Source organism: Onychomys torridus, chromosome 7 (assembly GCF_903995425.1).
Source record: "Onychomys torridus chromosome 7, mOncTor1.1, whole genome shotgun sequence".
NCBI classification, from domain to species: domain Eukaryota; kingdom Metazoa; phylum Chordata; class Mammalia; order Rodentia; family Cricetidae; genus Onychomys; species Onychomys torridus.
This window is the reverse complement of record NC_050449.1, coordinates 25973140-26117318: the sequence shown is the minus strand read 5'-3', so window position 1 is coordinate 26117318 and position 144179 is coordinate 25973140. Positions and strand designations below refer to the sequence as shown.

General features: G+C 43.8%; 3 protein-coding genes across 13 annotated transcripts in view; 1 reads left to right on the top strand and 2 right to left on the bottom strand.

The window, feature by feature from the left end:
* Window positions 1-1263, top strand: part of LOC118586985 (transmembrane protein 45B-like) — a 2552-nt gene extending 1289 nt beyond the window's left edge. Inside the window, exons 3-4 of the mRNA XM_036192469.1 lie at window positions 1-12; window positions 1152-1263. The exon at window positions 1-12 is cut by the window's left edge and continues 134 nt beyond it. Of these exons, the coding sequence (XP_036048362.1) occupies window positions 1-12; window positions 1152-1263 (124 nt within the window). The remainder of the gene's footprint in view (window positions 13-1151) is intronic.
* Window positions 1264-7409: 6146 nt separating this feature from the next.
* Nfrkb (nuclear factor related to kappaB binding protein) lies at window positions 7410-42978 on the bottom strand. 8 transcript variants are annotated; one of them, XM_036192608.1, is made up of 26 exons: window positions 42900-42978; window positions 40531-40704; window positions 37514-37715; window positions 35495-35622; window positions 33963-34137; window positions 33318-33455; window positions 32681-32754; window positions 31805-31889; window positions 31008-31182; window positions 30116-30221; window positions 29406-29532; window positions 29104-29169; window positions 25900-25979; window positions 25753-25799; window positions 24834-24894; window positions 24279-24453; window positions 22153-22259; window positions 20633-20756; window positions 20064-20143; window positions 19711-19928; window positions 19337-19607; window positions 18273-18485; window positions 14829-15596; window positions 10117-10223; window positions 8808-8943; window positions 7410-8695 (listed from the first exon to the last, which is right to left on the bottom strand). In XM_036192608.1, the coding sequence occupies exons 2-26, from the start codon at window positions 40663-40665 to the stop codon at window positions 8570-8572; spliced, it is 3924 nt and encodes a 1307-aa protein (XP_036048501.1). In that variant the 5' UTR covers window positions 40666-40704; window positions 42900-42978; the 3' UTR covers window positions 7410-8569. The 8 variants fall into 8 exon arrangements, with proteins under 8 accessions (XP_036048501.1, XP_036048505.1, XP_036048504.1 ...); XM_036192612.1 differs by having other exon boundaries at window positions 24834-24891; XM_036192611.1 differs by having other exon boundaries at window positions 25753-25796.
* A 5319-nt stretch (window positions 42979-48297) lies between these two features.
* Window positions 48298-113038, bottom strand: Prdm10 (PR/SET domain 10). Of its 4 annotated transcripts, none has more exons than XM_036193360.1 (22): window positions 112850-113038; window positions 110232-110396; window positions 107526-107585; window positions 98979-99186; window positions 97018-97259; window positions 94567-94770; window positions 88494-88566; window positions 86401-86518; window positions 82685-82814; window positions 81587-81829; window positions 79599-79610; window positions 75775-76122; window positions 73882-74037; window positions 70118-70297; window positions 69019-69129; window positions 64192-64392; window positions 63159-63302; window positions 62549-62719; window positions 61162-61302; window positions 59996-60164; window positions 54043-54146; window positions 48298-51010 (listed from the first exon to the last, which is right to left on the bottom strand). In XM_036193360.1, exons 1-22 carry the CDS (start codon window positions 112916-112918, stop codon window positions 50807-50809), a joined length of 3453 nt encoding a protein of 1150 aa, XP_036049253.1. In that variant the 5' UTR covers window positions 112919-113038; the 3' UTR covers window positions 48298-50806. The 4 variants fall into 4 exon arrangements, with proteins under 4 accessions (XP_036049253.1, XP_036049256.1, XP_036049254.1 ...); XM_036193363.1 differs by having other exon boundaries at window positions 81587-81805; XM_036193361.1 differs by lacking the exon at window positions 79599-79610.
* Between the last annotated feature and the right edge of the window lie 31141 nt (window positions 113039-144179).

The following is a 144179-nucleotide window of genomic DNA, read 5'->3' as shown; positions in this document are numbered from 1 at the left end:
TCTTGTTTACTGGTATGTTTGAAACAAATTTTGTCAAGTTTTTTCTCCCTAACTAGACTCAAAGTGTTGGTGGTTAACTTCTACTACTTAATTACTGCCAATTCCATGCTAAGCTCTGCACGAAGCACTCTTCACTTGCAGGGCTGTTACCACAACTCTTACCCGCCAGTGAGTGTAAGGAGGCTCGGCTATATTAAACTGCCTGACTGGTCATGCTAAACCTAGGTTTCAAGTACAGTTCAGATTTTAAGCTGGTGTATAATAGGGCAATTCTCAAGCCAGCAATCGGCCTGGGTTGAGGTCCCTGCTGTCACTGGTTTGGTGGACCCATCACCTACTTCCAGACTTGTTTTGCTTATTTCCTAAATATACAGACATCAAAATATGTCCGAGAGCAGGAAGTGCTTTCTAATTACCTTTTAACCTAATATAGACTACAGAACTATCGACTCTTTGCACCTACTGTCCCAGGCACATGTCGACCCCCTTAATCCTCCTCATTTACTATTTATTGTTTCCTTGTTAACAAATGAGGAAACAAGGCTCCAAAAGGCTGAGTAATTTGACCAACTACTAAATGGAAACAAAACTGAAATTTGGCATGTGTTATGATGGAGACCTGTTACTGTAGAAGCTGCCCCTGACTTTTCCCCCCAGGAAAGGAGATATACTTCACCCAGGAAGAACCCCAGGGACAAAAAAAAAAAAAAAAAAAAATCCTCCAGCTCTACTTTCTGGAAAGTAAAATAGCTAGATCGGGCCGGGCGGTGGTGGTGCATGCCTGTAATCCCAGCACTCGGGAGGCAGAGGCAGGTGGAGCTCTGTGAGTTCGAGGCCAGCCTGGACTACAGAGCTAATCCAGGACAGGCTCCAAAGCTACAGAGAAACCCCATCTTGGGAAAATAAATAAATAAATAAATAAGTATTGGTAAGAGGCCTAAATCTACTAATTCTAATCTCAAGAATATCTTGGTTACCATTGAGTCTTTTTTTTTCTACTGTGAATAGAATCCCGAGAAGGCACATGTGTAGATGTGCTATCACCATGTTTAATAGACACCTGAAAAAAGGCTCTGCTGTTCTTTTATATCGTGGAGTTAGTGAACAGAGGACTTTAATGGCTGATTTAATGGTTCCTATGTCTACCACAGCTTTCTGAGTCGGGTGAAGAGACATGCAGAAGGAGAAATCATCGGGATTCAGAAGCTCAAATCTGACCACACTTACCAGTCAGCCCTTTTGAGTGGCTCGGATGAGGAGTGACATCAGGCCTTGGGGAGTGGAGACCTCGCATCCTTTGTGAATGGCGGAGTGATTGTAGCATGCCCTTTACTTTAAGGCTTGCTTTAGTGTGCTCTTAGCGCTCCATATTTGCATTCCTCAGCTAATACAAAGCTAGAGGCTCAAATACAGGAAAATAGACCTCAGGTGGTTTTTATGTACCATGCTATTTGGATATTTAAGTATAATTGAACTTATCAAGTCTGTATTAGAGTGATACCATTCATACAGAAGAATGAACACCTTTCAGCACAAGCCTGTTCTTGTAGAGGAGTTGCTGTAAGACTCTGAACACCCTCAACAGGACGTGACTGTGTGGATGAAGTGAACTGTGAATCTGACAGGACAGTACATGCTGCTTCAGATAACTTCCCCCTCTTCTCTTAGTCACACAGGTCCTTTCTTCTCAGCACAATGTGTCAGAACTTAGGGAATGACAGACAGTGCCTTCAATTCAGAGCCAAATTCTAACGTGTTTTTTAAATAATAAAGAAACTCACGAGCTTTGGGATTTGAAGTGTTAACTTTTTAAACATTTTCTAGTAAGTCATACCAGAGTACTGCATTTTGGCCTTGATTAGAGATAAAGTTAGGTGAAAGATAATTTTCTTATATTAAGTAGCTAGTTCATAGTTCATAGCTCAGCTGAGAGCTGAAACTCCATCTGATTCCTCAATATTATCCTATTGAGGGACATGATATAGCAAGTCTGTAAAGGGAGTGGGAATCAGTTTATCGAAGGCCTTCAATTTTAAAACAGCTAAAACCAAAGGGTAAGGATTTTGAATTCTTAATATAGACTTGATATTGTGCTATTGATTCTGGATGTTTTGTTTTGTGTGGTTTATTTTTTATAACTTTCCTCAACAAGTATTTATTAAACATCCTAGCACTGAAATGTTTGCAAGGATTAATGAGATGTCCATCAAGGAATTGACAGTATAATGTAAGAGAGAACTCCTGAGGCTATTGTTAGGCAGTGTGATGGGCACTCTTAAGAAGTGCAGGGGCTGGGGCTGAGAAATGGCTCAGAGGACCTGAGTTCAATTCCCAGCAACCACATGGAGGCTCTCAACCATCTGTAATGAAATCTGGTGCCCTCTTCCAGCCTGCAGGGATATATGCAGGCAGAACTCTGTATGCATAATGCATAAATTACATACACACAAAGTAAAAGTTCAAGGGCAGGCAGGCTGGGTGGTGGCGGTGGCGGCACATGCCTTTAATCTCAACAGTTGGGAGGCAGAGAGAGGTGGCCAAGGCCAGCCTGGTCTACGAATTGAGTACCAGGACAACCAGGAGTGACACAGAGAAACCCTGTCTCAAAAATAAATAAATAAACAAACAGAACAGCAAACAAACAAAAGTACAGGGGCTGGAGAGATGGCTCAGCATTTAAGAGCACTTACTGCTTTTCCAAAGGACCCAGGATTGATTTCAAGCACCCACATGGCAGCTCACCACTGTCTAGAACTCCAGTTCCAAAGGATCTGTTATTCTCTTCTGACCTCCAGGGGCATCAAACACACAGGTGGGGCACATACATAAATGCAGGCAAAACACTCACACACATAAAATTCAAATAAATACATCTAAAAAAAAGGACTACACAGCAGAGGAGAAATGGCGGGTTGGACCTTTAGAAAAGGTACACCAGGCACAGAAAATAGTATATACAGAGCCACAGTACAACATGGGGAACTAAACATACACATTAGTTCCTGTGTAAAAAGGGGCTTCTGTGATGACTGAAGTTGAAGGGTCTTCAAGACCAAGTAACACCCTTCACTGTGCAGCACCCTGTGATGCTGGGATGCACTCCATCTCAGCAGAGACTCACAACCCTCTGTAATTTAAGAAGTGATGTCCTCCTGAGGTTGGTCAGTATAAGGGCAAATAGCTACAAACTGGCAAAAACCCATCAACACTGGTGTCTTTCTCACATTCCATATCCCGTCCCTTCATAAACAACCAACAGAGATATTTTACAGAAAGTTCTTCAGGTTAGCTAGCTGGGCTGCAGAAAGTCTCATGTAGGATCAAGAATAATTTGAAAACATTAAGTATTAGAGAACTCTTGGGCTCTCTTTTCAAGGGTCCTCTTGGTTTGACAGCTGAGCAAGAACCCAACTCATTCATTCATCAAATATTTAAAGACCCATTCACCAGCAACAATAAAAAATTGGTTCTTTCCTCAAGTCCAGGTTGGAAAAGAAACTTATTTCCTGTTTTATTTTCATAGAAAAAGATGTACTTGAGACTTTTTATATTGGCAGAACAAAGAAACAGTATTCTTGAGGGACTGTCATACAATTAAATATAAAATATTACATTTTTTTTTCAAGACAGGGTTTCTCTGTGTAGCTTTGCACCTTTCCTGGATCTCGCTCTGTAGACCAGGCTGGCCTCGAACTCACAAAGATCCACCTGCCTCTCCTTCCCAAGTGCTGGAATTAAAGGCGTGCACCACCATCGCCCAGCTTAAAATTTATTTTTTTTATCTTGTGCTAGCCCACAAAAGCTTCTTGGTGAGATCTGAGCTTTCTTGACACAGCAGGGCTGCATTAGGGGATGGCTAGACCACATGCATGGTCACCACGTGTCTGGGATGGTCTACACTTGGCTGTGCTGAAGGGAGGTCTTTTGCTCCACCCCTTGGCATTCCTATAAAAGCCCTTTAGAAGAGACAGAAGGGGCCAGTGGGTTTTGATCCAGGCCCTCCCAAGGCTAACCTGTGTTTCTAACTGTCTCTCTATATTTTTATCTACATACTTCTCACTTCTCCCTCAAGAGTACCCTGGGGGGGGAAAGAAGGAGCTGGTCTCCCTCAGTATCTCTAACCAATGGTTTGGGACACCTTTATTGAAAGATCAGCCCTGGCAAAACATTCTTAAACAGTGTTAAAATACAAGCCGCGGGGCTGGAGAGCACCTCCTGCTCTTCCAGATGACCAGAGCTCAGTTCCCAGCTCCCACATCTGAATGACTTCTGACTTCCACCAGTCCCTGCACATACATGACATATACATGACATACAGATACACACAGGTATCTTAAAGTACAAGTCAATCAGAATGCTTTTCACTAAATCCTGTCTTGAATACATGGTCTGAGTAATTTTACCAATCTGTCCACCAGAAGCTGAGGATCAATGATGCCACCGTATTGTAAGAGCTATTCCCTGCAAATCATCCACCCCATTGCCTACCTGGAACCCCTTGAGGTCTACATATGAAGAAAGCACACATGTTAAAATACTGGTGCTTATGAATGACTTCAAAAAGGACTAGAATGAACCGAATAAACTGGTAATTAGTTTAAATTAAAACAAATGATTTCGACTCATTAAATTATGGTTATCTATCATAATTACCAAGATGATATCTGTGACTCTTAATATTACACTGGCACTCATTTTCTCTCTCCTAGGGACACATATTTTGATCCCAATTAGTATCTACACTCCTATGCCTAGAGGGCATAATACTTACACTATTCATTATAGCCACAATTACATCCCTTAACTTGCACTCAATAGTAATGTACTCAATTCCTATAATTCTAGTTTTTGCAACATGTGAAGCCACTGTAGGACTAACCCTATTAGTCAAAGGATCAGATATATATGGCATAGACTATGTACAAAATCTAAACCTACTACAATGCTAAAAATTATTTTTCCCTCCCTATTACTTCCTCTCATTTGACTCTCAAACAATAAAAATTTATGAATTAATGTGATCTCTCATAGCTTCCTAATCAGCATACTCTCCATAATCCCATGACAAAGTGATATAAATAACCTAAATTTTTCATTATTATTTTCCATTGATTCACTATCTTCCCCCCTAGTTATTCTCAAAACATGACTTCTACCTCTAATTCTCCTGGCCAGCCAGAACCACATAAAAAAGGAAACAGAACTAAGTAAAAAAACACAAAAACAAAAACAAAAAACTTGTATTTCCATACTGGTATCTGTACAAATTTTACTAATTATAACATTCTCTTGCAAACAAATTAATTATATTATCTTATTTGAAGCTACCCTAATCCCAAAACTTACCCAATGAGGCAATCAAATAGAATGATGAAATGCTGGACTTTTATTTTACATACTAGCTGGAACCAGCCTGCTACTCACTGCCCTTATCTTCATTCAAAACTCAACAGGAACATTAAACTCTCTTCTCCTCCCCTTAACTTTACCTCACTCAGCCACACATGATCTAATATTTTATGACTTGCCAGTATAATAGCATTTCTCATTAAAATACCACTATAAGGAGTCCACTTATGACTTCCTAAAGCACATGTAGGAATCCAATTGCTGGATTGATAGTTTTAGCAGCTATTCTACTAAAATTAGGAGGCTATGGTATAATACGAATTTCTGTAAGCCTAGACCCTATAACAAAAACCACAGCCTACCCATTTACCCTACCCTCATTATGAAGAATAGTCATGACCAGCTCTATCTGCCTATGACAGAGTTAAAATCCTTAATCACTTTATTCCTCAGTGAGCCATATAGCATTAGTAATTGCAGCCATTAATCCAAACCCCATGAAGCTTTATAGGAGCAACAACACTGATAATTGCCCATGGCCTAACCTCCTTACTGTTTAGCAAACACTAATTATAAACGAATCCACAGTTGAACTATAATCATAACCCGAGGACTACAAACAGTCTTTCCACTAATGGCTACCTGATGAATCCTTGCTAGCCTAGCAAACCCAGCCTTACCACCCTCAATTAACCTAACTGGAGAGCTATTAATTACAGTATCATTATTCTCCTGATCTAATTCCTCAATTGTACTACTAGGCATTAATTTTTGTTTTTGTTTTGGAGACAGGGTTTCTCTGTAGGTTTGGTGCCTGTCCTGGATCTCGCTCTGTAGACCAGGCTAGCCTTGAACTCACAGAGATCCTCCTGGCTCTGCCTCCCAGAGTGCTGGGATCAAAGGCGTGCCCCACCATTGCCCAGCTAGGCACTAATTCTAATTACCTCTTTTGCTGTAGCCAACTGCAGTAGGAGGTCTCTCATTTATACTATTCTAACAACACACTAGGAAGTACCGAAACTCTCTGGGGAGTCAACCCTACAAACTGGCATCATGAAATAAGCCTGTATTTTAAATCTATGCTCTCTGGGATATACACACCCAATATATCTGCATGTACTAATCAGATAACTTCAGTACATAAAAGTTTAGAATAGATCTGAAGCTGAATGCGAGTTACTTTTATGGAATTTGCTAAGTAAAATCAGAACAGGTTTTAGCTAACAGTAAATATCTAAGAGAGTATTTTCTACCTTCTCTTATTGTTGTCTAAACTATCACATCATTTTCTGTGTGAAATATGATACCCAAAAATACAAAACACACAGGTAATTTTGATTCCCCTCCCTATAGCCCTCACTTGTCATCATTTCAGTCAATTCCCATGCCAGTCCTCTAGGCACCTACCAAGATTGTGATTTCATTTCATCCTGTCACCTGTGGTTTGAGAGCCAGGCTTCCCACCAAACTCTAATTACTCTTAAGTTTCACCAGGAAGCATCCCAGTGAGTCTTCCTTAAGAGTACAACACATGGGATCCGACGAGGAAGGACTTAAACTTTTCTAATGTAGCACCGAGGTGGGCCTCTAGACAGCTGAAGTGAGCCAAGCATGAGTCTGAAGTTCTAATCCTCCAGCTTCTACCTCTAGAGAAGAGATTACATTACAGGCTTATGTGACTACCATCCCATTCAGGAGTGCTGGGGAGCCAACCTGGGCCTCTAGTATGCTCACTGGTACTCTCTCCCATTAAGTTACATCTCCAGCACTGGGACCTGCCTCAGGAGTCCAAGACCAAGTGCTCATCTTAGTTTTCTCTCAGACTTGTATCTTCTCACTATTAAAGAGGGATGACAATTCTAATTGACAAAATTGCTGTAAGAATCAAGTGCAACTGTGAAGCCACCCTGTAGCCCAAACCACTCTAATCCTTTTCTGTTTCTCAGCAACTTGCTAAATAACCCAGTTTCAACCTAACTATCGCTTAAACCAGGCCATTTCTATCCTATGCAGCCCTAGCTCTAATTCCCCATAAAAGAAAACAATTAAAGGCGCAGAGATGAAAGATACATTTTTAATAATTTGGATACTTTCACAAAGAGACAGGGAAGCCCTGTCCCTACAGGAAGGCTTTCCCACCTGCCCCTGCACCACAGCAGGACATGTAAGATGTGACCAGTACACTAAGTACACAGGACTTTAAAAAGTATCCCGCTGAGCTGTCTGTGGCTGGTGGTGACTGAGAAGTGTGAAATAGCCAGGAATAAAAACTGCAAACCCAGACTGACTTCTCCTGAAGTTAGGCACTGCCAGGTAGTACCTAACGCTGTCCCCACCTCCACTATTTCTTCTATTTTTCCAGTCAAGTGACCGGCTTCAAAGGTCTGGTTTGCAACTGCTGTTGTACAGCAGACAGAATGTGCAATCTCTGGCTGTAAGCAAGTGCACTGAGAGCAGCATCTTGGCCAGCATCCCCTACTCCCTTGTCCAACAGCTCTGAACTTCCATGTGAACAGGCTTGTCAAGGACAATGCCCACAAATGAAGATACAGGGACACCCAAGATCCCGACACTCATCTGTAGTAAGTGGTGCCAAACTAGTCTCCCTTGACCTCATGGCCTACATTTCCCTACTATGTAACTTCTCATTATCAAGTAAGCCACCAACCTGGTCAGAGTCTTGTTATGCTCTCATTCTGGCAAAAGGAGTAAGGGATCAGTTTAGGGGCACTAAAGCCCAGGCTTCTATTTGATAAAAGATGCACAGTAAGTTCTTTAAAAAAATAAGTTACACAAAATTTTCTGGACACAAAACTCACATATGGACAAGTCACCAAGAGGATCAAAAACTAAAAAGTAAAATCCTCACACAGAATGAGGCTTATTCACTGCTGGCGTGCTCACCAACTGGCAAGCCTGCTCCCTGGGCATCCAACACTCCAACACTCGGGAGGTTAACTCCGGCCTGTGTGACTGTCACCTCCCATGACTCTGATGTTCTCTCCTTCTGGACTAGACAGGGCAGCCCTGGAACCCTAAAATGGAACCTTGTCAGGGCTTCATTTTGGAGTGTGGCTGCAGAATCTAGGCCACAGTTGCCATCACCCTCCACCACCCTGCCTCAAGCAGGAGAGCTCAGAGGAATGAAGCGACCTCCCTGCTCCTTTCTGTCAGCCGAGATGCACGAGGCCTGGTCTCTTCAAGCTGCCTCTGTTCTCGGTCACTGCTGTTCAGGTGCTTGTTTGGGAGATGGAGCAGTGGTCACAACAACAGTGGAGACTGCTTTTGAGGAGCCAGAAGCTGTGCCCTGCTGGAGATGGGATGCAGGAACAGTCTGGATGCGCACCTGCTTACAAAGAGAGGAGGTCTCATCAGTGAACTGCAAGTAGGCTCATCAACTAAGAAAAGCAAAGGAAACAGACAAGCCTGAGATGTCAACAGTCTGCATGGGTCCTTACCTGTGTGGCCTGACCTTGTTGCTGAAGCTGCTGCAACTGCTGGGCAGTGAGGAAACTCACCGGCTTATTGCCAGCAATGAGCTTAGTACCTGCTGGCATGGTTGTAAGGATGATGTTGCGACCCAGCCCGCTGAGACTGAGGAAGGGAAACAGAAGTAAAGCATGACCACATCGCTCTGGCTCAGAATGAAGTCACATACTAAATGAAGGGCAATAAAGAAGCCTGATGCCCAGTAAAAACCTCAGCATTCTGGATTCAAATGTAATCTCATACTAAGGCTACCTTTCTTCTAAACTCTTATATTTTGCATGGCAGGAGCCTCCATAGTGGACAACATGGCCTAAACTCTGTACTCTGCCCCGGAAGAGGCAGGCACTGCCAGGAAGCATGTGTCCCTGGCAAGAAACTCTCACAGTTGGACACATGGGAACCAGCACTGAGAGCACTACAGAGTACAGGTGTGAGCCAGCCTCAGTGTAGAGGCCATCTAGTGAGACCTCACTCAGGGTCAGAGAGTCTGGGCTTGCTTTACCCATAATGGGATGATCTGGCCATAGGCATGGTTACCAGGTGTTTGAAAGGTCTACACTTGGCTGTATAATGTGCTTTGATCTTGTAAAGGTGGGGTCTTTTGTCTCTCCCCTTGTCATATTATAAAAAGCCCTTTTGAATAAAGGACTGAGCAACTAGGTATTGACCCAGAGCCCCCCCCGAAGCTATCCTGTGTCTCTGTCTTTCTTACCATCTCTTTCTATCTTTCTTCCTAATTTTCTTCATTCCTCTTTCCTAAGAACCCTTCAATAGGTGGGAGCAGGGCAGAGGTGGACTCCAGAAAAATCCCACACCTCAGCAGCCAAGAAAACTCTTAGGAAAGAAAAAGGCCATCCCCACAGCCCTGAACAGCTTCATCATGACTAAGAATGCCAGAATGACTGCATCAGCCTTACAGCAGGGCATGAAGAAACCAGCATTCACCAAGCTGTCTTAAGCTCAGGCTCAAATATCAAAGGAGGATCCTTTGATCCTCCAACTTCCTCCAGCCATCCCAACTTCCTCCAGCCATCCCACCCAACACTCTGCATCTTCCTCATTTTCTATTACTCAATATATTACTGTTTTATTACTCCTGCTGTATTCCTCTCCCTGCTCTATAATATAAACTGGACACAGAATGGCTCCTTTATGCCTTAATCATTGCATTCCAAAATAGTACTGGGAATCCGATGTGTATTACTGATGAAAATGTCAGGTGTCAACCATCTTTCCGTTCTGCAACAACTGCATTTGCTCCTCCACAACAGCACTCACTTGGCCCCAAGGTTGCCTTTGATGATGGGGGCTGTGACCACACTCTTGCCCTTCATTGGCTGGCTAATCACAGACAGAGGAACTGTGATCCTTGTAGGCAGTTTCCCCTACAAAGAAAACAATCAGCTTTTGTGAGCTAGAAAGAGATACAGCAAAACAGGTAGTGCCCATAGAGAAGCCAGAGCAGTATAAACACCTCCAATCCCCATTCCCCCAAGGATTCCAATATTACTTCAGTCAGAACCCAAGTAATTCCAGTAAACGTGCTTACAAGTTAAGTTACATGTCACTTTGTTCCACTACCTAAAGAACAGCAACTGCCTGTTTGTCACAAGGGGCTCAAGCTCCAAGTTTGCCTTAAGTCTCAGAAGACTTTGGATTTGGGAGTTGGGGAAAATGGGACTTGAGACTAAGTCTCTCTACATAGCCCAGGCTGTCCCTCAATTCAGTCTTCCTGCCTCAGCTTCTAATGCTAGGATTACAAGAATGCACCACCCACTCAGCTAAGGGACCGGAACTTTTGAACAATGCCGGAAACTGCATTTTGTGTTGTGTGTGTAATTAGGAGCATCTGGGGATGGGGGGGGGGCAATATTATAGTTTAAATATAAAATGTCCCCCACAGGCACATATACTGACTAATTTAGAAGATTGCAGAATCTTTTAAATCTTTTAAGAGGTGAGTCTCGCTGGGAGAAACCAGGAGTGTGCTTTTCAGGTTACGCCTGACTCCCTGGCACCTGCTTCACTGACGCTTCTTCTCGTGAGGTTGAACAGCCACTGAGACAGGCCCCCACCACTATGACTTTCTGCCCGACCACTGGCCCCGAATCAACAGAGCTAGACTGGGGCAGAGACCTCTGCAACTATGACCCTGAGTTAATCTCTCCCTCGTTTACAACAGGTATTTTGTCAGAGCAATGTAAAATCTGACTAATAAGAGTACAAGTCTTTATAAAAGCTTTTTATTAATCTTATGTGTTTTACCAATGTGTGTGTATATGGAGTACATGTGTGCCTCATGCTAGTGGAAGCCAGAGAGGACACTGAACCCCCTGAAATTTGAATTATGAATGGTTAAGAGCCACTGTATGGATGCTGGGTCCTCTGCAAAAACAAATGCTCTTAACACAAGCCATCTCTCCAGCTCCTGGGTATGATTCTTTCCTTTCTTCCTTCCTTCCTTCCTTCCTTCCTTCCTTCCTTCCTTCCTTCCTTCCTTATTTATTTGTTTTTTTTGTTTTTTGTTTTTCGAGACAAGGTTTCTCTGTGTAGCTTTGCGCCTTTCCTGGATCTCACTTGGTAGCCCAGGCTGGCCTCGAACTCAGAGATCCACCTGCCTCTGCCTCCCGAGTGCTGGGATTACAGGCGTGCACCACCACCGCCCAGCGGTATGATTCTTTATATACTGCTGGATTTGCATGAACTTCTCTATCTAGAGTCATGAAAGCTGTTGGTCTACAGCTTTGCTTTACTGCAATGTCTACATCTGGTTCTGGTATAAGGATGACGTAGACCTCACAGATAAATAAATCCATGGCTTCTACTTATAGAAGAAAACTGAGACTATTGTTACATTATTTCTTTCATAAACATCTGGTAGAAGCACCAGTGCAAACTCTTTAACCAGTTACATTTCCTATAGAAAGTATTAGCTCAATTTATGAGAAATAAGTCAAGTGAAATTACCCACTCCTTCTTTATGTGACTTTTCATACCATGGAAACAAACACCCCTTACCCGAACCACAAAGTGTGTGTTCACTTGGCAGTCCTAGATTCTAAGCCTCTTGGATTGGTGAATCCTATTTGTCTGGGTATCCACAACACATGATATAGTGCTGGACACTCAGCAACTATATGGTGAGGAAGGACAGAGAACCTCTAGAGTTAAAGAAAAAATGGACAGCACCCCAGAGGGATGTAGGCTCACAGAGATGGGATGCAGTACAATCTGATAAGAACAAGTCACACTTCTCCAGAGATAAGAGAGGTTAGTTAGGGGACACTAGTAATAAAATCAGCCAAGTTAAAAAAAAAAAAAATCTAACTTCAAAGTTAGGCCCAAGAAGAGAAAGAAAAGAGAGAGAGTGTGTGTCCATGTGGGAATGCAGAGGTCAAACATCCCACTGCACTAGAGGCAAGAAAACAGTCACTATAGCACCCACTCTTAGGTGCCTAGTTTCTGATACTTGGTTAGTGATAAAACTACCCCTCCCCCAGTATTGGGATGAAACCTAAGCCTTCCACGTGCTAAGCAGGTACTCTAACACTGAGCCATACCTGCTGAATAATTTATAACCATGTGTAAATCTTACTTGCTTTTAAAAACATACAAGAGAAATGGCTAATAGAACACTTCAAAAAGGGAAGAGGGGATGACAATGGACATTTCCTATGAACAGTTATTTGTGAGTTAGAAACTCTGATACAAAGTAGCAGGTCACTACTGTTAGCCACTAAAAAGCACTTCAAGATGGTGTCAGGCAGCACGCTAGCAGGAGATAGGTAGGGCCTTTATATGGATCTGTACATAGCTATTTTCTGAAAAATGCAAAAATATCTCAGTGATCTACACTCTGAGCTTTGCATCATGATTTCAAATGACTAACAAGCTATATTTTTTCCTACACTTAAAATTTTGTGAAAATAAAGGTTATTATTTTTCACCCTGATAAAGAAGGCACAGACACAAAACCTTAAAACCATAAAAGAAAACACTGGGAAAAGTAATCAGAGAAAACTAAATACTTGGTTAAAAGATACAGACAGACCAAGCGGTGGTGGTGGCGCACGCCTTTAATCCTAGCACTGGGAAGGTAGAGGCAGGTGGATCTCTGTGAGTTCGAGGCCAGCCTGGTCTACAGAGTGAGTTCTAGAACACCCAGGGCTACACAGTGAAACCCTATCTCAAAAAAACAATGCAATAAAAAAGACGACAGACCAAAGCAGGCTTGGTGACAATCCCAGCACCCAGAAAGCTAAGGGGGTCTTGTCCCCATAGCGGGTTCCATGCCAGTCAGGGACACAGCAAAATCACCAGGAAAGAAATGAACAAAACCAAAACCCAAGATACAATTGAAGGGAAGGGGCTGGAGAGATGGCTCAGCAGTTAAGAGCACCGGTTGCTTTTCCAGAGGACCTGGGTTCAATTCCCAGCACCCACATGGTGGCTCACACCTGTCTATAACTTCAGTTCCAGAGCTTGACACCCTCACAAAGACACACACGCAGGCAAAACATCAGTGAATATAAAATTTAAAAAAATAAATCAATATAAAAAATATACTTTTTCCTTGCAGTACTAAAGCTAAAAACCAGAGCCTTGAGCCTGCTAAGCAACTATTCTACCACTGAGCTACATTTCCAGTTCCAAACTGAAGAAAATATTTTCTATGCACATAACAACATGCAGCCAATATTCTTTTGGGGAGCACAATTAGCGTGTCAAAACTTTCAATAGGTGTATCTTTGAGACTCAGTTATCTATGCTTCAGAAATACTTAAAAAATACTTGAACTAGAGCATTGCTGTGGCACTGGCGGCAGTGAAAACAGACCCCTAAACAGAAGCTCTCCTATGTGTTACTACATCACTAAAAAGGACATGGTCAATATCTGAGCATGGCCTACAATGATCCCCAAGACAGTCTTAACGAGGTGTATATACAAAGAGTGTTCAGGAAAAGGGCTAGAAGGATAAATACATTATTCATTTAGCCTTATAAAGACAGAACAGCAGAAGGTAAAGAAAATTTTGTATTTTACCCTATACTTCTGATATTATTCTTTATGGTGTTTTTTGTTTTGTTTTGTTTTTGTTTTTTGTTTTTCAAGACAGGGTTTCTCTGTGTAGCTTTGCGCCTTTCCTGGAACTCGCTTTGGAGACCAGGCTGGCCTCGAACTCACAGAGATCCACCTGCCTCTGCTTCCCAAGTGCTGGGATTAAAGGCGTGCGCCACCACCGCCCGGCTTATTCTTTATGTTTTAAGGACAGATGGACACACACACACGCTATACTTTTCTAAATTGTATTCCAAAAGCAAACAACCCAAATCTCTATGTCAAATGAGTGCTATGGACAGACAAGTTTCTTAGTTGTCAGTCTCCTAAGGGGCAGGGGTTGAACCTGAAGAACTTTCCCAGGCTGGCTTTGGCAGTGCATACCTGCAATCCCAACACCTGCCAGACTGAGAGAGGAAGAGTGATGAATGAGGAGTGGGAGTCAGGACCAGCTTAGGCACCTAACAAATTCTAAGCCAGCCTGGGCTATGTAGCAAAAGCCTGTGTTCTGGCTAGTTAGTTGTATGATCACTTGATACAAGCTAGGGTCATCCAAAAGGAGGGAACCTAATTGAGAAGATGCCTCCAAAGATCCAGCTGTAGGGCATTTTCTTAATTAGTGATTGATGGGGGAGGCCCCAGGTTCTATAAGAAAGCAGGCTGAGCAAGCCATGAAGAGCAAGCCAGTAAACAGCACCCCTCCATGGCCTCCACAACAGCTCCTGTCTCCAGGTTCCTGACCTGCTTTGAGTTCCTGTCCTGGCTTCCTTCAATGATAAACAGCAATGTAGAAGTGTAAGCTGAATAAACCCTTTCCTCCCCAACTTGCTTTTAAATAGATCAACAGAAACCCTAATTAAGACACCCATCTCCTTCCAGAAAATAGTTTCCTGAGCAGAGGGCTAAAATCTTTACCATCGATATTACTCACAGACTGGGATGTGGACACAACTGTAGTGTTAACAGGGACCTGTCGCACAGTGGGGGCTCCAGTCCCGATGCTGATGGGGGTGCTTGTTGCCCCAGAAGCCACAGCCACAGTCTTAGAAACAGTGGCATTTATACTGGGCAAGGACACCGTTGAAGAATGGACAGTTCCAGACCCACCAGCAACAGAGGCTCCTTGCTTTGCATGTGCTGCAACAGTAATGGTCTGGCCTGCTTTAGGAGGCATCACTCCCAGACCCTGTACAATGCGGATTGTGGCAGCAGGTTTTGCTTCTGAAGAGGCCACTGTGTTCTTTCCCTTCTGATCTGCCACACTCACACCAAGAGCTGGCATCAAGCGAAAAGCTGAATTCGAGGTTTCTGTTGGCTTGAGATCAGGAGTTACTTTGACCACGGTAGTACCTGCTGGAGCGGATGAAGCAATACTGGCTGAAGGAGCCTTGGCAGGGCTGTCAGCTGCATGGACAGGGTTGGAAGTGACATGTAAGGTAGCCGATATGCCTTTGCCTGCAGTGCCACTTCCCGTCCCAAAGAGGTCCTGAGTCAATTTGACAGTGGTAACCTGAGACTTGGCCAATGTGGCCATCATGTCCGGAGTGATTCTCAAAACAGTCTGGCCCTTGGCATCTGTGGTGATGGAAGAGGGTGGCAGGCGCAGTACATCCTTACCCTGGATACGGAAGTTAGTGGCTGTGAGTGGAATGCTGTTGCCTGTCTGGGGCTTCACACCAAGCTGCCCAGTGATTGACACCTGGATGGGGAAATACAGTACCAATGAAAAGATTCACAGTGCTAATCTGGTGTCATAGATTAGGCAAACCTCCACTCATAGGCATACACTTCATGTATCTTTAACTTTTTATTTTGAAAAATGGTAAACACAAACAAAAGTAAAGAAGAATGTAACAAACCAGCTTCAAATGTAATGACTTTGTCAATCTTATTTATCTATCCTTTCCTGACTTTAGGAAGGAATGGGAGAGATTGAGCTGGAGTTTTGGCAGAGCTGCCAGCAGTACAGGTAAGCTGGGACTGAGGCATACCTTTACAAAGGGTGCTAGAAAGTAAATCCAAGGCCTCACCACTGAGCTACACCACCCCCACAAGAACTGGAATACTTTAAAGTAAACCAAGATACATTATTTTGTTGAATACACACATGCATGTGTGCGTGCGCATGTGTGTATGTAACTTATTAGCAAAGGATTTGGGGGTTTTGTTGGTTTTTTTGTTTTTTGGGTTTTTTTTTTTCCCCCAGTTTTTTGAGACAGGCTTTCTCTGTGTATCCCTGCCTGTCCTGGAACTTGCTCTGTAGACCAGGTTGGCCTTGAACTCAGAGAGATTCACCAGCCTCTCCCTCCCTAATGCTAGGATTAAAGGCCTGGCACACAGGATTTCTTTTTAAGCTGAAAACATTATTATTCATTAGGGGGGGGGGGGGGGCTGGCGGCGGTGCACACCTTTAATCCCAGCACTTGGGAGGCAGAGTTCCAGGCCAGCCTGGTCTACAGAGCAAGATCCAGAACAGGCACCAAAACTACACAGAGAAAACCCTGTCTCCAAAAATAAAACAAAAAAACAACCCCCCCACACACACAAAACACACAAACAACAACAACAAAACATTACATCACTACGTAGCAAGTACTGTCAGCACCTCTGATTGTCACCATCCCCACGCCACCCTCTTGTATTTCAAACCCATCTACTTCAAACCCATCTACTTACAGTTATTCCACCTGTTTTAAGCAATGGTGTGGTACACTAGCTCCGAGAAGGGGCCCTGGAGTCAGACACCTTGGGTTCATCAGTACCAGCTTCACAGTACCCAACATGTAATAGCTTGACTCTTTGGTCTACTCAAGCCTTCCTCTTGGTGGCCCTTCTACTGAACCACTACCATAGAAAGCAAATACAGATGATACTGGCCATCCAAAAGAACAAAAACAAAACCAAAAAAACTCGTCAAATCTGATTGCTTCATAATTCATCTGCACACAACACTCCAGTCCAAATTCTATGCTGTCTTCAGAAGCAAACTTTCTTTTTAAATGACTCACCTGACATTCCCTTTTAACAATGCAGATCCTGGTCCCAGTCCCATCTATTCAATAGCTATACACAGTTGAGTCTCGTCCATACTTTTTACCATACCCCATACAGGTAGGTACTGTCCAATCTTCTGGAATACACTAAGTCTGTGTGTCCTACATTCTCCACACTCCCTCTTTACTTTACTCCCTCAGTAAATGATACCACTATACCTAACCACTCCATCCAGAGCCCACGGGAACACGTCTTTTAGACTCACATTCAAGCTACCAGCAAACCCCACAAGCTATATTCCCGGCTTACCACAGCTAACAAGCACCTTCCACACCTCTCACCTGGGCTGCTGCAGCTGCTCTACAGTCTTGCTTTCATTCTTGTTCCCAAAATGCACTATATCCAGTAGCTAGGGCTTAACTACAAACCAGGTCAGGTAACTGAGGAGTCCACATCTGCCTGTGCTTCATCGTCACATTTAAGTCAGAAGCAAAGCTCAACATACCGTACGTAACCACTGCCAACCGCACCAAATGCACTGCTTGTACACTAAGCTTCAGCCACAATGGTTTTACTTGTCACTTCTCACAAGTTTTCCTGCTATAAGACCCTCAACTTCAGGTCTACATATGTAGCAGTTTATCTCCAGGTTACCACTACATGGCATAGCAACTTCATTCATCTCCTTCAAATGTCATTCTCCAGTGTTTCTTATTATCTGATGCTGACCTAGTTATTTGTCTCCTACTCCTATGACGTATGGGCTCCACAAAGGGGCTTAGTTCAGTCTGTTAACACAAGCCTAAATCCCCCAAAACAATACATAACTATTGAATAAAGTTATTGAATAAAGTGGTGGCGTACAGGGTTTCTCTGTGTAGCTTTGCGCCTTTCCTGGAACTCACTTGGTAGCCCAGTGGCTTTATTTCTTTATCTACAAAATGTTGTGACAATACCTACATACAGTGCCATAACAGACTGGCTAATGTCTATAAACCACACAGTGGAATGAAGCAGACAAGAAGTACTAGGTGTCAATTGGCTTCACAATTTTTTAAGTGCAAAGATCACACTTGCATATTCACAGCCAAGAAAGAACAAATGTATATTCCACCTTTACAAGAGACAAAATTTCTGAAAAATAGGCCATGGGAACTAACTACACAAACCCAGGAAAACTGCAACATAAATCTAAACCCAGCTACAAAATATTGAATGTAAAGGCTGCCTTTGGGGTGGGGGCACTCACCTGATAATCTCCAAACCATGAGTCAAAGACAACAAACCCTTCTCCACAGGCAACAAAGTTGTTCAGGATCATCTCATACCATCAGTCCTTTGCTTCAGCTTTAGGACACCACTCAGAGTCAGGTCCACATACCTGCTTGATGATGTTCTGTCCTGTGACATTCTGGATGACAGCTGTCGTGGAGGCACTTGGAGCAGAGTTCCCGGGAGAACTCATGGCTGGCTTGCTCACTGGGCTGACCGCAGCAGGGAGATTCGTCACTGTAAGACCTGTCTGCCCAGGTCCAGGCCGCTGCACAGAAGCCGCTGCAGCTTGCCCCTTGACTGGAACAGTTGCCACAACTGCCTAGTTCAAGAATGTGAAGTCAAGAATCCATTTAGACACCAAAATGGGACCATCCAGGCAAGCAAGGACCCTGCACAACTCCACACAGAAAGCATTCTCTCTCCCTCTCTTTCCCTCCCTCCCCCCTCCCTCTCTCTCTTCCCCCCCTTCCTCTCTCTATTTATTTTTGGTTTTCCCGAGACAGGGTTTCTCTGTGTAATTTTGGTGCCTGTCCTGGATCTCACTCTGTAGACCAGGCTAGCCTCAAACTCACAGAGATCTGCCTGGCTCTGCCTCCCAAGTGCTGGCTGGGATCAAAGGTGTGTGCCACCACCGCCTGGCCAGAATGCATTCTCAAAGTACCATTGCTATCAGAGCCTAAAGCTCACCATGCCCTGGAATGCACACTGCATTTCTTATATTTGTATAATGTTCACAATGTTTTACATTTAACATTTTATTTCTATATACTGAAGACAACTGTGATTCTTCCATTTTATATATGAGAGGAAAATGAGACAAAAAACGTGAATCTTTCTAAGTCAAACAAATGATCAGTGGCATAGCTAAGACAAAGGAAATTTGGAAGCACAAGCTTTGAAATTTCATTCCACTTCTACAGGGTCTCGATATGAGAATCAAGATCTTATTTCCAACAGGCAAAACAGAGTACCTAAAAGTACTTTTCTAGCTTTGAACATTTCCCTTGAAGCTTTGAATATTAAATGAGTTATATCAAAGAGCTTCATCATCAATACCAACAACATATGACTTCTAGGTCTTCCTCAAGCTCTACCTGTATGAGTCACTAACTAGCCCACTTCTAGGTCTACGTAGTCCCTGTAACCTAATCACATGCAGCATCTACTTACCTGGGGTACTACTTTGGTTTGTGTAGCAGTAACTGGCACACGGATCTGTGGTCCGGCTGGCATCTGTGGTAGTGTCTGTGCTGGCCCTACTGACTGCTGGGAAACAGCAGGAAGGCTGGGCTGGGCTACCACCCGAACCTGGGGCAGTCCGGCTGAGCTGGAGTGGCTCACAACCCGAGCAGTGGGTTGAGAACTGGGTGGAGTCTGGATGGAAGCTGGGGAAAGCATCGTTCCTAGCTGTGGCATTGTTGGTGAGGACACCAGAAGAACACTGTGAAAAATCAAGCGGAAAAAAATCAAAACACAAACATTCAGTACACACATACAAAAAGACTCTGGCAGGAAAGAACAAGAGAAGAACCACGGGTGCTTACCCTGAACTTGACTTAGCTGGTTCGGACACAGTGGTAGAGCCACTTTTGTTCACTGCTGACACAGGTGGAGGAGAGATGGGGGTGGTGGGCAATGCTGGCGTGGTGGGGGTTACAGGCGTAACTGGGGTAGGTGGCATGCTGGAGTCACTGAGGCTCATCTGGCTTTGCTCAGAAGGGCCACTAAGGCCCTTCATGGAGCTCTCCTTATTACTGGACTTCTAGAAAAGAAACGGGATCTACCTCAGGCATCATGAGGGCTCCTGATACACTCACTGGGTCAGGTAAAAGTTTAGTGTCTATGTGGCCCACCTCATCTCAGACCTCTAAGTAAGTGCCCTCAGGAGGGAACTTACCACCTTGGGCGGTGGCTTGGGTTTTTGCTGAAGAGCTTTCCTGGCTTTAGCTGCTGCTGCTTGAGCTTGGTGAATCCGTTCTAGAAACAAGGACATGACACAGTTTAGGAAATTTCAACTTAGCGTGCTTAATGAGAAGGTCTTCATTAAACACCAAGGCCTCTCCAAGCAAAAGTTGTAATCCCATTTCTCAGGAGCCTGAGGCAGGAAAGCAGTATATTCAAGGCCAGCCCATTACACAGGATAGACTCTGTCTCTAAGCAAACAAAACAAAACAAAACAAAAAGCTGGACTTGACAATGCACAACTGTAAGCCCAGACAGAACTGGGGAGACAAAGGCAGCATCAACTCAAGTTCAAAGCCAGCCTGCCCGAAGAGCAAGTTCTACACCAACCTGGCTACACATCAAGATCCTGTCTCAAAAACAAAATAAGACAATCCAAGGTGTGTTGGTGGACTAGATTCTGCTTCCATAATCCTATCCTAACTGAATGCTAACAGAGTAATCGATCTGGAACAGAAAGGCAGATGCCCCCCATCTAGTCAGCACACTGAAGGCCTCACATACCAAACTCTTCCTCACTCCGGTCACGATGCAGGTAGATCCATAGCTTCCGTCCAATGTCATATTTCACACAAGGGTCTTTTTCATAATGCAGTCGATCCAGTGCGCCACTGACTACCGTGTTCACCTAAGAACAGAGCAAAAGGAGACATGGGACAAGTCCAACCAAGATAATACAAGTTATCTGGACTCCCATCAAACCAGTAGATGTAAGAGTCACAGAGAGTAACAGACTGGATCCCAACCTAGCTTGTCCTTCCACTGGCTCACTTGGAAAGGAATGGTGTACAGCTAAATATTAGTTCACCTTCACTGTAAACATACTGTGAACTGACTGTAGAAACCTTTCCTTTATTATAAAATAAAGAGGGCTAGAGAGATGGTTCAGCAGTTAAGAGCACTGTTGCTCTTGGTTCCCAGCACTTGTACCAGATGGCCCAACCAATGAGAACTCCAGCTCCAAGTGATCCAATGCTGTCTTCTGGCCTCCATGGTAACATACATTTACATGGCATGTGTTAATATAGACACACACACACATACACAGAAATAAAATTTTTTAAAATAAATCTTTTAAAAAACTAAGACAATTGTGAGTTACATGTGGATACCAGGAATCAAACCTGGGTCTTCTGAAGGAAGAACAAAGTTCTTACGCACTAAGACATTTTTCTACTCACTTGGTTACAGTATTTTTAATGGATTATTTTATTGTTCTTATTATGTGTATGAAGTGAGTACACTTGCCATGGTGTATATGTGAAGGTCAGAAGACAACTTTCAGAGCTGCTTCTCACCATCTACCTTGTTGAGGCCAAGTCTCTTGCTGTTTCTGCCACACTGTGTACTCCAGGCTAGCTAGTCCAGAGATTCCAGGTGATTCTCCCTTGCCTGCCTCCACCCTTACTTTAGAAGTGGGCTTAAAGATCTGTTCCTTCATCCAGCTTTATATGTAGACTCCAGGTACTGAATTCAGGTCACCAGGCTTGCACAGCAAGTGTCTTTACCCACTCAACAACCTCACTGGCCCACGGTTTTGATTTTGAGGCAGGAATCTTACTATGTTATCTAGGCTTTAAATTCAAAATCCTCCTGTTTCAGCCTCCCAAGGTAGATGGTATTACAGGTATATGCCAACATGCCTACCTAGCTTTCATTCATTCGATTTGGGTTTTTTGTTTGTTTCTTTGTTTGTTTGTTTGTTTGTTTCTTGAGACAGGGTTTCTCTGTGTAGCCCTGGCTGTCCTGGAACTCAAGAGATGCCGCTCCCTCTGCCTCCCAGGTGCTGGGATTAAATGTGCCCTCCCCCCATGCCTGACTTATTCATTCATTTATTTATGTTAACGATTTTATGTTAGGGGATGCACACAAAGCTCAGTGGTAAAGTACACTTCTGATGTGATGACCCTGGGTTCAACCCTCAGTAGCACAAGAAAAAAAAAGTGTAACTTACATTTCCTAATAGTTTTTTTTCCCAAATACATTCTGAAATGAAGCCAAGAAAAGCTATTTCTCTAACTCACCTGAGTGCTGGTAACATCTGGAGCAAGAAACTGCGAGTCCTTGAGCAGTTCACAGATCTCTGCTCGAGTGCCTTCTCCATTAGGCAGCCGAGCTGCAGCATCCCGAACTGACATCAGAAAATGCAAAATCCAGGAGTCAAGCAAAGCTTCCAATGAACTCGACATCTCCTGACCTGTTTTGGTGTGGCTGAGCTTGGTTCCTGAGCCTCAACTGACTGGCCAGGGCACACTGCCCTCTAGTGGCTATAAACATTGCACTGAACTTCCTACACTTTAAACACACCAACAGGCAAAAATAGGTCCATGGATCCCTTAAGACTTGAGTGGAGTAGTGCTCATCCCCAAATAGAACAACTATACCACATTCCCACAAGGCTCAGGGAATGTCATGAAGAATGGATGGAGAGACTTTAAGAGGTTGGGGAGGATTGCTAGGAAACAGCACCTTTGGACATGGAAGGAGCTGTATTCACGAACTCTCAGAAGCTGTGGTCACTACACAGGACCTGCACAAGAGCTACGTAGTCACTACTCCAGCATGGACAGGAGGGGCTCAAAAGATCCCACTTCTAGTTGCAAACTACAGGCAGTCATGGCAGCCAGTGGAGTAAAGTCAGTTTTCTTTGGGGGAGGGAAAGCTAGGTTCCCATGCTACACTCAAGTCCTACACCCACAACACACATACATGCACGCAGATGACACTAACGAACTCAGTGGGATACACAAACACATATAGAATATATATTTTTTCGTGAAAACATAAAGTTGGAAGAGCATCTGAGGTGAGGGATGAAGGAGGTGTTGGAGGAGGGAATAAGGGATGGGTTAGACCAAAACAAAATGAATTCATGTACAAAGGGGAAAAGATTCAGTGGTTCTATACATTTGGTTAAAAAAAAAGTAATTTAGCACTTCCTTCAATTATCAACGAACATTATAAATCACATATTGATATTACTGTACTACTGCAACAGAAAGCAATTCAAATCACTTACACTCATCCCCATTGGATGTTACAAAATTTGAAACACCCCCTACTGGGTCCTATCATTCAATATCATTAACAAAACCATAAGTTTTGCATTTAAATTTGTTTTAACAGCTTAATAATTACTGAAACAGGACTTTTGAGGCCAGGCTCATCTACAAAGTGAGTTCTAGGACAGCCAAGACTACACAGAGAAACCCTGTCTCAAAAAAAAAAAAAAAAAAATTTAAACATATAATTCTAATTCTGAGAAGGAGTCTACAGGTCTCACTAGACTACCAAAGGGACTCATAACACAAAGAATTCTTTGTTCTTTTTTTTTTTTTTTTTTTTTGGTTTTTGTTTTTCGAGACAGGGTTTCTCTGTGTAGCTTTGTGCCTTTCCTGGAACTCGCTTGGTAGACCAGGCTGGCCTCGAACTCACAGAGATCCGCATGCCTCTGCCTCCTGAGTGCTGGGATTAAAGGCGTGCGCCACACCGCCCAGCTTTCTCTTATTTTTTTAAAAAGATTTATTTTCATGTGTATTGGTGTTTTGACTACACATGTCTGTATGAAGATGCCAGATTCTTTAGAACTGGAATTAGAGACAGTTGTAAGCTACCATGTGGGTGCTGGGAATTGAGCCTGGGTCCTCTGGAAGCGTTGCCAGTGCTCTTAACCACTAAGCCATCTCCCCAGGCCCGCTTCTTTTATTTTTTGAGACAATACCACTATGTGGCTTCAAACTCACTATGCAGCCTAGGCAGCCTTCAAATTCACAACAGTCCTCTAGTCTCAGCATCCTAAGTACTGAGATTATAGATAGGCATGCATCACCTCTCAGAAAAAAAACAAAAACAAAAAAAAAAAACACCTCTTTAGAGAAGCAAGGTCCTATACTTGATGGGATGACTAGCTCTGAGCAGTTCATCAAGATGAAAAGGACTTCAGAAAGAAGCACTGATTCCTGGCCTCCATCTACCAGGCCAGAATCCACCCTGCCATCTCTTAGATTTGAAAACTTAGGAGACTGACCCTCAATCCTATCAATGGATGGTACATGCGAGGGGTTAAGGTATGGTACAGGAATATAGATTTAATCTGAGGAAAGCTTTGGGGTAAATAGAAGAAATCCCTAGTAATAAATGCACCACATACCCAGAGACAGGATGGTAACATAGGCAGGCCGGTCAGAGCGCAGCAGCGAATGCTCACGAGCCTTGTTGAGGGAGGTCTCCTTGTCAAACACGCCCTTCACTGGCCCCACCACAGACTCAAAGCCATGCATTCGAAAAGTGAATGCCTTATGGGGTTGGCTATACCTGTAGCGCTCCTACCAAGAAAAAAGGCAAAAAACTGCCACGTCAGAATTAGTGGGCTCCTTTCTAGCACGCCCTTGAAATGACGGATCAAATGCGATGTTAAAATAAGGAGGAAACAAGCAATCCCACAAAGAACTATGACCCAACCACAGGGGAAAGACAGTTCTCATAGCTGGTCACCGAGGAAATGGCAAGGAAGCAAAATGCATTTTGCTACCTCGAAGAAAAGGCAGTCAAAAATTTTTCTTTCCCTTTTACCAAATCAGTTCTAGCCCAACAAGCAGCCTCAACCAATGGATTATCTGAGCTGAAGGATGTGAACCCCCAAGGAGATGAGATCAAGGAAAGTCAGGCTCAGTTCGTCTGTCTATACAGCTTCTAAAGAGCTTACCTGCTCTTGAAAAACCTGTTTCTCTTCTCCTGTGCTAGGCCGCACCACATAGTCAGTTCTTCTGGAACATAAAGAATTCTACATCATCTCTGAGAGCAAGGAGGGTCATGGGCCATCTGCCCTTTCTCATGGGAATGTTCCTTCAAAAGTCCTTGACTCCTGTCAATCTACTCTCAAGCTCTTACACAGAAGTCCTGCTGATTTTCCCTACAGTCTTAGGATCCTCAAGTGTTTGGAATAAACAGAAAGAGGGTGGCATCTTTACCTACTGTTTTCAGTATTGCTGAAAAGTCAGCTCAATTTAACAACAAAAATGTCATTTTTGGAGGAAAAAGCATTTCAAGTATGTCTGATGACAAAAGTAGTATTTCTGCCTTCCAAAGAACCTAGAACTTGAGTTCTAAGCCCATTACGTGAATGTGTGTGTGTGTATGTATGTATACGTGTATGTATGTATGTAGGGCTACAGTAAGGATGGGCCTCTGAACAGGCAGGAATCAGGACCATGAGATGACTTAGCCTGAAGAGCACAGCACTAGAGGTCAAAAGATCTGAACTCCAGCCAGGGTCCTGACACCACCTTTACCAAGTCACCGGACTTCATGGCTTTCTTTTTATAAGTCAAATGAGGAACCTGAATTAGATTAATCATTCTCAAGTGGAAACCAGGAAAGTAGGTACACAAGGAAACTGCCCACCTACAAGTAAGCTCTCATCTATCTTTAGACTACTGCAGTCAGAGCCATCCTTACAGAGAAGCATGTGTGCCCTCCTCAAGCATGCTGAGGCTTGAGTCAGTGGACTTCCAGGGTCTCTAAGGTCCACTGCAGCTCAAACACACTCAAGAAGCCAGCAGATTCACAGCAGTAACATTAAGTCATGGCTTTGTGGGAAACACCCACCAAAAGAATATACTCACACTCGAGGGACAGGTGTCATGGCATCTGAGCTGTCTTCATTTTCCTGCTGAAGAAAGGGAAGACATTACCAGGTCCACGGGCTAGACAATTTTTACTAACTTAAAGGATCTATAAAACCCCAAGTCATGAAAAAGCCCATGACATACCTTACAGAAGGTCTGATCTTTGGTTTCTAACCATAGGTGGAAGAGAGCAGCTAATTCCTTTTCATTATCTTGAAACTGACCTGTCGGGTGGTGAGGGTACACACACATAAAAAAAGCAAGACATTTAAACTATTATTCAGAATCCTACCTTCTCTTCACCAGCTCTATCTATGCCAGAAAGAGAACATTTCAGAACCTGTCACTGGTCCTTCCCACATGCTCATGCCACCACCCTCACTGCCTGGACGACTGCCCAGGATGCCATTTTTCAGATCTTTTATTCAACAAGTATTTACAGAGTAGTCACTGTGCACCAGGCATTTGGATGAAGCTGAGACCATGGAATGAATTCACTCTCTGCCCTTCAGAGAAGTCAAGTGAGTAATGTTGTAGGATATTTGTATACTGTGTGAAGGTGTATTGCTGTGATTGGTGTAATAAAAAGCTGAATGGCCAATAGCTAGGCAGGAGGTATAGGCAGGAGTTCAGAGACAGAGAGGGCTCTGGGAAGAAGAAAGGGAGAGGAGACACCAGGAGATGGTGAGCAAGCAGGATATGCAGGAGAGATAAAAGCTCCAAGCCCCATAGCAGAACATAGATTAATAAAAATGGGTTCATTTAAGTTAAAGCAGCTAGTTAGGAACAAACCTAAGCTATAGGCCAAGCTTTCCAAATTAGTAAGAGGCAAAGATTCATAAAAATGGGCACCGGGCGGTAGTGGCGCACGCCTGTAATCCCAGCACTCAGGAGGCAGAGGCAAGTGGATCTCTGTGAGTTCGAGACCAGCCTGGTCTACAGAGCAAGATCCAGGACAGGCACCAAAACTACACAGAGAAACTCTGTCTCGAAAAACCAAAAAAGAATGCTGAGAAAACTGGATATCCACATTTACAAGAATGAAATTAAAGTCACAGCATATACAAAAGCCAAAATGAAATAAAGATTTGATTGCAAAGCTTCAGTTGTAAGAAAACATTTGGAGGGCTGGAGAGATGGCTCAGAGGTTAAGAGCACTGACTACTCTTCCAGAGGTCCTGAGTTTAACTCCCAGCAACCACATGGTGGCTCACAACCATCTGTAATGAGATCTGGTGCCCTCTTCTGGCATGTAGTCATACATGCTGTATACATAAAAAAAAAAAAAAAAAATTTTAGAATGGCCCCATAACCTTGATCTTGGTGAGATTCTTTATATAGACATCAAAAGCAAAGGCCACAATAATGAAAAAAACAAGCAGGACTGCATCAACTCAAAAACTATGCACAGAGAAAACACCAGAAGGAGAAAGGCAATCTACAGAATGGGATAAAATATTTACAAACCACCTATGAGCTAAGAAGTTAATCAAGATGGCACACACCCTTAATCCTAGCACCTGAGAAGCAGAGGCAAGCGGATCTCTTGAGTTTGAGGCCAGCCTGGTATACAGAGCCAGTTCCAGGACAGCCAAGGCTACACAGAGAAATCTTGCCTCAAAAAAAAAGGGGGGGGGGGCGCACTAGAGAGATGGCTTAGTGGTTAAAAGCACTTGCTGCTCTCCCAAAGGACCCAGTGTTCCAGCCTCAGCATCTATACAGCAGCTCACAACTGTCTGCAACTCCAGTTCCAAGATATCCAATGCCTCTTCTGGCATTCTTGAACACCAGGCACACTTACAATGCAGGCAAAACACCCACATGTAAAATAGTAAAATAATTTGCTGAGCGTTGGTATAATATGCCTTTAATCTCAGTTCTTGGGAGGCAGAGGCAGAGGCTGGCAAATCTTCAAGTTCGAGGTCACTGGTCTACCAAGTGAGTTCCAGGACAGCCAGAACTACACAGAGAAACCCTGTCTCAAAAAACCAAAACAAAACAAAACAAAAAAGTTAATAATCAAAATTTCTAAGGAACTTCTACAAATCAATCACAAAAATATAATCACAACTTACTTACAAAAATAGATCAAGATCTGAACAGACATCTTGCCAAAAGACAGCTCACAATAGCCCACAGGTACAGGAAAGGGACTCAGTATCATTAACCACAGAGAAAATCAAAACCACTCACAGTGGTTACTATTTAAAAAGTCGAAGGACCACAAGTATTAGTGAGACCAGCATGGTGGCAGACCTAAACTCCAAGTGCTCGGGAGGGAGAAGCAGGAGGCAGACGTCCGTGAGTTTAAAGCAGGCCTGGTCTACATGGAGAGTTCCAAGGCCAGTTGGGGCTACACAGAAAGACCTGCCTCCAAAAAAAAAAAAAAAAAAAGTGCTGGCAGAAATGTAAACTGATATACTAATATAACCATCATGCAACAGTTATGAAGGCCCTTAAAATTTTTTTAGAAAATTGAACTATGGTCCAGCAATCTCTCTTCTTACCAAAGAAAATTGATATCAAGATCTCACAAGGTTGAGTCATCCCCTCCAATTCCAGTACTTGAGAGTTCAAGGCTATCATCCTAGCTACACAGTAAGTTAAAAGGTCAGCCTGGGCTATATAAGGTCCTGCCCTCAAAACAAAAACACAAAGATCTCAATGATCTGATCTGCACTCTGAGCTCTGCATCATGCCCAACTACCATAATCAACCATGAACTATTGAATCTCCATTCTTCTAGTGAGGCAACTGATGACTGCAGGAGAAACAAGGGGAGGGCAGGCAGAGGATGCCACACTCGTCAGAAATAGTAACTACTTCGGGGGCCATCACAGCTCTCACTGGTCAGTTTCACACACTTCCATCTCCAAATCTCCTTCCTTCTCACTTACAATAGACATGAGCCTGCTGTTGTGGAGCTCCGACCTCCTTCCCATCTACCATCACAAGAGCTGTTCCCGTCTCAGAAATGCGATGACACATTTTCCCTCCTCACCTGGATTTCCCAACCCCTTCTCTCCTATATTCTTCCCATCACTATTTTCTCTCATTTAAAAAAAAAGGAGCTGGGCGGTGGTGGTGCACACCTTTAATCCCAGCACTTGGGAGGCAGAGGCAGGCGGATCTTTGTGAGTTCAAGGCCAGCCTGGTCTACAGAGTGAGATCCAGGAAAGGCACAAAGCTACACAGAGAAACCCTGTCTCGAAAAACCAAGAGAGAGAGAGAGAGAGAGAGAGAGAGAGAGAGAGAGAGAGAGAAAGAAGAGAAGAGAAGAGAAGAGAAGAGAAGAGAAGAGAAGAGAAGAGAAGAGAAAAAACGCCTCCTGGGGCTTATAATACTTACCAAGCAATTTCCACTGCTGAGTTTTCTCTTTGAATTCAACAAATGGAGAGAAACTAGAAGGAACTGCTGCAAGAAATGGACCATATAAACAAAACATACATTAAGACATACACGTAAGAGTGTTAGCCTCAGAATGGCCTGAGCTCTAGGAGAGCTTCTGAGTATTTTTTTGATGTGCCAAGAAAGGAGAAAAAGGATGTATCTGATGCAAATTCACTATCGTACAAATGAGCACCTACAGTTTACTGCAAGAATTCTTTAAACAGAGGGAAAATGATGAAACCTCACAGAAAAGACCTCACCTCGGCTTTCTCCAGCAAGATACTGCAGAGCAGGCAACACCAACTCGGCCCAGTTGGGGGCAGCAGAGAACCAGCTGTTGAGGGAGCTGGATGGAGAAGACTGCCAATCCAAAACCCGATCCTCCAGCTGAGGGAGAGGCAAAGATGGAACTCAATGAAGTTTCTCTTTCCATCAACAATTCCAGGATGTGTCAGAGCAGCAGGGCATGTACATGGTTTGTCAAATGTCCAGTATAAGTTAACTGCAGTACTGAAGGAGGGTCCAGCTGAATTCTACTTCCCTCCAGTGCTGGTCAGCTTTGTCAAATTGACACAAACTAGTCATCTGGGAAGAGAGCGCCTTCCTTGAGGGATAGCCTCTATCTGACTTCAGTGGGCAAATCTGTGAGGCATTCTCTGGCTTAATAACTGGTGTGGGAGGTCCCAGCCCACTATGGATAGCCCACACCTGGGCAGGTGGTCCTGGTTGGTAGAGAGAGCAAGCTGAGTAAGGCATGGGAAGCACGCAAGTAAGCAGCATTCCTCCTTCGTATAACTGCCTTGACTTCCCTTCCTGATGGACTGTGCGCTGAAATAAACCCTTTCCTCCTCCTCCTCCTCAAGTTGCTTTGTCCATGATCTCTATCAAAGCACCAGAAAGGAAGCAGAACCGGAAGCTAGAGACCACTCACAAGCCAGCAAGTGCCAAACTTTAACATCTAAACTCTTACCATAGGAAGGCTAGCCTGACTCTCCAGCAAGATCTCTAACAGAAGAGAGAAAAAACTGGAAAATCGTTCATTGACTCCAAGGCAAGGCTTGATGTCTTCCAGGGGCCTAACAAGAAGGGAAAAAAATGTGTTTGATGTCTGGGCGCCACACAGTAGAAGGGGCGTGCCAACTACTTCAAGTTGTCCTCTGACTTCCACATATACAACATATACACACACGCACACACACACACACAAATAAATGTTACAAAGTGGTTGTTTGTGTTTTTGTTTTTGTTTTTTTTCAATGTAGGAAAAATCAAAATGACCAAGAACACATACCAGATTGGTTCAGGTCCTCTAAGCCTCCTTATAAGCACAAGAACTCAAGAGCTTAAGAAAAGAGAACATGGGCTGGAGAGATGGCTCAGTGATTAAGAGCACTGACTGCTTTTCCAGGGGTCCTGAGTTCAATTCCCAGCAACCACATGGTGGCTTACAACCACTTGTAATGAGATCTGGTGCCCTCTTCTGGCCTGCAGGGACACATGCAGGCAGAATACTGTATACATAATAAATAAATCTTTAAAAAAAAAAAAAAAAGCCGGGCAGTGGTGGCGCATGCCTTTAATCCCAGCACTCAAGAGGCAGAGCCAGGCGGATCTCTGTGAGTTTGAGGCCAGCCTGGGCTACAGAGCTAGTCCAGGACAGGCTCCAAAACTACACAGAGAAACCCTGTCTGGGAAAAAAAAGAAAAAAAAGAAAAGAAAAGAAAAGAGAACATGGTACATTCTCCCAGCAAGATCCCACGGCAGAGTACACACAGTCAGCTTGCACAGGTCCCAAGAATGGACTCAGCCTGTCTTAACTCCCTCCCTCCCGGCACAGCCGGTTATCTCTGTGCCCCACTCACTCTTCCTTGATAGACGGTATTGCCAGTGGAGAGGGGGCCTGTGAGAGAGTTGGGACCCCTTCAGTATTGCTTAGAGGCTCAGCCAGATCCTCCGCCTCAGATTTAATCAACTTTATTTTCTTCTTCTTCTCTTTTTCCTTCACCTTCTTTTTAAGAACAGCCAAATCATATAAGGCTAGGAAGGAAGAAAACACACACATACACACACAACTCAGAAACTGCATTATGAAGTGAGAAGTCTTATCTACATTCACTTTCCCAAAGCCTGTCAAAGACTACTAATAAGATTCTCAGATTTTTTTTGAAAACCAAACTCAGTACATGACTTATAATTTTAACATCTACTGATATGCTGTGCTGATCTGGTTTGATTTCATTTTATTTGAGTATCCATGTGTATGGTACATGTGCATATATATGCATGTTCATGTGCACAAAGAGGCCAGAAGTTGACATGCAACATCTTCCTCAATCACTCTCCACTTTGTTTACTGAAGCAGGGTCTCTCTAGTCTAGCCAGTCCACTTGCCCAGGAGATGTCCTTTCGGCCTCCAGAGTACTGGGACGACAGCAGGCTGTGACACTTACCCAGCTTTTACATGGGTACTTGGGGTATAAACTCAGGTCTTCACACTCACACAGCAAGTACTGTATCCACTGAGCCCTCTCCCCATACCTTTCTGTGCTAATTTCAAATTCAGAGGGTGGTTCCACTTATTTTCGTCACATACAGACAGTATGTCATACAGCGACGTCCTAAGTCAGGTGAAGGGATCTGGGGGTCCACAGTCTTTTACCTGCTAGAGAGCCCTTCCTGCCGGCATTTACTCGAGTCATGACGTCACTGAGGGTCAGATCCCCTGTCACAAGGTCCGGGTGGTCCTAGATACAACATCAGAGACCTGGTTAGAGAAGTCCAAAAAGAATCCCGAATTGACGGCGACTGTCAATTTACCTACAGATACAGTATTTCAGGGACACCTAAGGTAATCATGTTGAATTAAAATACAGAGAAATACCAACTACTGCTCTTCACAGTGGGGCACAGAAAAACCTGGCCCCCCCTTCTGCTATAGGGCAGCTACAGTTCATAAAGCCCTGCATTCTTATTTCCCATGCTCATCAGGTAATTTTAATACTACTATACTTTACAAGTCTGAAAGTAAGATGATGAGGACTCAAGAGGTCTGCCTGCTATCAGTATAAGTGGAGAAGACACAAAGAACTCAATTCTCCCTCCCTCATCTTCCCACTTCACCCCTCTGCCTCAGACAGCTGTCTTGGCCACCTTGGTGTGCCTTTACAATGAAATGTCAATGGAGGCACAACAAAAGGGAAGAGCACCAAGTTTGACTCTTGGCTCTGCCACTTACTGGTTCCAGGACCAAGGATAAACACAGCCTCTGGGAATGAGGGGTGGTCATGATTCATTCACACACCAGTGTAACCACAAAGACTAAAGGAAGTTCACATTGTCAACCATGCCTTGCAAAGCCAAAGCACCTGACTGGCCCCTCACACCTCTGATGCTAAGTAACCTGCCTTGCTGCTCCTGTCTCTGACAGTGATAACAAAACAACACAATGCAGACGGTGACTACCACTGTCTCAGGACAGACAAACCAAAAGCGTCAGATTGAAAATTATGAATGGCCACTCCCACCGCAATCTTACTGGTTGATGTTTCCGCTTCTCATGGTGCTTCTTTAACATTATCTTCAGGTCACTGTCACCCAGCTCTATTTTATCTGAAAGTAAATGAACCAAACCACATGGACCAGATCATTCACTACAATGGTGCTCTAATTTGTAAACATTCTGCTTAGTCAAACATTCAAAAGCATGCTACTTCTGATTCTGTGTAGTATAAGCAGAAAAGTCTTCACACAGTTCCAGGATCAGTATTCCATCATTTCTCTATACACTGCACAATAAGTGACTTCAATTATGTAGCAGACCCACAAGCATACTCAATAGGTTTGGCATTCTCCTGTTTCCTATTCCAAATTCAAGGAATTTGTCTTTACAGCCTAGGGAGTTGTTATGGGTCTGGTTGCACATTCTATTGCTGGTTCAAGCAAAATAGTGCTTTTTTAGCCCAAAATAGCAACTGATCAGCTCCTGAAGATAATTTCAAAATAAAGGAAAGCAGGGAAGCCTACCTCCAGATGGTAACAGTACTACGTGGTCCCACACTTCTCCAAATCTCACTTCTAAGCAGCAGCGCTGTTTCCTGTCCCCCCTCCCTATGGGCTCTCACTTTCTACACCATGATGCCTTGGAACTGCAGGAGCATCAGCTCACTTCTCACCTGCAGTTTTCATATCCGCAGTGGAAAGCGTGGGCACCACCCTCAGGGGCACCGCAGGACTAGGAGAACGTGCTGGAGAGCTTGGGAGCCATGAGCTGAGATCTTCAAAAGAAAATTGTTCTTGTAAATCCAACGTGGCTGTGGACTCCAATAGGGGAGATTGGGTAAGTGGCCATTTGGGCTGAACAGGGCTAAGCCAACAACATGGAGGCCAGGGTTCCACACTCCTTTCTGACCCTTCCCCAGATGAGCTGGAGCACACTTAGGTCATTTAAACGGCTCTTCCAGGAGAGAGACTTCAACAGAGTGATGGGGTCGCATTGCAGCAGGCCAACAGTCACTACTACTCTCCTGTAAGGGGAAAAGCAGTTCTCTCAAGTGGCACAATGGGACCAGAGGAAAGACCCTGTCCTGCAGGGATCTGTCCAAGATGTTCTCATCTAACCTAAGTGCCACAGGAGCACAAGAGTAAAGAGGGCATGTAGTCACTCTTCAGTACAATGTCTCAGCAACTCAACCACCAAGAGCTGGCGAGTCCCTCTCCACCCCCATACAAGACAACTCAGAGGGCTCCTTTATTGGGAAATGCATGGCTACCACTGGCTCCAGGACCCTGGACCCCCAGAAGGACCCAAAGACACTCACCCTCTTCGTCAGAGGACAGCGCGGTGTCACCACACTCCTCCTTCACTTCCCGCAAGACCTTCAAGTAGCGCTGCTGGGTCCGCCACTCCCGCTCTTCGGGGCTTCGGGATGGTGAATGGCGCTTGTGGCGAAAGGGAAGAGCCGGGCCACTCCTGCGAGCCATTTCCAACAAATCCTATCAAGAGACCAGATGAAGGGCCAGGCCATCGTCAAATCTTACTCTCTGGATAGTCTGCAAGTCCAGGTTTTTATTCTCTGCAGTGTTAAAAAGCCTAGGTCTCCCAACAACAAGGAAATACACCATATTTGATCATGTACAAAGGAAAAGGATCTAAATTACTTAGTTTGATCATTCAGTGACATGAAGACACAAATTCTGAAATTCCCTGAGCGCCAGTACAACAGTCCAAGGGGATCAGCTACCCTGCCTCTCGCCAGCAGAGACCGAAGCCCAAGAACAGCTGAAAATAACTTCATAAAATCATTTCATCTACACAGGAGCTTCGTGATAAACCAAAGTTTGTTTACAACTGTGTTTTATCCCAAAACATATATACAAGGATTCCAGAACTCTGACAAAAATCTGAAATTCAAAATACTTCTGGTTGTACCTTGCCAGGCAGTGGTGGCACACGCCTTTAATCCCAGCACTCAGGAGGCAGAGGCAGATGGATCTGTGAGTTCAAGGCAAGCATCAACTACAGAGCTAGTTCTAGAACAGCCAGGGCTCTACACACACACACACACACACACACACACACACACACACACACACACACACACACAAACTTGCCCCCAACCCCCCAAAAAAATTTTTGAAAAAAGGAAAAAAAAGAAACACTCAACTGGAATGACATGGCAAAAAATACCCAATCTTGTGTTGGTCTGCTTCACTCAGAATTAAACTAAACACCAAGTATCTCTATACTAAATCTCAAGGAACAATTTAAAGAAATTATAACAGGGCCAGCAAGATGGCTTAGAAGGTGAAGACATTTGCCACCAAGCCTGACAAGTTTGATCACAGGACCTAGCCACATGACAAGAGAGAACAGAGTCCAGGAAGTTGCCCACTAAGTGCCGCACGTGCTCTGTGGCACACGCACACCCACACATATGCACACACTTGCACACAAATTAAGGAAATAAAAATGCAATAAAGTTAAGAACTACTAATAACTCTGCCTCAGAGAATTATTATCAAACTGGAAGAGATCATGAGGCCACCAAATTCTGTGACAGAGGCCAGTATGTACTTGCATATGGATTCCAAGAGCATCCTAGATATCCTCAATAGCCCATGATGAGGGTGGATCCCTTAGCTTTTCTTTGTAAATACTGATTCGAAGAAGAACTTTGTTTTTCGTGTTTCAACATCTCTGAAATCTAAACAATTGCTCCTACGAGAATAAGGAAAAGCCCAACTTTTGGTAGTGGTCTTTTTTGGCTTTTGCATCAGAACCACTATTTGATGTTACGATGCTTGACAGGCCCCTGGCCACGTTGCATACCTAGTTCTGAGCATTACTTACACTTCTGGAAGCAAGAATCTGTTTGAGCAGCCGATGGAAATACTGCTGTTGGGAGTTGAGATACCGCTTGTACTGTGACTTGAAGCAGAGCTGACGATACTTGACCACCTCAGGATTAAAGTGTCCATCTTAAAAACACAGGTACAACTGTATGCATCAGTCCACACATACGTAATGAGTACACAAGAGATGTGGTTGTAGCACAGAAAGAAAAAAATGACTAGGAGACTCAAGAGAGACCCAAAAATAAATGAATGGTAGAAAACAATGGCAGCTCAATTAAGTAAGGCTGGAAACCATAGTAACCACAGTAACACAATTATCTTCAGCAAAACCAGGAGTGAAATACAGTATCAGTCAGAGAAATACACAAAAATCTGTCTCCGCCTCCATAACTTATCTGTATACTTACCACACAAGCATCCTATGGGTTGGGGGGTGGGGGGAGATAGCAGCACTGCCCACTTAACATAAGGGCACTTATGTAGCCTCTAAATCCTGCCAGGGAACCTACTCCGTTTTGCATGAGGGAAGACAGTGTCCTCCCACCAGAGACCTGAGCCACAGTGAAATAGAATGCTACCAAGCAATGGAAAACTTTTTCTTAAACTAATAACCCATCAAAGAAGAGAAGCAGCTTTGTAAAGTGGTGTGCCTATCACCCCAGCTATTTGGAAAGCCGGGTAAGAGGATTATAAGCCCAGGTTAGGGCCACTCTGGACAACAAGGTGAGGACTGTTACAAAAATAAAGGGTCTTGGGCTGCAGATCAATAGCATATGCATGTGAGAATTCCAATACCACCCATTAAAAAAAATAAAATGAGCTAGGCAATAGTGGTGCACACCTTTAATCCCAGCACCTGGGAGGCAGAGGCAGGTGGGTGATCACTGTGACTTTGAGGCCAGCATGATCTCCACAGAGAGTTCCTGGCTAGGCCAGCCAGGACTACATAGTAAGAGAGCTCTTGCCTTAAAAAAGAAAAAAGGTAGCAGACATCACTTAACTAAATGACCAAGGTGGCATTACCAAAGATGGAAAACTGATACCATGTTCCTCTGAAATGGTATAATGGAAAGGAAGGAAATTTCCCATTCTAACCAAAAGCATGTGACACAAACATAGTGTAAAGTAACAAGAAAACAAATTCCCAGGAAGCAGGACAGTGTACAACAAAAATGTGCTGGGCTCTTCAAAAAAGCCAGTGTCCAGAAAGGGAAAAAAAAAAAAAAACCCTCCATACACAGAACTAAACAGACACAAAACTAAAACAAACTGCATGTTCCCTGAGTACTTTACGAATTTAAACAGCAACTTACAAAGACATTTCAAGAGTAGTTAAGAAGACAAAAGTGGCCAGGCAGTGGTGGCGCATGCCTTTAATCACAGCACTTGGGAGGAAGAGGCAGGGTGAGTTCAAGGCCAGCCTGGTCTACAGAGTGAGATCCAGGACAGCCAGGGCTACACAGTGAAACCCTGTCTTGAAAAACCAAAAAGAAAAGAAAAGCAAGGAATATTCTATATTATTCACTCAGTGTAAATTCTTACAGTCAGCTAACAGGACTGTTATGTAGGAGGGTGTCCTTTGTAAAAAGATACACACGCTAAGACAGGAGTGGTGGCTGTGTGTGAGATCCCAGGCATGCTAAAGCAAACAAACTATGCTAACTCAAAGGCAGCTCAGGCTACACAGTGAGACCCCATCTTTCAAAGAGAAAGGTATACATGGTGGTGAGATGTCATGCTTTTTTTTTTTTTTTCCAAAAGTTTAAAAATTAGTCATAAAGATCTTTAGGATGCTGGAAATGTTTTATTTCTTATGATGGTTACACAGCTAAGTTCTAGTATGTATTGTCTATCATAAATCAATACAATCCTATTTTTTAAAAATAGCACAGGCAGCAAATAAATACATAAAACCACTCTCCTCAGAGGTCACATCAGTACTTGAAAATGAAAGGCATGTGCGCCTAAATGAATGTGTACTCAATCCTATCAAAGCAAAACACGAGCTACAGACCTCGGAAGAGCTTCTGGGCAATGTGCAGAGGGTTTCCAAAGCGGAAGTTCTCCCCACTGAACAGGGCAAGGATGAGCTCATTCTGCTGCTCCACACTGTCTGTAGGAAACTGAGGCAGAAACTGCTGGAGATGTTCACGCTGAGAGTCACTTAGTACTTCCTGCCATGTGGAGAGGCTGACGACGTCAAAGAATATCTCAGGCTGGGAGAATTTGGAGAAAGAGAAAGCAACAGATAAATATGCACTTAATGTTTTGTATCTATGCAGCCAAATTCACAGAACATAAAATTTACCATTTTATCACTATTAGGCACACAGTGAAGGAGTTTTAAGTATATTCACATTTCTTATGTAACCATCATTATGATCCTCAAGTTTTTGTAAACAGACTAAAATTCTAATGATCTTGACTCAATTCTAAAAATCAGAGATTAGCTGCCTACAGTAGCACCTACCTGTAATCCTAGTACTTGGAAGGCAGAGGAACGAGGATTGTGAGTTCAAGTCCAGCCTGGGCTGCATGGCAAGAACCTATCTCAAAACAAAACAAGAGTTTACTAAAGACAGTACAAACTACAACATAGCAATACATAATCCAGAGGAAAATTAGCAAAGAGAGAAGTCCATTTGGAAGCCATCTCTGCCAACAGGGTATAATGGCAGCCATGTGAATTCAATTTAAAATAAGATGAAAGAAAAAATTATGGGGTTGGGGATTTAGCTCAGTGGTAGAGCGCTTGCCTAGCAAGCACAAGGCCCTGGGTTCGATCTTCAGCTCTGGAAAAAAAAAAAAATTGGGGGCTGGAGAGATGGCTCAGAGGCTGTTCTTCCAGAGGTTCTGAGTTCAATTCCCAGCAGCTACATGATGGTTCACAACCATCTGCAATGAAATCTGGTACCCTCTTCTGAGCTGCAGAGAGGCAGGCAGAACACTATATGCATAATAAATAAAACTTTTAAAATTTTATTTGGGAAAGGGTGTCTACTAAGAAGAGGTGACTAAAAAGAATAAAAAAAGAGAGGAAGTAGGATTGGCTTCCATTTTTTAATTAATATATATTTTATTTTACTTTGAGATATGTAGCCTTGACTGCCTAAAACTTGCTATGTAGACCAAACTGGCTTTGAACTCACAGAGATCCACCTGACTCTGCCTCCCAAGTGCTGGGATTAGAGGTGTGCACCAAGCTCAGCATGGACTTCATTTCTATTCACTCGCTATATACTGGATGTGTATGTACCAAATAATGAGCTTAACACAAAGTTACAAAGTAGTTTAAGAACGGTTACTATTCAGAAGTACAAAGCTCAAGAATGTCTACCCTAGATAATATTAAGATAGTTAAAAGGATCGGAAAGGGAAAAAATATGCTGGAAAGAGTTAGAACAATGTCAAAGAAGCAACAGAATCAACAGCAAAGAAGAATAATTATCAATTGGGGAAATGAAGAAATAATGAAGGCAAGACAGAGAAAAATACATAGGAGCTTAAATGGCATTAATTCTGTATACCCTAGGTGGCAGTTACAGTTTTAGGACAGACAGAACCTATTGTTTTATGATGGTTTCATTTTTAAGATGGTCTTGAATTAGTGAGCTCAAATGACCTTTCTGCCTCAGCTCCTAAGTAGGTAAAAATACTGGTGAATGCCGGGCAGTGGTGGCGCACACCTTTAATCCCAGCACTCAGGAGGCAGAGCCAGGCAGATCTCCGAGTTCGAGGCCAGCCTGGTCTACAAAGCGAGTTCCAGGACAGGCGCAAAGCTATACACAGAAAAACCCTGTCTCGAAAACCAAAAAAAAACAAAAAACAAAAAACAAAACTGGTGAATGCCACTCATACCCACAGACATGCATATTTTATCATTGCTTTAAATACATATACATATATAAGTGTGCCTATACACAGGTATTTGTTTATATACTCTTATCTGTGATTTTTTTTTTTTTTTTTTTAGTTAACAGCTTCGGGCAATGTTTGATTGGACCAAGTTGAGGAAAGGTTTGACGGTAGACAGAGGGACACAAACCTTTTAGATAATTATGACTTTACGCCGACAACAAAACAGAGCCATGGAAATTTAAGCAGGAAACGACAAGATAATTCAACCACCAAATACCCTTTCATGAATATATCCAATCACCTTAGACTTGATAGCTATTTTTTTTTTTTTTGCATTCAATTTTAGTTTTAGCATCTAACCACATCTAGTATGAATCAGGTATGTAATAAAATAAGCATCTGATGATAGGATGGGTGTCATAAAGAAATTTCCTTGAAAGAGTACACAAAGAAAACACAAATAAAGGCTGGAGATGAAGCTCAGTTGGCAGAGCGCTTGGATCTATCTGGGTTGGGGACGTAGCTTAGTCATCAGAATGTCTACCACGCACAAAGCCATGGGTTCTAGTCTCAGTACCACAGGAACCAAGCATGGTGGTATGCATCTATAACCCCAGTGCTTGGGATAAAGAAGGATCCCAAGTTCAAGGTCACCATCACCTACATGATAAAAGTCAAAGTTAACCTGGGCTATGAGAGAGGGAGAGAGAGCACAGGCAGATACTCTCTTAACAGGTGGTAGCCTCCTTACCAATGATGACAATACATCTGAGCTGTGAAAGTAGTCAGGGCAAGCTGATGTTCTATCCCAAGCCACATACTACTCCTGGCCAGATGGTTACCTTATGGACAAATACAAGTCTGGGTTTGTTTACCAATTCACAACAGGGAAACCACTTGAACGGAAACATAATTCTGCTCTTCAAATCGTCAACCTATTTTTCTAATTAGTGAAAATTATCTGTTATAATCAGGTTTACTTATATCATGCTACTATTATTCTGACTTGTTGATCAAACATGTAGTCTACAGCTTATACTAACTATACTTTAAAAAGCAGTAATGGAACACTTGCTGAAATGTGGAGAACAAAAGGGAGCAAGAAAGGCAGAGGTGAAGAGGAAAGAATTCAGAAGAGGGGAGGGGAACGGTCGCAACAATGTTACCACTCACATCCTCCAGAAGGTCTTCAGGCAGACTAACCCTGGTACCACCCAGAAGGCAGTCTTCCATGATCCGTGTACCATGACCATCTCCACAGGGACCCAGTTCTAGGGGATCTGTCAGCATGTGATCCAAGGAATCCATTGTTTCTTCTCCACAGGTATTCTACATAAAAGTAAGCACCTGAGACAGAAAAGCAGAGATCTGGTTAATGCTAATATTCCATCTCAAATCTCGTTTTTTTTAAAGCAAGTGTAGGGGCTCATTCTGGACCCCAAATGGCCTGGAATTCACATCGTAGTCCAGGCCGGCCTCAAACATGCAACAATCTCTCTGCCTCAGCATCCAAGCACCAGGATTACAGAGTGAGTTGTCATCCCTGGCTCCAACCTCTTCTTACATCTCATCCTTTTCTCTAACCATGCTGCTGTCCTCCCTCCCTCCAACACCCCATTCCACCGAGTTTTCAAGTCTTACCTTGTAAGACTTCTCAAAATGCTTTTACAGCAACTCCTAAATTCTTAGGTTTCTTACACTTTCATTTTATAGAAGACTAGGACTCAGGAACTGAGTGATGAACAAACCAGACATGATGAATCAAGTGCAGAATCCCAGCACTCAGGAGGCTGAGGCAGGAGGATCACAAGTTCCAGGACACATGAGGCCATATAAAAAATTAAAAAAAAAAAAAAACCCACAATAAATAAATGATGGATCACGGCCCATAACTACAATTTCCAAGGTCAGTAATCTATTAGAACATAATTTCTTTAGTAACCGCTAAGTTTTTAGAAAGTTCACTATCCATGTGCAGAACTGGCAAGAGACCTCAATGGGTAAAAGTGCATGCCACACAAACCTGATGACCTGAGTTTGATCCCTAGGTCCCACCACAGAAGGAAATAACAAACTCCTGAAAGTTGTACACACACACACACACACACACACACACACACACACACACACACACACAAATTCCCAAGGCTCCAATCAACAGACCGTTAGAACTAGTTGTCAGGTTTTTTTGTTTTTTTTTTCATCTTTCCTGTAATAACCGAACAGGGCTGACCACCCTTTTTACAAAACTAAATACAAGAACATATCTAGAGAGCATCTCCCAAAGCTGGAATCAGGTGTATAAACTGAGGCCACAGCTCACACAGTGCCAACCCAGTGAACTCACCCTACATGGATTGGATCCATTCTTACTCCCGACTACCAACAAACAGACCAAAAAGCACTCAAAAAAAAAAAAAAAAGAAAAAAAGAAAAGAAAAAAGAAAAAAAGAAAAAAATCGAAAGATGAACTGGACTTAACAGTTTTCTACCCTTGGGTTGTCACTAATCTGTGACATCTTACCTCACCAGGTGTCAGGCTCCTTCCCTAAAGGGAGGAGGAGTTGAGCCGGGACCTCCCTACCATTATTCCCACTCTTGGAGTCTTACAGTGAAGAATCTGCAGCTAAATAGGTTTACCTAACTTTGAAGACCCTTCCCACCTCCCAAGTTCTCAAAGAGCAGGCCGCCGCTTTTCTGCGAAATGATTTCAAGTTCTGAAAATATTTCAGACCTAGGAAAGATACAGTGTTACTCGGACGAAACTGCGGTTCCCCAGGCAACTGTGCGATCACTACATCTTCAGCACAGTGAAAGGCGGGCATCCTGAATGCATGTGATGTATTCACTAAATCCCCGAGGAAGGTGAAACAGGAACAAGACGCTTGCTTGCACTTAACAAAACTTCAAAACAAGAAAAAGAAGAAGAAGAAAAAAAAAAGTAGAAGCAACCTGATGCTTAGAACAAAATCCTCTTAACGTAAGCGGCACGGCACAGCCGGCAGTCAGGACCTCAACTGACAGGTGCACAGTTTACACAACTCTCTCAAAAGCTCCTTCCGATGCCGACGGCTGGTTAGGCTAAACGCAGTATTACCTAGTGACAACCTCTGCCTTGCCACTTACTCCACACAAGAACTCAAGATACGAAACGCAGGCGGCGACCAGCGAGCTGGAACCCCGGAAGCCGTGGATTCCTAAGTCTTGGGGTGTCCCCGACTTCCTCGCCGATCAGGAAGGCCTCGGCTCTGCACCTGGGCTAGCCTACCCTCCAGACCCTCGCGAGGCACCGGCCAGCCAGGCTCTCGGGCCCTAGTCCCCGCTCGCCAGCCCCACCTGCGCGCCGGGCGCCGCGGCCCCGCCCCCCCCCCACCCGTCCTCACCCTAACCCTCGCCCACCCGGCTGCCGCAGGCCCACGCGTGGGGCTCGCCGCGCGCCTCCGGGGACGGAGATCGCGGAGCCCCACTTCTTCCCTTCGCCCCGGCTCCTTCCCTTCAGCCGGCACCCTCCAATCCCCGACGCCCGGGCACCCCCCCCTCACCTCAGCCCTGTCCGCGGGTCTCACCCGCTGGCTCGTCCGGCCGCGGGCTCCCGGACGCGCTCGCTCCCGCAAGGCCTCTGGGTGCGCGCACGCTCCGGGCTCCGGCAGCGGAAGGGGCGGGACCTGTGAGGCGTAACCTGAAAGGCGGGGCGGGGCGTAGTGAGCAGGGCGGGCTGGGGTGGAGCCTGGGGCAGCACCTGAACAGCTCCGCACCGGTCGCGTTCGTCCCTTCCACCGGCTTTCTCATCCCATTCACTGGCTCCTAAACAGGAGCACAGCATGACCAGGCGCTGTGCTAACTAACCACTTGTGTGACAAAATTTCTCCTCGGACACGCAACACATGGAGATCCCATGCCACCAAAGTCCAACTTGACGAACCAATGAGTGTTCCTGGGATTACTTACAGGAGTATGGGTGAGGGGGTTTCTTAAACAAGAGCAGAAATGACTTCAAATCTGCTACATAGCCGGGAGGTGGTGGCGCACGCCTTTAATCCCAGCACTCGGGAGGCAGAGCCAGGCGGATCTATGTGAGTTCGAGGCCAGCCTGGGCTACCAAGTGAGTTCCAGGAAAGACGCAAAACTACACAGAGAAATCCTGTCTCGAAACCGCCCCCACAGGAAAAAAAAAAAAAGGCTGCTGCATCACCAACGCCCACCCCAGCATGCATGACAGCTCACACAGCTGGGAACCTGGAACACACAGCATAGTCTACAGGCAGCTCAACAGGTTGGAAGGTTGGAGAGGGTCTTTTCCAGGTGCCTCAGTTGGTCTAAACCTCTTCCAGGTGAGCTCAGCTGGTTTCTGCTTCTTCCAGGGCTGGGCTGATCTCAGTCTTGGCAGTTTTTTTCCCTCTGAGTTCTCTTCGAGGACTCCATCTGAGGGGAATCTGGTCAGTTTCAGGGATGTGGTGATATTGTGTTCCCCGAAATATTGTGTGTTCCCCAAAATAAACTTATCTGGGGTCAGAGAACAGGACGGCCACAATATTAAACTTGAGGGTAGGCAGTGGTAGCACACGCCTTTAATCCCAGCACTCGGGAGGCAGAACCAGGTGGATCTCTGTGAGTTCAAGGCCACATTGGAAACAGCTAGGCTTGGTGACACACGCCTTTAATCCCAGGGAGTGGAGGCAGAAAGAGAAAGATTATATAAGGCGTAAAGACCAGAAACTAGAAGCATTTGGCTGGTTATGCATTTTGGCTGGTTAAGCTTTTAGGCTTTGGAGCAGCACAGTTCAGCTGAGATTCATTCTGGATGAGGACTCAGAAGCTTCCAGTCTGAGGAAATAAGACCAGCTGAGGAACTGGTGAGGTGAGGAAACTGAGGCTTGTTCTGTGTCTCTGATCTTCCAGCATTCACCCCAATACCTGGCCTCAGGTTTGATTTTATTAATAAGACATTTTAAGATTCATGCTACACAGGAACTTCCTGAAGCTATTTTGAGTTGTTTACTTTCCTGCTTAAAGAACTACCTGCAGGAGGAGAAAACTCTTAAAACACCACTACTGTATCCGGAAGGCTTTGCTGAGGCCACCAGACAGTGGAGGAACTCTTGCAGTCTTGAAGGTTGGCCAAGTAAAACAGCCACCCTAGCTGGAGAAGTATAAACATGGAAAACTTACTCTTTCTCATTATCACGGCCCCTTTTCTCTAACTATATCTTATTTAGAAATGTCATCTTCTCAAGTACCCCCCAGTTCTGCCCTCTGGTCCTGTGTAGACTACATAGATTATCCATGGTTATTTCAGTTTAATGGACATGTCAGAGCAGTGAGACATGCCAAGCTAATGTCCTTCCCTTAATGGAAAATAGTGCTTTCCAAATAAAGCTAAATCTTTGTGCCCCTGCTGGCCCCACAGATGTCCTTAGATCCTGCTAGAGTTAGAAACCAAGTATGAATTGATGAACTATGAAATGTATGTATGAATGAAATAAATACTAAGAAAACCCAGTGTGAAGCATCATTCTGCGTGACCAGACAGGAGAGCATCAATACTTTTTTTTTTTTTTCTTGAGACAGTGTTTCTCTGTGTAGCTTTTCACCTTTCCTGGAACTCACTCTGTAGCCCAGGCTGGCCTCAAACTCATAGAGGTCCGCCTGCCTCTGCCTCCAGAGTGCTGGGATTAAAGACATGCACCACCACTGCCCAGCGAGCATCAATCCATTACTACTTTGGTCCAACTTTGTTTTTAGAGCAGTGTTAGGGTCACTACAAAATTTAACAAAGCTTAAGTTTGCCATAAATTCCCTGCCCCCCACCACACACACACAGGTGGAATACTTTTTTTTATAGTTGATTAATCTATGCTGATGAATACGTGTGATAATTGTTTCAATGCCCACTCCCAAATTAATCTATGCCTCGCCTACTCCTCTTTACTTCTCTACTTCTGGCAACCATTGATCTTTTTAACTATCATTTTGCCTTCAAGCTTGCCATCCTCCTGCCTTAGACTTCTGAGTACTGGCATTACCACTTTGTGTCACCACAAAGGTTGAGATCAAATCTTCTTATCCCAACCAGATAGTAAATAATATGGTTTTGGTTTTGGTGGTGGTTTTCGGATGCAGGCACTCTGCCTCTAAGCCACACTCCAAAGTCTTGTATTGTTTTAATATTAATTTGAAGTTCCCTGGTGATAACAAACATGGAGTGGTATTTTCATATGTTCATTTGTTATTTGTATATTCTTTGCTAAGATGTCTTTTTTTTTTCAGTAGGATTGTTTGTTTCTTTTTCTCTTTTTGTTGAGTTTATGTTCATTGTCTACTTTGGCTAACAGTCCTTTATCAGACAAATCGTCCAAAAACATTTTTCCGAGGTCTGACTCTTGGGTTCCATCTCTTGCTCTCATTCTCTCCAATTCTGTCTTGATGGTAAACACCTTTAAACTGTGCCTGTCTTGATGGTAAACACCTTTAAACTGTGTCGGCTTTGGTTTGTTTTGCTTTGTAATTTTTTTTTTCATTTCACAGTGCAGACACCAGGCCTTGTACATACTAGGCAAGTGCTCGACCCTTGAGCTCTCTGCAGCTCAAGTCACCTCTAACTGATAGCTGAACATGGTGTCCTGGTTAAAAAGAATTTCCAGAGGCTGGCCTTTAGTAAAGTGCTAAGTTGAGCAGGGAGGGGAAGCAGCCTAGGGCCTAGGATTTGGTTTTAATCTTTTAAGTGAGCATAAGATTCTCAGCAGTGGCCCTCTCAAGTGCTTCTCAGTCATCCTCCTCCTCATGGGGCAAAGGATGCCTATAGCTGCCTGGATTTGGTTGTTCTGTTCCCCCAGGTCAGGGAGGCTCTGTGAGAAACTCTGCAGTTAGACATTGGTTAACCAGTTTCTCCTGAGCTGGTTAAGAAGTGGAGCGCTCTGGTGTATTTCACAATGATCTCTTTCCCTCTGCTTCTGCCAGGAGCATCAGGGAATCTCTCTCAGTATTTACTATGAGAACCTACCTGATAAGCTCATAAAAACATAGGACTCTTCCTTCCCCAATGTTTGGATCCCCTGGAGTTTTTAAAGTAAGTGTGTGTGTGTGTGTGTGTGTGTGTGTGTGTGTGTGTGTCTGTCTGTCTGTCTGTCTGTCTGTCTGTGTATGGGTGGGCATGCACACATGAGAACAGGTGCCTCAGGAGGCCAGAAGCATCAGATCCCCAAAGCTTCAGTAACAAGTAGTTATGAGTCACCCAATATGGAAGTTACTGGGAATGGAATTTGGATCCTTTACAAGAGCTGTCCAGCCCTGCCCTTGGAGGTTTTTCTCTCTCAGATTCCTCCATACAGAGCCTCCAACAATTCATCACAGTTTAGGTTTTCCTATCCCAGCTAACCCTGGTTCCCTTGAAGGGGAGCCTGTCAGTCTCTCCAATTGTGAAGGCAGTTTGTTCCATGACCTTAATTTTCGAAGGGACTTAAGTTGTCGATGAAGGACTCTGGCCAGCTCGAATGCAGGAGCATGGCTCTGGCAGTCCTTGCCCTTCTCCCCAATTCCCTTTATATTGCTAAAACACACACACACACACACACACACACACACACACACACACACACACACACACACTAGATTGCATTCCTGAAGCTAGCCACCAAGGTCTATTCCCTTATTTGGCCACTTTCTCCTCCTGAGACTGACTACCAAGGTTCAGCTATCAAAGAATTGAAGTCCAGCAGTCAAAAGCTCCCCCTTGGTTCACCCAATTAACCTGCCCAATTAAAATTAAACACCTCATCCTAACACAGGGTTTTCCCCCTTTACCTTTATAAACCACCATTTACCTATTGGCCATGTATGTCTCCTCTCTATCCAGAGGCCGTCCTTCGTCACTCCAGAACAAATATCTCTGCCTTCTCTCCCTTGTCCCCTCCTCCTCTCTCTACTGCTTGTCTCTTACCCCCTACCCTCTTTGTGCTGAGAGCTTGGTCTTGGGGGTCCTGGGCCCACAGTTCCTTTCGCTTGAGTTTTCAGTTCGTTCACTTTCTATGTGTTAGAAGGAAGATCAAGAGAAATCTTTCAAAGCTCTGAAATGTCAGGTTGGGAACCAGAAACCAAAGTGTAGTAATTTGAGGAGGGGAGTGTTGAGACAGGGTTCCACTCTGTAGATTAGACTAACCTAGAACTTGTTAAACTCCTGGTCAACTCACTAGGCAGACCAGGATGGCTTGTGCCTAAGGGTGAAATATTTAAAAGAAAATATTTAACCACATCAGTAGTACCTGTACACACACACACACACACACACACACAATTAAGAGACATGATTATTAAAAAAATATTTATTAATTTTTACATTTGCTGGGTAGCACAAGACTATTAACACTATAACTCACTGACTATACAATAAGTGTTCACATTTAAATAACAGAATAGAATCAATACTTTCAACCAATGGGCCAGCTTCAGCATCTCATTGGGTGCCTCTTAGCTCCAGATATCTTGAGAATCTTTTTTGAAAGGATAATTCCAGGTCAGAAAATAATTCAAGAACATCAAAACAGAAAGTCTTTCCAGAAAAACAGGAATCTTACATGATGAAATATCCATTTCCCTGGGCACAGACTAAACAATAAAAATGTAAAAAAATCTACATCCAACCCACTTCAAAATATTCACACTGTACTGAATATTGCAGTCTACAGTGTCGTCGATGTATCTGGGGAGAGATCACCATGTAGACATACATGTCCCCAAATCAGGCTGTCAGAGGGATTATACTCTGCCATCCCTTCTGATGCCTCGGGATAAATTCATAAAATACCTGATCTTAAAGTGGTGATGTCTTCACTGTCACCCACATCTCTGGTTGATGTTATATGTTATGGTATTTATTTACTCCATATAAGAACCAAAAAAGGAAAAAAAAAAAAAAACTTAGAAGGGAAAGAGACAAAAAAATCTTTCAACAGTATTTTTCCTGTGTATTTTAAAACTTAAAAAATAACTGACACAAAACCAACCTTCCTTCAGTGATTGGCTTGTTATTTTAATCACTGGGCTATTCCTGAGAAGGGAGATACCTTGCTGGCTCAAATTAAAGAGAATCCAACAGGCCAAATTTATTTATTTATTTATTTATTTTGTTTTGTTTTGTTTTGTTTTTCAAGACAGAGTTTCTCTGGGTAGTCCTAGCTGTCCTTGAATTCTTTGTAGACCACAGTGGCCTCCAACTCAAGAAATCCGCCAGCCTTTGTCTCTGTGCTGGGATTAAAGGCGTGGGCCACCACACCACTCTAACAGCCAAATTTAAATTACAAAAACTCAAACTGTACCTTTGAGATGGTCTAGGGCTCTTTGCCTTCCAAGTCCCTCTGGCTGAGACCCTGGGGTAGTTAGTTATTACACTACAGGACTTTGGGAACCGGAGATTTGCATTTTGTGACTTGGAGTCAACATTTCATGTTGAAAATATTGTTACCTTTTTGTTATCAAAGATAGAGTCCATTTTCAGTTTCCACACATTTTTGAGGTAATTTTCTCAAAATTTTCATGCCCAAATATTCAGACATAGTCTATGAACGAGATCTCAAAAGAAAAGTGCAGGATCTACATAATAAAGTGACTTCAAAACCAAATATTACTTTCCAGGAAGGCATCTTTACCACACAGAAGATAATCTATTTCTTAATTCACAGACCCAGTTTTCCCTCAGAAATGTAAATAAAATAAATTAGTTAACTTCATTTGAAATGAACTTAGGTCTTCCTGATCTGGAGTGATAAATTCACTCTACAATAATTACTTTTAAAATGTACGTCACAAAAAGTTGTTAAAATACAGGCTTTTCAGATGTCTTTTGGGTACAAGTGGAATGTGCCATAGAAAGAGGGCAATATCCCCACTAGGGCCACAGTGAACAAGACCCCCAAACAGGAACAGGTAAAAGACAACTATCACACAGAAAACTGCTTTCCTCCACACCCATCCTTTTACCTCAATGTATTACAATGGTCCCCTTATTTTTATTTTTGCCATAAGTGGGAAGTTGGTCATCTTTCACAAGATCTGGGTGAGTTACAATATGCTTGAAATTTAAAATGCTTAGAAAGAAGAAAGGCCACCTTTCTACCCAACTTCAAAGAATCTTCCTTTTTAAGACAGCATTGAAAGTGCTAAAATACACCCAATGCAGTGAACAGAAGTGGGATGTGGGGCTAGAATTATAGCTCAATGGTGGGGAACCTGCCCAGCATGCAAGAGGCCCTGGGTTCGATTCCCAGCATCACAAAAAGTGTTATACATACACCTGATGATCTCAGTAGGAGTAAGAAACTCAACCTTGATTAATGAGCAGTAAATGGATCCTGTGAGGCAGAACAAGGTTTCAGTTCTGTCTGCCTCTCTCTTCATATGTATATGTACATATGTATCTACAAATATGCAGTATCTATATGTAGATACATATATACTCAATTTATATCTTTAGTAATTTTTCATTAGAACTAATATCTCCTTCTTAAAAACAGTTAAATATAACCAGAAGCCTGGGGGCAGAGCTTTTTAATGTAGGGGCTTTAAATCCTGTTGAGATCATGCAGCCTTTTGTCTTGTAGGGAGTCTATGCTTGTAGAACATGAGGCCAGATCTGCCTGGGGTCAACATCTGTGGGGAGCACCATCACTGCCCAATAGGTTTCCCCAAACAAGTAAGTTTAAAAACAACTGCCATGATGGTGCCTGACTGTAGTCCCAGCTACTTGGGAGGCTAAGGCAGGAGGATCTCACGAGCCCATGAGTTTAAGGTTACACTGGACAGCACAGTGAGACCCCATATAGGAGAGAGAGAGAGAAAGAGAGAGAAGTCAGCAATAAGAAAATTTTTAGATGACAGTTTTTCCTTCAGAACACCATCATCAAAACTTTATCTTATCATTTTAATTTTTTCATCCAATAAGCTGCCTTTGTTAAATTACTGAAAACTCAAATGCATGAGATAAAGTGGTTCTGACCTAATCACACCCATGAAATAAATGCTCCTTCTCTTTTGATGCCATAGCTTGGATTTCAGAAGTCCAATGACCATGGACTTGGTATATCCTGTGTCCACCTTTGGTATGAACATAATATGCCACTTAGTATTTCCACAAAGGGACAGTAAGGCTTGTCAGTGTGTTCAAAAATGAAAACAAAACAAACAACCAGCTCAAGAGCAAGGCCAAGTTTCTCCATCTGGAAGTCAACTTTACCTTGAAAGAGCTGCATTCCATAGCAGAAATCCCAAGGGTTTGAAGAATCAATTGGGTAAAGATGACCTTGGCAAAAATCACCCCTGGCATATGTGTGTCAAAACTGTAGTTCCCAAACTCTTGAGTGAGTAACAAATCTTTAAAAAGAGGTCTAGGTGTTTGAAGCTTCAGATTTCGAATGAAAAGATGTGGTATGAGCTCTGGACTCCAGGTGCAGGATGAAGGCTACGGCTTAGTGATGTGCACTTCGCTGCTCCCGTTCCCATTGGTGGTGGTTGTGATGATATACTGTGTGGTCTGTTGTTGGCTGGGGCTTGTAGAGTCCAGGGAGTCACTGTGTGTAGAGGGTTGAACTTGGACTGCACCGGAGAAGGTAGAGGTTTGCTTTTCCTCCAATTCTGGTTGACTTTCTGATAACACATAATGACCCTAGAGCAAAAGAAAAAGATCTTTTAAAAGAGCTGGGGTCTGGAAGAGAGTGAGGGAACTACTAGAAGAGAGGAGGAGCAAGTATTCAAAGCAATGCTTCAAGGGGATCCAAACAGGCTCCGAAGAGAGATGCTTTACCTGTGTCCTTTATGGGGGGTGGACAGGTCATGGTAATTGACTCCAGGGGTAATTCAAAGGAGCACCTTTGCTGTGTCATCCCGTAACACAATGAGGAACCTTACAGACATTTGTAGCATGGTGCTACCTTATTTGGCAAAAGAGGGTTTTTTTTGGTGTTTTGGTTTTTGGAGTTTCTCTATGTAGCTTTTTGTGCCTTTCCTGGAACTCACTCTGTAGCCCATGCTGGCCTAAAACTCACAGAGATCCACCTGCCTCTGCCTCCCAAATGCTGGGATTAAAGACGGGAGCCACCACAGCCCAGCAAGTTTTTTTAATTAAAATAAAAAAAGTGCTTTTTAAGAGTTGCTCCTAAGAATTTAGAAATTTTAAATATGTTGCCAATTAAGTGTTAAAATTCATCCAAAATGAATGACAAGGTCTCTATAAAGGGGCAGACTGGTGTCTAAGACAGGTCTTCAGCATTAATGGTTCCCAGCTAATGGAATTTCAAAGCCTAATAACATTTGAAATAATACTTAATGGGGCTCTGACAGTTAAGTCTTTGCTGCAAAAGCATAGAGAGCCGAGTTCAAGTCCTAGGACTGGACCCTCCCGCAAAGACCAAGTGTCGGCACACTCCTGTAATCCCAGCGTTACAGGGGGAACGAGAAGTACATCCCGGGCCCAGAAATCCCTGAGCTCAAGTCAGTAAGTGACCCTGTTTCATTAAACAAAGTGGATAGCGCCAGAGTAACACCTGAGGTTGACCCCTGGCTGGCTGAGACACACACACACACACACACACACACACACACACACACACACACACACACACACTATTTAGCAAACCCTGACTTTTAGTTTTCCAAGTAAAGACATTTAGAATATACTAGAACAAAGACTGGTGAGATGGTTCAGCAGTTAAGGGCATATGTCCTCTGTTTATAGAGAGAACTCAGCTCCAGAGGATCTGATGCCCTCTTCTGGCCTACTCAGGTACCTGCATTTACATGCATGTACCCTACCTGCTACCACAGACATACATAATTAAAAAATATTTTTAAATCTTTAAAAATAAAATAAAATTTGCTACCCTCATGAAGTATGTACATTATACTTGAGAACAAAGGAAAAGGGTTAGGGGTGCAGGTCAGTGGTAGCATGAGTAAGGTCCTGGACTCAATCTATAGCACACAAAAATAAATAAACAAACAAATAAATATTTAAAAAAAGAAAGTGCAGAGAGAATATAGTCTTAGAATACAGCACCTTACACTGAATAAATTTAAAGGACTCCCACATTGTCTTTACCTTTTTCTCACTTTTGATCCCTTTGATCATGAGAATTTCATACATATAAGCTGGGCTTTTATTCATTGTATTAGTTTTTTTAGATGAGATCTTATATAGCCCAGGCTAGCCTTAAACTCACCATGTAACTGAAGATGATCTTGAACTCCTGATCCTTCTGTTTCCACCTCCAAAATGCTTGGATTACAGCATGTACACTACACTTAGCTTTACATTAACATTTTTGTTGTTGTTGTTTTGTTTTGCGAGACAGGGTTCCTCTGTGTAACTGTCCTGGAACTCACTTTGTAGAGCAGGCTGGCCTTGAACACACAGAGATCTGCCTGCCTCTGCCTCCCAAGTGCTGGGATTAAAGGCATGTGCCACTACCACCTGACTATATTAACATTTTTTTAAAAGATTTATTTATTTATTAATTTATTATGTATACAGTATTCTGCCTACATGCATGCTTGCAGGCCAGAAGAGGGCACCAGATCTCATTACAGATGGTTGTCAGCCACCATGTGGTTGCTGGGAATTGAACTCAGGACCTCTGGAAGAGCAGTCAGTGCTCTTAACGTCTGAGCCATCTCTCCAGCCCTATATTAACATTTTTTTTTTTCCAGAGCTGAGGACTGAACCCAGGGCCTTGCACTTGCTAGGCATATGCTCTACCACTGAGCTAAATCCCCAACCCCTATATTAACATTTTTAAAGAAATAATATTTCAGACAGAAGGGCAACTGGTCTTCTATGGAAGCAAGATGCTGATAAGTGTCCCTGTCCCTCAAGAGCCCATGTCTTAGTTTTTTGTTTGTTGGTTGGTTGTATTTTTTTTTGTTTTTTGTTTTTGTTTTTGTTTTTAGTTTTTGTTTGTTTGTTTGTTTTTTACTGAGAAAGGGTTTCTCTGTGTAGCCTTGGCTGTCCTGGAACTCACTCTGTAGACCAGGCTGGTCTGGAACTCACAGAGATCATCCCATCTCTGCCTCCCAAGTGCTGGGAAAATAAAAATATAGTGCATATAATCAACATTGTACCTGCCCAAGTTAAATATGCTAATTGATGACCATGTCTCTTTATGTACTTAAATTATGTAGAGCAGCTCAGTACTAGCCAAGCACGGATGCTCACGACTATCATCATACAAGTTCCAGGCCAGCCAGGGCTATATAGCAAGACCTTGTTCTCAAAACTTCTCTTCTCCCACAAGAGCGCTACAAGGCAGAAATGGTGGTGGTACATGCCTGCCATCCCAGCACACAGGAAGCTGAAGCAGGAGGATTACAATTTTAAGGTCCACTTGGTTTACATAGTGAAATCCTGTCTCAAATACACACACACACACACACACACACACACACACACACACACACACACACACACCATATAGCTGATTCATTGTATTCTCTCCCAGTTAAAGTCTTGTAATATTTATAAAAAGTCCATAAAATTGTAATCATATGGATAGATCTGGGAAGTTTGTTGTAGTTAGGAGCTGAAACGGCATTCCCTGTGCAGTAGCCTCCTGAGCAATGCACTAAGGATCAAAGAATAAAGAACCAGCTTTCAAACCATCACCTATGAGAAACCAGACTGTAACAGCCCTGGTAGACACTTACCGGAGTCACTGCCTTCACTTGCCCGGAAGTGACAGGAGTAGCCACGCCACTGTCTGTGATCACAAACTGACCCGGGGGCAGTGTCATCATTTGAATTTCAGATGCTGAAAACAGAAAATAAACAAATGCAGGGGTCTTAGATTTTAGTGTAAGTGCTGTACGAAGCAAATGCTTCTCTCCTTATATGGGTTATATCCCAATAAGCCCATGAACTGAAAAGACAGTAAAGTGGAATGGATTTAATATACACAAACAGCTAGGCACTGTAACACACACCTTTAATCCCAATACTGGGAAGGCAGATGCAAGGTGATTTCTATGAGTTCAAGGCCAGCCTTGCCTAAATAGTAGTTGCAAGATAGCCAAGGCTTCAAAAAAGACCCTGTTTAAAAAAAAATATTATATATACAAAAAGAACCCCACATAAATTCCCAAGCATTATAGCTTAGTCCATTCTACCCTAGGCATATTTAGAACCTGTATATTAGCCACAGGGGACAAATCCACCAGGACCAGTCACAGCAACAAAGTAAGACCCCCACTTGAAAAGCAGAAACCCCAAATGGATACCGTTGTGTTCTTACCACACCAATGTAATCCTATGCTGAAAATCCTGCATGCACCGGGCCTGCTAGCACAGCTCACAACCCAAGCACTCTGGAGGCTAACACAGGAGGGTCTTGTTGTTGTTGTTTTGTTTTGTTTTAGAGACAGGGTCTCATGTATCCCAGGATAGCCTCAAACTTAACTGTGTTGCAGAGAATGACCCTGAACTTCTGTTTGTTCTGCCTTCCATCTCCTGAGATTACAGGCATGTGGTCCCATGCCCAGTTTATGCTCTGCTACGGCTTAAACCCAAGGACTCTTGAATGCTAGGCAAATGATCTACCAGCTGAGCTACATCTCCAGCTTTGGCTACATAGTGTGTTTGAGGCTTGCCTGAGCTCTATAGGACCAAAAAGCCAAGAGTAGAAAGATCCAAAGTGCTAAGTTATAGACCATCCATAACTGCCAGTACTCACATTCCTACTGAGATAGTTCCCAAGGTTTCCCATGCTTGCAAGATCTTATGGCAGTGTGATCCCCCTCCTTCATCCTTTTTGTTTTTGTTTTTGTTTTTTATACCCAGTTTCTCTGTGTAGCCCTGACTGTCCTGGAACTCACTATGTAGACCAGGCTGACCTGGAACTCAGAGATCAGCCTGCCTCTGCCTCTGGAGTGCTGGGATTAAAGGCATGCACCACCACATCTGGCCTGATGTGATTTCTTTCTTTTTTTAAATGCATTTATTTATTTATTTTTCCTGATGTGATTTCTTGAGTGACTGGACCTCTAACAATAATTGCATGTATGTGAAGAGGCTAATACAGAGGGACCAAATATAAGAAACAACCAATGCCTCCTCACTCAAAAGTGGCTTTCCAAATATTCACAAAGATAAATACTCAACTTTTGTTTTGTTTTGTTTTGTTTTGTTTTGTTTTGTTTTGTTTTGTTTTGGAGACAGGGTTTCTCCATGTAGTTTTGGTGCCTGTCCTAGATCTGGCTCTGTAGACCAGGCTGGTCTCAAACTCACAGAGATTCTCTGCCTCTGCAACTAAAGGCATGCTCTTGTTTACTTGTCTGTAACAGTGTCTTTCTATGCAGCCCTGGCTGGCCTGGCAATCCTCCTGCTTCTCTGCCTACCAAGTGCTGAGATTACAGGCTGAGGTTACAGGTGTGTGCTACCATATCCAGCATAATTTATTTTTGTCTTTATAAAATGTTTCTACCTAATTAATGAGTAGGAATAACAGAATCCAATCAGGATACTACAACTTTGCAAGTCCCAGTGAAATAAAGAAGCTAGAGGCTATAAACATTAGTGGTTCCTAACATCACAGGAAGAGAAGCAATCCACCCCCACACCAGCTGAGTGCCCTGCGGGAAAAGAATTTGACCCTGCTTAAGTCTCTAGATCTAGTTGCTAGTCTACAGGAAATAAACAGAAGGAAGTACATCAAGCAATAACATGAGGATGCTCCCAGCAAAATCCAGAGTGCAGGAACTACGGGACATGTAACCAGTTTCTTCAACACAGACACACCAGCTGCAAGGGGAGAGCGAGGATGTGTGAAAAGATACTCCAGAGATGCAGTCAGCTGCAATGCATGGCCCTTACTCAGACCCCAATTCCAACAAGGAATTAAAACCTTTCTCAGGATACTGACTGGGTATCAGAACTGTATCTGAAGATGTTAAAGAATTATTTCCATTTACACAGAGAAACCTTGTCTCGTGGCGGGGAGGATGAAAAAAGAAGATTTCCATTGATTTCTTTAGACTAAATAATAGCAATAGCGTGAATATATATATATGGGTTTTTTGTCTGTTTGGTTTTGGGTTTTTTTTTTTTTTTGAGACAGGGTTTCTTTGTGTACTTTTGGAGCCTGTCCTGGAATTCACTCTGCAGATCAGGCTGGCCTCGAACTCACAGAGATCCACCTGCCTCTGCCTCCCAAGTGCTGGGATTAAAGGCGTGTGCCACCACTGCCCAGCTGTGACAATATATTTTTTTTAATGTTTTGGGCTAGGGATGTTGTTCAGTAATATAGCACGTATTTAGCATATACAAGGCCTTATGCATCAAAAAACAAAGTTTATTGTGGGTTTTTCTTTTTTCATTTATTTTCTTTTTGGTGTTTTGTGTGTGTGTGTGTGTGTGTGTGTGTGTGTGTGTGTGTGTGTATGGTATAAGCAAGTACATGTGGGGTATGTGTGTGTGTGTGTATGTGGTACAAGAATGCACATGTGGGGTATATGTGTGTGTGTGTGTGTGTGTGTGTGTGTGTGTGCATGTGTGTGTGTGTTGCATACATGCACATGTGGAAGTTAGAGGAAGATACCAGGCATCTGCCTGTTTCAACTGTGTTCCCTGTATTACCACAGGGTATCTCACTGAACTTGAAACTCCCTTCCACTGGGCCGCCCATCAGTGCGCTCCAGGAATCTGCCTGTATCTACTTTCCAACTGGGGTCACAGGCATGAGCAGCCATGCCCAGCTTTTATTTGAGTACTTGGAATTTGAACTGTGGTTCTCACACTTGTGTAGCAAGTACTCTCACCCACTAAGATGTTTCCTCAGCCTCCTCTCTGTTTTTTGGAGACAAGGTCTCAAGTAGCCCAGGTTGAGGCTGAGGATGACTGAATTCCTGAGTTTCCTCCTCCACCTTCCAAGTTCTCAGATTACAGGTGTGTGCCACCGTGCTCAGTCATTTCATTTTAGATACATATGAATGTTCAGAGCAAAAGGATGTAATAGTTGGGGGTAGGGAGAAAGATAAGGCAAGGCTAGGCAGGACTTGGGAACTGGTGAAGGCAAACACAGGGTGCAGGTGTTCATATACTGTGCTCTCCACTGTGCCTAACTCTAGAATCTTTCCCTAATAAATCATTTCAGTCCCAGAACATTCTTCTCAAGCTAGAATGTTAATTCGTGCTATGATTACTGTATGTATATACATCATTTCACTTTCTTAAGTAAGTATAACTATCAGTCTATCTGCCAGGTTCTACTGGCATTTACTGAGTAAATATCTTTTCCTGACAGAAACTAGAATTAGACCTCATTGCAATCACCAATATTTCACTGAAAAGTTTGGAAACATAACTAAACAGTAGGGCTTGCTCTTGACTCTAGGCCAAATCTACAAAACATAGACAAGGATAATCAGAACAAAGACAGGCCCTCCCAAAGAAACCAATGATAGAAGGTCAAAATGTGGTAGTGCATGGCTGTAATCCAAGCACTTGGGAGGCAGAGGCAGGTTGTGCAAGGCCAGCCTGGTCTACATAGCAAGATCCACAGCTACATAGTAAGACCCTGTCTGAAAAAAATGATCAACTTTCCTTTCTCTGTCAGCCTCTAGTTCTCCTACTTGCTACTGCCGGGGTCTGTCACCTGGGCTTCTGATCCTTCACTATCTGCAGTGATAAAGCTCTCATAGTTGCCAACTGATACCCAAGGCTCTTATCCAACTGCTGTACAGCTGTGTCTTCCAGGGAGAAGAGAGGGAGGCTCCCATGGAATCCTACTGGGCTCAGGAAGTCCAAGAAATTCACCAGGTCCTGGAAGTGTAGAAGTTACAAGACTCGCAAGGCCTTCCTCTGCTGGGAAAGCAGCTGGAGAAGAGAAGCTCCATGGAACTAACTGCAGATTAGATGGGGAGCTCCATGCTGGAGATGGCTCTGGGGTGATGAAGCTACCTCTGCATTACCTGCAAGGAACCTTTCATCCATGCTCCTGTAGGCAACCCCAATATACTCATGAGTTCACCAAGCTAGACTTGGGTGGAATATTTTCTGTCTGTCAGTGCCCTCTCTGGGATAAATAGACATGTCTTCACTTTTCTCCAGGAAAGGTCACACTGCCTCCCTGGCATCTCAACAGGGACTGACAGAAGCAAAGATGAGCTGTGAAGAGTGGCTGCGTAGCAATGGTGGGCGACATGTGTGACTGAAGCCAGTCCAATTGAGGGTTGTGCATCTGTGCGAGCAAAATCTCAATACGACTACCTTTCCCCATGACATATGTGATGATGTGCCTCTCTGCTATAGTGGCAACTGCATGTTTTCAGAAATAGATGACAAGACATATAGTCAAAGCCAAACTATTTGAGAGCAGGGGTGAGGGGAGAGCAGATCTCAGGATGGCCATCTTCCTCTCCATAATATAGAGTAGCATATCTTGATGATAAGTGAGGTCTACCACATAATACACAGGAATGTCCCTCCCCAATTGCTGATGTGTAAGAGAATATATTCCAGTCCCTGAAAGTAACATGTTTGAGGTAAGAGAATAAGCAGGCTGTGACAGTTGATATGGTCTTGCTCTGGGCAATAAGACACACAGCCGAGGCTAAGCTATCTGTCTAGAAGGAACTTTCCCATGTAAGAGCCAAATTACAGTGGTGAAAACATAAGGATACTTCTCTCAGCATTCACCTCTGATTTGGGGGGGGGGGTGGAAAAGGGGAGGATGAGATATAGTTATTGGCTTGTCATATTTTACAGCTCATGGAATGCATGGGAAAGAGAATCCACACACTTGGAACCTGTGGGAAGAATTCTGTGTACCTTTCCTTGAAACAAATGCTGTATAATCTAGGAGAGACAAAGGAAATAGGTGTCTCATAGACTAGCTCATACAAGCCCCGGAGACAGCTGGTCACCACGGTCTGGGGTTCCCATCAACATCAGGAAGCAGAGGGCAGCAGTGGGAGGACAGTTATTCCTACAGAACCTGAGTAGGAGAGAGGTGAGCTTGGTGCTCAGTCACTGGTCTACTGTGTTCACCAGAGAGTTAAGAAGTTACTTCGGCATGGACTTTGGGACTGGTAGAGTTTTAGTGGCCCAAGGCTGGCAGGACCAGGGCCGACATGTGCGGAAAACATGCTGGGTAGATGCAGCAGGGTAAAAAGGATGAAACATTACCATCAATATAGCCCCTATCCATCTATTCCACACCTTAAGTCACCTCTTCACAGATTCCGATACCATATGTAACATCTCTGGAAATATCTGACTGGCATTCTGGATCAAAACACTGACATGATTTTTGCTTTCAAATACATGTACCATAGAGAACTGAAAATGAGCAACAGCTACTTCAATCCAAAAACCTATTATAAAGCTGATGATGGTTGGGCGGTGGTGGCGCACACCTTTAATCCCAGCACTCAGGAGGCAAAGGCAGGCGGATCTCTGTGAGTTCGAGGCCAGCCTGGTCTACAGAGTGAGTTCCAGGAAAGGTGCAAAGCTACACAGAGAAACTGTGTCTTGAAAAACAAAGGAAGGAAGGAAGGAAGGAAGGAAGGAAGGAAGGAAGGAAGGAAGGAAGCAAGCAAGCAAGCTGATGAACTAAGACACATGGCCAGAGATTTCCCGCCCCATGGACTGTCCCGTTCTTCTTACAATAACCACGGAAGGAGTTCCAAGCATTGGGGAGGTATGTGTGTTGTACGGAAGAATTCTGCTGCTGCTGTAGAGCCTGCCCTTGTGTGGAAGAAGTGCCTTGGATATGGGAAGGGCTGAGTCCCGGCTGTGCTTGCTGAGCAGAGGGGCTCAAGGGCTGCCCAGCTACCTAGGGAGAAAGAGAACAAAAGAAGGAAAGGTGAAGTTCCAGTGGACTTCAGACTCCTAAGTAATCTTTTAAATGAGAGCAGAGTTAATGAAAAGCAATCATGACTCTGAAACACTGTATTGTTTTCAAAGGGTAATCTAACAATTCATTTCAATAAAATTGCCAGGAAGGCAAATGAGTGGAAGTATATAATTACTTACATTAGCTAAGCTTAAACCAAAAGAGGTGAAACTGCTTACCCAGTCACAAAGGTAACCACTGTATAGAAAACACAGCCCAGAAGTCACAGGTTCCACTGAAATGCCTTGGGCAATCCACCCAGTGTACAGCTAAGCACAGGCGCACACCAGCTACCTGCTGGAGAAGCCATCTCCCAATTCCATGTCAAATTCACACTCCACTATCTGCCATTCAAGGCCTCTGTAGTCCAACTCCTAACTACTTTCCACCTCTTTCCAAATATCGCTTCCTGCTCCTAAAGAATAACAGTTTCCTATAAATGTGTTATAATTTCCCATCTATTTGTATTCAAATGTATTCAAAATGCTATTTAGAACATAATGCCTTCCCTCAATGTCGGGACAAACATTAAAAGACCTAATTAAAAAACTAAAGGACAAACGTGTCCTTGATATCCAGCTAACCAGAACTGCAGCCTCTGAATTTCCATACCTTTCTCTACCTCCAAGTGACAGACTCAACCTTATTCCACAATCATTGTCCCAAGTCACAGAAGCAATTGACCTACTGCTGTAGAAGGGAAAGGCTGGTGGTTTGTTGTGATTTGGAGATTATATACCACAGAGCTCCCCTGGTAAGCCAGTAACTTAATAATAAAATGTTTGCAATTACGACATAAAGTAAGGGCAACAATAAAACTGATCAAGTACAAAGATAGTGACATCATCTCAATGGCCAAAGATAATGAGATGAGTGCTATTGATCTGATGGTCCCTGACGGCCCTCAGCTCTCTGCATCACCTATGGGGAGGTATACCTGGGAGGATGGCGGAGCTGCAGCGGTGGGCTCTGTGACCTGGATGTGCTGCACCTGGATGGCATGCTGCGTGTAGGTCTGAGGATCATGCAGCTGGCCAACATCCACGGTGGACTGCTGAGACTGGTGTGGGGAAGTGGCCTGGAGGGAAAGAAAAACGGGTTCCACACCGGATACATACTAACTGGGGTTAAAAGAGATCCCCAGAGAGAAAGGTCACCTGGGAGGCAAAACTGAAGCGATATTTTGAGTTTGAGGCCAACTGGGGCTATGTAGTGAGCCTCTGTCTTTCAAACAATAAATCAAAGTTTGAATGTGGTGGTGCACGCCTTTGATACACCACTCAGGAGGCAGAGGCAGGTGGATCTCTGTGAGTTTGGAGCCAGCCTGGTCTACTATCAGCTCAAGGCCAAACAAGGCTACATTAGTGAGACCCTGTTTCAAAACAAACAAACAAACAAACAAAACAAAACAAAACAAAGAAACCTAAAATAAACAAATCAAGTAAAGAATTGTGGATGACAGAGTTACAGTGATAACTACCAAATTTTCAAACACTTAAAACTGTATTGTTTCAAATTTTTTAGAATAAATTATTTGAAAATGACCATGTTCACTTATGTCTGAAGTCTACTTCCTTACAGCATAACTAAAGGGAACAGCAGTTCTGAGAGACATCCTTCTTTTAGTCTCCAGTGAGCAAGAGTGAGTTAGTCATTGTCTAGTAGAGGAACACAGTAATAGCTCTATTCCAAATGGAGCTGACTGGGGCTGGAGAGATGATGGCTCAGTTAGAGTACTTGTTGCTCTTCCAGCAGACAGTTCCCAGCACCCACACCTCACAATCACCTGTAACTCCAGTTCCAGAGGCTTTAACACCCACTTCTGACCTCCACGAGTACCAGACAGAATGTTTTAGTATATATATAATAATAATAATATATACTAAAGGAGCTGGCTGATATGAAGACTGAATCAAAATTACTCCCTAAAACCTCTCACTGAAATAAATTATTCAATGCCCACATAGGTATTTCTCAAACTAGTTCATCATGAAATAGTCAGCCAGGTTACTGAGAGATAGGATACTCTAGTAACACCTATTTCTGGAAGAGGTGTCATTAGAGGTGTACCAGCTGACTGAGACACACAGGAGCTGAGACCTTCTGACGACAGTAGAAACCTCTTACTCTTCTGAGCCCAGAGCCATCGTGAGGGGCAGAAGGAAGAAGACAGTGGAGATGTTATTCTCCTAATGTCTCAACCCAGCACCTCTACACAGCCGCACTCCATGGAGATCCAACGATGCTTTTGTTGACCCCAACTACTATGTTGGCCATTGGCAATATGGCGTCCACAAAGGTAAAGAGAAATAAATGCCACATACCGGAGCCACCTGCACCACTTGAAGCTGTATTTGCTGAGGTTGCTGCAGACCAGATGCTGACTGAGACACAGGGATATACTGAATCCTCTGGTAGTCCCCCTGCGGTGTTCGGTAATCTGTCGTTAAGGTCTGGGACAGTTCTGTCATTGCCTGAGTTAGCAAGTCTGTTGTCTAGAAATTTAAAACACACACACACACACACACACACACACACACACACACACACACACAGAGAGAGAGAGAACATATTAGTAACAATGCTGTAGCAATTCTAGTGTTCTTAAATCCTATAACAATTCAGTTTAGCATAAGGGTCATCATGGAAATACAAACTGGCCGAAGAGCCTGAGTCTGACTCAGTGAGACTGCTCTGGAGCTCCTGACGTTATCACTGTGGAGGGCAGCATTAAACACGTCCTGCTCCTCCTTTGGCAGAGAGATTTGGAAAGCACTAGCAAGAAGACCCAAGCATGAGCACAATGCCGTAAGGAGTCCGGCTGAGGGCAAGCGGCCTCACCTGCGCAAGTTAATAAAATGAGTGGCGTGGCTCTGGCGTTTAGAGAGGATGAGCACTAAGGGAATACAGCACTCTTCCTAGTCAGCCACTTACCACCACAGTCTCTCCAGTGGCACTATCTGTGGTTAAGACAGCTGGGGTGGCACTGATCACGGCTGTCGTCAGCGGTGTGTGGATGGTGTTGGGGAGCTGGGCATACTCCGGATGTTTCTTTCGAATGTGTTGGACCATCTTGGTCTGGAAAATGAAGGAAAAAGAAACAATTACTGCAGCTAAAGCAGGAAAAGTCTAACCAGAGGGCCAGCCTGGGCTAATAGCAAGAACTTGTCTCAAAACAAAGTAAATAGGACAACGATCAGAATTAGCCACTTTCTCATAGGCAAGTCCTCTAAAGTTTCCTGAAGTATTCATTTGATGCCTTGAAAATGTTGCCTGTTGGTTTATTTTGCTCAGCACAATGGGGTGTGCACATAAGGCTCACCTCCTTGGGAAGGTAAGGCAGAAAAGATCACTTGAGCCCAGAGCTGGAGGCCAACCTAGGAAATACGGAGAAATCCTATCTCCTAAATTCAATAAAAAATCCCAGCAGCACTGACAACACTTCAGAGCAACCTGCACCAAGAGCAACACAAGGGTATAGGACAGGGGAGAAGGGAGGAAGAGGAGGAGGAGGAGGAGGAGGAGGAGGAACAGAAACTCACACGGTTCTATACCATCAAGCAGCATCCCCAAAAACCTCACACTTGTTCCCAATCCCCATGAATGCCTGAAGCAATCAGTCACGCCTGGCCCACAGAAGTGACTTCCTTTTCAAGAAACATCGCAGTTCCTGAACAGTGATTCCACAGGCTGAGCTTGTAAACTGTGAAGCCAACACTCGAATATAAGGTCCTGAGCAGGCCAAGACAAAGGAAAACAGCTGAGTGCTCAGAAATAAACAGCAGTAATTTGGAGGAGTCCACAACATTCCCTTCCCATTTTTTGTTGTGGTCCCTGCCTATATGTTTCCTGCAGGGCAGCCATTGCAGCAGCAGCCACGTAAGACACCTGGATGAGAAGTCTATCTAGTGGAACATTCCTGGTATAAAGGTTCTGACGTCAGACGTGGTCAGAGCCAGTGCCGTACCTTGCTGCTATACTGCTTGGAGCAGTGTGGGCAGCAGACAGGAGGGGTGGCGATGGTGCCAGTCAACTGGGTGTGGGTGCTCAGCATAGGGTCAGGTTCTCCAGGGCCAGCAGGACGAAGTTTCCGAATGCTTGGTGGGAGTTCAGCTCCTGGATGGTTCTTCAGAATATGGGCTTTGCGCTTGCTGGCACTCTTATAAACCTGCAATTTAAATATTTGGCCATGAAAGCAATGTATGGTTCCACTTTCATACTTAAAGCAAAATAAAAAAAAAAAATTCATTCTAAGGAAAGGAGAAAGTGCTTGATATAGGCCAAATAAAACATATCAACAAGCTACGGTATATGGCGGGACATGCCTGTCATCTCAGCTCTTGAGAGACTGTGACAGGAGACTTCTGGCTGACTGCCATCTTGGGCTACTCAGTGAGTCTAAGGCCTGTGTGAAGTAGAGTGAAACACTGTCTTAGAATAAGAAGGTTGCTGGGTATGATGGCCCACACCTAGCTCTCAAGAGGCAAGGGCAAAAGGACTACAATGTCCAGGCCAGCCTGAGCTATACAGCAAGACCTGTCCTAAAAAACCCAGGGCTACAGATGTGAGTAGTGTATATTAGAATTAAGAGAATCTAATATAGATATGCTAGGCAATTTCCTTGAATTTTCTGTATAAATCTAAGATAATAACTACAAAAATACCCTTTCTCAAAAGTTTAAAAGATAAAAACCACACCCAACAGCCTTTGTCTTTCTGTGTTAGCTGCAACATTACAAGCAGAGAATTCCACCACAAATCTTTTTTTCAAGATTTATTTATATATTATGTACACAGAAGAGGGCGCCAGATCTCATTACAGATGGTTGTGAGCTACCATGTGGTTGCTGGGAATTGAACTGGGGACCTCTGGAAGAGTAGTCAGTGCTCTTAACCTCTGAGCCATCTCTCCAGCCCTCCACCATAAATCTTTTCACTGCCTACTCAACCTCCTAGGAACCTCAATCTACCACCTATATTACAAGATGACAAGACTGTTTTACAGCTTGGAAATTTCAAATGAGTTCACATTCTAGGTTCTTGGTAATAAGTATTTGTTAGCATTCAGGAATCTGTACTGACCTGCTCTCAGGGTCCTGACAGGATATATACTCAGCTGCAGCCACTAAGCACGCCCCTGTGCACATTCACTACGTTTCCTTATAAAGGTGTGCCTTGCCCACTTTCTGTCTCTTTCTCTTTCCTTTCCTTCACTCTTGATCCCAGGGACCAGTCTCTGCCCCCTTCTCTCCCCTCCCCTCAATAAACCATCCACATGGGCCCTGTTGTATGGTGGGACTCCTTCTTGCCACTTTTAAAATACAACATTTGGTGCTGACTTGACAGGCTCTCCCGGCAGTCTGAGACATGCCCAAGGCAGCCAGCCCTACTTTCCACCTAAGGACTGCTGGGACTCTCCATCCAACACTGACAACTGGTAAGCCCGCCCCCCTTTCACTGCTGGCCATTGCCCACAAGCAAGGCTTCGTTTCTTGAGCACAGTGTTCGCCTTCTGGCTTTTCTCAAAGTCCCAGTACCAGGTGACAATGTCTCTCTCCGGCTCTTGGCCCATGGGTCCCTGCTTTTTTGGATGATGATCCACTGAGCAGCGTGTGCCTCCTCATCAGTCCTTGCTGAATCTCTGGGATGGTAGAGATTCCAGCCCTTGGATCTTCTCTACATCACTCATGGAAAATATGCCTACTACCCAAATTACGGACTAAACTTTTTTTTTTTTTTTAGCTGAGGATCAAACCCAGGACCTTGTGCTTGCTAGACACGCACTCTACCACTGAGCTAAATCCCCAACCCTAAGGACTAAACTTATCCAATACCTCTTAGATATCAATTCAAATGGCCGCTTATTGGCACCCCATTTCCCAGTATTTCACAGGACTTTTGTAACTTCTGTCTGCAACCCAATAGATGGAATGTGGTACCCTGTTGTCAAGCTTTTTCCAAGCCCTTCTCTCTGCTCTTTCTTCCTGCTCTACTCAGCTCCTCCTAGCTACGAAGGAAGCCTGCTGCTGTGCCTTCCTGTTACGCTGCATTTCCCCTGCCCAGCCTCTGCCAAAGCAGTTACATCAGCACCTGTCTCCGGGTCCTTTTCCATGGCATGTGCACCCTTTAAAAGTGCCCGCCAAGCAGAGCTCATTCTCTTTGCCACATCTCTTGCCTATTATTCCTCTCTTTGCCTCTAATTCCCCTCACCTCTTCTTTTCTCTTGTTTCACTTCCTCTTGTCTGCCTGCCTCTCTCATTCTTTCACTCTTTGCTCTGCCCGCTCCACCTGCAGTCGATCTACTCTCTTCCACCTGCAACAAATCTGCTTTCTCATTCAGTACCAACAGTTGGATCTCTGGTGGGCTACCCACCTCTGACCTTCCCCTAGATGTGAGGCTTCGTTTCTCAAGCACGGGCCTCTTCTCACCTTCTGGCTTTTCTTGAAGTCCTGGTACCAGGCGACTATGTCTCTCTTGGGCTCTTAGCCCTCAGCCCCTGTTCTTGCGTGACAACATTCTGAACAGCTTGTGTCCACTTAATCCGATCCTCCCTGGATCCCTGGGACACCAGAACATTCCGGCCTTTGGATCTTCTCTCTGCCTCCAAAAGACATCCCAACGGGAGCGAGGAGGTGTACGATAGTCCCCAAGGAAGATCATACACCTCCTTGCTTCCATTGGAATGTCTTTTGGAGACCCACTGACCATTCTTTGGACTAGGCAGTTGGGGAACTCATTATCTTTCTTTTCTTTGCTCAAGACCTGCTTGTGTCTGTCTGCTCTTGCTCTCTAAGTGTTCTGTTTGCTGCAATGTGCAAATCAGAGATGGAGAAGCCAGCTTAGTCTTGCTCGGCACATACAGGTTCTCCCTTTCTACTTACTCAACTCCTGTTTAATTCTGTGTGTATGTGCATGTAACTATTAACAGCAACCACATGGCTCTCCTCCATCTTGGCTGGGACCTCATCATGATTTCTTGTGAGCTCTAGGGAACTGACTTGGTTCCACTTTGAACAGCATCTTACCAGGTCCAAGCAGCACCGGACAGTTCCAGAGCCTGGACAGCAAAGTGAAACAGCCAGCTACCCCAGGACGTGGCCAGCACCCTAGTTTTCACAGGTCCCCCAAAGATGATCAACACTCCCAGGCCAGCAGGAAGTAGTCTCGAGAACACGACGCCCTTATCTCCGCCTCACCTGCTACCTTTTTTTTTTTTTTTGAGACAGGGTTTCTCTGTGTAGCTTTGCGCCTTTCCTGGAACTTGCTCTGGAGACCAGGCTGGACTCGAACTCAGAGATCCACCTGACTCTGCCTCCTGAGTGCTGGGATTAAAGGCGTGCACCACCACCGCTAAATCCCCAACCTGCTACCTCTTTCTAACTCCTCACCTTTTTATAATAAACAAAAAAGGAGAAATGTTGGCATTCAGGCATTTGTAGTGGCCTGCCCTTAGGGTCCTGACAGGATATATCCTCAGATGCAGCTACTAAGAGCACCCCATGTGCACATTTGCTACATTTCCTTACAAAAAGGCGGGCCCACCTCCCATCTCCTCTCTTTCTCTTTCTCTTCCTTCACCAGTCTCTGCCCCTCCTCTCCCCTCCTCCGTAAACCTCCCACAGGGGTCTTGTTGTATGCAGTGCCTCCTTCTCACCACTTTTAAAATACAACAGTATGGGGTTGGGGATTTAGCTCAGTGGTAGAGCGTTTGCCTAGCAAGCACAAGGCCCTGGGTTCAGTCCTCAGCTCCAAAAAACAAACAGACAAACAAAAAAACCAGTACTCTCTATTGTAAACATCACAGACAGAAGGAATAATAAGAAAACAAAGTCAGTGAGTTCCTCAGAAAAAAAAATGGGTTACGTTTAATTTTTTAATTAAATTTTTTTTAAAGATTTATTTATTTATTATGTATACAGAAGAGGGTGACAGATCTCATTACAGATGGTTGTGAGCCACCATGTGGTTGCTGGGAATTGAACTCAGGACCTCTGAAAGAGCAGTTGGTGCTCTTAACCTCTGAGCCATCTCTCCAGCCCTTAATTAAATTTTTGTAAAAAAAAAAAAAAAAATTATGTGGGCTGGGCGGTGGTGGTGCATGCCTTTAATATCCCAGCACTCAGGAGGCAGAGGCAGGCGGATCTTTGTGAGTTCATGGCCAGCCTGGTCTACAGAGCGAGATCCAGGAAAGGCACAAAGCTACACAGAGAAACCCTGTCTTGAAAAAAAAAAAAAAAATGTGAACACGTGTACATCAGTGTATGTGCATGTATAAATGCAGGTGCCCACAGAGTCCAGAAGACGGTATTGGATCCCCTGGAATAACAGGCAGTTGTGAACCACCTGATGTGGGTACTGGAATTAAACTCAGGTCCTCTGGGAGAACAGCAAATGCTCTCCATCACTTAACCATCTCTCCAGCCCCTAAAATATTCTTTTGTTTTAAATGCATGTGTGTGTGTGTGTGTGTGTGTGTGTGTGTGTGTGTGTGTGTGTGTATGTATGTGTGTATCTGCCTATCTATAAGTGCACCATATTTGTACAGTACCCATGGAAAACAGGAGTGGGCATTAGATCCCTTGGAGTTGCAAGAGACTGAGCTGTTCAACAGAGTCCTTGGCAATAGTGGCAACTGCTTCTTCTTACCCACAGAGCCATCTCTACAGCCCTTAGCTTACAGTGAGGCTGCCTTCAGGCTTTCTTGTCAAAATGAAAAACCCCAGTAGGCATCCCTCAAAGGCCTAGCTCCCACTCCGGCAGCCTAGCCAGGAGGAGGGTTTTATAGACCTTTACCTTATCACAATACTGACAGAAGTAATCGCGGTTGGGTTTGATGATGGGGAGGGTTAACTCAGGCACCTCTTCTATCTTCATGTCTGGATGCCTCTTTGATAAGTGATTTACCTGGAAAAGAGAGAAAGAGACACACAGAGAGAGTGCCATTACAAACAGAAATTAAACAAAGGCCTCTGGTAATGAGTGCTAAAAGTTAAACTCTGAAGCAAATGCTCAAAACAGTGAGGCCTTTGCCCGGAGCCAGCATCATGAGACACACTGGACACCAAAGTGTCAATGGTCACTGTTATCAGGAAATCATTCAGCAAATGACTGAAGGTTAGTTGGTCAACTGGAGTCCCATCCACGGCCTCTGTCTAAAAGAATGACCATTAGAGAAAGGAAAACTGCCTAGTATGAACTTCCTGAAGAATGACTCTGATGTGAACCTGGCTTTCATTATTCAGTTGTCATATGACACTGCTGAATGGATACAAAGTACGGTTCTAAATTTGAACTACTAAGACTTTCTAACCACCTTAGTAGAAACATAGTCTGTAACTGCACTGGCCTGAGGAGTCGGCTGAAGCAATGAATTGTCCTGACGCTTCCCCTAATCTGAGACCACACTCCCTGCACTGAAGAGAAGTTTCCTTACGTCACTGTTTGCTGACTGGACAAAGAAGATACTGATAGGGAACAGTGGGAAGGAGATAAAAACCCTACCAGAAAGAATATTCAACTAAGGAGAGGAGGGAAGTAAAATGAGACAAGACCAAGAGATCAAGTAAAGAAAAACAAACTAATAATGAATAGCGACAGAGTCTAGGGATGTAGCTCAATGGTAGAGCACATGCCAAATAGGTGCAAGGCCCTGGGCTCCGAGCACCAACAGGGGGAAAAGGGAGGGCATGGGAACTTTCTTTCAAAAGGGTGTCCAAAAGTGATTCAGAAGGGCAAAAGGTTCTGTCACAGAAAGCAAAGAAGCTCAAAGTGGGGAGCTCTTGATTTTCTTCTCCCCATCCACTAACTGATACACCCACAAATCTGCTTTGTTAAGGTTCACTGACAGGACAGGGTGGATCTGGAGACAGGAACTTGCTCGTCCAGCACTGACCAGCATTCCCCGCCTCCGGAAGCCCATCATGCACAGACGGCACTTGAATGTGAAGCTGTCGTAGTCTGTGGACGTGATGCGCGGTTTGAAGGTCTTGGAACGGCTGATGCGGTCAGCTTTCTTGGCCTCCCTTTCAGGGTTGTGCATCCTTTGCATGTGCTCCCGAAGTTTGTCTTTTCGCTATTTGGAGAGATTTTGTTTAAAAAGGGGCAGGAGCAAGAACAGAATATTTTTAATTGAAGGGTAATTTTTTTTTTAAACCAACAGTGATTCCTGAGAAGCCCACCAGCCACTTCAGCCAGGGAAATAGGTAAGCTGACTGCAGATCTTCATTTCTTCCTCCTCTCCTCCAAAATCAGTCACCAGGCTCATCCCCAACTCTGTAGCAGACACCTGCTTTGGCATCTTCTTCCTCTCTGCCCCCACCTCCAGTGGATCATACATCTTCCCCTGCAAACTTCTTTCCACCCGACTCATCCCATTATCTCAGCCCCTAATTCCAGCAGACATTCCCTGGGAACCAGCCGGCTAAGCCTGCCAGAGAAGCAAGTAGACCAGCAAACAAGTAGACAGGCTTCAGATCTCTACTCTGCCTTCTCTCCTCCACACCCAATCCCCCAGTCTCATCCCCAGCTCTGGAGCAGACGACTGTGACCTCTCCACACTCTCTGTCCCCACTCCCAGGGGACTGAGCAGATCCTGGTGGAACATCCTGCTTTCCTTCCATCTATGGACCCCTCATCCCCCACCTTCTAGCCCATCTCCATTCCTAAGTGTCAGCCCCCAATATCTAGAAACACTCTCCCAACAATTACAAGATCAAATATCAGCACCTAGAATTATAATCTTCCTGAACCCAAGGTTTCTCTGTGTAACAGCCCTGGCTGTCCTGGAACTTGCTTTGTAGACCAGGCTGACTTCAAACTCAGAGATCCGCCTGCCTCTGCCTCCCAAGCGCTAGAATTTAAAGCATGCACCACCATTGCCTGACTATTACATATGGTTTTTTGGTTTGGTTTTGTTTTTCAAGACAGGGTTTCCCTGTGTAGTTTTGTTGCCTGTCCTGGATCTCGCTCTGTAGACCAGGCTGGCTTCCAACTCACAGAGATCCGCCTGGCTCTGCCTCCCTGAGTGCTGGGATTAAAGGTGTGTTTTAAATATGTTTTATTTGTAGGGGAATTCACATGCCATGGTGCGTGTGTGGATGTTAGAGGGCCACTTGAATGAGTCAGTTCTCTGTGTGGGGGTCCAGTAACGGACTGAGGTTGTTAGTCTAGGCAGCAGGTGCCTTAATCCACTGAGCCATCTGGCTAACTCTTTTTGTTTTTAACCTTCTTTCTTTCTTTCTTTCTTTCTTTCTTTCTTTCTTTCTTTCTTTCTTTCTTTTTTTCTCTTTTTTTCTTTTTTCAGAGCTGAGGACCAAACCCAGGGCCTTGTGCTTGCTAGGCAAGCGCTTTACCACTGAGCTAAATCCCCAACCCCATTTTTAACCTTAACCTTCTTAAGCATTAAAATAATATCTGGCGCCAGGTGGTGGTGGGGCAGAGGCAAGTGGATCTCTGTGAGTTCAAGGCCAGTCTGGTTTACAGAGTGAGTTCCAGGACAACCAGGACTACACAGAGAAAAAAAAAAAAAATAGCAGAAAATAATCATCCAAAAGTATAGTGGCACATCACAGCACTAATTAAGTGGAGGCAAGGGATCAGGAGCATAAAGCCAGCCTTAGTAACACATCCCATTTGAGGCCAACCTAGGCTACATGAGGCCAGCCTAAGCTACATGAGATCTTTTCTCAAAGTAACAACAATAATAAAGTGTTGGAGGGATGGGCACATACTAACATTACAACACAAGGATTTCTTTACAGAGAACGTTTGTTATGGGTTTGGAGGTATAGCTTATTGGTAGAGTCTGTGACTAGAATACCAAAACCCTAAGTTCAAACCCCATATCCAATATAGAAGGTGTGAAGGAGCAAAGAGGAAAAGAGGAAAGGGGAATAAAGGAGGGAAAAAGAAGACATGGGTGGGGGTGGAGGAAGGAAAAGGGGAGAATAGGAAAGGAAGAAAAATTTGTAAAGGAAAAATATGAATGGAGAAAGGTGAGGGCTTGGACCACTGTGCAGAGGGAATGATTTCAAGGGCTAGAGTTTTTTCATAGTAGCTGAGTAGGGTGGTGCATACAGGAAGGGAATGGGGAGAGGGGAGAGGAGAAGGAAGGGAAAGGAGATGAGACTATGGTGGTCTGTTCTGTGTGCTGTGTGCCTGTAATCCCAGGACTTGGGAGGTAAAAGCAAGAGAACAGTAAGCTTTGAGGCCAGCCTGGCCTACATAGAAAATATCCTCTGGACAAGAAAACAAAGAAAAAGGAAGGTGGGAGGGAAGGAGGCTGGAAGGGAGAGAGGGAGGAGAGGAGGAAGAGCCAGAGGAGGAGAGAGGGAAGACCCCAACTCAATTTATACTGTTCACACTGGTGGTCTTTAAAAATCATATGTATGCATGTGCATGGGGCATGGTTTGCATGTACAGGCCAGAGGACAACCTGTGGAATCAGTTCTCTCCTCCTACTGTATGGGTTCCAAGGAACCAACAGCTAAGCACAGTGGCAAGCAGCCCTACCCTAAACCATCCATCTTACCACCCAGTTTGTTTGCTGAGACAGGGTCTCAATTATATACCCAGGCTGCTCCTTAATTTGCTATATAGTCTAAGCTGACCCCAAACTCATGGCAAATCCCGTGTCAGCCTCCTAAGTCCTGAGATTTCAGGTAGATGCCTCCACACACAGCTCATAATGGAATTCTTCAGAGATCTCAATCATGACAATATACTGGAAGCCATCACAAATATAACCCATAATTGATCTATAACGGATGTACTACAAAGTTTAGGCTTCTTCTCTTTAATGTTCACATTCTATATGAGCATACCTCTTACTTGTGCACTCCCAACAATCTTCGGCTTCTTTTTACTTATTTAATTTTATTGATCAGTAATGTGGCGAGGACATTCAAGTTCCACAAGCACACAGAAGGGAAAAGGACAACTTTTAGGGGGAGGTTCTCACCTTCCACTGTGGGATCTGGGTATCGAACTCAGATTCTCGGGTTTGTGTGGCAAGTGTCTGTACCTACTAAACCATCTCACTTGCCATCTTCCCAGTCTCTCCGACAAGTGACCATAGCCATGTGTAGCGCTGTCTCTCAATAACAGATACCTCTAAGTCTCTGCAGACTTCCCCTTGGTTTCTTTTTCATTCCAGGCAGGTTACTGGTTTTGGTTTCATTTTGTTTTCTTTTGGGTTCCCTATGCAGCACCAACTGGCTTACCATTCCCTATTATAGCTCAGGCTAGCCACAAATTCAAGCTCCTTCTGCCTCTGCCTCTGCCTCCTGAACACTGAGATTCCTTGCCAAACTACTTAAATCTTATTAGAGCCTTGAAACCATTGCATCCTCCAGAGCAGTCTAATCCCTCCGCTCTGTCCCTCAGATAGCTTTCTTTCCATATCCCATCTCTGCTGGGAAAGATCCTGCTTACCTGCAGGCTCTCATTGGATAAATGTTCAACAACGACCACAAAGACCTCTTGACTTAATTCGTAAGTACATGGGCTGGTCTCTTAGGCCTCGCTCCATAACAATCTAGTTCCACTAACCATTCCTTAGGACATGTGCACAAAGTCATGAAACAAGCCAGGGTTTGTCCTTAGCCTGACTTAATCCTTGGCAGGACAGTTCCCTCAGGCTGCAGGCTGCCATCCTACCTTAAACTGCTTCCCACAGGTGGAACACAGGAAGTCCTTGCGGTCAGAGTGCCGGAGCATGTGCAGCCTCAGTTTGTCAGGGCGGCAGAAAGCCTTGTCACACTCAGTGCACTGGTAGATCTTCTCCGAGTGGAAGCTGCGCACATGCTTCTTCACCTGGCGGGGAGGACGGGAGGCTCAGCACAGAGGAAGGGAACCAGAGGCGGCGGTGACGCTAGAGGGAGCCAGCACACCACTGAGGACTTCCAGCAGCCTGGCCAGTCATCCAGTCACAAGGGAAGACCAACTGCCCTCAGCAACACACCACAGCTGTCCTTGTCACAAAGAAACAGCCAGAGAGCCCTGTGCATCTGAACCTCCCAGGTAACTCACAGGGAGAAAGAACACTGCCTCAACGTTTTGTACAAGTTTGTTTTTTTTTTTAGGCTAAAATGTGGGGTTGCTTTGGATTTTAATGAATCTTGCCTATAAAATTACCTATAAGAAAGCAAAAGTCATTTGTTCTCATTTTCGTTTCTACATATGCAGAGGTGATTTTGCTTTATTAGTAGCTGACCCTTTCAAGTCTTCCTATAAAAGCAGGTCTGGGATGTAGCTCACTATAACACAACAGCCTGCGGCCACACACGCTCAAGCCCTAAGTTCAGTCTCAGCACTAGAAGAAATGGGTCAGGTTCTAAAGAATGAAAGATAGGAATCAGATGACATTGGCAGTCGTTCATTAGTGAACACTGATTTCCTTCCTCCTGGACTGGGACATGTTCCCTTTACTTCAGATAATTTTTAGCTGCCTCATTCAACTCCAGTACGTGGGTGGGGGTGGAAGGCACAGAAGGACTTAGGGTCTGAGCTATCTTAGCTACAAATAATAAATGAAAAAGCTTTGGGAGGGGATACAACTCAATATAGTACAATGTGTGCTTAGCATGTGGGATGCTTTGAATCCAAAAGCCAGCACTAATGTGGGGGGTAGTGGGAGTAAGTGTGGACAGAAGCTAGGCTGAAAAATCTACCAAACTGTTCTTTAAAGCGCCCGGCTTCCCTAACGTCGGAGTTCCTTTTGCTGCTGCATTATGCCTTAACAACTTAACTGTGTGAAGAAAGACTTCCCAAGATTTTCACTGTTAGAAGAACTATGATTAAATCACAGTTCTTTTGCTTTTGTAATTTTTAAAGAATATTTTATGAGATATTGTGATTTAATTATTTACTGACTATAAAAATATTTTCACTTAAATTAAATCAGGGACACTCTGGGACTTCTCTATTCTGTGCCTTACACAACAGCATATCATCTGCCAACTCTCTGTTTCCTTTCAAGATACACAACCTTAGTAAAGCAAGACAGGAAACCAGAATGGTAGAGATGTTTCCCATCCAGAAATTAAGGAATATGTTCTATAAATTCTATGCTGTTTTATGAGTAATAGATTCTGACAAAGATTTTTAAAAGGACTTTTTAAAAATAACCAGATTTGGTGTTTCCAGTTTTTTTGGTTTTTTTTTTTTTACGTTTATTTTAGTGCATGTGTGTTACAATTCGCATGTGGAGTTCAGAGGACAATTTGCAGGGGAAAGTTATCATGTGGGTTCCAGTGACTGAACTCAGATCACTGGGCTTGGCAGAAAGCATCTTTACCCCCTTGGCTATCTTGCCAGCCCCAGATCTCATGTTTATTACTAAAAATATAACTTAAGATACTTAAATAACAGTAATCTGGAGAGCTAAGTAAAATAATACTCTGTACATGAAATGTAGTTTGAAACTATTACAAAGTTATTTTTTTAAAAAAGGTGAAAATATAGGTGCTGGATGGTCTCAGTTTTCCAAAAATTGAAGTTTCTTTTACCCAAAGACAGAAGCAGACAGGAATCTCAGGCGCAAACACTCACCTGGATAAAATCTGGGAACCGTTTCTTACAAGTTGGGCAGGTGAAGTAGCCATCATTGATATGAATGGCCACATGATCTTTCAACAAATCAAGGCGGTCAAAGGATTCTGGGCAAAAAATGCAAGAGTAAGTCTTCTGGTCTGAATGGAGCTTCATATGGCTCTCCAGGGCGGCGCTGCTGATGAAGCCCTTGTTACAGAGATCACAGGTCAAAGGGCAGTTCCCCTCCCGCCCATGGAAGCGCAAGTGTTGGTCCAGTTTGTCCTTTTCCCTGAAGGCCTTCCCACACTGCAGACATTTAAAAGGCCGGAAGGACTTCCGGATAAATAGATGCTGAAGAGCTGCATTCTGAAAGACACAAACAGAACCCTGTGGTGAGGACCAAGAGTGACAACCGCAATCAGACTTCCTAGAAAAGCTGAACTCAAGCTCACACAAAAGGAGACTGGAGAGAACAGCACAGGCTGAAGCTATCCCAAAGAAGGCTGTCTTGAAGAGACAAAGTTTTGGGGGCTCACTTCATATCTTTTTTAAAAATTATTTATTTATTATGTATACAGTGTTCTGCCTGCATGTATGCCTGTACACCAGAAGAGGGCACCAGACCTCATTAAAGGTGGTTGTGAGCTGCCATGTGTTGGTTGCGGGGAACTGAACTCAGGACCTTTAGAACAGCAGCCAGTGCTCTCAACTGCTGAGCCATCTTTCCAGCCCCTCACTTCACATCTTTATATGTATACTTCCTTTTGAAAGGATTTAAGCAAATTTCAAAGCAGGTTTCATATTTGTTTTTGTTTTTTAAGACAGGGGCTCACTATATAGCTCTAGCTGTCCTGGAACTCACAACAAGATCCACCAGCCTCTACATCCCATGTGCTGGGATTAAAGGCATGCACCACTACAGCCTGCTCAAAACGTGTTTTCAATAGAAAACTGAAAAAGAAAGAAAACAAACCCAGAGCAGAACAGGACAAAAATTAGAGATTTGGAAGGAAAAAAAACTTGGGTAAATCACACATGCATGAATGAGCCTTGAGTATGTCAGTCAAAAGTCCTTGATGAAGGAATCTGAAACATTTCACAATCAAATAACAGAAACTGAAGGGCAATTAGACCTCCCCAGAAAGGAGGCAGAGAAAGAAATAGGTATGGGGTTTCTTTGGGCATAAGAAATTAAATCAGTGGATTTTATGCAATGTGAATTACTGGTCTCGATGTAAGAAAATAGCTGAGAGGAAAATGAAGGTTTATGTGAACGCATTTGTTGGAGACACCATAAATGGAGTACATGTACTTCTTACAGACTGTGGACAACTAGTTCCCATGATAGTTGGTCAGTTCTAGTTAGAATGCCGCCTAACAAAGCTATGCCCACCACCATGCTTCCGATCTAAACAGGTCAATCTTACTCTTTCCTTTTCAGAACAGACTGCCCTTCTAAGGCTGGTTAGCGATCTTGTAAATCCATGCAATTGAAACAGGGACCCCAAGCCAGAAAATTCAGACACTCAGTGGAGTCTGTCAAAGCTGCTAGACAAATCACTGGCACTCCACTGAGAGCAAATCCCTACAGATATCATTCACACAGAGAATACAGAATCAATATTTGTTCTGCCACAAGGGAGACTCATTCCTATGTTCCTCAAAGCCCAGAGGGCAAAGGTCTAGATGGCTTTCCGGTGGGGAAATCCTTCAGCATGGGCCTGTGAATGGGTGTGCCTGGGCAGCCAGAGGGGAAGAGTCACTGAGAGATTAATAGGGAAAGCAATATATTTATTTGTGATTCACGGAAATTTCTGAACATGGTCCAATTCACATAACAGGAAGTGTCTCTCCAGGCTTCTCTAACAAGGCTAAGAGAGGCATTTGAAAGTGCTACTTAGTCATTTATTCGGAGTCCTGAATGACAATTCTGTTGTCTTCCTAAGTTGACAAGGGCTACTTGAAGGATGGGAGGAGGGCATCACATTTTATTCCTTTCTATGTCTAAATCCCTTAATAAACTACTTAGTCACAGGAAGTCTCACATATTGGCTTAAAAATTAATAAAATATATTTCAAGTAAAATTCTAAACTTATTCCTACGTTCTTCTCTGCAGTATCCATGACGATCCTGAAGATCAGATCTTTATGAATCAGCCAGTTGCTTGCATTTCCTCAAGCTGCTTGGCAGCTCTCTAATCCTTTCAGTTGACCCTGACACACTCTTGGCAAATAGCTTCTTCCTATTTCCCTCTCTTTCAGAATGCTATGGAAAGACGCCAGGTAAGCAGATGCTTCTCTAAAGCTCAGTGAAGATTTGGGATCTGGAGCATGTCTGCCATGGAAGAATCACTTCCTTGATCCAACCTCGCTTAGGTTTCCAAGGACAGACCTGCTGCACAATAGTAGACGGTCCCACAGGGGATTCCATTTCTGCTGGGTGCCAAATCCAGAATTCAGCTTCATTTTGCTCCATTATGCTACTCAGTCTCCTGTCATTTCTGATTAGCATGAGTACCTTAAGACACTTGGTTGGAACGGAGCAGCCACCTGGCTCTCCTTCCTTATTCCTATTGGAACTCTTATCATCTGTCATTTCCACGGAGCCCTGAACACTGTCTGAGTGCTCAAGAGCCGGCCTGCTTCTCTGTGAGCTGATGGCACTCATGTTACAAGGCAGTGAGAACACTGGGCTGCCCCCACCTTTGACCCACTTACAGGCTGGCTCTGCTCAAAGGTAGTTTCCCCTGTACACAGTGGGCTACCCCCACCCTTGACCTACTTGCGGGCTGATTCTGCTCTAAGGTAGCTCTTTTGTGCACAGCCACACCTGGGCCACTTCTAGAAAAAACCATCACACACAGGGAGGCTGCACACAGATGCATTATGGGTCTCTGATCCCTGAGCTCCCTTAAGTCAGTGTCAGCACACTGTAAGGTACATTAGCTACTCAGAGGATGCCAAGATAGTATCTTCCTTCTAAACTCTGTTACATTACAGTGAATTCTCAGAGAGAATTCTTCATTTGCACCATGATTCTAAAGTTTGACATGAATAGCTAAGGGAAGCCACACTACTGATTCATTTTTCATACTCCTGTGATCCTAAGACTAAAGCAAATGAATCAGCTGGTTTGCTGGGTTTTGGTTGTGCTTTTAAAAATAAATAAATAAATAAATAAAATAATTCTATCATGCACCCAGCTTTTAAAACCTTCGGTGAGCTAAACCTGCCCAACATACCTCATTCTGCACTCTCCTTCACCTGACACCCATACCAGACACTGTTTGCATTGCCCTATAACTGCACCAAGCACATCCTGTGCCTGGGCCTCTGATCCTACGGCTGACTTCCTATGGAGTTATCTACCTTCCACAGGAAGACAGTTTTCCAAGGGCCTGTCTCCTTTCTACAAATTGTTTCCTGACTTCCCCATATTTGGCCTTTTACTCATCTCAGCTCCTAGAGCAGTCATAGGCTGCACTTGTACATTTGACACAGAAATGCAAACAGCCCTCTGTTAACGCTGGCTCCTTATTAGACTATAAGCCCCTAGAGCTCCAAACTCTGTTGGTTGCCCAGATCACTGCAATTGTTCAGAGCTGGCAGGGGCCTTGGAGATCACTTAGTGTAGTCTTCATCTGCACAGGAAGAATCTGCAGCCCACAATTTACTCACTTGTCTATTTGCAAATAAATTCTCAGTATTCATTAATTTGCATTTACAGAGGCATTCAAATTGTGTTTTCCATCTGGATTTAGTAAGTACAGGATGCAACGAACAGCAGGTCAGCAAACACTTAAATAACATTCTGTTATGTGAAACACAGGAAACAAACCTACCTGCAGCTCCAACTGAGCAGGCAGCATTAGAGGAGAGAAAAATAGTTACATTACCAATTGGATTGGAAGACTTCCCTTCAGTTGGTCATTACCAATCTGGATAAAAAGATGAAAAAATATATAGCCCTACTTTTTAGAATGTGTGAGAGGAAAAAACAAGACAGATCACCTAACATTGACCTCCAAAGGCTTCTGCTCAGATGCAAGGACCTTGTGCTGGAACCAGCACCCCACCTCTTGAGAACCAAAGTACACAAACAGCTATGCTATGCTTTTACATTCCCAGCTTGACAACAGTGTAAGCTGTGATTCTTTTCCCTTCAAAACAATTAAATGGAGGAAGCATTTCCCTCAACTTGGTAAGGCATCAGAATTACCAAAGTACCAGTGACTGTAGCTGGACAAGAAGAGAGGTGCAGACTGGGAAGTGACGTCAATGATGATGGACAAGAGGAGAGGTGCAGACTGAGAAATGACGTCAGTGATGGACAAGAGGAGAGGTGCAGACTGGGAAGTGACGTCAGTGATGATGGACAAGAGGACATTTGTTCACATCATTTCTCCTTCAGGCCTATAGTTATGAATTCTTGAAATTATATAGAGCTAGACAAAAATTATAAATATTTCGATTACCATTTGTTCACGTGATATTTCTTTTGGGCCTCTAGTTCTCAATTCTTGAAATTATATAGAATAAGCTGGGAGTTGTATATATTTCAATTCTAGGACCCTCATAAAGGATATTTAAACAGCTTTCAGAGCCCTTTGAGGCTGTCCTGTGACTAAGAATGTGTAAATGTACTGTTAAATGAAATGCATTTCCAAGGTCCCTTGTAGCTTATAGTCAAAGAAGCAGACCAAAAGAGGGAGCAGACCAAGTTTGTCTCACTCACAGCAAGACCCCAGCCAGGAGTCACTATCCCTGTCTCCAAAGCACACCTTCAATGCTTTGACTAATCATCATTAGAAAGAAAGGAAGAAAAGACTAGAACAACCCTAAGCTAACATGACCATCCATCTAGAAAATGTAAAGGCTAGAAAGCTTGTGTGTGTGTGTGTGTGTGTGTGTGTGTGTGTGTGTGTGTGTGTGTCTTTTTATGTACAAGTCAAGTATCTACAAATATTTTTACACATTAGCCACCACAAACACCAGTTTATATCCTTACTTGTTGTCGACACAGACATCACATCAAACCATATTTCCATACACACTCACAAGTTCCTAACTCAGGCTCAAATGCAGCCCACAAAAATAACAAAAGACGCATGTTAGAAACGGAAGACAGAGGACCTACCTCTGCAGCCCACAGTCTAGAGCCAAGACATGGACAACACAACTCGTATACTGACCAGCTCCCAAACAGCTGCTCTGCTTTAAGCTGGACCAGATGTAGATCCTGAACCTGACACTTGCTAGTCCCCCTTGGAACCACAATAAACCACATCTAGTTACCCATAATTTTCCTGAGAGCTATGACTAGAGAGAGATTAGAATGGCTGTGAATATCAATATTTTAGGTTGGTAAGTAGAGCTTAGAGGAAGAAACCCTGTTCAGCCTGTGTAAGACCTTTGGTTCAATCTATAGCACCAAAAAGAGAGGGAGGGAGGGAGGGAGGAAGAAGATTAAGTAATATATAAGTAATTACTGTAGTTAAATATACCTAAGTCCTTATTTTGAAACTTTGCATTCAGAAATATAAGGAGTTAGCCTATTTTAAGTATACTAGTCCATGAGCGGCCCAAACGCAGGCCTCTGTGTGTCATAACTGTTTGTTCATTGACTCTAGGACAACCATGTCAGCTTGCCATTAACAGAAACACTGAGAAAAAGCACTTTCGCAAAGTAAGGCAATATAAAGGGCATTTGGAAGGCTAGATCAAGATTTCAAAGTGAATGTTCAACAGGCTGGGACACAAAGCCCTGAGAGAGCTGGCCAGGAGGAGGATGGTAACCAGCTAGCCTGGGAGTGCATACTTTCCCACTTACTCGGATCCGTTTGGCCCTTCGCATATCATCCGCTGTCAAAGTGGTCTGGGCAGGCACCACAGTCTCTTCTTGCTGTGGCTGCAGGTGCAAGGTGTGAGTTTCTGGCTCCTGCTCCAGGGAAGTCGGGGTTTCCTGTGGCAGCTGGGGGATTGGGATGGACGCTTGTTCTGGCTGATCCAATCCGTTCAGAGCAGCTGGTTCAGCCTCATCAAACTGCTCCTTTGTGGGGAAATGCAGCAAATCCTGAATTTTGCAAACACCAGGAGTTACCTCCCTGTCTACATAAAGATCAGTAATACAGGGACTACTGGCTCAAATTCAAAATCATTGCTATTTAATTACTTAAGAGGAGGGTCTTGCTACATTTCTAGTTTGGCCAAAACCTCCTAGGCTAAAATAGTCCTCTTGCATCAGCTTCCTGAGCAGCTAGGACTATGGAACGTGCCACCTAGCCTAGCTACAATTTTTTAAAAAATGATTAGCATTATAGTGCAGAAAATAATACTTTCCCTCTGAGAAAGTTAACAGGTAAATGTGTGCAGAATGCAAAAACTGTAAGACATCTCTGGTCACAGAACAAGGAAACTGACACAATCTTTCTGGAATATCAGTCATTCTAAGGGATTAAGTGAATTAAGCAAAGATCTCCTAGAACACCTCCAGTCAATTTCAAATCTTTATGACAGCAAAGTTAAATCTGTATTGTAAGCAACACTCAAAAATACATTTTTTTAGGTCAGGCAGTGGTGGCACACGCCTTTAATCCCAGCACTCAGGAAGCAGAAGCAGACGGATCTCTGTGGGTTTGAGGTTAGCCTGGTCTACAGAGTGAATTCCAGGACATCTAGGCCTACACAGAGAAACCCTGTCTCAAAAAACCAGAAACAAGGGCTTGGGGGTTTAGCTCAGTGGTAGAGCGCTTGCCTAGCAAGGCCCTGGGTTTGGTCCTCAGCTCCACAGAAACAAAAACAACAACAACAAGCCCCCACCGTCCCCATCCCACTTGAGTTACTGCGGCAGGGTCATAGCGTCAGAAGGGTGTCCCGGCCGGCACAGTGGCCCCACAAGCGTCTGGAAAGGGGCGCCTTGGCCCGGTACCTGGGTCCCGTCGTCACTCTTCTCGCCATTTTCACTGGTGATTTCCAAACGGATGAATTTTGGAGGACGCCCGGGTCGCCGGCCTGGGCCAAATCTCCTCTTGCCTCGACCCCTTCCTCTGCCTCTTGTTCTGGGGACAAGAGACTGGGTTACTTACAGTCACCCCGGGGCAGCCCACAGCGTCCCTCCCTAAGCGGTTCTTCGCTCCCCTCACCCCACCACTTCCACTAGCTCTTTCCCCTCATGGAAACCTCCGCTTTGCTAACGTGGCTTCCTACATCTCTCTCTCACCTTTTTCTTAACAATTGGAGGGAATAAGAGCTAAAATAACCACAACACTTTGCTCTGGAAAGGAGGTGAGAAACGCAAACAGGACAGGCCATGCTTGCCCTACAGCTCGCTCCAGGATTCAGTCCATTCTTCTTCCTCCTTTCCTTGGCTCCTACTCCTTCCCAGAAACGTGGCTAACTTCACGTAAGTCTTGCTTTCCACAGCTTTCTAGACAGTCAAAACCAGTTTCTAATTCAACTGTTCCATAACAAGTGAAGTAAACACAAACTGAAGTCGTTCCCTTTAACTGATTCCCAACAGGCAAAAAACCAGAGGGAGAGAAAGAGATTGGATTATAGTCAGCACAGAGCACTTGCCCAGCGTGTGTGAGGCCCTGGCTGAGGCAAGGAGTGGGGCAAGTGGACTCAGAAAGAGCATCATACATTTATTTTGGAAGGTATGTGTGCCGGCTCACCTTGACTGCCAACCTGACCAGGCTGAGACACATCCGGGACATTAGCAGCGCACCCCTGTGTTGTGTGAGCATGACTGTTTACAGACAGGGTTTACTAAGTGGGGAGAGCTGCTCTAAATACAGACAGCACCACCCCACAGCCTGGAGGCCTCAACATTCTGAAAAGGAGAGACGGCTACAGCACAGGCATCCTCCACTGCTGGGTGGCACTGTAAGCTGAATGAACTCTTCCGTCATGCCCTTTCCACCACAGAAGACTGAAACTACAAACAAAGAATCCTCTCTGCCGCCAAGTATTTTTCTCATTTACTTTGTCACAGCAATGAAGAGCTAACACAGCATGTGGGGTGCACATAGTATCAACGAGATCATGTTTCGTTCTTCATGCAGCCATTAAACAAAATGTTTTTTTCCAGGAATTTTTTTTTTTTCTTTTTTCTAAGATGGTGTCTTATTATGTTGCCTAGGCTGGTGTAAAACTCTTAAGCTGAAAGGATGGTCCTGTCTCTGTGTCCAACTGACTTGTCACTATAGGCACCCAACACCTCACCTGGACTCCAGGAACTTTTAAAAGATTCTTTATTATGGAAAATTCTAAATATAGGTAAATGGAGAGAAAAGAATTATGAGCCAATATATTCATACTCAATTTTAAGACTTATGACCAATCTTATGCTATCTATATCCTCACTACCTCCCTACATATATACCCATTAAATTTCAGGCATACTTTTTATCTGTAAATACCTCAGGAAGTATCTCCAAATCCTAACAATTTTATATATGTGTAAATACATATAAAAATATGATGGCATTATTACACTTAAAAATTTGATAGTTGTGCCAGGCAGAAGTGGCCTTTAATCCCAGCACTGGGAAGCAGAGCCAGGCGGATCTCTGTGAGTTCGAGGCCAGCCTGGTCTACAGAGCGAGATCTAGGACAGGCACCAAAACTACACAGAGAAACCCTGTCTTGAAAAAAAAATTGTTTGATAGTTGTTCATTATTAGTAGTATATATCCAAAATTGGAACTTTATTGGTCGTGACAAATTTAACAGGTAGCTAGTGAACATTCTATCTATGTATCAAATACTATGCTAAGTCACCAGAGACGTCACAATATAGGTGACAGTTCTTGCCCTTGGAGATCAAGCAGACACTGTAGGCATGCAAACCAAAAGTCATAATGTAGTATAAAATATCACAATGAAGCCATGTACACACTTTTAAGATACTCAAAATTGTGTTGTCCCCTCCCAAGACATTCACTCCTGTGGTCACATCCTAGCCCTTGTCATTCTTAGTATAAAACTCCATTACCCCAAATCCATGCATTGTCCACCAGAAATTATCTTCTCGCTCTCCAGATCGCTCCCTCTGGAATCTGGATTCAGCTACTAGTACCCACTTCTTCCACAGCAGGCACTCCCAGGACCATCATTATAATCACACTGTTTGCTTTTGACCCCACCCTATTGCTGCCCTTTGTTGATGTATGATGAAACCACAGGCCTCTATCCAATTCTCTCTACTAGTACTCTTGCAGCTGGAAAACAGCACACATACTTTCCTATGTTGTGACCATGATCCCAAGAAGGGCACTCAGTATTGCAGGCAATTACATGGTTCTATCCTAGAACATCTTTTTTCCCACTTTTCTAAATATGGTTTTATGTCACTGCCTATCTTTCCAAACCTTATAAAAGTGGACCTGTTCCACCACTACCACCTTTCCCTAAATAAGTCTCATCCTCCACTTGACCTGTTGAGTAACTTCTATCAAGACTTTCTGTCTTCATTCTTACCCCTGTATGAGCTAGACTGATGTTTTCATTGTATCCTAAAGACTATCCATCACACTTTTGTTAAGTTTAAATTTTGTACCATCTGAGCCGGGAAGTGGTGGTGCATGCCTTTAATCCCAGCACTCGGGAGGCAGAGCCAGGCGGATCTCTGTGAGTTTGAGGCCAGCCTGGTCTACAGAGCTAGTCCAGGACAGGCACCAAAACTACACAGAGAAACCCTGCTCAAAAAACCAAACAAAAAATTTTGTACCATCTGATCTGGCTCCTGCCTGCTTCATCCCACATGACTCTCCTCTGTCTCTTTTTTATATAGTGTGATTAAGCATATAATTTACTCTCATGAAGAAATCATAGTACTGGGAAAAGTGTGAAAGTCAGAGACACATATTACTTCAAATGTATATACTGTCTTAAGAATTCCTGGGGGTTGGGGATTTAGCTCAGTGGTAGAGCACTTGCCTAGCAAGCGCAAGGCCCTGGGTTCGATTCTCAGCTAAAAAAAAAAAAAAAAAAAAAAAAAAAAGAATTCCTGATTCAGAGGGCTGGAGCATTAGCTCAGTAGTTAAAAACATCGACTGCTCTTCTAGAGCACCTTGGTTCAATCCCCAGCACCCTCACAACTGCTAATCATGGTCTGTAACTCAAGTTCCAGGAGATCTGACACCCTCTTCTGGTCTTCACCAGAGCACGCACATGGTGCACAGACACACATTCAGGCAAACCACCCATAGATATAAAATAAAATAGTTAAAAAAATGAGAATTCCCAAATCAGAATCTAGTTAAATGAAATTTAACTAGGGTAAAAGAATCTCCCAATGCAGGTATGAGTTATTCTGGAAAAAAATAACTAGCAAATAAAGAAGATATTTCCCACCGGTGCTGCAAGCTTGTAATCCCAGCACTCAGGAGGCAGAGCCAGGTGGATCTCTGTGAGTTCGAGGCCAGCCTGGTCTAGAGAGCGAGTTCCAGGACAGCCAGAGAAACACTGTCTTGGGAAGAAAAAAAAAAAGATATTTCCCAAGGTATTCAGCAGCCTACCTGGTTAGCGATACATATATGCATTGTGTACATGTACACATACATGTACACACACACTTTCACACATCGACAGAGGTTTAAACCATTCAGCACCAAGTCCGTGAGCCTTTGCCTCACGTCCCTACCTGGTAAACACGTCGAGTTTCTCATCATGCGAGTTGAGGTGCTGCTGCAGCTGCTCGGAGCTGACGAAGCGGCGGTTGCACTCATAGCAGGGCCAATTCTTCTCCTGCTCGCGAAGAACTGGCCACGAGAGAGAAGTCATAGTTTATGGCTACGATCGCCAGACACCAGGAAGATACAGCTCCTCTTGGCTCTACCAGTCTTATTTCACGGTAGACAAGAACTGCTATTTGAATTAATGTCTTGTTACAAAATCAAAGGTTAAAATTTGGTGGAGAAGTGGTGTTTAGGATCCTATTCTCTAAAACTTTTATACAAGACATCAAAGGACCCACACTATCACATCACCCTAGCTCACCCCCTCAACACACAAAAAAATCTATTAAGGAGATCTAGATAACTTCCTGTTTCAGATCCAAGACTCATAATTTAGGGAATGTTTTGGCACAGCAAAAGTCAATGTCCATTACAATCTAGCAAAGTGTCCAACCGTGTCTCCCAAGCCCGAATACATGCATACCCCATGGCCCCGCAGCAACTCCTTTCCCACTTGTACACCCAACCAGAGTGTGCACAGATGCCTCCTAAAACACACACAGAAGAGTAAGCCCAGCTGCACTCGAGACAGTCAACAACTCCAACAGTTGTATGATGGGGAAAAATCTGATAGCCTTTATGCCTGGTCCCTTGGGGGTAGCCTCTAAGTCACTGGAATTTCCTGAACGATAGGAGGTTCTTTGTTACTCATTAGCTTATCCTACCTGACTTTAATCTGAGGTGTCTCAAGGTGGGAGCTGATCTGGCTAGAAAAACATGACCTTATGATTACAAGGTTGGTGCTTTGAGCTTGCTGATGCCAGTCGTACGTCAGAAAGGAAGGGAAGCTAGAGACTGAGTTCAATCATATGGCCAACTGCTCCATTAGTCATGCCTATATAATAAAGCCTCAATAAAAAGCTCTGGACAACAAAATTGAGCCTTTTGGTCAGGTACAACACATCACTGCTCCAGGCAGGCTTATGTCTTAGAGACACAAATACTCCATTCTGAGACTCTTCATGTTTCTTTATTTGTCTGGGCCTGATGTATATATATCCTTTTATAAAACTCTAATCATTGACTTTAGTACTTTCCTGGGTCCCGTGATTTGTTCTAATAAATAATGAAGCCTGCGGGGGTGTGGGGAGTCCCCTAAATTGAGGCTAGAAGTATGAGTGGCATGGGAACCTCAGAACCCTGGAGCTGGTGTCTGAAGTGAGTCTTATGGAAGACTATGCCTTTAACCCTTCAATCTATGAAATGTGACCTAATTCTGGGTACTTACCATCATAACTACATCACACAACTAAATAAATCTATAACAAGCTAGACAGACTGTTACACAGTCCTGATTAGAGTGACTAACAGCACTGAAAATATAAAAATTAATATTCTATATAACAATGTGGATGTATCTCAAAACTATGTTCACCTAGAAGTTAGGAGTTTGGCTTAGTGGCAGAATGCTTGCTGAGCAAGCCCAAGGCCTTAGGTTCAGTTCCCAGCTCCAGGAAACAAAGAAAACAACATGTCCAGGCAAAAGATGCTCAAACACAAAAGATGTGCATGTACTCTATCATCCTGTTTACAAACAATTCGTTCATAAGCAATTGGTGTGTGATATTAGAAATCAGAACAGTACACTTGGGGATTTTTTGCTCAGGTATGTTCACTGTGAAAATTAACCAAGCTGTATACACTTCGTTATTTGTGGACCTTTCTGTAGGTAGATTATACTTCAATCACATTTACATTAAAAACAAGGTTAATGCTTGCCTTGCTATGTATGTATTCAGATATGATTAATTCCAGATAGGAATCTCCCTCTGTCTCTAAGGTTCTAATTTGATAACAGGAGGTTTTCATTATATTAAGTACTATTTTCAAGCACCCAGGAAAGAAATGCAAACCTGCCACTGTAATTTGGTCCTAGAATTAAATGGAGATGTGTAGCTCTCAGAAACCTGCTCTGGTGAGCTATACTGAGATGGGAAAATCAGATGTTACATAATGGTATTATATTCATGTAAAAAGGCACACACAAAAGTCCAGGCACCTTTCCTTTCTTCTTCAGATATATCATGGATTTTCTGGTTCACGAACTCAGCATAGGAAGCAGCATACCACACCTGTAAGAACCAAGGACATCATCAAGAACCAACAGATGTCACCAGCTGTGTTTTGCATGCTTAAATGACTTCTCCTGCCTGCATTTGTGAGCATTTCATTAACACATCCATTAGCAACAACAGCCACACTGAGCCCCCAGGATACCCATCTGGCAGGTGACCCATCAGGACATCTAGGATCCGGATGCATTGCCTATTTTCTTCTTCCTTCTTAAAAATTGTTTGTGTTATTTAAAAATTTCACAAGGCTAACATTCATAGTATCTTTACCTAAATAAAGTTCAAAATTCTACACTTAAATATGGGTTTTTATGCAGCTGTAATCATAGACACTGTCACTCAGCTTAACACTGGAACCATGGGCTATCTGGGGCTGTATCAAATGCTCCTGTGTTCTCCTGGGGCTGGTCTTCCTTCCTATCCCCTTAGCTTCTTCGTCTGTCCATTCTCCCTAGCCGTCTCCTTCCCTCCAGCCCTGTCTACATACCATCTGCATATTGCTGCTCCTCAAAGCTTACTCTAAACCTTGAGTCATCTTCTTTTCTTTATAGTATCATACCCATTTTTAACCACCTGTATGTCAATAACTCATAAATCTTTTTTTTTTTTCATTCCCCCTACCCCCCGCAAGAGTCTCATGTATCACAGGCTGGCCTCAAACTCAGTAAGTAGTTGAGAATAGCCTTGAATCTCTGATCATCCTGTTTCTAGATGCTAAGTGCTAGGATTATAGGCTTATGCGCCATATGTGGTTTATGTGGGTTTGAAGACTGAACCCAGGAATTTGTGCATGCTTTGCAAACAGTCTACTGCTGAACCACATCCCTAGCCCTTTTATATTTTTATTTTTAGACAGGATCTCACTATGTTGCTCATACTGGCCTCCAACTTGTAACCTTCTGCCTCAGCCTGCTGAGTAGCTATGGCTAACATGCACAGCTTTCATCTCTAATATTTAGGCAAGAATGGGGAATGCATCCCATCGTATGTACTAGCAAAGTGCCCTACCACTGCCAGCCCTCCCCATCTCCAAGTTTAAATGTGCTACTCCCAAGAGGTGCTTAAACTTAAAACCTATAACGTCTTTTGTTTCTCCATTTGCTTCATAATCTTTAGCAAGGGCTGTCCTCAGATGTGACACACTACCTATTCAGTGTTTCAGCTAAAAGATTCATGCCAGCACCATCTCTTGCCTAGATCACCACCTGACCTTCTAAATAGCCTCCCTTCTTCCTTGCAATTCCCATTTTGGCCACAATGGTCCTCCTCCTCCTCCTCCTCCTCCTCCTCCTCCTCCTCCTCCTCCTTTCCTTCTTTCTTCTTCTTCTTCCATCTTCTGTTTATTTTATGTATATGAGTATTTTGTCTGCATATCACATATGTGCTTTGCCTGAAGAGGCTATCAAAGACTCTGGAACTAGAGTTACAGATAGTTGTGAGCCATCATGTAGTCACTGGAAATTGCGCCTGCGTCCTCTACAAGAACAGCTAGTGTTCTTAACCCCAGAGCCATCTCTCCAGCCCCATGGTGGTCTTCTTAAAACACAAATGGCTTTCGTTGTATGTATTTCCATTTGGCTTCTTGTTTTATGATAAACCTGAAAAGCTGAATCCCAAACAACTCTGTAATCTCCCTGCTACATTGACACATACCTCAGCCCTTGTCACTACCTGCCAGCAAGCCAAGAGGACCTGCTCTCAGCTACCCATGCATGCCCAGTGCTTTCAGGCCAGGGGCTGTCCTGACTCCAGGAACGCAGCGTTGGTCCCTCCCTCTGCCCTCCTCAGCCCTCAGTCTCTCAGTGAGCCTTCAGATCCAGTGTATCCATTGGCCCCTGCCCTGTTACTTGCTCTCTCTGGACCATAACACTTAATCTACTTGGTATTGTCTGTTTTACATCTTTCTGTTTAGCTCTCCCTCTAGATACAAGTCTGCTAAACACAGAGAAAGCCTGCTTTTTTAAATGTAGGAAATATACCAGAAGTTCAATATGTATTAACTGCTAAATGAATTAATCATGCATAATTTTATGTGCATTAAATATATGAGGGTATTTATATAATGGAACTTGGGTAGAACAACGTTTTGTACAACCTGAGTTCCACTATTCCTTAACTATGCCCCTCTGGTTATACTATTTTATGAAGTTTGTCATTCCTACTACAAATTCTGTCCTAACCCATTAGTTCCAAGATGTATGTTTTCCATATCAGAAATCAGAAGCTGGGCACAGTGGTGTACATCTAGAATCTCAGGACTTGGAAGAGGATGGGGCAGGCTGAGTTTTAGGTCAGCACAGAAACCCTGTCTCAAAAAAAAAAAAAAAAAAACCAAAACAATAAGCCAGGCAGTAGTGGTGCACACTCCCCAGCACTCAGGAGGCAGAGGCAGGCAAGATCTCTATAGAGTTAGTGCCAGGACAGCCAGGGCTACACCAAGAAGCCCTACTGTTAGAGGAGGAATCAGAAAGTATGTCACACTCCAGCACCCAACAGCCTTGCTGAACTAGTACTAGCAGCCTGCACATCACTTCTGAACAGTCCCTTAGGCTCGCCTTACTTCCTACCGGGCCCAGTGACTTGTAAACAATTGCTAGGCAATGCAAGCAAAGCCCCCAAACCTGTCATTTCCCTCAAGAATAGAGTCAAGAATAGAAATTTCAAAGCAAAACAAGGTTGGTGAGCATCTGCAGACTCTCACTAAGGCACCAAGCAGAATCGTCCGAAAGTTCCTGATGGTTTGATCAGAGACCACATTAATTTCTATGCACCATTCAACTCTAGAGAAATTCAAACAAAGGGAAAGTGCAGTGTCCAGACCTGCAGACAGGAGCAGTGATATGGAAAAATATCCCAAAAGCAAGAGTGTGATACTTACTTTGAAAGTATTTCAGGGTGTCCAAGATGGTGGGATAGCCTGTAATCCCAGCACTGGGGAGACTGTGACAAGATAGCCAGTCAGTTTGAAGACGGCATGGGCTACATAGTGAGTTCCAGGCCAGCCAGACCTACATAGTGAGACCCTGTCTTTAAAGAAAAGGACTTGGGGCTAAGTGTGCCTTGTTATTCATGTACCAGTGGGACATAATTTGTAATTGAATTCTAATCAAATATAAAGTAGCTTCTTTGATAATGATGAAGTAATCATTTTATTGATTTTGTGAGGGGACTGTAATAGAAAAATTGACAACAATTTTCTTAATGGAGCATCTTGAAAGCTGTTATGTTTTAGAGCCAGGAAATACAGTACTACTGTATTCTAATATATCTAGCTTATCTTTTTTCAGAACTGTTTCCTCAGATTAACTGAAGGATTTGTCTCACTTGGACAAGAATATTTTTTGTATCAATTCAGAAATATTCATACTATACAAGTACTGTAATTCTGTAATCAAAGTCTCTGTTTTATTCATTCACTCATTTTTTTCATTTTTATTTATTTATTTTCATTTACTCATTTATTTATGTGTTTGTGTGTGTGTGTGTGTGTGTATGTGTGTGTGCATGTGTGTACACCTGTATGTACACCTGTATACAAGTGCAAGGAAGGATATGTGTGCAACAGAGGTCAGAAAAGCCCTCAGGAGTCGGTTCTATCTTACCGCCTTGTGGATCCAGGGACAGAACTCAAGTCATTAGGCCTGTGTGTAAGTGCCTTTCTCTACCTGCTGAACAATCTCACAGGCCCTGGTATCTGTTTTCTGTCTGTCTGTCTGTCTGGTTGGTTGGTTGGTTGGTTTTGGTTTTTCAAGACAGGGTTTCTCTGTGTAGTCCTGGCTGTCCTAGAGCTTGTTCTGTAGACCAAGCTGGCCTCAAACTCATAGAGATCTATCTGCCTTTGCCTCCTGAGTGCTGGGATTAAAGGCATGCACCACCACTGTCCTGCTTGGTGTCTGTTTTTCTAAAACCTTCATCTTTGTTATACTTTACCCATTTAGTTTTGCTAATTTAAACTAACAAAGATAGTAACTCATATTTTGTCTTCTACGATGTTGAGGATTCAACCTAGAATGTTATACACAGTAGGCAAGCATTCTCCACCAAGATATAGCTTGAACACTTTAAGCATTTTTCAAATTATTGAGAAATTATTTTAACATGTCTTTGCTATTTGTTTCTTCCAAATAAGGTCTCTTCCTGCATTTCTCCATAGGAATCTAGTGAGGCTGAATTGTGAAAAATACTCTGCCTGTTTTCACATCTAAACATGTACACTGTATTATAAAGATTTCCATTTAATTGCTTCCATTCTATCTGTTTTTGTTTGTTGGTTGATTGATTGGGATCTTTCTTTCTTGTTTTTTTTTTTTTTTTTTTTTTTTTTTTAGGCAGGGTCTCCCCCATGTAGTTCTGGCTGGCCTATAACTAGCTATGCAGACCAGTCTGAACTCTGCCTTCTAGTGCTGAGATTAAAGGCATGCACCACCACACCCAGCTTTTTTTTTTTTTTTTTTTTTTGGTAGTGCTAGGTATCAAACCCAGTGTATTGCTTATGCTAGGCAAGTACTCTACCACTGAGCCAGATTCCCCAGCCTTGGTTCTCAAGAACACAGAACTGGGGATGCAGCTCAGTGGTTCTATACCCAGCACCCAGAGAAGAGGGGATGGAGAGAGAGTGAGCAAAACGGGATGTCCACAACTAAGAAACATTCTTTTCAGGCCTTTTTCCTTATTATGTGTGTGTCCACACCTGTAATCCCAGCAGCTGGAAGGTGGAAGGAAGGAGGGGATGAGGAGTTCAAGGTTACCTCTTAGCTATGTAGCGAGTCAGAAGCCAGCCAGAGAGCTACATAAGGTCTGTCCCTTAAAGGTGTGGATACAAAGGGTACAAAGCTGGGGGAGGGAGAAGCAGGCAGCTCTGAAGAGAGTTAACTGGGGGGAAGGGGGGAGAGTGGGAGTGACAATGACCAAAAGACACTGCGGGGACTGTCAAAGGGTTAATTAATAAAAGTGCTGTTAAAGACCCTAATGCGAACAAACACAGTTCTGTGTCAACTGAGCACAGTGGAAGATGCCTATAATAACAGTACTAGGGAGACTAAGACTGGGAGAGTCTTAATTTAAGGCCAGCCTGAGCTGTGCAGGGAGACCTCACAGGCTGGGGTGTAGCTGAGGAGGTGACTGCTTGCCTGTCACTTACAGATACACAAACTCAACCCCCAGAAGTGGAAAAGAAAAAAAAAAAACAAAAAAGCAAAACCAGAATGTTCACTTACATACAGAATCGTAGCACAATTTTTATTATGTCATTGAGTTCATAAGTAAGTAAATTCTAACAATTATCCTCAAAAAATTATTCCTGAAATCAGAAGCCAGCACATAGAATTATTTGAGAAAGTTAAGATGCTAGATAAAGAAAAGGAATCTTAGACATACGTCTGAATTTCATTTTACAAAATCTCCCATTTCCCAATTCTTCCTTAGTACATACAATGGCACTGGCGACTTCAGTTACCCCATCACCATCGCCAGCCCCCCTCCCCCCGCAGTTACAAGGCACCTTCCCCATGCTCAATGCCTTGCTGTAGGCCTTTGATGAACACAACAGTGACCTATTTTCATTCTTTTTTGTTGACAGGATTATTAAAAGTATTCAGTGCACAGTACAGTCAGCCCTGCTTATTTGGGGTTTCACCAACTACAGAATGAAAATATATGAATAAAATCATTATCCATACTGAAGTAAAGATTTTGCTTGCCATTATTCCTATACATTAAGTATAATGACTATTTATACAGCATTTGTTTTGCAGGAGATATTATAAATAGTCTAGAAATTATATGAAATGTATGGGATAACAGTCATGGGCTCTATGCATATACTTATATAAGAGACTTGAGCATCCACAGACTTTTGTAACTGTGGGGAGAAGGGTCATGGAAGCAAAAGGAAGGCTGAAATCACTCAATAAAAGAAAGACAAACCAGCAAAGGACCCTTTTATAGGAAAGAGCCCTCATCATCACTGGTTAGCAGGCTGCTGTGGATCCAGTTCTGTACCTTCAGTTCCTGCTTGGGCTCCACGTTCTTTATTGTAGTATAATACACATGATGGCCATACTGATAAGCTACCAGGTTCTGTTCCAGGTGGTTCTGGGCTGGGCGCACAAACATCATCCAGTTACAAAGGGTCTCATCAGACAACTCAAACCACAGGTCTTCATGCAAATCCCTGTCTTTTCTGTCTCCTTTATCAAGAGAAACCTGTAACCAAAGAGAAGGTAAGCTGAACTGAAGGTCTCTAGGAAGGCAATACACATTTGTAACTGCTGAGCTGTCCCTCCAGCACTGATGGGCTATACTTTTCTTTTAAATATGTTTTTATCTTGTTTTTATGCGTGTGCCTGAGTGTTTGTCTGTGCACCAAATACACGCAGGAGCCCACAGAGGTCAGAAGGAGCACCAGATCCCCCAGAAGTGTAGTTATAGATGACTGTGAGGGGCCATGTAGGTGCTGGGAACAAAAGCCTGCTCCTCTACAAAAGCAGCAAGTGCTCTTAACAACTGAGTGGTACTCCACCACTGCCATTCCCTGTGAACTATTCTTTTAAAAAAAATTATTTATCTTTACTTTATGTGCATTGGTGTGAAGGTGTCAGGTCTCCTGGAACTGGAGTTACAGACAGCTGCAAGCTGCCATGTAGGTGCTGGGAACTGAACCCAGGTCCTCTGGAAGAGCAGCCAGAGCTCCTAACCGCTGAGCCATCTTCCAGTCCCATATGAACTATTCTTTAACACAAAGAATGCCACAGGTCAGACCCATTCCCATACTGAAAAGTGTCTCATTGGAACCATTCCAGCACACACAGAGTACATGCAGCCACAGGCTTCTCCATATTCTAGTTAAAGTCTTTCTTTTGGATACAGGGTCTGGATATGTAGTCCAGGTTACCCTGGAATTCACAATCCTCCTGCCTCAGCCTTACAACTGCTAGGATTATAGTTGTGTATGCCACCACACCCTGCTCTAAAGTAAAAAATTTTTTTCAGCTAGGTTCACATGTAGCCGGCTGCAAACTCACTGTGTAGCCAAGAATGACCTTGAACTCCTGATCTTCCTGTCTTTCCCTCTTGAATGCTGGGATTACAGGATAGATGAGCACTGGACTATGTAAGCTGCATCTCCAGCCCTCTACCATCATTTTGTTCAGAATAGAAAATATAGTTGGGCGTGGTGGCATGTGCCTTTAATCCCAGCACTTAGTAGGCAGAAGTAGGTGATCTCTGTGAGTTCGAGACTAGCCTGGTCTACATAGGGAGTTCCAGGACAGCCAGGGCTATATAGAAAGACCCTGTCCAAATAAATAAATTAAGTAAGTAAATAAAAGAGAAAGTACACCAAAGTCTCTATAAGAATAACTAATAATAAATAAATAAACAAAATGAATGAATGAATAAAATAAAATTAAAGAAAAAAATACACAGAGGCCTATGTTGAGAGTTTAATTTTGTGTCCCCTGCCCCCAGCTCCAAAAAATGCATTTGGGAATCCTAGAACTCTGATTCCTCAGAATGTGACTACACTTATGTCAATACCTTAAAGAAGGGATTAAGTTACCATGGCACTATCAGGGAAGACTGTAATCCAGTAAGAGGAAAATGAACCCAAACATGGGGGTAGAACCTGTGAGAACATGTCAAGGTGACAACCTTTGGGAGCCCAGAAGAGACTCTGCTGAAACCTGCCCTGCCCACACCTTGATCTTGGCCTGGCAGCCTTCAGAGCTTTACGAAATACAGTTCCATTATTTAAGGTATCTACCCAGCAGGTGTATGCAGAGTGCACATGTGTGTTCATGCATGTGTAGGCCAGAGGGTAGATACACTGGGTATCTTCCTCAATAGCTCTTTATTTTATTCACTAAGGCAGTGGACCTTAGTGGACTTAGTGGACTAAGGCCTGTTGTTCAGTCTAGCTAACTAGCTCCAAGGACCCCGGCTCTACCTTCAGATTACTGCAGGTGGGTCACCATACTGTCTAGGCTTTTTATTATTATTTACTATGTGTGTGTGAGTGTTTTACCTGAATGTATGTCTGCATACCACGTGCATGCCTGGTGCCCATGGAAGCCAGAAGAAGGCACTGGATCTGGATCCCCTAGGACTGGAGTTTCAGATGTTATGAGCTGCCATATGGGTGCTGAGGATCTGAACTCTGTCCTTGTGCTTGCATGGCCAGTGCTTTATTTCCCCAAGCATCCTGTGATGTTTTAGGATGGAAGCCCAGCATATTACTTCTAGCTCCCAGGAACTACCTATCGCCAAATGATCATACAATGCCTCAAGCAACCACTGTTACCGCCTCTCGGTTTACTGAGGACAGAGAGCAAGCTTCCATTTAAGCAACTTAAAACATGACAAACTACTAGCAGCTAGTATGAAATGGAAAGAAATGAGTACCTCTTGGCAAGTCTTAATGGAACAAGTGAAGTGGGAGAAAGCCTGAGTTACCTTGAGATGAATGTAGCAGTCTTTCAGCTCCGACCCCCTGACCAGAGGCCCCTCCACAGGGCCAAACTGGGTGCGCTTGGGAATCCGCCTCTTGGAGAACACTCCCCCAAGAAACCTATCTATGTAGAGGACCAGAGGCAGACTTGCTCTCGCCCGAGTGAGCACAGGACGGTTAGGGATCGGATGCAAGGGGCCATGCTTTGGGCACACAGAAGAATGCGCATTATTACACTCTTCACACCCTGCAAGAGAAAGAACGCTTGAAGAAAGTCAAATGCCTCAAAGCTTCTTGTTCCAATGACATCCCAAACTTACCTTTTCAGGCCAAACTTCAGTTGATTCCACTGGAAGGCATCACCTTCCATAGCCCAGTAAGAATGCTGTAATCCCCCCTAAAATCATGCTAATCTCCTTAAACTTGCTAAAAGTAATATGTAAGTTATGATCTATCTCCCTGCTGGATAGTGGTTCAAACAGTGGACACAATTTACAAATCAATTCTGAGGAAAAAATGCAACAGCTGTTGGGGGATCAACCCTGACAATACTGTTTAATCCACTTCCTCCCAGGGAGTTTGAGAAGCTGTAACATGGGGACAGTCTAAGGCTAACAGAGTGCTGTCCACTTCAGGGTGCAAGGCCGGAGGATGCTAAATTAAACATCACCAGGATCCCTTTATTACCAGACAGCACCATTAGTCTAATCCTGGAGGGACATGCATTTCCAACTCATGCTGAATCCTCCATTTGCCTCAAGCCAGGCAAGTTCCCTCCCTTTGCTAGAAGAACCCAGAAGATATACTCAGGGCCTCACATCAGAATAACCAGGCCAAACAGAGTTCATACTCATCATGCCCCACCCCCTCTGGCTATGTGGTGACCTGGTTTAGGTATTCACAATTTCTACAATTTTCAAGTAATGGAGAGTGACTTTGTATTAATATTTATAAGATAAAGTAGGTTTCAGTGCATTTGATTAAGGAGTTGCCTTGAAAACTTGAGAATTCAAAGAAAAACAAAATGAAGTTCTTTGTTACGTGGGGCTGAGTATCGGCCCCACACAGACAAGCTTTACCAACGCACAGAGAAGGCTTGTGAGGGGAGTGCAAAGCCACACCTCTAAAGAGCCTGGGTCACTCAAGTGAATGGGGTCAGTCTTTGCCACATGGACACAGAAACCCACAGAAAGAAAACAATGAGTTGGGAGGTAAACACAGAAGGCCACTTTAGGGTGGGGGCAGCCACCCAGAGCTAGAGTCCAGCTCTCCAAGGCGCTCAAAGTTACGACCTTGAGAAAGAGGCCAACCTATAAAGGCTATAGAGTGCATCTGTACTCAGTGCCTGGGAACATGTAAGCATTCTTAAGTGATTCCCTGAAAGAGACAAGCAGCACAGTGCAAAGACCTGACCTAGGCCAACTCACTGTAGCAACTTAAGCCCTGGTGTGGACGCCCTGTTGCCCACTCACTTGACCCTGGACAGGCACCTAACCGTTCTGGGTTTCAGATTCTTTTTTTTGTTTTGTTTTGTTTTTGTTTGTTTTGTTTTGTTTTGTTTTTTGTTTTTCGAGACAGGGTTTCTCTGTAGCTTTGGAGCCTGTCCTGGACTAGCTCTGTAGACCAGGTTGGCCTCAAACTCACAGAGATCCACCTCCCTCTACCTCCCGAGTGCTGGGATTACAGGCGTGCGCCACCACCGCCCGGCTAAAACTTTTTTTTTTCCTGGACCTGAGGACCGAACCCAGGGCCTCGCACTTGCTAGGCAAGCGCTCTACCACTAAGCTAAATCCCCAACCCCAGATTCTTTTTATCAATAAAAACAAAAGCAATGGTCATGACCTCCCTCCCAGGGATGCTGGGAAGACAAAGAGAGATGATGTGCCAGTAGATGGGATGGACAATTACTGTGCACATGTCTACACTCACGCACATCTTCCTGGGAGAGTCCAGGGCCTGTACTTACACAAATCATGGGGGTCAAAAGGCCGGGGTGGGTCAGGCTGCCAATCATCCACATCGGTGTCTTCAGCATCCTCTTCCTCCTCTTCCTCTGTATCCTCATCCTCATCTTCTTCCTCTTCCTCTTCCTCTTTTGCATCTAGTCTGGCAATTGGGTTCTGCAGAGTTGCCAGAGGGTCGGAAGCATCCACACTCTCGATGGAAGGCAGCACCTGGTTATGTACAAGTAATGAGGCTTGGGCAGAAGCTTAAGGGATAAAGCAAGCAGGCACCTCTCTTAAGTCAACTGGGACCCACATACATGCATGACATACATACACTGGAAGAATATGTTTTTCACGCTAGCTCCTTCCAAGACTTTGAAAAAACGGCTTCTGTTCATAAGTTGCAAGGAAAACTTTAACTCCCTCTCTGATGTCTAATGTCCTTATCTTTCAAGCTCAATCCTCCCACCTCACCTTCTGTCTCACATCTGGGCAGACTGAGAAGCCTTGGTCTCTCTCTGACACACACAGGTTCAATCTAGTTTGAATTTGAATCTAACAGGTTAAATCTAGTTCCTCTCCTTGCTGGCCTAAGTCATTTCACATTGGCTTAATGGACCTGCCCTACCTCCCCAGAGACTTCAGGTGCACACACAGCATCTTCCCATTGCCTCCTTCAGAGATGCGTGTGGGATCTTCAGCCGTCATATATAAATGAAATCTGGGGCAAGGGCCCCTCCTTCCTTCTAGAAGTGGCTACCATGCAGGGAAGTGAATATATGGTTTCTTCAATTACTTTGCTTGTCTAGAAACTTGTGTGATGCACACATACATATGTGAATGAGTGGGCATGCATATGTGGGGGTCAGATATAAACGTTGAGTTGTTATGCTGGTTTGGTTTGGTTTTTTGAGACAGATTTCACTGGATAACCACCTTGGCTGTCCTAGATCTCACTCTATAGCCCAGGCTGGCCTCAAACTCACAGAGATGCACCTGCCTCTGCTTCCCAAGTGCTGGGATTAAAGGCCTGTGTCATCACTGCCTGGAGAGTTGTTATTTTCTTTAATCACTCATCTTTTTTAAAAATTATGTATATGTACATGAATGCAGGTGCCCACAGAGGCCAGAGATGCTGTATCTCCATGAAGCTGGAGATATAGGTGGTTATGAATCACCTGATGTGGGTGCTGGGATCTGAACTTGAATTCTCTGGCAGAGTAGTATATACTCTTAGCCACTGAGCCATCTCTATAGCCCCACTTTCTTTTTGAGGCAGGGTCTATTACAGAACCTGGAGCTCATTAATTCGGCTGCACCATGTGGCCAACAAGCTCCTGGTATCTATTTGTCTCTGGCCCTGCAGCGCTGGGGTTACAGGCACTCACTACCATTCCCATTTCTGTGTGTTCTGAGAGCTTTTTTTCCCCACTGAGCCACTGGCCCAGCCCTGCTTATTACCTGTCGGAGACAGAATTACTATGCTGCCCGGTAAGCTCTCCAAACCCCTAGACTCAAGTGGTCGGTCCTCCTGTCTCCTGAGTAACTGGGACTACTTATTTCAGCTTCATGTTTTGTTTTGTTTTGTCCTGTCTTCAGTGCTAGGAAGGGAGCCCAGAGCTTTCTACACACTCGGCAAATGTTCTACCACTAAGCTGCATCCCCACTCCACTTTAAAACTAAATACAGGGTATAACGAGTTGGTGCAACTTCATAGCTGAGAGCTCTCCTGGGAAACCCTCGGAGAAGATTAAGTGTTTTGAAAAGAGTGAAAGGGATGAATGTTCATTTCCTTGTGCTCAAGTCAATGTTGCAAATAAGCAAACACTTAGGTGACATACAGGATCAAAGGTGCTCGGCACACATGCAGATAACATAAAGAGCCCCACAAAATGAGTGTTAAAGCGTCACAGACAACCTGACCATATTCAACCCATGTCCTTCTCAGTCATGGAACCATTTAACGTTCCCTCTGCCCTCTTCTCTATCTTCCCACGTGCTGCTTTCCTCTGTTAGGATGCTGTTCCCTCATCTGCCTTCGAAATGCACCGTGTTCCAGTTCCCCAACAAGCCACATCTGGTGCCCTGAGCCTCCTATGCTCTGAAAATCTACTGCAGTTGGAGCTGGAATCTAGTTCTCCAATAGCTCTGGGCCTCATTTCCTCCTGGGGCAGCCAGAACACTTGGGAACAGCCTAATGACATCTCCCTACACACACCTTTCTGTCAGAACCTGGGCCTTTCCCCTGGGACTCAGGAGAAAAGTCTAAACTTTCACATGACACAAATATTCAAGGACTCAAAACCCCTAATTCACCCATCATCTCTCATACAGCCAGACTTCCAGCTGATCATCTCGCCTGCTTATCCCCTCGTGAATTACATGTCTGTGAATGCAGCATCAGTCCACACTTAGCATATATGACAGCCACCTTCCCACAGCAAACTTAACTAGGACTTAGAGATACTGGGTCATTCTCTACTCATTCTCTGTCCTCCGAACTTCAATAGTTGATGTTTACTTACGTGGGGATTTGCATTGATCTCCAGAGACTTTCATTTTATTATCCTGTTTTGGGGTTGTTTTTGTTTATTTGTTGACACAGGATCTTAATTAGTCCAGGCTGGCCTTGAACTAGTTTATGCAGCCAAGATGACCTTGAATTTCTGATCCTCCTGCCTCTACCTCCCATGTGGTAGGATTACAGGCTCGTATTATCTTGCCCAGTTTCACAACTTTTATTTGTTCTTCTAGCATACCCAGATTTTATAGATTCTCAATTCTAACATCTCATGCCTTTACCATCACTCACAGTCTCGCCAAACACCACCTACTTTGTCCACAATTAGGCATTTTCGTGGGTGGGGGGAGGCAGAGGTTGAAACAGGATTTCTCAGTGTAGTTCTAGCTGTATTGGAACTCACTCTGTAGACCAGGCTGCCTCAAACTCTGAGATCCAACTGCCTCTGCTTCTGAATTGTTGGGATCAAAGGCGTGCGCCACCACCAGCCACCACCCAACAATGATTAGGCAATTCTATGAGAGTCCATCTTGCCTCTCTAGCCACTCCTGAGAGAGGAGAACAGGCTCTAGAGTCAGTCAAAGAATACAGTCCTGGCCTCACTTGAAAGTTACTAAACTTCTGACCGCAGCTTCTTCATTTAGGAAGTGAACACGTGAATCAAAACTACGATAAAGCTTAAGTGAAACAGGGCCTGGAAGAGATGGCTCAGCCAGTGACATGCTTACAGTTTAAGTATGAGGACTTGAGTTGGGATCCCGAGTTCAGCGATTAAGAGCACTTGCTGCTCCTGCAGAGGCCCCTGACTCATTTCCCAGAACCCAGATGGAAGCTCACAACCATCTGTAACTCTAGTTCCAAGGGATCCAACACCCTCTTCTGGCCTCTGTGGACATATAAGAACATAGTGCACATCCATACATTCAGGCAAAACACCCATGCACATAAAATAAAAATAAATAAATCTTTTAAAAAGGCTAGGTACAGCAGTATGCACCTGAAACTTCAGTGTTGGGGGAGGAGGCAGGGAATCTGGAAGAACCCCAGAGCTCACTGGCTAACCAGCTTAGGGGTAGGGTAGTGAGATGGCGCAGGAGCTAAAGTGTTTCTTTGCAAGCCTGGTAACCTGAGTTCAATCCTCAGATCCCACAGTATCTTCTGACCTACACACCCCACAACATGGAGGAAAGCAAATAAGAAAGACACCTAACATTGACCTCTGACCTCCACACATGTGCACTCACATATGAACACATGAACATGTACCACATGTAACACATGCATACACCACACATATATAGATAGATTAAGAGAAGCAATCTGTATGTAAGGACAGTAGTAAAATGTTTGGCACTTACCAAGTACCTAGTAATGGTAAGAGCATATTTTACATTTCTTCTTTTTGTTGTTGCTTTGTTCTGCTTTGTTTCAGTTCTAGCACTGGAATCCAGGACCCTATTCAGGCTAGGCAAGCACTACTTACTGACTTATGTTCCCAAGCCCTAGAGATTTATTGTTGTTCTTTTGTGCTTTTCCAGACCATGATTTTTTGAAGTTAGTCTTGCCATGTAGTTCAGACTGGCCTTCAACTTGTGAATCTCTTGCCACTGCCTCCTAAAATCTGGAATTACAGGTGTATGCTTCCACATTTGGCAACTTTCTTTAAGAGCCCCATGTAGCCAGACATGTTAACTTTAATTCTAGTACTCAAGAAGCAGAAGCAGGAAGATCTCTTTGAGTTCAAGGTTAGACTAGTCTATGTAATAAGTTCCAAGACAGCCAAGGATACATAGAGAGACCCTGTCTCAAAAATCAAAGAGAGCTCTATATGTTAGGATTTTGTACATGGGCAGCTTGGGGTCTTGTGTCATCAAGGGGCTCAAGTGACTGCGCACCAACCACACCCGCAAAAAGCAGGATGCAGACCCCCACCCCTCTCCCTGCACTCTCTCTGTTCCTGCTCTGCTCCCGCCATCTTCCTCTCTCTCCAGGCCTGGCTTCATTCTAATAAAGCTCTTTTTAACTCTGGTAGCCATGGCCCGTGACTTTTCCGCCAGTAACCAATGTCCGCCAACCCACCAGCGCCATTTTACCCGTCACTATATAGCTCAGAATGACCTCAAACTCATGAAACTTTTTGTTTTGTTGAACTCACAGAGATCCGCCTGCCTCTACCTGCCGAGTGCTGGGATTAAAGGCGTGTGCCACAAGCACCCAACTGAACTCATGATTCTTGTCACCCCCTCCCAAGTAGCTGGGACAACAGACATATATGCACCCGCATGCCTGGCCTGCATGTGTTTTAACATGCATTCATTTAACCCAAAAGCCTATTCTTTTCACAACATTCCCTGTACCTCAAGGCCTTTCAGAAAGGGGGGCGAGGGGAATCAGAAAGGGGGTTTCTGGCAGTGCAACTCCTCACCCTCCTCAGCACAACTTGCAAGGAAGCAACTTCATTCCCACTCATCACCTCAAGCAATTTACTACACTGCCCTCTACTCTCGGCTCTTGAACCCGAGATGCTGGTGTTAGTGATGAATGTCATCACACACCGAACCACAGCACACATAACCCTCTGCTCCTTGTAAATTCTTCATCTCTCTGCAAAGCCCACCAAAAAGATGCACTCGACAACTCAGAGTAATTCTAAAGCTCCAAGTTTTCTCAATAGATATGGCTATGAGAACTCTGGTTCAGCAAAGCTGCTGCTGGCTTCTCAGAGCTGCTGAGAAAGCTGACATGACAAGTGTATCGGCACCCTTTCCCTTTCCCACGTTTCTGCATTAGCTTTGAGGACTGGTGCTCAAGTAGACATGAACACAGAATACCAACCTGAAGCACAACCACTGTGGAAAAAGCAGGAGAAGCATCAAAGACCATTCCCGGGTAAGAACTGTCTATCTGTAGATAGCACAGACCTGAACACACAGTGGGCTGCTCTGCAAAGTAGTGTAATTCAAATTCACCTGCTATTTACTGAGCACTAGGTAAGCGTCTAAGTTCCACTGAGATGAGGTATGTTATCGGCCCCTAAACTGCAGACATGAAATTCAAGTTCTGCCACAACTTGGTTTTTCCACTATGTCACAACAGCCCCTGTGGAATTTAGTCTATTCAAGGAAGGCAGCAGAGGAGATAAACACCCCCTACTTCACCCCTCCTTGAATACCAGGCAACAGGCTAACTATGCATGCTCCTGGTAATGGCCAGGCAGTGGGTAAGTGACCAGTGTGTGCCTGATTTACACAGAGGAAAAAAAAAATTAAAACGAAGCTGTTAAGTCCTGTACATTTCAACCACTACACAATCAAGCACAGTGAAAGGAAAAAGAATTTGCTAAACTTGCTGTATACTTTCTTCCCACTTAATGGCACCCTGTGATTAATTCCAAATCTACCCAATGCATTTCAGGACACGATTCATCTGAGAAGTGAGACAGGAAACGACACTGGACAGCAGTGAGTATGACAGAATGCTTTGTGACTCCCACTGAGCCCAATTATCAGGGAAGCATGTTTTCTTCTCTGCGTGTGGGGAGTCCCACATGCTCACTTTCGGGAATAAAGAGGAGTGGGCGCTTCCACATCTACACATCACTGGTACCTCTCCTAAAGACAAAGGAATGAACACACAAGAAGATCTCCCCATCACCAAAGACAAAAACAAAAGCTTTCCATTAAGGCAGAAAGAAAGATGTAGCTCAGTGGTACAGTGTGTGCTCCCCTTGTACAAGGACCTGAACTTGATCCCAGAATGAAGAAGAGGACGGAGGAAAAACTCAAGCAAGGCTCTAAGCCAACTACAGTCACACTAACTTATAATGCCATGGTTCACAGTGCTATCTAAGTACAACTTTCCTTTCATACAAAACATCAAAGGACCAGATTGTTTCTGGAGATTAGAGAAGATGAAGGGCCCTTTGAGGTGCAAATGGAAACAGACCCATCAATTAAAACATGCCTCAATAGTAAAACAACAGAACACCATTTGTCTATCAGATTGGCAAAATTTGAAAAGAATTCAAATATACCAGTGGCAGAATGTCGAAAATGGGCATTCTCATATAGTTGACAAGAATATAAATTTCTTCAATAACCCAGACGCATTTTACAAAGAACTGTCAAAACTGTTTTCTTAAACAAGGTATGGTAGCTCACACCTGTAATCCCAGACCATGAGAGGCTGAGGCAGGAGAGTATCATATTTGAGACCAGCTTAGGCCACACAACTAAGACACTGTCTCAAACAAACACACTGTTTTCTTACTCACAAGGACAAATCTCAAATGCATTAAATAGAGCAATGTAACAAACTTCAAACCTCATATATGTCCCATTTAGACTCAAAACACCAACCGATCTCCCACCCTCTTTACCTCTCACTAGATTACCGTGAAACAAAAACTACACACACACACACACACTATATATATAGGCTGTCATCTTGAAATAGTCCAATGTGTATATTTATATATAATTACCTTTATAGTTTACATAGTATCACTTCTAAAAACGTAACTATTCTTTAGTCTAATTAAAAATCCATTAGTGTTACTATTTCCCTCCTTTTTTAGACTTAGCTTTATCTAATCAGGATCCAAATGAAAATCATGTACAGCATTTACTGATACATCCGAATCTGTTAGTTCCCCTCCTCTTCTTTTCCCTTGCAATTTATTTGTGGGAAAAGTCAGGAGACATAGCTCAGTGGTAGAATTCTTACACAAACTAAAACAAAACAACAACAACAAAATCCAAACAGGTTATCTGGCTTGGATGTAGCTCCACTAATACAATATGTGTGTAGCATGCGCAGAAGCCTTGGGTTTGATCCCCAGGACACACATTGAGTGTGATGGTGCATGCCTGTAATCTCAGTATACGGAAATAAAGGCGAGCAGATCAGAACTTTAAAATCTCCTTTTGCTACATAGTGAGTTCAAGGCCAGCAGCTTAGAATACAGGAGATCATCTCCACAACAAAATAAGCAAAACAAAAAACAAAAACAAAAACAAAACAAAATAAAAAGACCCCAGGCCATTTCTCCTGGAGTCCATCGGCTAGATTTCTCATATGTCTTTTGACTCATCCAGTTTGTCCACTGTGCATGCTGTCAGTTTTAGAACACCCTTTGGTCATATTCGGGTTTGATTTGCTGGGATGAACACTCCACCTAATATGACACAATAGGAAGTATACATCTCTAGGAGGCACATAGAGACAGTCACCTCTCTTCCATCATAGGAAAGCTGAGGTCCTAGCTACCATCTGGTTTGTCCATCAAAACACTCCTCATCAGTCTTTTTCAGGCTACTACTGTTGACAGCAGCCACCCCAAACCATACTTCACTAATTGGGGGATGAAAAGGGTGCTGTGTTTATTGTCTGGAAAAGAAATTTCTCTTTCAAGTAACTGATGAGGAACTCCTCGAGAGTGTCCACAGTGACAGGCTTGCCAGCTTTCAGAGGATATGGTGGTGTGCCTATCTTTGTCTCTGTTCATCTCTGTCTCTCTCTCTTCCTGCCTCTCTCCTGAGACAGAACCTAGCTATATAGCTTAATCTGACTTAGAACCTGTGACTCTCCAGTCTCTGCCTCCCAAGTACTGGTATTATAATGACACCAGGTCTGCCCTCCATCAAAAGACACTTTCAAAACTCATGCCATTCTTCTACTGGAAACATGAACAAATATCCTGTTTGTCTGATACAAAGACTCACTATTTGACCCAGGCTAGTCTTGACCAGGTGGGTCAGCCAATTGTCCTGTCTCATCATCCCCAGCAGTATGTGCTTACTTCTTACAACTTCCTGAACCAATCACTTCTTACTAGCAGGCTATTCCAATACACTCATGCACTGTGTTAGTATTATGGTCTGTTTTGCTTTGTTTGCATTAAAGAGGTTAGATAATGTACATTAAAAAATAAATAAATAAAAAATAAAAATAAAAAACCACTCAAGATGGCATAGGGGTAGAAGGACCCTGCAGGAACATGACAGCCACTCTATACTCCCAAATGGCACAAAGGATTTTTTATTACCTGTTGAGCTGTGGCATCCTGTTGGACATAAGCTACCTGAGTTGGATCTGTAAACAGAGTCTGGAGGAAAACAAACAAACATATCAGTAGATCTTAGACTGCTCACCCACACAGGAAAAAAATCACTCTGCTAAGCACCAACGTGGGAGAGTTATCTTGACTCATAGCTGGTAATCCTTCATTAATACAGAGATACAGACAGTATTCTTGCACTTGCCTGGAGTCTTTCATTCAAAAGGCTCCAGAGATTGAATAAGCAGCCATCCCAAAAGACTAACATCCTTCAATATTCTACTCTCAAGCAAAGCCTTTCTGGAGGTTGACTGTCACTGCTAATTAAAAAGGCATGACATGGAAACATAAAAGACATGCCATTTACATTGAACCCTGCTCACAGAGTCAATAGAGATGGATTGAGAGGTAGAAACACAGAGGAGTATCAGGAACACGGGTTTTAAGCTTTTACAATATGAACATACGTTTTTCATTAGAAAAGTAGAAAGAGAAGCTGGAGAGCTGGCTCAGAGGTTAAGAGCACCGACTGCTCTTCCAGAGGTCCTGAGTTCAATTCCTAGCAACCATCTGTAATGAGATCTGATGCTCTCTTCTGTATACATAATAAATATATAAATCTTTAAAAAAAAAAAAAAAAGCAGAAAGAACATAAATTGAATATACAGCCCACAGGCTCTTTTTTTTTTTTTTTTTTTTTTTTTTTGGTTTTTACAAACAGAATTTCTCTATGGAGCCCTGACTGTCCTGGAACTAGCTCTGTAGAATAGGCTGGCCTCCAACTCACAGAGATCCTCCTGCCTCTGCCTCCCAAGTGCTGAGATTACAGGCCACCACCTGGCCACTGGTTCTGTTTTTGTTTGTTTGTTTGTTTGTTTGTTTGTTTGTCTTTTACTAAAACCAGCAGGTATAATAATAATGATAATAAAGAAATTTAGTCATTATAAACACATAATAACTAAAGAAGGAAAATGTCCATACTGTTACAGCTAAGATATGGTTAGTATGTGCAATCCAGAAAAAGTCTCTTTTCTACATCGTTTGAAAGAATTTAATTTGCCCAAGACTTTGGTAAACCTATGGGACTAAAATAAAAACTAAGCTACACAAAGAAACCCTGTTTGGGGAAGGGGAAGAGAAAAAAAGGAAAACTGGTTAAATCTGAATTCCAGTGAAGGAAAGTTAGAGGAAGTTGAAATTCCTTCAGTTTGACATTTGAAAAATTATCAAAATTCAGACATTTAGTAATATTATAATAAACTAGCAGTTAAGTACACAGGCCATCCTTTACATACACTGTCTGGTTATACTTTATTTTGTTGTTATTGTTTTCTGAGACAGGGTTTCTCTGCATTGCTCTAGCTAGTCTGAAACTCAAAGAGATCCACCTGCCTCTGCCTTCTGCTGGGATTAAAGGCGTGTGCCACCACCGCCCGGCTTGGTTGTACTTTAATACAGTTGGAGAAATAACACTAAGCCAAGACACTCCAAAAGGACCATGTGAGCATTTGGCAAGTTCATTTCTATATGAACTAGAAATGTGTTAGAAGGAAGGGAGTCTCATTTTTTCTCAGAAGTGATATGAGCCTCTTGATAAAATATTATACAAGGACAATTTTATGACAAGGATCATACTATAAAAATATGCATTTAAAAAAACCAAATGAAGCCAGGCAGGGTGGCAGGTGCTTTTCGTCCCAGCATTCAGGTGGCAGAGGCAAGCAGATCTCTGTGAGTTCAAGGCCAGCTTGAATTACAAAATAGTGAGTTCCAGGACAGCCAAGGTTATGTAGAAAAACCCTTGCCTCAAAAATAGATAGATAGATAGATAGATAGATAGATAGATAGATAGACAGAAAGATAGATAGACAGACAGATGGACAGGCAGACAGACAAACAGACAGACAGACAAATGCTGTTTAGGGGATGATATTACAGGCCACTGGTAGAGCATATACTTAGCATGCATAAAGGTCTAGGTTAAAATGCAATACAAAATGAAGAAATAATAGTAGTACAATGTGTTGCATACTTACTATATCCTCAGCCTTCCTTAGTTTGTGTGAGTATGGTAGTAAGGCCTGTGAATATGTACTGTAAATAACACACATATATGTATGGAGCACGTTATAAATACTTTGTACATTGTAAAGTGCCAACAATATTTGTGGAATATCTCTGTCACTCTTTTAGAAGCTCTAAGTCAGTGGCAAAAAGTAAAAGCCATATTGTAAAGCTTTTGTGAGAATGTGCCTTGGCTTCTGTTAGAGTTCTATAAACCAGTAAGTTACTAACCAATAACAGTATAAGCTGGTAGGACCCTTTGCTTGTACACTGAACTGAAATAATCTGGAGTCTTTCATAGAGTCAACTGTGATTTATCTAAACACTGTGTCGTGTGCAGAACACAATGCTTAGTCTGGACACTCAGGAAAGGTAACAAACTGATACCCACCTAACTGGTCACTGGGAAGAAAGCCTGACATGAGACTGGGGTTCTAACTCATTTTTGCACTCAACTGAAATAAATGAAACATCTCTTTCATTGCCAAGTTAGTTATATGCTCCTTGGCAGCACAAATCTTATCTGAATGTTTACTGAATCAAAACATCTAGGATAACAACTGACCCATGGCAAACATAAGTAATTAGTGTATTAATTAATAAAAAAGTCAAAACCAATCCTTCACATGCCTGTGCAGCTTCTACCGGGTGGATGTACACCAGTGTGTGCTCTGGACCGTCCACTGATGTGTAGGAGGCACCATCTGCTGTGTACACCACCTGCTGGGGTGGACGAACTTGGTCATCAGTGTATACAATCTGAGCCACAGTGCCAGCATCCGGAACAAAGTGCACCTGCGGGGAAAAGCAAGCATGTATGTAGCATCTATCCTTATAAAGCAAAATCAAGCTCACAAAGGCATATGGCCACCAAGCATAACTGAACTGAAATATCCCTAATGCAAGAAAAAGGAAGACCCACACTGAGCTAGAGACCAGAAGGCAGGATGCACGGACCTTGTCAGTAATTTACTGCTTAACATTAGAGAGCTGACTTGAATTCTTTCGCCTTAAAAACCCAATGCAAATAGATAACTTCTGGTGAGACAATTAATTGATCCTGGAAAAGCAACTGCAGATTCCTGCACGACACCACTGCCAAAATACAAAACACACATTGCTCTGTGATGTAGCCCTAAAAGCAATTGCTTTCAACACATCATAAAAATTCTATTGTATAATGGATAATGCTTTTCAGCAGACATATTAAAATAAGGTCACTTTTACTCCTACACGTTATTTGTGAAGGACATACTGCATGGAGGCACATCAGGAAATGTCACTGCATCAATGGGGGTGATGCAACTCTTCCCCGCTAGCTAAGAAAGAAGCTGAAAACCCTAATGAAGTACCGTTAAATGGTACTGGTCAAGTAGTTAGGCTGTCCCCAGGGAGATAATCTTCTGTGTCCTAATACCTAAAGAACTAAGAGCAAAACTGAATTGTATAAAAACCTCTCTGAGTGGTCAGCAATAGAAGATTGACTCTGAGGATCCAGCATGGCATTTGCCTGGTGCTTGATATGGAAAGTCTGCAGGCAGACAACCGAGCACTCATCTTGGTGGGCATCCTTGCTCCTTTTCTGACTTGGCCCTGGTCCTAATGTTTTTATGGCAGTTTTCTCCAATGGGAAATAATAGATTTCACAGATGACACATAAACTAACTTAATGCCCAGAAAGAATGCCAAAGGCCAAGTATAATTGAGGACCATAGGAATCCACAGATTTCCTGCTAGGTGATTAGTCTGTCTTCTGTATACATCAATTTACACCTGAAGATAAAGCACACACATGGGGGAATTAGGTTCACAAGGTATCTGCACAGCTTTCATTGTCGTAAGGAAATTCTGTGACTTCAGATTGATAATCTTATAATTTTCAGTTTTCTTATTCTTACCAAAGCTTTAAAATGGGGGAACAGATATTTTCCTCAAAAAAGGAGAAAGCTAAGCTTTTCCATTTGGTTTTCCTCATGGAGAGTCTATAAACAAGAATTTGCAGAACTTAGGAGCAGAAATGACTGGTAAGAAGGGGTAGAGTGGGGTATCCTGACCTCAGCTCCCCTACAGGCAAGGACCCTGGTCACAAAGGAACCTCACAAAGACATTTCTTTCTTTCTTTCTTTTTTTTAAAGACAGGGTCTCGGGCTGGAGAGATGGCTCAGAGGTTAAGAGCACCGACTGCTCTTCCAGAGGTCCTGAGTTCAATTCCCAGCACCCACATGGTAGCTCACAACCATCTGTAATGAGATCTGGCGCCCTCTTCTATGTACATAATAAATAAATAAATCTTTAAAGACAGGGTCTCACTATGTAACCCCAACTGGCTCGGAACTCACAAAGTTGACCAGACTGTCCTTAAACTCACAGAGCTCAATTGCTTCTGTCTCCCAGTGGGCATGTGCCACTACACCACACCTTTTACCTTCCTTTTGGATAAATAAAATATATAAAATCATGACAGTAGTTATCAAAACAGTTTCCATGAGAAAAGCAGTGTTCTGCTGAAAGTATCTCTGTGGAACCACTTTTCTCTGAATTTTAGGCTGCAACTTTTAAATCTTATTAAATAATCATCATTACTTATTATAGCATTGATTATATTGCCTAAATTAAGTAATATTTGCACATTTAAATATTTCAAGGTTAACGTTCTGATTTTGATAATGGTACTAGGATTACACAATTCAGTGAAAAATTAGATCAAAACCTTATGTTTATACTATTGTTTAAAAATGAGTTTATGGGCCAAGCATGCCCCCATCATCACTTGGGAGCAGAAGCAGGCAGATCTCTGAGTTTAAGGCCAGTCTGGACTATATAGAGAGTTCCAGGACAGACAAGACCCTATCTTAAAAGGGACGATAGGCCACTCACTTTATAAAACATCTTAGGCTTCATCACTCACGAAGAACTGAAACCCTACACTGGTTAATGTAAAAGAAGTCAGCAATAGTTTGAGGTTTTCAGGATCAATAGCACAGATAAAGGAGGGTAGTTAGACAGCGTCTACCAGTAAGGTGCACAGGTGAAGCCTACGGTGACCAATGAGTTCTTCTACCTCACAGGAGACCTGTCAGTGAAGCAAAGTGCTGATGCAGTCCAGCATCTCACAGCAAATTCTCACTTGGGCTCCCTCCCAAGCACTCTTACTACAGAGACAAAGACACTGGTATTTCTTTAGCTGTCAGCATCTACCCGAGTAAAACACTGCTGCCAGCAGTGAGCTGGAAGAGGCTGTGCTTCACCTGTGCAGTGTTCTGTTCATGATCCGCAGACGTCGGCCACACATGGGAGCTTTCATCTTTGGAGTCCATCTTCTCCTTGTTGGACAGCTCCAAGTCTGAGCCACCTACAGCAGCAGCACAGGACAACAGAGGACACTCATTTGTCTTGTACGTCCTATACACACATGTTCATGGAGGGTAGAAAGGTCTCTGCAGTGTGCCTGAGGAAACACAGGAAAGGTTTGAGTGGGTGGCTGCATTTTAGTAAGTTAGTTTCAACTGACAGAGGGGGAAAAGTTTCATTAAAAGGCAATACACTTAGGCAAAAGGGTATAAATAATGTTATTTGTGGCAATTATATAATGTATTGCATACCTACTATATTTTGGACAATCATTAGATGTATGTATATGTTTATACACATGCACTGTATATAGAATGTAACCCTCATTAAAAAAATTGAAGGCAATCTTAGTTCTTTTGAGAAAAAAATTTTCCACATATTAGCTTCAGGTAAATGATGGGCTTATTTATGCTCCAATCTGATTGCTGTATAGCCCAAGATTTTTCATGGTAGACATGACCTTGTATACCACTACCATTTCTAATCAAAATGAAGAGCAGAATAATGAAAATGGTAAAGCAAGGGAGAAGCAGCTGTTGAAAGAAACTGCATAATTTCTTTCTGTATAAATTCAGTCCCGGTCATAATTTGGTGAATACAAATATAAACCTTGTCTTCCATCTGCTCAGTACCGGAGTGAATAGTGGGCAAGTCGAAGCCTTTCCAAACATCAACACACAAAAAACCTACATTTGAAACCTCTTCTACTAAGATAAGACTCCTTAAAAAGTTATTTTTTAAAAGAGATTTACTCTGAAGCTGCCTGTGCCAACTACAGAGCAGCCACCTTCAGCACCTGTGACTAGCCTATTCCTGTTCTCCTCACCCCTGCCCTACCCTGTCCCCTACCATGTTCAACAGCACCTAAAATATTGCCAAACAGTAGAACTTAAAGGGGCACGGGAACTTTCTAGAGAAATGGGAATATCCTGTTTCTTAAATCTGGACTGAAAAGGTTGTTATGCAGGAAATAAATGTGTCAAAAATCTCCATTGAGATTCTTCAAAAAACATGATTTACCAAGTCTACTTTCCTTGTATGTGGCATACACATATTGTATATTAGTATATAGTTACTAATATATTAGTTACTTTTCTTCTGCTGTGATTAAACACCATGACCAAGACAATATAAAGGGAAGAGTCATTTGGGCTTCCAGTTCCAGATTAGAACCCCTAGTTGTACGGCAGAGGCAGCAGGCAGGCATTTTAGCTGACAGGATGCCAAGAGCTCACTTCTTGAACATAAGCACAAAGCAAGAGACCAACTGGGAATGGCCCACTGGCTTGCGTCTTTAAACTCTCAAAGGCTGCCTCCAGTGACATGCTTTCTCCAACAAGGTTACCCGGCCTAACCCCCCCAAATAGCACCCTAACCTCCCCAAATAGTTGTACCAACTGGGGATCAAGTGTTTAAATGCAGTGTGGGACATTCTCATTCAAACTACCACAATGTGCTTGCATGTGTGTGTGTGGGGGGGGTACTTGCATGCACACGCGTGTGGAGGGCCAATGCTGACACTTCTTCCTTAATCACGCCCCACTTTATTTACCACAAGGTCTCTCACTGAACACAGCTCACTGGCCAGCTTGCCCTGGGAAGTCCGTCTCTCCCTTCTACATGCTGAGACTGCACGCTGCCACCAGCCATGCCTGGCTTCTGTGTGGCTTTGGGGACCCACACTCCAGTCTGCATGTTTACAAGAGCTTTCCCACTGCACCATCTCTCCAGTCACAGTTTTCTCTCTTTCCTGTTTTCACCTCAACCATTTCAGAGTCAATTACAAACACTGCTTCTTTGCCTTTTTTCCCCCTTGATGGGATCTTGCTACATTACCTAGGCTAGTCTCAAACTCCTGGGCTCACTGCTGTTCTGTGGTCTTCTTTCCGAATGACTAAAGTTACAAGTGTGTGCCATCCTCCAGCTTACCCCCAAATTCTTAAGGAACTCGTTCCTAAACCTGAGAACATTCTCTTAGAGGCACAGGACCACGGTCAACATCACAGAGATGACACTTGTACATTTCACTTTACCCCCAGACCTTCCTAATATTTTGTCAACTGTCTAATTCACCGTCCGTAACAGCCGAAGGAACATTTTCCTCTCTGGCTCTGATCCAATCTGGCACCAAACACTGTTCACTGTGTGCTCTCACTGTCATGTCCCTATCTCCTTCAGTCTAAGAGCTTCCTGTGTCTGGTCTTCTGTGACCTTGACACTTTTGAAATGATCTTCAGCTTATCTGATGTTTCTCCACCAGTTAGATTCAAGGTATTTTTATCCCAAAAGATATGCAGTACCCTTCTGATATGAGAATTAGAAAGTTTTCAACATGATCCTTCTAAACACTCAAATGCACCTAGCCGTGGGAATACTTCACGGACCAGGCAGTTACACCTACGTCCTTGAAAAAATGTACACAGCCCCAAGTGCCCGCTCTTGGTTTTCATTTCTAGAAAGGTGCTTTGTACTTAGCGGGGAAAAGTGGAACCGGGGACCTCACAATGTGATAAGCAAGCCCTTCACACTGAGCTAAAGCCTAGCCAGTTCTATTCTTTCATCTTAATTTTATTTATGTCTACTGTAACAAGTATTAAATATAATTAGCTGAAAATTGAAAGAATACAAAGGACACAGTGGACAATCACCCTCCCAGAATCTCTTAGCCATTTTTCAGGAACTTTACAGAACCTGTTTTTCCTTCCAAAGGCATTTCATTCACATACAAGCAAATACATACACAATATATGTTTGTCTCCAACCAAAAACAAATAAATTATTGATTCCTGACAAAGTAGCAACTCTTCTACATTTGTTTGTTGTATGCAACAGCCTATCTTGTGCACTGTTCCATCCACATATATTTTCTTCTTTTTTGGGGGGGATTGTTTGAGACAGGGTTTCTCTGTGTAGCTTTGTGCCTTTCCTGGAACTCAATTTGGAGACCAGCCTGGCCTTGAACTCACAGAGATCCGCCTGGCTCTGCCTCCCAAGTGCTGAGATTAAAGGCGTGCACCACCACCGCCCAGCTATTTTCTTCATTTTTTTGTGTAAATATATTATAATTTATTCAACCACCCTTATGTCAATAAATGTCTAGGTGCTTGGGACCTGCTAGATATCTCAGTACATAAAGTACTTGCCTAGTAAACATGAGGACCTGAGTTCAAGCCCCAGAAACCATCTAAGAAGCTAAGTGTTGTACTTGGTAGTTCTAAGCCAGTGAAAGACTCTAGGGATGAGAGGTGTGGTGTGGTAGTCAGTTTCTCAGGATTGACGCCTCCACAAGTAAGTGTATATCTATGCATCCACATCCATAGCCAATCCTCACACACAAATGAGTACTGGGGTTAAAGACATGGCCCACCATACCGGGCCATTTAGGTTTTCTTTGATCTTTTACTTTGACATGTGACATGATGCTAATGAACTTAGGACATCTCTTGGGATTGTACCGCAGCAGTTGAAGTGGCTGTGTACAAGGAGATCATGATTAGTTCTGAACTCCCACACTGGTGCCCACCTACCCTGCACCTAGTACTCTGAGTGCCCTGAGGTACAGCCCACAGGAGCACTAGCAAGTGCCTGGGACAGCCTCAGCTAGGAGAAGGTGTGTGGAGGGTGTGGGCTCTTGACCTGAGTCTTAGCAACTTAGCTAACCTTGGGCAAATCCCAACAGACCCTTTTCTTTTTTCTCTGTGAAATGGTCATCATATGTTTTTTGAGAGATGACATAAAACAGTAGGTGGAAAGTGCTTTAGCATAATGTTTGCTACATAAGAAGCAATTGCTTTTCAAAAGTTATCCAATCCTGTTACAGTCTCCTCCCTGCTTATCTTGAGCCTCTAAATTCCTTAAAGTCAATGGGTATGTTTTGTTAACTGCTGGCAAGAGGAAAGACTTGGGTGATTGTTGTTGAGTAGTTTAAAGATGTCCTGTTGGGGTTGGGGATTTAGTTCAGTGGTAGAGCGCTTGCTGCAAGTGCAAGGCCATGGGTTCAGTCCTTAGCTGGGGGGTGGGGAGCGATGGGGGATGTCCTGCTGTGCAAAATGGGGGCAGGGGATGGAGGAGAGGATGCCTAACCTAGAGGTGCTCCGAGATCATCACTTCCTGGAGAAGATAAAATGTAATAGATGTTAGGATGAAAGCAAAAACCAGAAGGAGCAGGACAATCATTGTTAAGTCTCACTGGCTCAGGAAAGGGTACATGATGTAAGAAATCTGCAGCTACATAAAGCAGGAGTTGGGAGTGGCTGGGAGGGACTAACTCCTTATGGTGTACAGAAGGGGAATAAGAAATCTGCAGCTACATAAAGCAGGAGTTGGGAGTGGCTGGGAGGGACTAACTCCTTATGGTGTACAGAAGGGGAAAGACAAGGAACAGACACTTTGTTTCTAGGAAAGTAACAGCAGTAACCTTCAGCAATAAGGATGAGAATCACATCCACAGAGGCAGTTCCCAGTAAGTTCAGTACACCAGTAGCAAATACAGCCCGGTGTGGTATCAGGAAATACACATTTGGTCTTTGTCGCCTTTATCTGGCAAGTAAATCTTAAATCCCTGGTCTCTCCAAAGAGTGATAATGTTAGCAACCTGAGGAGGTTCAGGATAGGTGTTGGTTGCAAAAAAGGCCAAGGCAAGACTAAAAGATTGTAGCTTCTGCTCTCTGCATGTTGTCATCTGTCCAGCCTCCTCAAATACCTTCTCAGTCATTTTTAGTTCCCATCCTGCCATTCACTCACTGTTCTGTCCCAAACTCTAAAAAACTGGGGGATGAGACAGATAACAGAATGAAGATTAAACTTAGCACCAAAGGCCAATGATTTAGTCAAGCATAAGTCTCCAAATGACAGTTTAGCTAGCTTCAGGATGGCTTCCTGGAAAGAAACACATCTGGAGAGGGCAGGAAGCCCTCCTCCTACCTTGCCCTGTGTAGTACGTCGTCATCTGGAGTTCACTGGCATCATTTGTAATATCCTTAACAACAAGCCAGTAAACATCAAGTGTTTCCCTGAGTTCTATGAGCCACCCTAGTGAAGAAATGGAAGTCCAGAAGGAGTGTGGGGGATGTCAACTTAGGCCATCAGAAGCACAGGTAAAACAATCTGGAACTGTGCCTGGCATCTCAAATGGGCAGCAGCCTTGAGGACTGAGTCATCAACCTGGGGGAGCTAGCTATCTCCAGGAAGACAGCATCCCAGCTGGATTGGATTTGGTTGGTTTGGGGTTTTTTTGTTGTTGTTGTTGCTGTTGTTTTGTTTTTTCTTTTTTTCCCAGACAGGGGTTCTCTGTGTAGCTCTGGCTGCTCTGTAGATCAGGTTGGCCTTGAACTCAGAGACCCACCTGCCTCTGTGTCCTGAGCGTTGGGATTAAAAATGTGCACAACTGCCTGACTGGCTGGTTTTTTGTTTGTCTGTTTGTTTTTATGAAATATAATTGTATCTCTTAGCATCAGCATCTTAAATTCAATAAAACGTGGAAATACTTGTGATCACCCAGCATAATGGCAAATGTTCAAGAAATGGTGGCAAAGCTTTTTACCCCTGGTGAACACTGAATACATTCTTTAGTCTACGGTGGGCTCTGAGGAGAAAAGGGTGAGCACAGCCTGCCCCACAGGACACAGCATGTAGTGGGAGAGCTGACAACAGCTTCTCAGCTCACTCTCCGTGATGAAACGGATAGTGGTGGAGACTGTGGAGGAAATCAACTTCTCCAACCTCCTCAAACACCTTGTCAGTCATTTTTCAGTTCCCATCCTGTCATTTATCCACTGTCCCATCCTTCAACCTCTCATTATCTCATTCCCACCATCGTTGGGCCATTCTCAGCTAATGCTGCTGCTCTGGAGCCTTCTGGGAGTCCAGAAGGTCCTACCTCCACTGCCTCCAACTATCAGAGAAGGGTATAAAGAATCCAACTCTATGTGTAAAATAACAGAACTGGCTTCAGGGCTTAAGAAATTGCAGGGTTTGGGAATGCCACTCCGTTAGTAGAGTGCTTGTCTAGCACACCCAAAGCCCTACATTTGGTTCCAAGCACTGCATAAAAGCAAGCATGGTGGCACAGGCCTGTACTCACAGCACCGAGGAGGTAGAGGCAGGAGCAGCAGAGCTTTAAGACGGTCATCCCCACTACACAGTGAGCATGCAACCAACCTAGGCTACATGAGACCCTTTCTCAAAGGAAAAAAGAAAAATTAATTCCACATCTATGGTTCTCAATTATGTTCTGACAACAGAACATCATGAAATAGTACTGTCTGTCTCCCTATATATCATTTGAAAAGCAAGATGACTCAAAAAGAATACCACAAAAGCACTTGCCATGCAAGCCTGACAACCTGAGTTCAATCATGAAACCCACTTAAAGGTAGAAGAGCACCAACTCGACCAGATTGTCTTCTGAAATGTGCCATGGTACACACACACACACACACACACACACACACACACACACACACTAACACACTAACATACATACACACTCATACAATACAAAAGGAATCATTTTGAAGAGGAAAGATGGTAGTGCTCGGAGGTTAAGAGCACTTATTGCACTTGCAGGGGACCTGGGTTCCATTCTCAGCACCCACATGGTGGCTCCCAACCGTCTGAACTCCAGTTCCAGAGGATCCGATGCTCTCTTTTGGAGTCCTCAGGCATCAAGCACCTAAGGCATGTACACATGCATATGCAAGTAAAACATTCGTACACATGAAACAAGATAGATAAAAGATATTTAAAATAATAAAAGATAATGGTGCTAGCGAGAGGGCTCGATCGATAAAGCACCTGCCACTATACATTTACAAATGGTTAGGTGTCAAATATTTTTAGATGTTTTTCCATAATAAAATATTGAGGCCTGGAGAGATGGCTCAGAGGTTAAGAGCACTGACTGTTCTTCCAAAGGTCCTGAGTTCAATTCCCAGCACCCACATGGTGGCTCATAACCATCTGTAATGAGATCTGGTGCCCTCTTCTGTATACAAAATAAATAAATAAAATAAATCTTTAAAATTTGAAATAAATGTTCATAGATAACCAGTAATAATTACTGTCCCACTTCTTCATAGTGGACATGGGATGTGACAGGTCTCTTTTCTCACAACAACTATAAATGAATCCATGACCACCAAGAGGTAAGACTTGGCACAATCAAAAATAACCCTGCCTCCCAACCCTTCCTCTGCCTGGCCAAATCAGCATGGTTTGCTCACTACCACTGCAGTCTCCTTTGGTCTTGAACTTCTGAAATGCTTAGGACCCAATCTGCTGCTCGGGCAGCAGCCTGGCTGTAAAATCAGTGAAGCTAGCCCACAGTAGTGAACAGCAGGGAACAGTGGCAGCCAACACCTCAGAATCTACAGGTTTAATCTCTTTACCGCACTCTTTACTCCTTGAGCTGTATGTGCACCAGAGCTGGAGTCAGGGAAAGACAATGGGAGCTGGTCTCAGAAAACACTAGTTACCTGAGGTGCCTGCCTCTAAGACCTTTTCAGGAGGAAGGAAGGGAAGGAGACAGCAGTGTGCTGTGAGGGATGCTCCTATCTGGCTCACTGAGGAGATGTGGGCACAGGCCACACTGGGACCCTATCTTAACAGCGCACTCCCATACCCCACCCTCACCTGGTTTCTTATTTTATAAATTCTCAGGCTTTGGATCTGTGACTACTGACCTGATTCACATGGGGTTTTGCTGCTGTTTTGTTTATGCAAGGTTTAGGGAAGTCCCTGTCAAGGGTTGACTGTGAAGTGCCCTCCCTACAGCCTCCTGTGTTGGAACATTTGATCCCTAGCTGGCAGCGTTGCTTCAGGAAGCTGCAGACCTTCAGAATGGGGGACCTAGCAAGAGGAAATGGGTCAGTGGGGACCAGAATGTAAGGCTGGATAGCTTGGCCTTGTTTTCTGTCCTTGGTTTTTTTGTTTTGTTTTGGTTTGGTTTGGTTTGGTTTTTCGAGACAGGGTTTCTCTGTGTACCTTTCCTGGAACTCACTTGGTAGCCAGGCTGGCCTTGAACTCACAGAGATCCACCTGGCTCTGCCTCCCGAGTGCTGGGATTAAAGGCGGGCGGCACCACCGCCCGGCCCTACTGCCCGGCCCTGTCCTTGGTTTCTTGATCAGATGAGATACAAGCAAGCAAGCAGCTGCCATCCACTACCCCACCATGGATCCATCTGCACACTGCCTGTCCTGCCATGCTGCCCCTCCATGATACATTTTATCCACTCAAACCACTCACACCAAAATGAATCCTTCCTGCTTTCTGTTGCGTCTTTGAAGTCAGGTATTCCATCAAAAGTAAGTAGTCACAGTAGAAGCTCCTACCAAATGCAAGCCTTTCCCAGGGCACCCAGCCCTGTGGGGGTGGCTAGAGGGAGCAGAACTAATCACAAGGACAAGACAATGAAGATAAATAACTCAAATTCATCTCAGCCAGGACCCAAGGAGCTCACACGGATCAATTCAGTTGTTAATTTAGTGCCCACACCAACCCAAAGAAGTTGTTTAACACTCAGGAATGAATAGCAGCATCCAGTAACAAGCCAGGCAGCTGGTGACAGCCTGGTGAGGAAGAAGCGCCACGTTAAAGTTGAGGACAAGCACAGTGAACACAAAGAGCTTTTGTTCTTCTGTTCACATTTGGAATGTGCGCTAAAGCTTTTACATTTAACTGACTCCTAGAACAAATAGCCTTAGAATTCAGGAAAGAAAATGCACCAAGCTTAATTCTAACTTGTGAAAGGAAACTGAAGCAGAAATACAATGGACAAATATCAAAATAATGCATATTTCAGTACAAGTTTCCTATTCTTACTATGAAATGCAAGGCTATTAGATTCTCCCAATATGTGCTGGCTAGTCTCACGTCAACTTGACATAAGCTAGCCTCGTTTTAGAAGAGGAAACCTCAATTGAGAAAACGCCCCATCAGATTCTTTCTTTTTTTATTTTATGTGCATTGGTGTTTTACCTCCATGTCTGTGTGAGCGTGTCAGATCTTGGAGTTACAGACAGTTGTTAGCTGTCTTGTGGGTACTGGGAATTGAACCGGGACCTCTGAAAGAGTTGTCAGTGTTCCTAACCGCTGAGCCATCTTTCCAGCCCCGGGGGTGCATTTTCTTGATTGATGATTAATGTGGGAGGATCCCTGGGCTGGTGGTCCTAGAGTGTATAAGAAAGCAGGCTGAGCAAGCCATGAGGGGCAAGCCAATAAGCAGCACTCCTCCATGGCCTCTGCTTTAGTTTCTGCCTCTAGTTCCTGCCCTGACTTCCCTGGATGATAAACTAAAAGCTGCAAGATGAAATAAACCCTTTTCTCTCCAATTTTCTTTTAGTCATGGTATTTTATCACAGCAATAGAACCCTAACAAAGACAATATAGTCTCTCAGTTTTGAAAAGAATTGCAACAGATTACTAGGACTGCTGTGGAAACATAGGAATGAGCAGTCACATGTGTATGAAACAAATACCACTACCTTCCTATTAGTGAGGCTTTCCAAGTGCCTTGAGAGACCCTATGTCCTCTGCTCATCACCTCAGTAGCTGAAAAGGTCTACCCTTGGTGTGACTTTGGAGAGATTATCACCTCTGGTGACCCAGTACCCTAAGGGCTCTCCACTCACACAGCGTGGTGTTTATCTACCACACCAGTCTGACTCCAACTAATGAGCTACTGGAAACCCATAAGTGGGATGGGAGGAAATGTAGCTAAAATATTTTTCTAATTTCAGTAGGAAGTAAAATGTAGACAATTTAACTAGGCTACATATGCCTGAAAAGCTGAAGGCTTTCATAAAGGGTTTCAGCAAATTTTTAAAAAGGACGAAAAAGAGGATGGGGGATATTGCTTCAAGGTAGAACATCTGCATAGAAGGGCTGATCCCCAGTACTGCAGGGACAAGTGAGATCATGCCTCTGACTAACAAAATTGTTTATATGCTGCTGCTTCTTTTTATTTGGGCCTTAATAGGCTTGGGATATTTCTTTATAAACAGAGGTATAAAGTTAGCTGGGTAGTAAGCCCGCAGCAGTAAGGCCTGCTGCATGTGTCTACCAAGGGCACGTTAACAACTGCTACAACTGTCAGCAGTGGAGCTAAGAGCGAGAGCTCCAGCTGTAAAAGCAACAAAACCACTTCCGGAATAAATGTTATGCCGTTGGTTGGGGTGGGTGTTCAGAAAAGCGTTCAGACACTAGTGAGTAAGCCAAGGCAGATCAATTTGTGAGTGAACAGCCTTTTGATCTTATGACAGTGAGCAGTTTCAACTCCAAAACTGTTGCATAATGCCTCTTCAAGAAATGTTCCTTGAGGCCGGGCGGTGGTGGTGCACGCCTTTAATCCCAGCAGCACTCAGGAGGCAGAGGCAGGCAGATCTCTGTGAGTTCGAGGCCAGCCTGGACTACAGAGCAAGATCCAGGAAAGGTGCAAAGCTACACAGAGAAACCCTGTCTCAAAAAAAAAAAAGAAAGAAAAGAAAAGAAATGTTCCTCGGGGCTACCTGTTGCTCCTGCAGAGCTCCCACGCCTACAAGACAGCTCACAACTGCCCATAACTCCAGTTTTGGAGATGAGATACTCTCTGGCCTCCACGGGAACCTGCAAACATGTGGTGCACACAATGAGCTACGGGAAACCTAGAAGTGAGGTGGGGGGAAATATGCTAAAATGCTTTTCCAACTGCAGTAAAAAAGTAAAATATAGACAATTTTAGCTAGGAGATATATATCCTATATATATATCTGAGAAGATGAAGGCTTTCATAAAGGATTTCAGCAAATTTAAAAAAAAAAGGAAGGAAGGAAGGAAGGAAGGAAGAAAAAGCAGGTTGGCACACACATATACAAAGTTAAAAACTGAACACAGAGATTAAGATCTTTAAGGAGCTAGGCTGTGGTAGTGCATGCCTTTAATACCAGCATTTGGGAAGCAAAGCCAGGTGGAGCTCTGTGAGTTCGAGGCCAGCTTGGTCTATAGAGCGAGATCCAGGACAGGCACCAAAGCTACACAGAGAAACCCTGTCTCTCTCTCTCTCTCTCACACACACACACACACACACACACACACACACACACACACACACAAACTTTAAGGAAGGAAAGAGGAGAAGGAAGGAGGAAAGAAGAAAAGAAGCCCTGTCAGTTCACTAGAGAGATGGTTCAGTGATTAAGAGCACTTGCTGCTCTTGCAGAGGACCTGGGTTTGGCTCCCAGAATTCACACAGCAGCTTACAACCATGTGTAATTGTAATTTCAGAAGATTTTACACTTTCTTTTGGCTTCTGCAGGCACTGCACATACATGGTACATTTACACACATGCAGGCAAAACACTCACACACATAAAATAAAATCTCCCAAGGAAAAACGTTCCTAGTTGATTTTCTGACCACCATCAAGAAAGACACTATATAACCACAAGAGTTGAACTACTATTTAAGAATAAACAAACAAAAAGACAGATTGGAAAGCAGAGAAGAGAAGCAGGGCCAGCCAAGGCTCAGGAGTAAGCCAGGGCAGCTGCTCCTTCTCACCCAGGAGTCCTTCAAGCCCTCCTCACCAGGCCAGAGCTCCTTGCTCTCCCTGTGCACAAAAGGCTTCTAGGGCCATCAATTAAAGTTTTTCTTCTAAAAAGGGTCTTTTCTCCAGTTAGAGTTAGACCACTTCCTTCTTCATGAGTCAAAGGAGGAAGCAGCAAATCTTTCCTGTTAGCACAGGGAATGTGGACTTTCCCCCTCTAGTTCAAATAAGAACTTTTCATGTACCAAAAACAAAGATGACTCCTCCCATCCCATTTGATAGTCTACTCAAGAGGCAGTAGGGCTCCATCAAGTCCTTCAAAGGAATCCCTAGCATTCACTCAAAGAAAAGAAAAACCCAGGTGATGACACTTGTTTGGGGTCTGGGTCTGTCAACCCTACATGAAAATCCTTGAGAGTTCAAAAGGGCTCCGTGTGAGTTCAAAGGAAGGACAAACCTTGATGTCTGTCTTTGCCGTTTCACAAAGAATGGCTGCTTGCCTGATAAAATGATAACACAATTTCAGAGAGAAATCTGTCAGCGGGCCTCTATTCTGTTCTCAGGAGCTACTAGGTAGAGCCTCACAGCAGCAGTGTGTTGTATTGCTGCACAACAGCAGGTAAATCATAGCATCGGAGTTGGGACGAATTCACAAAGTAATTGTGTCCAGCTGGTGGGCACCCTCTCACCAGGAACCCACTATCTTTCTTCCAGGCCCGCTGTCCTCTGGCAGACTACACAGGCATGGTACCTCAAGGGTTGAGCTGTTTTATGGCCAGTCTGTGGTCGGGATGGGTCCACCTGAGGGCCGGCCCTTCCAGTGTGGAAGGGGCAATTTCACAGTGTAGTTGAGGGACCTTGCACCTCAGCTTCTGTGTGTCCAGTGGCATGAGACCACCGCACATCCCATTCCTCTGTTCACCTGTGTTCAGACTTCCCGTTATGTCTCTAGCTCTGGAATCAAGTGGCTAGCTCTACATCAAGTGGCTGACTGCATTAGTGACCCTTCCACTCGAACTGCCTACTTCTCCAGCCTGGTGACATTACCTGAAGGCTTCTCTGCCTCTCAGCAAACTCCCCAGCCCCACAGGGAGGAGGTAGGTGCCAGAAGCTGGGCTTGTTTTCCTAAGGATCCCCTCTCCAGGAGCTGGCCAAGACTGGGCTATTCTTGCAGGAAACTGACCGTGATTTCAAATGTTTTGGTTGTGGTCAACACTCCTATTACCTTATGACTGTGTTTATCAGAAACTTGAACTCACCAACGCCAGTACAGGTTGTCCCAGACAGGAGTGACACTGCTTTATGGCCTATCTGACATAACAAAATACTCTCATAACCAAGATACAACTGGGGTCCCCAAATATTCTTCTCTTGATAAAGAAAAGGAGCAAAAAAGCACCAAGGAAGCCTCACAACAGAAGTGGTGTCTGAAAATGCCCTACTATTAAATAGCCTAACTTTGAAATCAAATGATAGTTTTCTACGTGCAGGATTTTTCATAAAGCAGATAAAGAAAGAAAGTATTTAAAAAGCATATATGTAATAGAAATTTATAGAGAGAATAAAAAAGTAAATAATAAAAGCTGGGTATTGGTGGCACATGCCTTTGATCCCAGCAGAGGCAGGCAGATCTCCAAGTTCAAGGACAACCTGGTCTATCAAGCAAGTTCTAGGACAGCCATAATTGTTATACAGAGAAACACTGTCTTGGGGGCGGGGAGAAGGAGGAGGAAGAGGAGGAGGAGGAGGAGGAGGAGGAGGAGGAGGAGGGGTGGGGAGGAGGAGGAGGAAGAGGAAGAAGAAGAAGGAGGAGGAGGAGGAAGAGAAGACGATGACAAGAAGACAGGAACACAGGATTGGACATGTGGCTCAGCAGTTAAGAGCACATACTGCTTTTGTAAAGGCCTGAGTTCAGTTCCTAGTACCTACATCAAGTGGCTCACAACTGCCTGTAACTCCACTCCAGGAGTATCCAAAGCATCAAATCTGGACAGTGACTCACATACACAGACAAACACCATAACTAAAAAACAGTTAAATAATTAAGACAGACTAACAAAGGATCTGAGTAAACATTTTTCTCAGAAAGTTACAAATGGGTAATAACATACAAAAAGATGTTTAAGAGCTGAGGGCATAGCTCAGTGGTGCAGTGGGAACTTAAATGTGCAAAGCCTACCTTCAATCTTCAACACAAACACACATACACACAGTATCTCAGGAGGAATAAACACATAAAATCCTCAAAGGGAACAATGTGATATGAGATGTTATGTAGTTGAACCTTTGAAAAGGCAGTAAGTAGTGCATGATAGGTACATGCCTATGATCCTAACACTCAGGAGGGTGAGGCATAAAAACTGAAAGTTCAAGGCCAGCCTATGTATATACATTATACATATGTAGAGAGAAACTGTCTTAAAACAAATAATAAAAAGAAAGGAGGAGAAAGGAGAAGAAAAACTATGATAAGTGAACAAAGGTAATCACAAGAGACCACTTACTGTATCTTCAAGTCCAGAACTGGTAAGTCTGTCTGTCTATCCAGACAAAATGTGGTCAGTGACTCTACAGGCAGGACGGGAGAAGCTAAGGGTACGTGTTTCTTTGAGGGGATGAAAATGTCCTACAACTGAACATATATGTGGTTGTACTTTTAGACAAAATACTGAATTAGAAAAAAAAATCTGATAGACTTTTTAAATAAAAAGTAAAAGCATCTCTCTCCCATCTCTACATAAGGCCACTGTTGATAGTGTCTTGTGAGCCCTCTCCTGTTACACAAACTCAACATACAGAAACCAGCTGAGTCTATAAGCTCATGCTTAAGTAGAGCTATACAACATGAGTCACACTTTAATATGCTGTGGGCATCTTTGAAGATACCACTTTTAACATGGTAGATGTGGCCAAAACTTACTCAACTATTTACCTACTGCAGGACTTTTTTTGGTGGTGGTTGCAGGGACAAACGCCAATGCTAAGCAAGCACACTGCTACTGAACACACCCTTACTCAATATTTCATTTTGACCCTTATTTAAAGTGTGTGTGTGATCGGCTGTGATGCAGAAACCATCCATACATTCAAACATAAGCAATGTCTTAGTAGAAGGGAAAGTATTAGCACAAGATACTCAAGACCAAGGCTGGAGAGATGGCTCGGTGGTTGAGAGCACTGACTGCTCTTCCAGAGGACCTGAGTTCAGTTCCCAGCACCTACATGGCAGCTCAGAACTGTCTGTGACACCAGTTCCAGGAGACCCAAAACCCATGGCAAAACACTAATGCACATAAAATAAAAAAAATTTAAAAAAAAAAAAAAAAAAAAGGCACTCAAGACTGGGCTCTCAGCACAAAGATTTATCTGCCCAGAGGATGGGGAGGGGTATTTGTCCCAGAGCAGAACAAAAGACTGCCTATGGATAGAGGGGAAACAGATGTGGCACACAGGAAAACGGCAGTTTACGAAGGTACAAGGGGAAACCCTGTATTAGGATGAGGTGTTTGATTTTAATTGGGCGTGTTAATTAGGTGGGCCAAAGGGGGCTTTTGATTGCTGGACTTCAATACTTAGATAGCTGGACCTTGGTAGTCAGCCTAGGGAGAAGAAGTGTCCAAAGAAGGAAATAGGTCTTGGTGTCTAGCTTTAGGAATGTAATGATTTTTAGCAAGGCAAGGGGAATCGGGAAGAAGGGCAAGGCCTGTCAGAGCCATGCTCCAGCTGGCCAGAGTCCTTCACTTAGGAGCTGGGCAGCTTACTCAAATGACAAGGGAGCATTTCTAGAACCCAGGAGCTTGTGGCCACCTTAAACAGTGTAGGGAAACCCTGCCTGATTAAAAAATATTCAAAATAAAGCCAGGTATGGTAGCATATGCCTTTGGTCCCAGCACTTGGGAGGCCGAGAGGCAGGTTGATCTCTGTGAGTTTAAGACCTGGTCTAAAAGTAAATAAAATAAAAATAAAAATAACTTAGAAAATGAACATTTATGTTCATTGTTCATGTGTGTACAGGTGTTCAGGTGTTGGGGTGTGTGTGTGTGTGTGTGTGTGTGTGTGTGTGTGTGTGTGTGTGTATGCGCAGGCCAGAGGTCAAAGCTGGGTATTTTTCCTCATTGTTCTCCACCTTATTATTTTGAAGCAGGGTCTCTCACTGAACCTGGAGCTCCTTAACTCAAATAGACTGGTTGGCCAGGAGGCCTCAGGGATCCTCCTGCCCCGACCACTACAGTGCCTGTATTACAGATGTACCACTGCACCTGCTTTTATGAGGGTACTAGGGATCAAACTCATGTTCCCAAACTTATGCAGAAAGTAACTTACTGACTAGACTGTTGTAATTTTAAAACGGCGGGAAGGAGTCACAACATACAACAGGGCCCAAGTGGGAGGCTCATTGAGGGGAGGGAGAGAAGAGGCAGTGAAGGGGGCAGAGCAAAGGAAGAGAAAGAGAGACAAGGCCCGCCTTTTATAAGGAAACAGCAAACGTGCACACGGGGTGCTCTTAGTGGCTGCAGCTGAGTTATATCCTGTCAGGACCCTAAGGGCAGGCCACTACAGATGCCTGAATGCCAACATAGGCCATCTCTCCAATTCTACTTTTATTTATTTTTAGCAGGGATAGGCTTGGACCCAGGGTCTGGTGCCAGTGTTCCCAGTGAGCTATGACCCTAGCTCCACAGTGACTATTACTTAACTTCTTTCCAGCTTTAGGTGCTTTCTGAACCTTTTCCTTTCTTGTCTGTTTTTTGTTCTGGAAACAGGTCTCACCATGTAGTCCAGGCTCCCTTTGAACTCACTATTCTCCTGCCTCCACCTCCTGAGTGCTAGGATTATAGATTCGTGACACCATGCCCAGTTCTGAATTCTTTTCAATAGCATTCAGTCTGTTTTGTTTGTTTGTTTGTTTGTTTCTTGGGGTTTTGTTTTATGACAAGGTCCTATATAGCCCAAGCTGACCTGAAACTCAGTGTGTAGCAGAGGATGACCCTGAATTCCTGATCTTGCTGCCTCTATGCCCTAAGTGCTGGGATTACAGGCATATATCAGCATGCCTGGCTGCAGCCCGTGTTTTTATAATCAAAAGTTATTTTCATTATCATAAAATATTAAATTTTAGTGGTTTATCATCATTGAGCTAATCTTTATAGAGTTACTCAGTGTCCACTGATAATGATGGTAGCTTAGGAAGGAGTAGACACGGTGACAGCTAAAACTGAGCAGACCTTTGTTTCTACACAATTGATGCTGGCTCTACATTATAAACAGTCCTGCAGCAGCCGAAACGCTGTAGCAATTAAACATTTTTACTACATTAAATTTCCAAGTCCAACCTTATAGAGCCCTTCTGGGAACTCCCATCAGCTTCATGCCTTATCCATTCAAGAGGAAACCCTCTCTGGCACTGCCTGGTCTCACTTTGGTTTTGGTGCCGGAGTCAAACTCTGCCTCAGCAGGACTTAGCGTTCATTCTACACCTAAGCCTGGCCCTGAGGCCCTGGTCTCACTTTCCATGAAGCGAGAGTGATCTGCAATGTGCACTCGAAACCGGATGAAGCTGGTCCACCTCTGTATCATGTTCTGGCTCTCACTCGGTCTGCTGTCTTCCTCTGTCACTCACCACTTCATCTGATTTTTTGAGACAGAGTCTCTTCACTGAACCTGGAGCTCAAGGACTGGCTAGACAGGCTGACCAGTGATATCTAGGGATCCACCTGTCTCTGCTCTCTCCAGCTCTGGGGTTACAGGCACATGCTGCTGTTCTGAACTTAGGTCATCGTGTGCTTTATCTATTGCGCCATCTCTTCAACCCCCAAGCCCTAAATCCTAAAATGGACCATTTCTTTTCTTCTTTTTGCTCAAAGTTGCTCCCACCTCAACTCCAAATTGATGAAGCTGTCTCACATGTCACCGGGAAACAGATCCCTTTGGGGTTTACATGCACTCACTAACCCTTCCAGTGACAACACCGGAAACATCCCCAGTCAAACCCAACACTAGCCATGAACCTGGGGGGCTGCAGAGCCAGCCTTCTTGGGCCCTGATGGTCTCTTCCTCGTCTCTCCTGCAGTGTTACTTCCTTCCCCATGGGAATAGCTATGCCAGCAAATATGCACTAGCATCTCCTATTTGTATTGAAATATGCAAGCCAGGCCTTGTGGTGGAGGCCTCCACTCCCAGCATTCAGTAAGACAGACAGACAGACACACACACACACACACACACAGGGTTTGGGGATGAGGGCTGGGTTTTAGGTCAATGATAAAGCCTTTGCCTGGCATGCATAAAGTCCTTGGACTGATTTGATCCTAAGTACTTGAAAAACAAGTTTGAAGATTTCTAGGCATATGCTGTATTCTGATAAAATGTTTACAATGAAGTTTCCAGTGGACCCTGTTTCCTACCCAACTACCTGTGTCTCTGTCCACTCACTCCTTTTCACATGTACTGAAAAAAGATACCTGTCGTTCATCTCCACTGCCTCATTTGAGAATATACTTTTAAAAATGTATTTATTTTAATTTCATGCTCATTGGTACTTTGCCTGAATGTATATCTGTGTAAGGATGTCAGATCCCCTGGAACTGGAGCCACAGAGAGTTGTGAGCTGCCACGTGGTTGCTGGGAATTGAACCTGGGTCCTCTGGTCTTCCAGTGCTCTTAACCACTGAGTCATCTTTCCAGCTCCAAGAATATACTTAAACAAAAAAGTATATCCCAGATGGGCGGTGGTGGCACACACCTGTAATCCCAGCACTCGGGAGGCAGAGGCAGGTGGATCTCTGTGAGTTTGAGGCCAGCCTCGTCTACAAAGTGAGTTCCAGGACAGCCTCCAAAGCTGCAGAGAAACCCTGTCTCGAAAAACCAAAAAAAAAAAAAAAAAAAAAAAAAAAAAGCATATCCCAAACTGGCTTGGAACTCACTAGGTAGCCAAGAATGACCTTGATCTGATCATCATGCCTCAGTTTCCTAAGTGTTAACATGCAGGCATGCACCACCACAAGTGGTTTATGTGATCCTGGGAGTTGCACCCAGAGTCGTGTGCATGCGAGGCTAACACTTTACCAACTGAAAATACATCCCCTAGCTGAAAATACACTTTTTCAAATGTATGTGCCAAAGGCAAGGCTTATTCCACACTTCTTGTCCCACTGGGCCTTTCAATGGCATTGACAACTGAAAACTCTGTCCTGATTCTGTTCCTCTGGCCTTCCTCCTATATCCAGAACATCTGCTTCACAACCCCTCTGCTGGCTGGAGCTTTGGCAGCTGTGCTGCCCAGGTTCTCTCCGGGTCCCTCCTCCCCTGTAGCTTTATACCCTCCCCAGGCTCATCTGCCCCTAGAACAAGGGCAATAGTTGTCTCTGCCTGGATGCTCTGGGCCAGTATTATGGAAAATCTAATTATTTTCATCATCCAGATACCAAAGTCACTGTCATCTCCTTGGGTGGTCATTTTGCACATCCTTTCTCTCCTGACTTTCTTTCCTTTAACACTCTGTTAGGCATTACCATCAATTAAAAGGACTGGGGATCTGGGGATGTGACTCAGTGAGAGCACTTAACCTACCCTGTATGAGGTTCTGTGCCCTATCCCCAGCACTGCAGGAAAAGACAAATGGCAGGAAGCCAAGCATGGTGGCACACACCTTTAATCCCAGCACTCAGGAGGCAGAGGCAGCAGATCTCTGTGAGTTCGAGGCCAGCCTGGGCTACATAGTTGAACCAGCCTGGACTACATAGAGAGACCCTGTCTCAAAAAAACCAAAACAAACGAAAAAAAAAAGTCCACTTAGTAGATTTTTAGTTGATGAGAATTCATCCTATCAGGCAGGATGCAGTAGTGTATGCCTTTAATCCCAGCACTTGAGAGGCAGAGGTAGAAGGATCTCTGTGAATTCAAGGCCAGCCTGCTCTACAGAGTGAGTTCCAGGACCAGCAGGGTTACACAGAGAAACCATTTCAAAACAAAACAAAATCTGTTATAATTAAAAACAACCTACAACTGCTACCACAGTGAAGAAATGATGTGTGTACACTATCAAAATTGATACTGAGCTTGAATGAACCAGAAAGGGAGGAAACACTACCAGGGAAAAAGCAGGAGTGCAAGTGAGAACATTCTGAGAGAATCTGGATTCTTGCCATCTAGATAACTGAAGGTTCAGAGTTCAGCTGCTCTTAAGTTATGAAAAATTAAACTCAACATCACTTCTTGTGAATGCAAAGAATAAGCTGGAAGCCAAATATGAGGAAGGAATTAAGAGGTATGACTGCTCTACTCCAAGGCCTGTCACTGGTGACTGTTAGCTTCTGAGTGTCTCCACACCCACAACCTGCAACACTCAGAGCAGTGCTGCAAGGTCTTCTCCAACATCTCCTTGCAGCCTGCAGTTGGCATGGGCAAGTCCAGGTGTGGGGATTCTGGGGCTACAGTGCAGCTCTACTGCCTCTTCAGCCAAAGCTTCCAATTGCTTGGTGAACAGGAAAAGCCAGAGACCCAGGATGACCAGCAGTCTGTCCGTGTGGAGCTGTGAATTCTTAAGTAATTCCTGGTGCCTGAACAAGCCCTTCCAGTAGCCTACCACTGACCAAACTTGCTCTTCCTTCAGCTCTGTCACCGCTCACACCTTCGCTGGAGGAGGCACCAGAGCTTGAGGCAGTCGGCCAGGTGAGTTAAGTTACTCCAACTTAACCTCTCCTGGACAAATGATACCAGCACAGTTATCCCCCTACAGTTAGAACAGTGAAACTCGGAAGCAAGCTAAAGAGGGCTATGGTGTGGCTCAGTGGTGTGGCTTAGCATGCACGAAGGTTCAAGCCCTAGTACCAAAAAATAAAAAGTAAATTAAAATGGAATTATGTAAATGAAAACTACGAAAAGTACTAAATGTCATAACTCATACACCAGAACCATCAAAAGTGCCGCTTGTCATCACTGTGGTTGTTAATAAAATTAAGGGCAAAAGACCCTAATAATTCACGTTCATTCTAGGAGTAAAAGGAATGAGAACAGCCACAAGAAAAAAACATACCACAGATTCTTTCTGCTCTTGCATAAGCAAGGTCGCCTTGAAATTCAAAGCATGCAGGCTACAAACTATCAACTCCCCACTAACCGTAAAGGTTTGACCAGTCAGAAAAACAGTAAAACAAAGGGCTGGGGATGTGGTTCAGTGGAAGAGCACTTGCCCAGCTTGTAGGAGGTCCTGGCTTTGATCCCCAGAATAAAAAAACAAAATTGAACATAGGTTTGGGGACTTCAGTTTCGGCAAATTAATGATACACTGCATCGTCTAGTGAGCCCCCAGTCTAATGCCAGGCCATGCTGCTGCATCACACAGAAGTGACTCTGTTCATGACACGCTAGTTTGTTACCCTCGCTTCGGTAGGAGGTCTTCATTTTCTCAGTTTATTCTAAATTTGATATGGTAAGATAAGAACAAGTGGTGAGACTATAGAGACACCAGGACCTCCATTTGCTTTTGGTGATATAAAATACTGTAGGCACTTTGGTAAAGAGTCTGGCAATTGATCAAGAGTTTAAACAGTTACCAGATGATTCACTGGTTCCTTATGAAGATATAATAAACCCTAGTGGAGTAACGTATTTCCCCAAAGAACTTGCACATAAATATTCATAGTGTTATTCATAAGAGCTAAAAACTGGAAACAATCCAAATACCCATCAACTAATAACAGGATGCATAAAATGTAGAATATCTATATACATGCCCATAAACAGGAATGAAGAATTGGGAGGTTAAGGCAGAAGACCAGCCAGGACTTCACAGACAGCCCATGTCTCAAAAAAACAGCTACCCACGCTCCTAAAGCAGCCTAAATAAACTCGGGGGTGGGAGGGTTGCCAAAACTGAGAAAAGGAAGGAAGGGAGGAGGAGGGAGGGAGGAGAAAGGAGAAAGGAGAGAGGGAGGGAGGAGGGAGAGAGGGAAGGAGCAAGAGGAAGGGAGAGAGGAGGAGGGAGGGAGAAAAGAGGGAGGAAGGAAGGGAGGGAAGGGGGAGGAGGAGGGAGGGAGGAGAGGAGGGAGGGAGGAGAGGAGGGAGGGAGGAGAGGAGGGATGGAGGCATGACAAGGAAGGAAGCCTGTCTGGGAACAGGAAGTTCAGTAGGAGAGGGGGTCAAGAAGGGATTAGGGGTAAATAGTTCAGAATATGTTATACCCATGTATGTAGTAAACATAATGAAATGCAGTATTAAGTATAACTAATATGTATTCATTAAAAAACAAAAAGGGAATGAAGCACTCAATGAATGGTGACGGGACAATGGATGAAGCCTGGCAATACTATACTATGTGAAAGAGCTAGTTAACAAAGAAACACGTGACGAATGTAACATGTTCCATGTGTAACATGGTCCATGACTCCACTGACACAAACCTGCAGAACAGGGAAATCATAGACACACCAAATAGAGACCAGGTGCCGATGGCTTGGGAGACAACGAGAGAATCAACAGTGCCAGCTAAGGGATACAGATGGGGACAGGGGCGGTCAGGAGAATGCTATAAAACTGGTTGTGGTCAGAGTTGCACAATGTGAGGATTTGAAAGTCATTAAGTTGTACAGTTTAAATAAGTGGATTGCACACTACATGAATTATATCTCAAAAAAGCTTCATTTAAGTGTTGTAGATGGAACTTCGGGCTGTGTGCACACTAGACAAGAGCTATACCACTGAGCTAGACTCCAATCCAAAGCACTTTTTGTTTGTTTTCCTGAGACAGGGTCTCACTCTGTTCATAGCCCAAGCTAGTCTGAAACTTAGGCCAGACCCCGACCTCGGCCTCTTGCATGCTGGAATTACAGGCACGAGCCACCATGCCCAGCTCCAGGGTCCTTTTATGATTAAAAAGATGGAAGTTTAGCCAATATAAACTTTTACAAACAGAGAAAGTGTAACTTTTGCCATCAGAGTAACAAGGGAGCATTTCTGGTGGGTTTCTTGAGAATTCCAGAACAAAAAACAAAACCAAACAACAACAGAACCCTGAGGAAATGCTTAGGAACTAGTAACTGTGAGGGGAAGGGTCAAAACAACGGCCCAGAGCTGGGGAAATGACTCAGGGAGGAACAGCTCTTGCTATGCAAGACAAAGATTAAATCCCTAGAGCTCAGACGATGTCCGAGCAGGCCTTATTCCAGCAGCTCCTTGGAGATTCAAGGAGAATCCACCTGCAGGCACTCACAGGCTAACCAGCCTGCTGTGTTCAGGATCGATCAGTCAAGGCAGAAGGTAAGGCCTGATGCCTGAGGCTGTCCTCTGGTCACACACATGTGCCATGTTCACACTCACACACATAAAGATTTATTTTTATTTTTACTTTTTTTTTTTAAAGCATCAAATGGGCTGGAGAGTCAGCTCTATGATTAAGAGCACTCCATGATTAACCTGGGTTCAGGTCCCAGCTCCAACATGGCAGCTGACAACTGCAGGCACCAGGCAGCACATGGTGTACAGATATATAATCAGGTAAAACACCCATATACATAAAATAACAAAATAAGTCTAAAGAAATAAAGACATTTCCAGGGCTGGAGAGATTGCTCATGGTTAAAAGTGCTCTTGCAGAGGACTGGAATTCAGTTCCTAGCATCCACATCCGGTGGCTCACAACTGCTGGTTACTTCAACTTCAGAGGATCCCACACCCTGTTCTGGCCTGCTTGAGCACCTGCACTCATATGCATGCACACACACACACACACACACACACACACACACACACACACACACACCTTGAAAAATAAAATAAATTTTAAGAAATATGTTTTTAAAAAAAGCATCAAATGGTGAGGGGCTGAAAGGGTCATAACGAAAGGTGAAAATTTTGTGTGTCTGTGTGTGTGGGGGGGGGGGGGTTGCTTTTTGTTTTAAAGGTAAAAATTTTAAACTTCATTCAGTTGGTCTACCTACAGTTCCAAGGATCATGAACCAGTTTTTCTGGTTTCAAACAGGAGGCAGGTGAAAGGCCTGACCCTTGAAAAATCTCTCACAATTAGTTGCACAGGGAGGAAACAGCAGGGAAATCTTTGAAAATCTCCAGGTGATCCTTGTGTACACCAGATCTAGTTCCTGCACAGCAGGGAAAGAAAAATGCACAATCATTCTAGAAGTAACTCGAGGGCTGATTACAATGAGGCTTCTGATAATCATGGGGCAACGAGCTCAAAAGTCTTAGCCATTTAATGATGCGAATAAATAAATATTCTTAAACTTCCAAAGGCCAAAGCTCCCACCTTAAAAAAAGAAACAAAAACAAAAAAAGAAAGAAACTTGGGCTGTTGACAAAGCTCAGAGGGGACAGAAAGGCACTTAACACCAAACCCACCACCTGAGTTCAATCCCCGGAATCACCACCGGTGGAGCAGAACCTGCTCCTGCAAGTTGTCCTTTGACCTGAGCATGTGCACGTGGACGGACGGACAGACGGACGGGGACACAGACACACAGACACACAGACACACAGACACACACACACACACACACACACACACACACTTAAAGCCTTTTTTGTTGCTATACAGTAACTTAACAAGAACGTTTATATCTTCCTTCAAAGAACGCAACTCACCGGATTCTTTCATCTAACTGTGGGTCTCTATGTCTTAGAATCCTGGAGGAAGTAGGGGTGAACTCTCTTTACCAACCAGGTTGCTTTCTGGGGATTTACTTTCCAGCTTCCCCTTACTACAAGGAAACAAGCAAATCAGTACCAGACACCTCTGACACCTGAAGTGAACTTTGAATGTAAATATGGACTCACGGAAGTCATTTGAAGACTGAAAACTGGCTGGTACTGGGACACCCTATTATTCACTACAGAGAGATTCACAAAGCTCTCAGCGCTTACCCTTGAGCCCCCTCACGAATAGCAGCATCACTGTAGACAACTCCAGGAGATCGATGCCACAGATGGTGAGGTGTGCCTCTGCACGGATCACTGCGTGCCACGCTTGTCTCAAACTCCTTAGGTAAAGCAGCAGTCACAGTAGCTTAGCTAAGTAGGAAACCTGTAAGCGGGTCTTCTGCAGCCTGAAAAGCTGCAGGTAACTATGCCTCAAATATAACAAATCCAACCCCGAAGATAAAATCCTACAGGTATAGACAGAGGCACAGTCTGAAGTAGTAAACTGTTCCTTACTAAGCTCACTGGAACTTAACCCCTGGGAAAAAAGTCTTGTTCAGAGACTGAACCATTATTCTGACTCAGGACTAAAAAGCTAACTGATACTGGTTTGAAGCCATTCCCTTACAGCTAATTCACAGCCCGTGTAGACAGGCTAATGAGGGCCTCACCTGTTTCTCACTTCCACATTTTCATTGCTTGACACAGTTACAAGTGAAATGGGTAAAATAAGTATTTGATTAACAAAGTGATCAATCCAGCTAGATGAATATTGAGGCACTTACTGCTTTTTAAAAACTCTGTCTTAGGTTAAGGATATAGCTCAGTGGTAGACACTTGCCTAGAAGGCATTAGGCCCTCTATTCTACCTCCAGCACAGAAAAAAAGAACAAAACCAAAACTCTACAGCCGGGCATGGTGGTGAATGCCTTTAATCCCAGCACTCAGGCGGCATAGGCTGGAGGATCTCTGATCTCTGGTCTGTGGAGCTCCAAGAGAGCAAGGGCTACACAGAGAAACCGCATCTCAAAAACAAAACAAAACAAAAAACAAAACCATCTTTACCTTGGGTAAGGAAATGGCTCAGCCAGGAAAGCTCTCATCAGCTGAGCATGAGAACCTGAGTTTGGATGCCTAAAACCTACATGAAAGGCCAGGTGTGCTAATACACGCCTGTAATCCTAGCACTGGGGAGGCTGAGACAGGATCGAGGGAACTTGTTGGCTAGCTAGTCTTGTTGAATTGATGACCTCCAGGATCAGCAAGAGACCTTGACTCAAAAAATAAGGTGCAAAATAATAAACACCTAATGTCCACCTTTGACCCTCACATGCATGCACACACACATCCACACATAATGCACTCATAGAAAACCTCCTTCTCATCAGCACATAATTAAGGTCTCTAATAAACTTCCATCTCCTTCTTAATAAAACTCCTACCGTAGGTCAGCAATCTCTGGTCTGGTATTCAGACATGCAAGCCAGGACCCACTCACACCCTTAAATGGTGTCATTTTGCAGCTCAACTGTCCTGGAACTCCAGAGCACCCTGCCTCAGCCTCCAGAGGTCTGGCATAACAGGAGCGCACTTGCAACTCCTGGCTATCACCAGGACATTTCTTAAAGTGCTTTCTCAGAATGAAGTAGTGGGAAAATAACAGACTTGAAAGCAAGCAAGGTTTCCTTATCTGGACAACTGAAATAATAATACCTTGTCTTTCCTAGCTCACAATGTCATTGTTAACATAGAGATACTCATTATTGTATACAATGACAGTAGAGTGTGTGGGGCAACTGTTAGTTCTGTTCAATTTAAACTGTGCCTACCATAGGCTATTAAATCATGAAACTGACTTCTCCAGAAAAGTCTTACTTCATTATTAAACAACTGACTTGGAAATAAATACCTTTTTACTATAGGCATGTGTTTTCTCTTTGCTGATCCATTTTACAAGATGTTTAACTTCAAAATGATAGAATTTCTAAATGATGTGATGAGCTTTTTTTTTTTTTTTTTAAAGACAGGGTCTCACTAGTAGCCTTGGCATGGTATTTGCTGTGTGTTCTAGGCTGCCTTGAACTCACAGAGATCCACCTGCTTCTGCCTCCCAAGTGCTGGAACTAAAGGTGTGAACCACCACTGCCAGCTAATATTTTTTTTTCTGCATGAAGAGGCATTTAGAAATCAGCTTGGAGCCACTGAAATGACTCTGTGGGCAAAAGCACTTGGCACTGGTAGAATGCTTGCCTAGCAAGCGCAAAGCCCGGGGTTCAATCCTCAGCTCCAAAAAAACAAAAACACACACACACACACACAAAAACCATCAGAAGCGAACTTCTGCTCTCCAGGGTTCTCCCATTGTTCTGTAAGCCTATATTTAAGAACTCCTCCCTCCTTCAATAAATGGCATTCAGCATTCAAAAAGAAGGAGGAGGAGGAGGAGGAGGAGGAGGAGGAGGAGGGATCAAGATCATGATGGGGAAACCCACAGAGACAGCTGACTGGTGCTAGTTGGAGCTCACTCACTCTGGACTGACAGCTGGGGAACCTGCATGGGACCAAACTAGGCCTGCTGAATGTGGGTGACATTTGTGTGGCTTGATCTGTTTGTGGGGTCCCTGGCAGCAGGACCAGGACTTATCCCAGGTGCATGAACTGGCTTTTTGGAACCCATTCCCTGTGGTGGGATACCTTGCTCAGCCTTGATACAATCTCCTTCAACTTGGTATGCTGGACTTTGTTGACTACCATGAGTGGCCTTACCCACTCTGAGGAGTGGATGGGGGTAGAGTGGGAGGGAGGTGAGGAGGCGGGAGAAGGGGAGGGAGGGGGTTAGTACGTAAAATGAAAAAAAAAATATAATAAATAAATATATTTAAAATTAAAAAAAAAAAAAAAAGCACTTGGCACCAAACTTGAGGATGGGAGGCTGATTCCAAGGGACCACATAGTTGAAGAACACCAACTCAGCAGTCTGCTGACCTCCATATGTGTGCTGTGCCTTTTGTTCAGGTGGGGCCTATATGTTGGCCTCATTTATAGATGCACTAGAGTTCAATGAGATCACAAAATTGAGAGCCCTTGACAGACGCAGCTCTTCATTTTAAAAATCAGCATATCACAGTTCCACTGGCTCAAATCGCAGACTGTGGAAGTTCAATGTCACTTAAGTAAACACGAGGTGGAACAGTAATAACAGAGTGGCTGCCTTTACTGAGCATCGTGCAGGTGCCAGGCACTGTGAAATGCCCTTTAAATATCAGCTTTCAAAAAAGTCCTCACCACAACAACCAAGAACGGCTGCTTGTTCAAAGTCAAAACGCTACGTGGGCCTTAACTCCAGACCCATGACCACAGCACTGGGACCTCTTTCCCCACTGCAAAACAGCTTTCGCCCTTGGCAAGGCTGCCAGGCCCCAGCAGGGTTTGCATTTGCTGCTGTCTCCCCGTTTCCACCAGATGACGAAATCACAAGGCTAGACTGCATCTCAAGGGAAGTAGAGCAGGCTGTAATTGCCTCAAGCCACAAAGAGCTTTAATTGAGCAAATTGCTCAAAAGCCAGAGAACTAAGTAACTACAAAGCCATAGTGAAGAGTTCTCGTGGAGAAAGAAGGAAACGGTGTGTGTGTGTGTGTGTGTACTTGAGAGTGTAGACCAGAGTGTGCACTTGTGAGTGGACATCAGAGGACAACCTCAGGTGTCACTTCTCAGGCACTGTCCACCTTTTTGATGTTTCCTAAGACAAGTTTTCTCATAGGCCTGGATCTCACCAGCAGTGAGCCTCACAGATCCTCCTGTCTTGGCCTCCTTGGCGCTGGGATTGCAAATTCCACTGGTACCTAACTCTGTTTTATACTTTCTTAATAATGCTGCTTTCCAAAGTAGTTGTGCCAAAAAAACACACTCCTACCAGTGTTGTATGAAGATCACTGCTGTCAGCATCCTTACAATTTGGAGTTGCCTACTTCAACTTGGGTGTACGGGAATATCATTGTGGATTTAGTTTATGTTTCCTTAGTTACTTACAAGGTTGAGCAGATATAGACATAGAGAGATAGAAATAGAGATAAATATATCTTAGACATGTGGGTTTCTCATTTTCCATGTTCTGTTGAAGATGCTGCCTGTCAATCCATTAGCACATGCAGCGCCTTGCTCAAGAGTCTCTTCTCTATACAGAGGCCACGCATATACTCTCCTCCATTAACTTCCCAAAGCTTTCTCATTTGCTCTTCACCTGCTTCCTGGGTGTTTGAATATGGATGAGCCTATTTCTGGACTGCTTATGGTGTTCAACTGATATATCATTATTAATTTGTCAAAAGCAGTATTACATTGTTTTAAGTATTACTTCTTGGTCTCTAGCAGAGAAGTTCCCAATTCTCTTTCAAAAGTAGTCTGCCCTTTCTTAGAAGCAACCTGTCTAGTTCTGCATTTCTACACTAAGCACATAAATGTTTTCAGAGTATTAACACCATGTTACTCAAAGTCACTCCAGAAAGTCTTTAGGGTTTTTTTTTTTTTTCCTACAAAATCTTACACATGGTTTGCTGAATTTAATATTATCTGCAGGGGTAGAACTGTAGACCAGCAACAGAAGTCTAGCCTCCCCTGTGTTAGACCTGCATTTGATCACCAGCACCACCAATATTCACATGTATCTGCTACAGTGTCTAACTGTTGAAAACCATGTGTCTGGAGGTGGGGGTATGGAAAATATTTGTGTGTGTGTAACAAAGAAAGATGAACAAGTGGTGGTGGTGCACGCCTTTAATCCCAGCACTTAGGAGGCAGAGGCAGGCGGATCTCTGAGTTCGAGATCAGGGCTACATACACAAAGAAACTTAGTTTCAAAAAACCAAGAAAGACTGGGGGGTGGGGGACTAAATTAAAAGTCTCCTAAAGAAATGACAGGTGCAGTAAGTGGCACCTGTTAGCATTTAGGCGTCTCTACTGGCCTGCCCTTAGGGTCCTGACAGGATATACCTCAGCTGCAGTCACTAAGAGCACCCCCTGTGCACATGCGCTATGTTTCCTTACAAAAGACGGGCCTTGTACACCTCCCGTCTCTTTCTCTTCCTCTGCTCTCATCCCTAGTGAACAATCTCTGCCCCCTTTTCTGCCCCTTCTCTCACCTCCCTTCAATAAACCTCCTACATGGGTCCCGTAGGTGTAACTCCTTCCCACCTTTTTTAAAATACAACAGCACCCACATGGTAGTGTAATTGTCTAACTGTACGCAAGGCCCACTCAACAGAAGAGAAATGAAGCCTGGAACTGGATACCTAGCCAACTACCCAGGGTTAGTGAGTCATGGATTTTAGAAAAGAATCCACTACTGTTACTTTGCTAGAGCAGCATAATCCCTAACTACATTCTAAATCCTATCCTATATCCTCATCGAAGAAGCTTCTCTCTATAGCAAATGCAGACCATTACAGAAAACCACAACTGGATACAATGCAGAGATAAGATATCATGGAGATCCTGGCCCCACCAGATAAATCTGCATCATAGCTCCTGCATCGATGGCTCATAAACATCATGGAAGAGAGGGAGGAAAGACTGTAGGAGCCAGAATCCCAGGAAGTCTGCTGTGAGACACTCACTCCTAGAAATGGCTGCATAAACAAGACCAGAGCAACAACTCTATCAACAGACCTATTAATGTGCTTTTGTTCTGTTGTTTTGTTTTGAGACAAGATCTCACTATGTAGCTCTTGACAGTCCTGGAACTCACCAGACTGGCCTCAAACTCACAGAGATCTGCCTGCCTCTGCCTCCCAAGTACTGGGATTTAAGGTGTGCCACTACCACTAGCTGGCATGTTAATGTGGAAAAAGGAAAATCTCAACCAAGTCACACCCCTAGACAAAGATCTACAGGCAACTAATGACTGCTAAGTGAGGAAGAATTACCATCTCCCCAGTATAAGCCTCCTAATTAGCTAACCAAAACAAAGTGGTCAGCCCTAAAACCATACACACACAAACAAAAAAAGAGACTCAGGAAGCTGTTTATATTATATATTTGTGTGCGCGCGCGCGCGCACACACACACACACACATACACACACACACACACAATTATCAAAGAGAGAGACTATCAATTCAAGAAAGGAGAGATATAACTACATTTTAGTTTAAAAAGTATTAAAAAAAAATAAAATCTAGGAGCTGGCGGGCTAGGGGTGCGGCTAGTGAAGAGCACTTTTCTTAGCCTGGGTTCCATCCCCAGCATCACACACACCCCCCCCATAGAAATCCAGATTTTCAATTCATCCACTTGAAGAGACAAAGAGATGAATAAATGATAACAAGATTGAAACTCACTAACATACACTGAGAATGCAGAGTTCTTATGTCTAGTGGCTGCTTCCTCACTCTTGTATAATTCTCTAAAGCTGTTGCCTTTTTTTTTTTTTTTTTAATTGAACACTGTTCTATTGATGTCATGTGTTAAAGTTTTGGGGAGTTTGTTTTGGTTGGTTGGTTTTTGTTGTTGTGTTTTGGGGTTTTGCTTTTTTGCTTTTGTTTTTTGGAATGGGGTTTCTCTGTGTAACAGCTCTGGCTGTCCTGAAATTCACTCTATAGACCAGGCTGGTCTCAAACTCACAGATATCCACCTGCCTCTGTCTCCCAAGGGCTAGGATTAAAGGCAGGTGCCTCACCACCTGGCTATTTGTTTTTGAGACAGGGTCTCACTATATAGTGCTAGTTGGCCTGGAATTCAATTGTAGACTAGGCCGGCATTGAATTCACAGAGATCTACCACCTGTCTCCTGAGTGCTGGGATTAAAATTGTGCACCACCATGCACCCAGCACCTATTAAGAATTAAATAAGGCCGGGCTGTGGTGGCATATGCCTTTAATACCAGCACCTGGGAGGCAGTGCCAGGCAGATCTCTATGAGTTCGAGGCCAGCCTGGTGTACAGAGTGAGATCCAGGACAGGCACCAAAACTACACAGAGAAACCCTGTCTTGAAAAAAAAAACTAAAAAAAAGAATTAAATAAAAAGCTTTTAAAAGTTGGTGAAAGGGGATGAAGCAAC

Excerpts from the sequence above, each read along its gene's own strand:
- Nfrkb (XM_036192608.1), bottom strand. The coding sequence starts at position 40,665 with ATGGATTCCTTGGATCACATGCTGACAGATCCCCTAGAACTGGGTCCC. Across the intron at positions 30,222-31,007 it reads ATACCGTCTATCAAGGAAGA|GCCCCTGGAAGACATCAAGC; the intron begins GTGAGTGGGGCA and ends CCTTCTTGTTAG. Across the intron at positions 8,944-10,116 it reads AAAGGCAACCTTGGGGCCAA|TCTCAGCGGGCTGGGTCGCA; the intron begins GTGAGTGCTGTT and ends TCCCTTCCTCAG.
- Prdm10 (XM_036193360.1), bottom strand. The coding sequence starts at position 112,918 with ATGGACTCCAAAGATGAAAGCTCCCATGTGTGGCCGACGTCTGCGGAT. Across the intron at positions 107,586-110,231 it reads ACCCGGTAGAAGCTGCACAG|ACTCTGTTTACAGATCCAAC; the intron begins GCATGTGAAGGA and ends GTTTTCCTCCAG. Across the intron at positions 74,038-75,774 it reads GGTTCCCAGATTTTATCCAG|GTGAAGAAGCATGTGCGCAG; the intron begins GTGAGTGTTTGC and ends CCTCCCCGCCAG.